General features: G+C 45.0%; 9 protein-coding genes across 26 annotated transcripts in view; 2 read left to right on the forward strand and 7 right to left on the reverse strand.

Annotated features, from left to right (window-relative positions):
• Positions 1 to 11,213, reverse strand: part of F11r (F11 receptor) — a 21,157-nt gene extending 9,944 nt beyond the window's left edge. For both annotated transcript variants that reach the window (XM_076862694.1, XM_076862693.1), the window contains exon 1: positions 11,049 to 11,213. In XM_076862694.1, coding sequence (XP_076718809.1) covers positions 11,049 to 11,109 — 61 coding nt within the window. In that variant the 5' untranslated portion in view covers positions 11,110 to 11,213. The remainder of the gene's footprint in view (positions 1 to 11,048) is intronic.
• An 11,801-nt stretch (positions 11,214 to 23,014) lies between these two features.
• On the reverse strand, positions 23,015 to 24,190 carry Tstd1 (thiosulfate sulfurtransferase like domain containing 1). Its single transcript, XM_076862403.1, has 4 exons — positions 24,181 to 24,190; positions 23,845 to 23,973; positions 23,162 to 23,324; positions 23,015 to 23,066 (listed from the first exon to the last, which is right to left on the reverse strand). Exons 1-4 carry the CDS (start codon positions 24,188 to 24,190, stop codon positions 23,015 to 23,017), a joined length of 354 nt encoding a protein of 117 aa, XP_076718518.1.
• Positions 24,191 to 24,545: 355 nt separating this feature from the next.
• On the reverse strand, positions 24,546 to 31,328 carry Usf1 (upstream transcription factor 1). 6 transcript variants are annotated; one of them, XM_076862686.1, is made up of 11 exons: positions 31,218 to 31,328; positions 28,462 to 28,542; positions 28,047 to 28,096; positions 27,620 to 27,735; positions 27,189 to 27,290; positions 26,753 to 26,948; positions 26,432 to 26,519; positions 26,231 to 26,289; positions 25,844 to 25,938; positions 25,460 to 25,588; positions 24,546 to 25,271 (listed from the first exon to the last, which is right to left on the reverse strand). In XM_076862686.1, exons 2-11 carry the CDS (start codon positions 28,467 to 28,469, stop codon positions 25,182 to 25,184), a joined length of 933 nt encoding a protein of 310 aa, XP_076718801.1. In that variant the 5' UTR covers positions 28,470 to 28,542; positions 31,218 to 31,328; the 3' UTR covers positions 24,546 to 25,181. The 6 variants fall into 6 exon arrangements, with proteins under 6 accessions (XP_076718801.1, XP_076718803.1, XP_076718802.1 ...); XM_076862688.1 differs by having other exon boundaries at positions 28,462 to 28,599; XM_076862687.1 differs by having other exon boundaries at positions 28,462 to 28,606.
• Positions 31,329 to 33,001: 1,673 nt separating this feature from the next.
• On the reverse strand, positions 33,002 to 51,617 carry Arhgap30 (Rho GTPase activating protein 30). 3 transcript variants are annotated; one of them, XM_076861411.1, is made up of 12 exons: positions 51,282 to 51,617; positions 45,167 to 45,269; positions 41,486 to 41,630; positions 40,510 to 40,592; positions 40,244 to 40,351; positions 38,993 to 39,120; positions 38,105 to 38,276; positions 37,921 to 38,024; positions 37,767 to 37,844; positions 36,867 to 37,268; positions 35,814 to 35,908; positions 33,002 to 35,550 (listed from the first exon to the last, which is right to left on the reverse strand). In XM_076861411.1, the coding sequence occupies exons 1-12, from the start codon at positions 51,376 to 51,378 to the stop codon at positions 33,916 to 33,918; spliced, it is 3,150 nt and encodes a 1,049-aa protein (XP_076717526.1). In that variant the 5' UTR covers positions 51,379 to 51,617; the 3' UTR covers positions 33,002 to 33,915. The 3 variants fall into 3 exon arrangements, with proteins under 3 accessions (XP_076717526.1, XP_076717525.1, XP_076717527.1); XM_076861410.1 differs by having other exon boundaries at positions 35,643 to 35,908; XM_076861412.1 differs by lacking the exon at positions 51,282 to 51,617 and having other exon boundaries at positions 35,643 to 35,908; positions 41,486 to 41,626; positions 45,167 to 45,235.
• Positions 51,618 to 54,043: 2,426 nt separating this feature from the next.
• Nectin4 (nectin cell adhesion molecule 4) lies at positions 54,044 to 70,081 on the reverse strand. 2 transcript variants are annotated; one of them, XM_076861953.1, is made up of 9 exons: positions 70,006 to 70,081; positions 60,593 to 60,952; positions 58,489 to 58,779; positions 57,193 to 57,313; positions 55,986 to 56,134; positions 55,567 to 55,720; positions 55,071 to 55,146; positions 54,603 to 54,677; positions 54,044 to 54,268 (listed from the first exon to the last, which is right to left on the reverse strand). In XM_076861953.1, exons 1-9 carry the CDS (start codon positions 70,079 to 70,081, stop codon positions 54,044 to 54,046), a joined length of 1,527 nt encoding a protein of 508 aa, XP_076718068.1. The 2 variants fall into 2 exon arrangements, with proteins under 2 accessions (XP_076718068.1, XP_076718069.1); XM_076861954.1 differs by lacking the exon at positions 54,603 to 54,677.
• Positions 70,082 to 80,646: 10,565 nt separating this feature from the next.
• On the forward strand, positions 80,647 to 83,035 carry Klhdc9 (kelch domain containing 9). The gene is made up of 4 exons (XM_076862696.1): positions 80,647 to 81,321; positions 81,575 to 81,731; positions 81,815 to 82,013; positions 82,775 to 83,035. Exons 1-4 carry the CDS (start codon positions 80,795 to 80,797, stop codon positions 82,939 to 82,941), a joined length of 1,050 nt encoding a protein of 349 aa, XP_076718811.1. The 5' UTR covers positions 80,647 to 80,794; the 3' UTR covers positions 82,942 to 83,035.
• A 62-nt stretch (positions 83,036 to 83,097) lies between these two features.
• On the reverse strand, positions 83,098 to 98,914 carry Pfdn2 (prefoldin subunit 2). Its single transcript, XM_076862697.1, has 4 exons — positions 98,823 to 98,914; positions 84,365 to 84,453; positions 84,129 to 84,252; positions 83,098 to 83,562 (listed from the first exon to the last, which is right to left on the reverse strand). Exons 1-4 carry the CDS (start codon positions 98,895 to 98,897, stop codon positions 83,386 to 83,388), a joined length of 465 nt encoding a protein of 154 aa, XP_076718812.1. The 5' UTR covers positions 98,898 to 98,914; the 3' UTR covers positions 83,098 to 83,385.
• Positions 98,915 to 98,954: 40 nt separating this feature from the next.
• Nit1 (nitrilase 1) lies at positions 98,955 to 102,758 on the forward strand. Of its 7 annotated transcripts, none has more exons than XM_076862705.1 (7): positions 98,955 to 99,012; positions 99,885 to 99,980; positions 100,318 to 100,602; positions 100,713 to 100,816; positions 100,975 to 101,108; positions 101,269 to 101,394; positions 102,184 to 102,758. In XM_076862705.1, exons 3-7 carry the CDS (start codon positions 100,358 to 100,360, stop codon positions 102,448 to 102,450), a joined length of 876 nt encoding a protein of 291 aa, XP_076718820.1. In that variant the 5' UTR covers positions 98,955 to 99,012; positions 99,885 to 99,980; positions 100,318 to 100,357; the 3' UTR covers positions 102,451 to 102,758. The 7 variants fall into 7 exon arrangements, with proteins under 7 accessions (XP_076718820.1, XP_076718816.1, XP_076718819.1 ...); XM_076862701.1 differs by having other exon boundaries at positions 98,965 to 99,046; XM_076862704.1 differs by having other exon boundaries at positions 99,011 to 99,093; positions 100,348 to 100,602.
• Positions 102,759 to 103,718: 960 nt separating this feature from the next.
• Dedd (death effector domain containing) lies at positions 103,719 to 114,611 on the reverse strand. Of its 3 annotated transcripts, XM_076862706.1 has the most exons (6): positions 114,326 to 114,611; positions 112,536 to 112,568; positions 105,750 to 106,138; positions 105,457 to 105,564; positions 105,024 to 105,170; positions 103,719 to 104,220 (listed from the first exon to the last, which is right to left on the reverse strand). In XM_076862706.1, exons 3-6 carry the CDS (start codon positions 106,072 to 106,074, stop codon positions 103,844 to 103,846), a joined length of 957 nt encoding a protein of 318 aa, XP_076718821.1. In that variant the 5' UTR covers positions 106,075 to 106,138; positions 112,536 to 112,568; positions 114,326 to 114,611; the 3' UTR covers positions 103,719 to 103,843. The 3 variants fall into 3 exon arrangements, with proteins under 3 accessions (XP_076718821.1, XP_076718824.1, XP_076718822.1); XM_076862709.1 differs by lacking the exon at positions 112,536 to 112,568; XM_076862707.1 differs by lacking the exon at positions 114,326 to 114,611 and having other exon boundaries at positions 112,536 to 113,919.
• Positions 114,612 to 118,965: the final 4,354 nt, after the last annotated feature.

Genomic DNA, 118,965 nt, shown 5'->3' on the forward strand with positions numbered 1-118,965 from the left:
GTTTTTAGGGTATGCATGGTGGCACATGCCTGTAATCCCAGCTACTCAGAAGGCTGAGGCAGGAGGATTCCAAGTTTCAGGTCAGTCTCAGCAACTTAGCCAGACCCTGTCTGGGGATGCAGCACAGTGGTAAAACATCCCTGGGTTCAATTCCCATTGCCAAAAATAAATATTTAAAAAGTGTTTTAAATTTGCTTTACCACTTATGAACAAAATCAAAGTTCTCTGCATATGGGCAATTTCCACTTGCTATTACAATGGTAAAGATTGGTTCCTGCATCCAAGTTGGTTGTGCTCAGACACCTACAGACCCTCCAGAGAAAGTGTGCAGAGCCAAAAGTGTCAAGAGGTCTTCTAATGCAAGGTCTAAGGCAGCAAAAGGTGGGAAGAACTCCTGTGATTGGCACCTCAACAAGGACTGTTACAAATCGATGGAAAGGGAAAGGGTGGAAATTAGGAGAGGGCTGGGGGATCCACAAAGAACTCAGGGTAGAGAGTTAGTGCCACTTGGCCACATAAGGTCAAACCAGCGCCAGCAAAAACAGTTCATCATGCTCAGTGACTTGGGATTTCAAAACACAAATGAGAACTCCTACCCTCCTACCCTCACTTAAAAGTAAGTGGGGAAAAGAAGTGAATCCATTTCAAACATTTTCACGACTAGAAAAGGAACCCAAAACTCAAGTAAACCCAAATCAACTGAAAAGGAGACCCCTGGCCAGAACATTACTTGCTTTTTTTTTATACTGGGAGTTGAACCTGGGGCTCCTGACCACTGAACTACACCCCCAGCCTTTTTTGTTTGTTTCTTTTTGTTGTTGTTTGTTTATGTTTTTGAGAAAGAGTCTGGATAAATCGAAGAGTTTGACTAAATCGATGAAGCTGACCTCAAACTTGTAATTCTACTTCCTCAGCCTCCTGAGTTGTTGGTATTATGGGCAGGCACCAAACGCCCTGTGGAACATTGCTCTTTAAAAAAAAAAAAAAAAAAACTAATCCTTTTACAGGGGGGTAAAATGGTATATGATTATTAGGGACTGAATTGTTTCCCTTAAATTCTTATGTTGAAGTCCTAACCCCCAGTACTTCAAGAGTCATTTAAAGAGGTAATTCAGTTAAAATGTGGCCACTAGGGCATATCCCAATCTAATCAAACTGGTGTCCTTATCAGAAGAGGAGGTTAGAGACAACAGGAGTATGTGCTTGCCCAGAGGGATGACCACGTGAAGGACAACAGAAGAGGGGACCATCTGGAAATCAAGGAGAAAGATCTCAGAGGAAACCAATCCTACCAATACTTTTAGTCTCAGAACTGTAAGAAAAGTCACTTTTGTTAAGCCACCAGCTGGTGGTCTTTTGCTATGGCAGCCCTAGCAGACTAATGCAAGGGTCTGAGCTCTGTACCATCAGTGGACCTTCTGATGGAGTCACCAGTGTCACAGCCTTGGTTTAAGAAGGCATGATGAAGCTAAGCATGGTGGCCCTCACCTGTAATCCCAGTGACTCTGGAGACTGAGGCAGGAGGATCACAAGTTTCAGGCCAGGCTGGGCAACTGTCTCAAAGTAAAAAATAAAAAGTACTGGGGATATAGCTCAGTGGTAATGTTAATACAGAGCCCAAAATGTCCGGTCCTGTCCTGTCCCATCCCATCCCCACCCTCCTTCAATTTCTTGCACCAAAACAAAAAACAAAAAAACTGTAACAATACACTCCAAATGGGCTGGGGTTGTGGCTCAGCAGTAGAGCACTCGTCTAGCAAGTGCAGGGCTCTGAGTTCAATCCTCAGCACCACATAAAAATAAATAAAGGTATTGTGTCCAACTACAACTAAAAACTAAAAATAAATATTTAAAAAAAAATACTCGCCAAACAATTGATAGTACGTAGTATCTGAGAGATGAGAACACAGGCAGCTTTTATATTCTATGTTCTATATTTCTGTCATAAGCAAGAATATAATTTAGAGAAAAGGGGAATAGGAAAAAAGAATTCAAAAAAAAAGGAAGTCAGCCAGGCTCAGAGGTACAAGCCTGTCATCTCAGCTATCTGGGAGGCTGAGGCAAGTTCAAGCCAAGCCTGGACAACTTAGTAAGATCCTGTCTCAAAATAAGAAAATAAGAGCTTGGTGATGAGTACCCCGGGTTCAATTCCCAGCACCACAAAAAAAGAAGAAAAAAAAATCTGAGAGATCACAAGAAGGAACAAAGTCATAAAGGAGAGGCAAACAAATGGCCAAAAGGGGAAAGGGATGTAGCTTAGTGGCAGAGCACTTGCCCAGCATGCATAAGGCCCTGGGTTCAATGCATAGTATCAGAGAGAGAGGAAATAACAGAAAATATCCCAATAGTGGTATACCAGGAAGCAAATGTTCAAATAAACTTAAAAATTTATTTGTGAAATGAGGTAGCAGATAAGCAAAAAATGTGAGATCACTACACCATCAAGATCCTGGAGCATGAATGTGTGTCTGATAAATTTCAAGGAGAAAAAAGGCAGAAGGAAACCAGAATACAGGTAGCCTGGAGACTCTATGATTGAGAACAGGAAAGTAGGCGGATAAAACAGCACAAAGGTAGGAGAATGTGAAAGAGAAAGGGAGTTTAAAGAGGAGAGGAGGTGGGTCAAAATAAGCACAAAACAGTAACAGAGAAATCAATCCCTACAGGCTTTTATAAGAGACTTGTTTTCAAAAGAGAGTTGGGAGCCAGGCACAGGGGCACACACCTATAATCCCAGCTACTTGGGAGGTTAAGGCAAAAGGATCACAAGTTTGGGAGGTTAAGGCAAGAGGATCACAAATACAAGGCCAGTCTGGGCAATTTAGCAAGAATTCTGTCTCAAAAAAAAAAAAAAAAAAAATTAAAGGGATGGGGATGTGGATGTGGCTCGGAAGTAGAATGTTCACAAGTTAAATCCCCAGCACTACAAAAAAAGAGATGGGGGTGGCAGGAGTGTGTTGGTAGTGTTTACCACTCCTTATCCTTGAGGGATACATTCCAAGACATTCCATGGATGCCTGAAGACATGAATAGGACTGAATCCCATATATACTGTTTTTTCCTGTACATACATACTTATGATAGTTTATTTTATAAATTAGAAACAAAAAAAGATTAATAATAATTCAAAATAAAATAGAGGAATTATAATAATATACTATAATAAAAAAATTTGAAATTTGTGAATTGTTTCTGGAATTTTCCATTTAATATTTTCAAACTGAAATGTAATTCAAGGTACTAGGGAGGTTGAAGCAGGAAAATCACAAGTCTGAGGCCAGACTCAGCAACTTAATTGAGATCCTGTCTAAAAATAAGAAAAAAATAGGGATTTAGCTCAGTGGTAAAGTACTCTAGATTTAACTTACAGTACCAAAAAAAAAAAAAAGTGTGAAATCAAGGTTATAAGGGACTACTCTATAAATCTGTAGTGTTGCTATAATTCTTAGAAATCACTATAAACAATAATAATAAACAATATAATAATATAATAAACAACAATAATAAAACTTTGTACTTTCAAAAATGGTCATAATTATCTATATATTTATCTCCTCTTAAATGTTTTTCTTTCTTTGTGACCAAGGTAGAGTCTAATTTCCTTCCCCTTGAATCTGAACAGGGTCCTGTGACTGCCAAGAGTAACGTCAGGAGTGAAATTCAGTGATGTATTAAGCCCTCATATTAAAATTAGTGCTTCATATGCAGTTTCTCGTTAAATTTTCACAAAAACTGTCATTATGATCCCATTTTACAGATAAGAAAACTGAGACTTAAAAACAGTTGCCTCAATTCACATGGTTACAAATAGTAAGGTAGGAGTCTTAACTTAAGTCTGCTCAACTCTGAGGCTCCAGAACTATTTTGCTACACTGCATTTTTCACTGGGCAAGCAAGGAAATCCCATCCATTTTCAAGGTCCTGTTCAAATATCCCTTGAACTATATGCCTTTCCACAATCAAAATTAATCTCTTTTCCCAATTTCTAAGAAAATAGTGTAGGAAACTAATCAAAGGTAAGTGTAAAGATTAATACACATGGACAATTTAATGTTATTTAGTACAGCAAAGAAGGAAAAATATCTGTATGCCCCACAAAAGGTGAATAGTTAAATAATTTTTAAAAATTTCCTGTTACTGGGGAATTCGCGGCCACTCTTCCACTGAGCTACATCCCCAGCCTTTTTTCTTTTTCCTTTTGAGACAGCGTCACACTAAACTCCTCAAACTGGGCTAGAACTTTCAATCCTCCTGCCTTAGCCTCCTGAGCTGTTGGGATTACAGGCATAAAGTATGGGTATATAATATTAATTCATATTAGACTTAAAATGAAACACCAGTAATAAATGTTTAACTCTAGGTAATACAATTTCATGTGGTTATATCTTCTCCATAGTCCTCTGTATTTTCCCATTTTCCTACGGGTGTATGTATCACTGTAATATATATGTGTGTGTGTGTGTGTGTGTGTGTGTATATATATATATATATATTTTTTTTTTTTTTTTAAGTGCTGGGGTTGTAGCCCAGTGGTACCTCTGGGTTCAATCCCTTAATCCACAGTACTGGGTTCTGGGTTGGGGGAACCTCTTTAAAAAATTACTCCATTCCCTTCATGCTCTGGTGACAGGCCCTGCTACACTCTGCTCTGTATTCTTAGTCCATGTGCCTGTACTTTCCTGGAAACAGATAAGATCCTTTGCACCCTCCCCAGCTCCTATCTCTGTGCTTGCCTAGGGGAAATGCTACCTGAAGTGCTCAGAAGCACTGTTGGAATGAGAAGGTGGTCATAAATGTTGGAGACCTCTGGACACTGAACAGATGCCGTCAATAAGGATGACTTATACATGGCAAGTCCAAGCCACAATAGAAATGCTACTTCCTTCCACTTTTTTTTTTTTTTACAAGGAAACCCTTTGTTTCCTCTATGTACCTATTAATTATTAGAATGTTCCTCAACTTGCTTTTGTGCCATAAGTTTGTCTGTATTAACAAAAAAAGAAAGAATGAATGAAAGAAAGAAGAAAAGTAAGGAATGAATAGAAAGGAAACTAGCCAGCCAGTTTCTCTAAGAATGCATCTAAAGTTCCCATCTAGGTACATGAGTCTCAGAGGACTCTTCGGCTGTAAAGGAGCTAAAGCCCCTAAAGAATCCACCAGCTATGGTGTACCCACAGTTTACTTAATACATGCTGTTACCAAGGCCTCCAGCCCCCTTAGATCTTCTTGAAGCAGGTTTTATACGCCCCCCATTGCTAGCTAGTACAATGCTCACAACACAGTAAACATCAATGTTTGTTGGATTAACAAATACATTTGACACTGCAACACAATTTGAACCTGGACCTAGGGCTTCCATCCCAGCGTGCCCTTTCCTCCCTCCCACTAAACCCAGAGAGGCTGAACTAACTCCTGTAAGAACCAGCCATCCCAGTAAAAACCAGGGAAAACACCAGGCCAGGGAAGACCCACAACTGGAAGGCTCTTCCTGAGGTTAGAGTGGAACAGATAAGGAATGCGGGGGCAAAGGAAGGCTCTGTGACTCCGACAACAGGCTATACTTGGCTGCACTTTCAGTGACATCGATGAGCTGGCTCAGCCCCCTGAGGATGGCAGAAAGTGGCAAAGGCAGTGGAAGACGGGAGAGCTTTCACTCCATCACTCCCTTTTGCCCTCTCTCCGCAGATTTTCCAGTTCTACCTGCTCAGCTCCACCTCCCCCCACCCCCATCTCCCATTGCAAGGGAAGGTCAGGCCTGCCAGCCCAGGACTCACTCCAGGGGCCTGGCATCAAACTTCCTGTCAACCAGCTGCTTCCTCCAGTCCCACCCCCACACTGTGAAACAAATAACACAAGCTGGACTTTAGACAGAAACCCTGCTTATCTGGGAGTCCCAGGCAGATGGACTCTGGGTTTTCAATGCCTGGAAAACCCCAGTATACATCCACTCACACTGCTTCCCACAACCGCTTCATAACACTGAAACCTCTTCCTCAATTACATTTGTCCTAGTCATCCAGGTCTTTCCGGAGGCTCTGAAAAGGAAGCAGGGTTGAGTTTGGAGATCCCTAGGGGTCTCTCCTCAAAACCAACAGATGTGAAAAACAAGACCCATCATTTCCTAACCTAGCACACAGAATGCATGCAGTCCTTCCATCTATCTCTAAGAGGGGATCAGCCATTTCTATGTCCACAGAAGAGAGCCTTGAACTCCAGCTGACTGCGGGGAGGGAGTGGGGTGAACACTCATAGTCAAGACCACAATCCCTATAATAACAGTATGAAAAACCTACAGGATATACTAAGTAAAAAAAAAGCAAGATCCAATTGTACATACAGTACACTTCTTCCTGTGTAAGCAAAGGGAGAAAAATATATATATTTACATACATATATCTGCATAACAAAGACACTGGAAAGATACACAAGAAACTTGGGGGGGGGCGGTATGAGATGAATAAGAACAGTGGGAAATGAGATGCCCCACCTCTTTGATACCATTTTGAATCTCAAACCCCAATCAACTAATCCATTCTAAATAATTTTGTTTATTTATTTTATTTTTATTTTGCAGTACTGGGGATTGAATTCAGGGGTGCCTTACCACTGAGCTACATCCCCAGCCCTGCCTCCCTTTTTTGAGACAGGGTCTTGCTAAATTGCTGAGGCTGACTTTGAACATGAAATCCTGCCTCAGTGACCCAAGTCACTGGGATTACTGGAATGTGCCACTATGCCCACTACGCTGCCATTACATCCGCAGCTTTAAATAATTTTTAAAATCACAGTATCTCTACCTCATACTAGGTTGGAGACCCCAGACAAACCCTAATCACAAAGGAGATGAAAAGAAACATCAAAGGTAAAAGCATTCCAGAACCAAGAAAAACTAACATGCTAGAATCATACCACCACTCATTTCCTATTTCCAACTGAAATTACTCACTAGTTTCTAGTTTGAAGAAACAATTCTTTCCTTAGAGGGAGGGGAAAGTAGGAATGACTCACTGATCTACAGTTAAGTCTGCCCCTGAATAGTAAGAAACAAGTGTTTACAATAGCTTGAGTCAGAAACATCAGCATGAAGCACAAAGACTTGGAGACTGACCCTGACCCAGACCCAGACCAGCAGTTCCACCTACCAGGAACACCTCAGTGAGAACCTCACACTGGAATGAGGGGGAGGAGGGGTCAGGATTCCATCCCAGGTTGACTTTCCTCCAGGTGATCACATCAAAAGTTGACATATCCACTGGCCATCATCAGCCTGCTAAGCTGAAACTCCTCTCCGGCCTAGGAGATAGCCTAACCTTTTCTAAGTACAGGTTCTCTAGGGAAGGGGAAACCTTTACTATGGGTTACCAATTTTACTCTTCCCAAGCCCAGGTCTCCCAGTGTGTCTCCAGATCCCTGCTCCAGCAGGGTCAGGCCTTCCATTCCACCAGGTTCCCCAGGGCAATCCTGGGACTTCACTTGACTCCTCCCGGCTGTTTTGGGGTTTTGTTTGTTTTTAGTTGACACAAAACCTTTATTTTATTTATATGTGGTGCTGAGGATGGAACCCAGCACCTCACACATTCTAGGCAAGTGCTCTACAACTGAACCACAACCCCAGTCCCCTCTCCCTGCTGTTTTGCCCTTTCTTATTCCTTCCGGATGGCAGAGCCCACAGTGAGGAACAGCCCTGGGGGAGGGGAGAACACAGAAGTAACCTACACATGCTTCAAACACCCAGGAGAGCAGAGACCAGAAGCCCAAGAAAGAGCCCCTACTTTTTTTTTCCCTCCCCCTGGGGGTTAAACCCAGGGCGCTATACTATGAAGCCACATTCCCAGCCCTTTTTTATTTTTTTTTTATTTTGAGACAGGGTCTTGCTAAGCTGCTTAGGGTCTTGCTGAGTTGCTGAGGCCAGTCTGGAACTTGTGATCCTCCTACCTTAGCCTTTCCAGTTGCTGGGATTACAGGAAATTTGCCAATGCACCTGGCCATTCTCAGTCGATTATTTATTTATTTATTTGTTTATTTTAATTGTGAGACAGGATCTAGCTCAGTTGCCCAGGCTGACCTCAAACTTACAATCAATTGGCCTTAGCCTCCTGAGTCACTGGGATTGCAGATGTGCCCAGTCCCCACCCACCTACACACCCCAACCCCACTCCCACCCCCACCCCCACCCCAGTACTGGAGATTGAACCCAAGGGCATTCTACGGCAGAGCTGTATCCCCAGCCCTTTTTACTTTATTTTAATATAGGGCTTCACTAAGTTGCCCAGGCTGGTCTCAAATTGCAAGCCTCCCAAGTCACTGGGGTTACAGGTGCACACCACCATACCCAACCAAAAAAGCCCCTGTTTTCTGACTCTTGCCATTTGAAATCTCCCCTGATTTCTTTGAGTGCTGTCCCCAGCATTCTTTCCTCCTCACAAAACCCAAAGGGCATAATAGCCACTCAACCATAATCCCTTCATGTTCAAGTAATATAGCTGTTACCCCAGTGATCCTCATGATGAGGACAGGACACATATTACTCCTTTTTACAGATGAGAAGACTGAGCTACTAGCCTAAGGTCATAAACAAGGGAGAGGAGGAAATCAAGGCAGAACCCAGATGGGGTGACCTGGCTCTCATTTCCATCCTCATTTGCACTAACCAAATCACTTCCCTTGCCCGGGTCTACCTGGATTGAAGAGTTGCAAGGTCCATTCCTCCAGTGGATTCCTTCCCAGGACCCACTGCCTATCAACTAATACAACATCACCCGGGCTCCTTTCGAATCACTGTTACTTATTCCCAGAAGACACTCTCAGCCAAAATAGTGCTATCACAATCCTTTCAGTGATGATTGTGGACTATCCTAAATATAGAAAATTAGGGGGAGAGAAAAGGAAGGAAGGAGCTCCAGGAAACTTATAAGCCTAACAACTACTGTCAGTCACTGTATTTGTACTGTCACTGACAAAAACTGTTACCAATAGTCACTGACCCAGAAGAAACTTCTGGATTTGATTTGTACCTGTACAGTGCAAGAGCTGGCAAAGACTTAGCCGGGCAAAGTAGCACACGCCTGTAATACCAGAGACTGGGTAGGCTGAGACAGGAGGTTTGAGAGTTCAAAGCCAGCCTCAGCAAAAGCAAGAAGCTAAGCAACTCAGTGAGACCCTGTTTCTAAATAAAATTCAAACTAGGGCTGGGGATTTGGCTCAGTGGTTGAGTGCCTCTTGTTTAATCCCTGGCACACAGGCATCAATAACATTTCTAAGATATGGGCAGATATAAAATAGGAGAGGGGAAGGAAACTGAAGAAAAATGGAAATGAATGAGTAGAATGAAAGAGAGAAGTGAGCCAGGAATAGTGCCACACATCTGTAACCCCAGTGGCTTGGGAGATTGGGGCAAGAGAATCTCAAGTTCAAAGCCAGCCTCAGTAACTCAGCAAGGCCCTAAGCAACTTAGCCAGACCCTGTCTCAAAATAAAAAATAAAAAGGGCTGGATGTGGCTCTAGTTAAGCGCCCATGGGTTCAATCCCCAGGACCACAGAGAGAGAGAGAGAGAGAAGTAAGACAAGGAAGAACCTAGTGGCAATGAAATGTTAAAAGGTAAGTAAGACAGTAGATTCTCAAGCAGAATCCCAGACAGTTCTTGGGCCATAGGATGCCTAAAATGTTGGATCCAGGAGTGGAATAAAGAGAAGCAAGTTAGGAGGCTTTGGTTCCATTCCCATTTTCCACCCCTCATCAACCTGAAAAAAATCATTTCCTGTATTTTTAGACCCATTTCCTTATTTGCACAATGGAGAGAATTAAAATTGCCTCTGGTCCATTCCCCCTAAAGGTTTATATTTTTGTGATAAGGGATAAAAGAATGGGTCTATCCATCTGGAGCAGAAAATATATTCTAAGCAAAATAATCACCTTTATGACATCAGTACTGATTTTACTAGTTGATTTCTTTTACACTTCCTAAAACATGAATCTTGGGGGTAAACAGACTCATACAGAACAAATACTGACATAATCACCCACAAGTATATGCAGAGACACACAAGTATCAGACATAAGCATGCCAAAGGCCCCGAGATGATCCCCAGCACTGCATAAAAAAAAAAAAAATCAGACAGATAAACATACAGGTGCTGACCCAGGTTCACTATGGTAAAAACCGCCAACTACACACTCAGCCCCACACCAGCACACCTAGAGACAGAGGCCTGCCCCAGCAAGTGAGCCTCATTGTTCTTCAGGAAAGGGAGTTTACAAAGGAAACAAAAACTCATACCCGGCCAGAGGGCGGGCAAAGTTCTGGCTCTCTGAGAAGCCAGCCAACCAAAGACACATCCTCCCCCTGGGAATAGTCACTCAGTCAACACTTATTAAGGATTCCTTCGTAGTTATTCCAGAAAGGGATTCTGAACCGTGCTGTGCAAAATTTCAGATTTCAGTTTCATTTCCTGTTCAGACTCTGCACCCACTTTTCCCAGAGCATGGAATTCAAGGATTAGGAAGCGCTAGAGACCCCATTCTGCAAAATGCAGGAAAGGAGACTATCACCCCACCCACCCCCATTAGCTTCCTCCGAAGGCCCTTAGGGAGCCAAGCGAATCAGGAGGTTAGACGGTCATGGCTTCTCTTGGTCTTTCGTGGATGTTGGAGAGAGGATGGCCCTTTCCAGGTGCGTGTGGAAGGGGATGGCCCGGTAGATGGAGATGTATGTGGGAAGGGTGCTTCCCCCCCACCCCGACTGCCCTCACCACGAGGTGAGGGCTGGGAAGAGTGGTGCCAGGCTACCCGGTTATTTTTGGTGTGTGGGGGAAAGGGCAGCTCCTTCCCACAGTGTAAGGGGAGGGGTCACAATCCTCCGAGGTGAGGGAAGGAAGCCAGCCACTCTCAGGAGGCGGGGGATGGGGAAAGAGAGGGTGGAAGAGAACTAGGAGGGTGAGGCAAATAGGTTTCTGAACTCCACCCCTCCCCGCAAGCAAGAGGCGTGGGGAACACCTACCCCCAATCTCTGACCGACCCACCAATTCCTCCCGAAACTCTGGGAACTTACACAGGATCGCCGCTGTAAAGAGAAGCAACTGTTTTCCCCCGGCTTTCGCCTTTGTCCCCATCACGATTAGAATCCCAACACGACGGCAGCAGCAAGAGCCCCGGGAACGCACAGCTCTGGGATCCGCAGCTCAGGGAAAAACTCCAGCCGCCAGGTTGAGCCCCGCCCGGCCCTGCCCTCCACACCCGATTGGCCGGCGCCCCGCCCCTGCACATTCTGATTGGTGAAGAGAGCCGCCGCTCGGTTGAGTGATTCACCGTCGCCAGGTGCAACCCCGCCCATTACTCCCCTCTGGGGCCGCAATGCTCGGGTCCCTGCTCCACCTGCTCTGATTGGCTGAGGAGATTGTCAAGCAAGGAAACGAATCCCTCACCTGCTACAGGTAAGGGCCCCCTGATTGGGCAGTGTTTCTGAAGTAGGAACTCTCTGACTGGATGGCTCTTAGTTGAAGCTAGAGGACGAGAGGTTACCTCCAAGGAAGAGGCAAAGGGAGTCTATCGGGGGTAGTCCAGAGAATGGCTCCTTTAGGGTTTCTGTTTGTTTTTGTTTTTTAATGTTTACGTCAATGTGAATTGCTTCGTGCTGCAGAAACTTTGGTCCCATTCCTGGGCAAATGAAAACCACATATTAATATGATAGTGGGGCGGGGGAGAACTGGGAAAGTGGAAAGATAACTTTGATACACTCTAGAACCGGGTTCCTCTGTTCACCCGAATAGCGCATTCACCGGCTTTGAGAGAGGAGAGGGAAAATAAAGGGTAAGGGAGCACTCAACTCCAAAGTGGAAAAAGCAGAATTAAGTTATCTTTAAGAAGACCGTTAAATAGATACACACAAAGCCTACCCAGAGCCAGGCGCGGTGGTGCACACCGTAATCCCAGCGGTTTGGGAGGCTGAGCAGGAGGATCACAAGTTCAAAGCCAGCCTCAGCAACTCAGAGAGACCCTAAGCAACTTAGTGAAACTCTGTCTCAAAGTAAAATACAAAAAGGGCAGTCTGGCACAGTGGTTCAGCGCCCCTAGGTTCAATCCCTGGTAACCACCACCACCCCAAAAGAAAAAAGATAATAGAAACTGATATACACATGCTGTATACACACATCTCTGGGTAACTCTCTGGATATGTGCATATATCATCTGTCAGCAAGACCTTACATTTTAAGAATTATTCGGCTTCTCGTTGTGACTAATGAACTAATGGTTGGATGCTGACTAAGCCTCCTTCCCTGCCCCCCAATACTGGGAATTGAACCCAGGCGTGCTTTTCCACTGAGCCACATCCCCAGTCCTTTTTATTTTCATTCTGATTGTCTTGATAAATTGTCCAGTCTGGCTTCCAATTTACGATCTGCCTGCCTCAGCCTCCCACATGGCTGGGATTACAGAGGTGTGACTTCACATCGAGCTGTCCTAAACCTCCTTTTTTTTCTGTAGATTATGTTGATACCCAAGCTTTCTATTAATATTTATATTGTTAAATCGTTTTTAGTTGAAATTCTTGCTCAGCAATTTCACTATTTGTGGTTTCGATTTTACAGTGATTTGATTTTTACCATGTCAAGTATACCATAGTTGCGGGAGATGGGGGCAATCTGAAAAAACTCATTGCAAGTGTGCAAGTGGAAAGTTCTCACTTTTGTCCAAAAGATAGATTAAAAAAAAAAAAAAAAAACAAAAACAAAAAAAAACACTTTTGCGAGTCTTTTATCTTTGCCATGTTTTACATTTCATTCCTTTGTCCATGTCTCATGATCTAGTTTCCATTTCTGGTTCTACCCAATTTAAAGCAATGTTTATCAAGCACCTACTGGGTGCTGTAGGGAAATGCAAATAAATAGACTTCATCATTTGCCATCTGCTCACAAGACCAAAACAAGAAACAAGACAACATGTAACCCAAAGAGAAACTTTGTATTGGTAAATTGTAACAAGTATTTGGGTGCCTGCCAAACGCAAAGCTTTTCTTCACTCTCAAAGGAATTTAAAGTCTTTGAAAAGAGATGAACTTGAAGTTAAATGTAAAGAGCAAAGAGCAGGACTGGAGATGCAGCTCTGTGGTGAAACATTTGTATAACACCAGCTAAGTTCTGCATTCAATCCCACTACAGGAAAAATATTAAAAAAAAAAAAAAAAAATGTGGGGCTGGGGATGTGGCTCAAGACGTAGCACGCCCGCCTGGCATGCGTGCGGCCTGGGTTCGATCCTCAACACCACATACAAACAAAGATGTTGTGTCCGCCGAAAACTAAAAAATAAATATTAAAATTCTCTATCTCTCTCTGTCTCTCTTTAAAAAAAAAAAAAATGTAAACCATCTTTAACAGCCTATACTTGTACAGTTGTTTTTTTTTTTAATTATTGTTGCCGTGCATGCCAGGCAGATGCTGTACCACTGAGCCATATCCCCAGCTTTCTACAGCTGTTTTTAAGCCAAAATATATATTGCATTTATCTTTATTCAATTTCATATTTGTTTTGAAAATGAAATATTAAAAGGCAAGCATAAATGAAATCATGTTAATTATCAATATTAAATGGGGAGCCAGGTTCGGTGGCACACACCTGTAATCCCAGGGGCTTGGGAAGCTAAGGCAGAAGGATCTCAAGTTCAAAGCCAGCCTCAGCAAAAAGCGAGGCACTAAGCAGCTCAGTGACACCCTGTCTCTAAATAAAATACAAAATAGTGCTGGGGATGTGACTCAGTGGTGAAGTACCCCTGAGTTCAATCCCTGGTATCCCTCTAAAAAATTAAATGGGAAAAAGTAAATACAATTAGTATGCACCCCAGTTATTACTATATAAAACATTTGTGTATATATTTATAAAACATAAAAATAATTTTAGAGCATGCAATTAATTTGATATTCAAAATTATTTTCCCTTAAAATTGTTTAAATTAGTAAATTTTTAAATTTCATTGGCATTGATATTTGTTTTCTTTAATCTTTCAAAAAAAGCAAAATTTTTAAATACAGACTGGTGAGTTTGCAAAATAGAAAATTTTGGAAGGCATAATTGAATGCCTCGTTAAAAAAGCAAAGACTGTGACTGTAAATGGTTCGGTAGAGATTTTGCTAAAAGCAGCAGAGTAAAGGAGCAGCAGCTGAAGGGGATGTTGGATGAAGGGAGGGTAGGTATTTTTGCTTAGAAGGAAATGCTTGTATTACTCATGGCAATAATTTAATAGGGAGGAATAAATTAATGGTGGGTTTTTTTGGAAGAGAGGGTAATTGCAGTACCAAGATCAAGTAGAAAAGAGATGAGCTCCTGTTGAGCCTTAAAAAAGAACAGAAATACCCACATGCCATAACAAAAAGGAAGTAGGTGCTGTGATCAGTACCTTTGTTGGTGGGAAAATGTTGGAAAGTCAGTCTAATTTCTTCTGTTCTCAATGAAGTATTAAAGGAAAGTTATCAGCTGAGAATACAGAGGAAGAGGAAGTTTAGGAGATCTGAATAATAGGAAGAAGTGGAGCCTGAAAAGGAACACTCTAGACCAGTGTATTAGAATTGGTGATGAATCTATTGATGGACATGGTGCTACACACCTACAATCCCAGTTACTCGGGAGACTGAGGTAAGAGATGCACATTCAAGGCCAGCCTCAGCAATTTAGTAAGACTCCAGGGTTGGGGATGTAGCTCATGGTAAAGTTCCCTTGAGTTCAATCCACAGTACCAAAAAAAAAAAAAAAAAAAAAAGTAAAGAACTGGTGAGTAATGTTAAGTTCCTACAGATATTTTGGACATAAATTTAAAGAGCTACCAGTGTGAACTTTACACTAGCTGTGTGACCACAAGGAGACAGTAGTAAGCATTTAGTTGGACTTGACAATAGTTGGGAACTGCCTAAACTAGTGCTGGAGAGAGCAGCAAGGATGCTAAAAAATTTGTAAGGGAATGACTTTTTATTGTCTGTGTCCTTCCAGGGCTTCTTTGTGCTAATACAAGCAACTATAAGTATATATCCCTGTCATATCACTCTTTATACAAAAAGATAGCATACTACATTGTTTGCACCTAACAATGTATCTTAGAGATCTTTTGTGAGTACACCAAGAGCTTACTCATGCTTTTTTTTTTAACAACAATATAATATTCTATTGTATGCTTATAATGTTTATTTAGCCAGTTTTAACTTATAAACACTTGTTACTTTGTTTCTTTTGGGGGGGGACAGGTACCAAGGCACTTGACCACTGAGCCACATCCCCAGCCCTATTTTGTTTTTGTTTTTTTTAAATGTCACATTGTTGTAATTGTTTGTTGTTTTTTTTAAGAGAGAGAAAGAATTTTTTAATATTTATTTTTTAGTTTTCTGCGGACACAATATCTTTGTTCGTATGTGGTGCTGAGGATCGAACCTGGGCCGCATGCATGCCAGGCGGGCACGCTACCGCTTGAGCCACATCCCCAGCCCCCCAGCCCTATTTTGTATTTTATTTAGAGACAGGATCTCACTGAGTTGCTTAGTGCCTCACTTTTGCTGAAGCTGGCTTTGAACTCTTGTTCCTACTGCCTCAGCCTACCCAGCCACTGGGATTACAGGTGTGTGCCACTGAGCCCTGCACTTGTTACTTTCAATCTTTTGCTAACATAATATAATAAACACATATATTTCACACAAATGGTTATAACTTATTTGTAGGATAAAGCTCCAGAAATATTAATGCTGGGTCAAATATACTCATTTATTATTTTCATTAATATTGAAAAATTGCCCTCTCTAGGGGTTATTCCATTTACATTTGCAAAATCTATTAGCGTGCCTCTTTTCCCACAATCTTGCCAAAAGACTGTTAGCAAATATTAATTCTTTGCCAATCTAATAAATGTCGATTGATACCTCAGTTTGGTTTTAATTTGCATCTCTCTCATTATGTGTGAGATAAACATCTTCCTAGGTTTAAGAACAATTTGCATTCTGGGAACTGTCTTTTCATATGCTTTGCTCATTTATTTATTGGGACATTTATTCGTCAACTTGTTGCCACTACGCAAAATACCTGACACAGCCTACTTTTTTCTTTTTTTTTTCCCACTGGTGATAGGGATTAAACCCAGGGGTGCTCTCCCAATGAATTTCATCCCTCCTCTTTTTGATCTTGATTTTGAGACAAAGTCTGCCAAGTTGCCCAGGCTGGTATGGAATTTAAGATACTCCTGCTCTGCCTGTGGAGTAACTGAGATTAGAGGAGTGTGCCACTGTGGTGGGGTTTTGTTTGTTTGTCGTTTTTTTCCCCAGTGCTGGAGATGGAACCCAGGGGCTCACACACTCTAGGCAAGCACTCCACCACTGAGCTATACTCCCCAGCCCTAGGCTTTGTCCTTTTGTTTATTATTATTATTTTATTTATTTTTTGGTACAGGGATTAAACCCAGGGGTGCTTAACCTCTGAGCCACATCCTCAGACCTTTTTTTCAATTTTGAGACAGGGTCTCACTGAGTTGCTTAGGGCCTAGCTAAATTGCTAAGGCTAGTCTGGAACTTACAATCCTTCTGCCTCGGACTCATGAGCCCCTGGAATTACAAGTGTGGGCCACTGCACCCGGCTAGCTTCCTCCTTTTCTAATAGCCTTCTCCTCAGAACTACCAAGGGGTCATAGGATAAATACTGTAATTAATTTCCTTTGAGGGCCCCCAGTGAATCTAGGCTTTTAAAGGCCAATAGAACCTTCCACTCCTGACACCCTGGTGACCAAGTCTCCAACACATGGACCACTGGGGGACACCCAAACCATATCCAAACTAAAGAAGGATAGTTGTCTTTTTCTTATCCATTTGTAACTGCTCTTTATATGTTCAAGGAAGTAGCACTCTATGTGTGCTAACTTTAATTTTTTTCTCCAGCTTGCTGTTTGTCTTCTGACTTATGTGGTATATTTGTGCGAGGACATGCCTGTGTTTGTATGCGTCGTGAAGAATGCTCTGGGCTTCTTTGTTTTGTACCTTTTGTACAAATGTTTTCACCCACTTTAAGGTAATAAAGGAATTCTTTTTTGTGGTGGGGAGGGAGGGGTGGTGCTGGGGATTGAACCCAGGGCTTTGTGCATGCAAGGCAAGCACTCTACCAACTGAGCTATATCCCCAGCCCAATGAAATAATTCTTCTTGGTAGTTTTCATTCATTTAATATTTGATCCATTTGAAATTTATCTTGTAGCCAGGATGGTGGCACAAGCCTGTAATTCCAGCAATTCAGAAGGATGAGGCAGGAAGATCTCAAGTTCCAGGCCACCCAGAATAACTTGGTGAGTCTCAAAATGGGGGGAAAAAATTAAGGGAAAATTTTTTTAAAAAAATAGTGCTTGCTTTGGCAGCATATATATTTAATTAGAATGCCTTCTTGAGTAGCTGATAGGCCAAAAAAAAAAAAAATTGGTATAAATGCGAACAACATATATAAAATACCTAAAACTGCAAAATATATTCTCTTTTCAAGCATTCATGGACCATTTTTAAAAAGTGGCCACAAGCTGGGTGGGGGGCACACACCTGTAATCCCAGCATCTTAGGAGGCTAAGGCAGGAGGATTGAAAATTCAAAGCAAGCCTCAGTAAAAAGCAAAGCACTAAGCAACTCAGTGAGACCCTGTCGCAAAATAAATACAAAAATGGGCTATCGGTCGCTTACCATCCAGCACCACAAAAAAAAAAAAAAAAAAAAAAATTGAGCTGGCATGGTGGTGCATGCCTGTAATCCCAGTGGTTTGGGAGGCTGAGGCGGGAGGATTGCTGAGTTCAAAGTCAGCCTCAGCAAAAGCAAAGTGGTAAGCAACTTAGTGAGACCCTGTCTCTAAATAAAATACGAAATAGGGCTGGGGATGTGGCTCAGTGGTTGAGTGCCTCTGAGTTCAATCCCTAATACCCGCCCCCCCCCCCGCCCCCGCAAAAAAATAGGTGGCCACAAATCAAGTCTCAACATACTTTGTTTTTTGTTGAAGGAAATCAAACTCAAGGCCTCGAACATGTTAACCAAGCACTCTACCACTGACTACATCCCCAGCTCTTTTTTAAGTTTTTATTTTGGGATAGAGTCTCAATAAATTACCCAGGCTGGCCTTGAACTTTTGATCCTCCTGCTTCAGTCTCCTGAGTATCTGAGATTATAGGTGTGTGCTATTGTGCAAAATTATCTTTTATTAAACATATTTTCCTTTTATTATGACATACTTTCACGCTTCCAATCATGATATCTTCCATCAAATTTCATTGATATTTGTGCTATTGCATTTAGCTCTTTTTGTTTATTGTATATACTCTCATATACAACTATAAATCCATATGTTCTATATGGTAGGTATTAACACAACAATCCAAGGAAACCTCTGTCTCTTTGGTACTAGGAATTGAATTGAACTCAGGAGCACTTTACTACTGAGCTATATTCCAGTCTTTTTTTTTTTTTTTTTCTTTTTGAGACAGGGTCTTGTTAAGTTGCTAAGGATCTCATAAAGTTGCTGAGGCTAACTTCAAACTTGGGATCCTCCTCCCAAGTAGCTGAGATAACAGGCATACACCACAACATCCAGCTAAGCCTTACAAGTTCCATTTTACAAATGAGAATAGTGAAAGCTGAAATAGTTAAAAGTATCTTAAAGTCATCTCAGTTGGGCTAAGCCAGAACTAGAACTCAGAACTCTCTCAGAATCTTTACTCTTTCCATAGTAGCATCCTGGCATTCATGAGTACTGTTTCCAACTTTTCACCTCACATTTTCCCCTGGGAATTACTAAATGCCTCCCTGAAAATTCATCTACTGAGTATCTCCTATGTGAGAGTTTCGGTTTCATTGTTGGCCATAACAATAAAAAAAACAACCCCTCTGCTCAAAGAATTCAGTCTAGAGGAGAATGTAAATTTTTAATATAGTGTGATAAATGCTACAATAGAGGTATGTGCTTTGTCTACTATTCTGCATCTTGTGTTCTTCATGGAATCCAGTTATATAATTTTATCTGCTATTTTTCTCCCTTCTCCTTGAGTTTAAAAGCCCTCTTGATGAGACCAGCAAATCTCCTGCCAAATACATTCTTCTAATTCTTGTGAAATTCAGAGGGTACAAAAGACTGGAAGTTACCCAAACAGCAGAAATGATGAGCAAAGGTCTGGTCTAGAAAGGAAGAAGGTCTACTTAAGGACAAAAAGATTCCTGAAGCTCTTAATTTAATCCCCAGCAACACACACACACACACACACACAGAAATCACCTGAACCAGCGTAGTGATTCACACCTGTAATCTCACCTACTGGGGAAGACGGACAGCCAAGTTTGAGGACAGCCTGGACAATTTAGCAAGACCCTGTGTGGAAATAAAAATCAAAAGGGCTAGGGATATAGTTCAATATAGAGTGTCACTAAATTCAAACCCCAGTACTGCGGGGGGGGGGGGGGGGCGGAATCCTAATAAGAGCAAGTACTGGAAGGCAACTATGAAAATGAAGGTTGATGCCAGATCTAGACTACAGATTGCTCAAAAGGCCAGGCTGAGACACGTGCTCCAGTCACTAGGCAAAGAGGACTTATTGTATATTATCAACTCTGACTGATAAGATAAAAATGTTATTTTAAGATTGGCTATGCAGTGATGCTTCAGAAAGGCTGAAATTAGAAAGTTCTGAAGGTCAAAAGCTAGTAAAGCTCAACAAACACCTATTGAAAGCTCACATTCACCAAGGTAAGAAAATGAAAGCCAGTCCCTACTTTTGAGGTGCCTAGTCAATTAGGAGGGGAAACAAACAAACAAAAATGTAGTGTAAAGTTGGCACAGTGGCGCACACCTGTAATTCCAGTTACTTGTGAGGCTGAGGAAGGGGGATTTCAAGTTTGGGGTCAGTCTGGGCAATTTAGCAAGACTCTGTCTCAAAAAAAGAGGCTGAAGATGAAGCTCAGCAGTAGTGCACCCAGTTCAATTCTCAGTACTCAAAAAAAAAAAAAGTATAATACATATGATGAACACATTATGACACATGCATATGGTAAACACAAACCTGGTATAAAGTAGGATGAAAGAGGATGTGCAATTTAGTATGAAAAGGAAGACAGAAGAAGGCAAGCTAAGTGCATGAAGCTGGTGAGCCCTAATGCTTGAGCCTCACCTGCTGAAACAGGTAGTTATGAGGAAAGGGAAAGAGAACTTTAAAGGTAATGGCCTGGAACTGCCTGTTAGGGTTATTAACCAAACAGTTAATGAGGGAGAAAGAGGAATGTTCTTTTAACAATGATCAAACCAGAGGGCATGGTTATATAGTAAGCCAGATCACTTTACTTCTAGGATTCTAACTTTGAACTGTAAAACAGAAAGAAGCAAAAGATAGATGTTGGCAGGCCAGGAAGGGTGCTAGAAAACTCATCTATAGTGATAGAAAGTGGTTGCTTAAAAAGAGAGAAAGGGAGAGATTGGAAGGGGTACCTGGAAAAAACCTGGGGATTTCTGTGTTCTAAATCTTATTTAGGGGTGGGCTGGGTGGTGGCTCAGCGGTAGAGTGCTTGCCTAGCACATGTGAGGCCCTGGGTTCAATCGTCAGCACACATATAAAATAATTAAAATAAAGGTATTGTGCCCAACTACAACTAAAATAAATAAATATTAAAAAGTAAATAAATAAATCTTATTTAGGGAAATGGTTACAAGGGAGCATACCCCAAACTCAATGAATTAAACACTTAAGCACTGTGCATTTTATTATAGGTAAATTATGCCTCAGTAATAACAGTAATGAGGAAATGCTATAATCTATCACAAAGATTGAGGGAGGGGAAAAAAGAAACAAGAATAGTTAAGACTCAGAGAGGAAATTGGACCATAGGAGAAACTTCCCAAATGGATTTGGTTATTTGAGGAAAGAATAAATGACACAATTTGCCCTTTCAACTTTATCTTCTGACCCAACAATGTCTGGCTAAACTCAGATTAGCTCAGGGAGAAAGTAGGATAGCTCTGAGGCCGAGAAGTTGGGGAGCCCAGATGAATGAGGATTTTATAATGTGGACGGTGAGAGAAAAGATGTAGGAGGGCTGGCAATAGTCCAGAAAGCAGAAGGGAAGAGGAAAAGAAGGTGAGGAAAAAAAAAAAAAAAAGCAAAGAGTGTAAGAAATGTAGGAAGGAATTTTCTCAGAGACTTGAAAAAACAGAAAATTGAATCCACCTCTGGCCCAACCTTCTCTTCCACAGATAAAAGAATAAAATTTAAAAAAATCAAACTTAGGGGGAAAAAACTCTGCCATTGAAAGGTCTCAAGGAGCCAGGCACAGAGGCACATGTCTGTAATCCCAGCTACTCAGGAAGCTGAGGCAGGAGGGTTGCAAGTTCAAAGCCACTTAGCAACTTAGCAAAATCCTGTCTCAAAATTAAAAATAAATAAAAGGACTGCAGATGGAATGCAGTGGTAAAGTACCCTTAGGTTCAATCCCCAGTACCAAAACAAAACCAAAAAAGCCTCAAAAGATATGCATCAAACTATATGCACCATATTAAAGGGAAGTTAGATGCTTGCTGCATTGTGTTGAATTTAGTTTCAGTAAGTATTTGCCATTTCAGGTTTTTTTGTTTGTTTTTTTAAATCAACTAAATTTAGCAAAATTTAGTTGGAATCAGAACAGTGTTGACAAAATCAGGGAATTGTTTGGGGTGGCAAAGGAAGGGCTCCATCTGTAACACGTATATGACACATAAATATAGGGATAAAGGGTATCATCAATTCTCTTTTACCCAAAGGCCTGGAATTGCTTTTCATTTCCTCAACCCTAAAACAAAGTCTGAAGAAAGTGATGTTGGGGCTCACAAGCAACAGTAGGCAAACTTTTCCTATAAAGGGCTTAAGAGTAAAAATTTTAGGCTTTGAAGGATATACAGTTTCTGTCATTATTCTGCCAGTTTTGCACAAAAGTAGCCATAAACAATTCAAAAAGGAATTATCACAGCAATATGGATAGCTGGAGCTATTAGTTTGTGGACCTCGGGTATAAAGAGCAGTGATACTTGTTTCTGACTGTATATTAGATTCATCAGAGGAGCTTAAAAAAAAAAAAAATCCACAAATGCCCAGGTCCCACCCCACCAACATAATCTGGGGTTAGGCCCAATTTTATTTTGGGTCGGAGGAGGGTACCAGGAATGAACTCAGGGGCACTCAACCACTGAGCCACATCCCCAGCCCTATTTTGTATTTTTAATTTAGAGACAGGGTCTCACTGAGTTGCTTAGGGTCTTGTTTTGCTAAGGCTGACTTCAAATAACTGGTGATCATCCTATCTCAGTCTCCCAAGACGTAGTCCACTGGGATTACAGGCATGAGCCACCACATCTGGCCTTTTTTTTTTTTTTTTTTTTTTTTTTTTTGTTGTTGTTTAGATGAGGTTTTGCTCTGTTGTTCAGGGTGGCCCTGCTGGGCTCAAACAGTCCTACTGCTTCAGGTTTCTGAAAGGATGGGACATAGGCACAAGACATTACCCCCAGACCAAGCTTTTTTTTTAAGTTTCTAGGCCATGTACACCCTAAAAACAACTGTTCTAGAAGGAGAATTATAGTTACCAAGGGAACTGCTAGAATTTGGGGGTAAGGACAGGTAAATAAATGCTGGAAAGATAAATGATCCAGCACTGAATTGAGGTATAGATTAATATTAGAACCATTTCTTTCTTTCTTCTTTGCCATACTGTACTGGGGATTGAACCCAGTCTTTTTTTCTTTCAAACCACAGGATCTCAATAAATTGCCTACTGGCTTTGAATTTGCAGTTCTCCTGCCTTAGCCTTTCAAGTAGTTGGTATTACAGGCATGTACCACCACACCCAGCCAGACCCATTTTCTGCCTGCCTAACAAATTAAGTACTTCCAATACTTGATAAAATGTTCTTTATTAAATAATGTTTCTGTGTGCAAAGCACTAAAAGGAGTTGCCTAGCCCAGCAAGTCATCTCCTTCATCACCCTTTGTTAAGGTGGGAGGGAGAGATAAGGGTTCTGCCTAACCCTCTTTCTCGAACCATTCCTTATAGGCCCCAGCATAGTTTCGAGCCCTGTGGAAACAAAGAGGGGTAAGGGAAGGACATGCCCAATAGGCAGTCCCCAATCACTTCCCAGCTAGCAAGCTACACATTGCCCATGCCCATACCCTGTGTATCCAAGGCGCCGGGCCAGCTGTGTGGCCTGGAAGCCCCGTTTTCCCATTTGACAGAAAAAAACAAGATTCTCATCTTCTTGCTTTGGCTTCTCAGTGCGGTACAATGCTTTGAATGCAGCTGGCTCCATCTGCAGGGCACTTTCCAACTCGGACACTGGGAGAGGAGTCCAGAAAATAAATGGAAAGCAAGTCTTGATTCTCAGGATCAGAAATCAGGCAAGAAGAACTGGTGATGGAACAAAATCTCCAGGCCCCAAACCAATATATGGTGGCCACCTCCCACCCTGCCAAAGTCAAGAAACAGCTTACCCTTAAGGAAATTTGCCAAATGACCTGTGAGTGCGAGTCACTTCCTGAATCCTGGTGTGTGTGTGTGTGTGTGTGTGTGTGTGTGCAGCCAGGAGGAGCAGCTAGACTTAGGCATCTAGATTCAGGGAGGTCAAGCATATAGAAGCTGGTTTGCCCCTCTCCTTACCCTCTGCTCTCCCTTCAAACTGGATAGGCCAGTTCCACTGCCAGGATCCGCCTCCAATCAGCCCTTCTCTGTGGGAAGCTGAGGGCAGCTTAGGGAAATGTAGATCCCCGTCACCCCGCCTCTGTATTTTGCCTTCCCCACGCCATTCTGAGATCCCACTAGCTAAGACCCTTCTGGGCTGTCTCCTCCAATCCCATACCCGGGATGTTGACTGCCCCTGGGATGGTTCCCGCTGCAGCCTCCTCCCGAGATCTCACATCGAAGAGCCGGGCCCGGCCTGATGTTAGGAGTGACCGGAGTTCAGGGAGCGAGACCGAGACCGTGGACGCTGAAGAAGAGGGCATATGCACCTTCAGAGGGGGGCTATGAAGAATGGGTGCCTCAATACCCCCTCCCCTAGCAGCACCTTAACCATGAGAGCCTCTCTGGTCTTGCCCCTTCACTCCTCCCTCCACATACACCTCCACCCTGGGGGCCTCACACACTCCCAGGGCCACAGATAGAACTGGACATCCCAGGGCTCCCTCACAGGTACCTCCAGCCATGGTGCGGACAGCGATTACCAGTTGCAGGAATGTGGCCCCAGCCCGCCCCCTCGCCTTCGGCAGCATCTCTCCCTTCCTCCCAGAGCCCAGACCGGAACCGGAAGCAAGGCACCGCCTCCGGCACAATCCCCACAGCACCTGTTCGTGGTGCCTCTCAACATCCCACTGGAGAACTCTTTGCTATTGCCAGGGTGAGCCGGAAACGACACCCGATCTGGCACAGGTAACACAACTCAGGGTAATGAGTATAGGAATGGCACCCCACCCTAAAGTGGGCACAGCCCTTATTGGTCAAAGGGTAATGTGCCCCCTCCCTTTTGACTTGGGGCCCACAAAAGGAGGAAAAAGAGACAACTGTGGCTCCGAACAATTTTATCTTAAAAAAGGGGGGGAACACCCCCACAAGGGGAAAGACCCCAAGTGGGCCCCTGCCTGTTATTCTCCCTGGCTTCAGAGACTTCTACACAGGCCTTAGCTGCTTGCTGGCCAGTTTCTTTGTGGGACAGTAGACACTGCTAAGCAACCTTCCCCATTTCTTCTTTAAGTCTGTTCCCCAGAGTCGCAGGTCCACATCTAGAACCTCAGTTCCAGGGGAAGGAAGAACCAATGGAAGTGCCAGAGTCCTGGGGCAAGCCAGAGTATCACTTGTCAGCAGACCCTCTGCTGAGTACTCTAAGCAAGCACAGGGCAAGCCCCCCAGTTTAGTATGTCCAGTATCCAGCTTGGAGACAGCACATGCATTGTGCAAGAGGAGCATGAGGACCCAGGGGCTGCATGGTAGGGGTAGGCAAGGCTGTCAGTGCATGTTCATAATGTGTGTTTCACACTACTGCAGGCTGCCATACCACAGGCCCTCAGTTCAAAGACACGCCTTTTGAACTCCCCAGAGTCCCATGCCAGAAGTGGGCAGTGAAGGAAAGGGACACGGGATAAGCCTGTCGCTCCTGGGCTATCTGCAGTTCTTGGGCCCAAAGCCCCTGAATCCCCATAGTTAGTTGCTGTCATTCTTGATGACGACCTCTAATCCATGGTGCCGCAATTGAGCTCGTAGCAGCAGATTCTTGTTTTTAAGGTCTTCCACCTAACATGGAAAGAAGGCAGTCAAGGAAATGGGTAGAAAAGTTGACACTACCAAGCCCCTGAAATTAGACATCCACTGGTGAGGAGGAAAATGTGAAGTGCTGTCAATGGAGAATTAAGTACGGAGTCCCAAACTGGGTCAGTGGGCTGTAGGGGCCTAGGGGGTAATACTGGGATTAGGAGTCTGACCTGCTGTCGAAGTACATCATTGTCCAGCTGCAGTTGATCTAACCCCTGCAATTCTTCAGACAACCTGTGGTTACTCTGCCGAAGCTCCTGGATATAATCACAGGCTTTGGATAGAATTCCACCTTTACTCTGCAAGACAAAGTCAACAAAATGAGGACTTAGGATTTAAGACATCTAGCATTATGTTTTCCAAAACAACATTCACACTTTGGACTTTATTTTCCCCTCAGGATGGTGATATAGCATCTCCCATGGATGTAGGGACCTTAGAGAAAGATATGAAGAGTGAATGAAAAGTGTATGCCCCACACTCTACTATTTCTGGAAATAATACCAGGAGACAGAATTCAGGCCTCCCATCCACTACCAGGGTCCTTCCATGACCTGGCCAGACTTGGTGCTCTCCATAGAGCAGTCTGGGATGATCTTGGACAGCTGCACAATCCAGTTGTTGATCTTGTCTCGGCGGCGGCGCTCCACTGTGGGTCAAAGTGGAGGACAAAGTGACTCAGTGAACACTCACAAGCCCCAGGATAAAATGACCAACCCTTCCTCCCCTCAGATATCATCAGACATACTAAACTAGGGGACATGCCCCTTGTACTTGTTTATAGTGCATAACATAGGTCTGCTGGGTAATGCCCTGGCTTGCCCCAGGACTCTGGCACTTCCACTGATTCCTTCTTTCCCTGCAAATCCCTAGCCCTATTAGATAAGTCCCTAGCCCAATTAGACAAGTTCCTGGCTTCACATCTGGAACACAGCACCTACCTTCATTATGCTGAGCTCTGCGTTTCTCATCCCGGGTTGTCCGGGGAGCTTCTGATTTCCTGACAACAGAGCAGGATAATCAGAGTGAGGGAAGGACAAAAGAAATTTAAAAATAAGATTTGAGTTTGGGGTAAGGACTTATACAAATTACAGTGGGTATTAAGACTATTCATGGTAACTGAGAAGAAATGGGTCACTCACGGGGAATAAGGGTGGGTCCTGGGGGCAATTGAGCGCTGGCTTCCTCCCTGTAATACTTCTTGTGGTGACATCATCACAAAGAATTGACCTGTGAAGATGCGGGGCAGGTTCTGCCAGGACTTGGAACTAGAAAGTTCAACAAGGCCCTGGGACCCTTCTCTGAAAAGAACATGCTCCTTCCTGCTAGCAGGTCAGTCCCAAATTCCCTGTCTGGCCAGGTCTTAGTCTTTACTAAGGGTCATGAATAAAGGTCCACTGCCCCAGCCATGTCCCCCAGCCCTTCCTGGCCCTGCTATCTAGCATCCTCATGCAATATCTCACCAGTGCCGGGAGGGGTTGCCTGCCCCAGTAGTGCCTCTGAGCCCTGGGTAGTAACGACAGCAGCTGTACTCCCCGATGTGGTGCCCCCTGCCCCATCACCCACGGCAGTGCTGGGAAAGTAAGTATAATGTGTCTCGGCAGCTGTCCCCTCTGTATCAACTGCATCATCACTCGTGAAAGCACCCTGGATCACTGCCTGGAAAGGGGAGCAAACGAACAGAGTCCAGTGACAATCAGATATTTCTTCCCCCTATACCACTCTGTAGCTTTATCCCTTGAAGAGGGAAGGAGAAACATCTAGAAAGGGAAAGCCTAGTGCCTTCAGTCAAAGCAGTCTTAGATGCCTCACTGTTCCTGGTTTCACCTCCAATCTATTAGTTCCTTGCTTCCTCTTATTACTTAGAGATTAGCCCATCCCCAGCCCATCCCCCTGTACCTGGGTCATGGATTGCGTGGCAGGGTAGCCACTAATGGCTCCAGTGCCCTCAGTCTGGCCATCCAGCTGCCCCTCAGACACCTGGATCACCCTGTACATCACCTAGAAGCAGAGAGGAAGGGTAGGAAGGGAAGACAGAAGAATAAGCACTTGGAATCTCAGGATCCTTCATAAAGCTTCCCTTGGACAAAGCCCCAAAACAAAAACCCTTCAGAGACATAGATTCAGCTGTCTTCTCTTCTTTCTCTATACTGAGGTTTCATCATTCCCCTTTCCTATAATAATTTCTCCTCCAGACCTTTTATCACCACCACCCCCAAGAGTCTACATTTTCACCTCCTCCTCCAAGTCACGTCTCCCCAAGATATTTAATTACCTCCCTCAACCCCAACCCCAGGTAACACCTGCAGCCACCTGGCCCCCTCCCTTACCTGGCCCCCATTCTCAGTTCGGAAGACGTACTTGACGTTGGGGTCAGGGAAGGTGGCAGCTGACTGGATGCTAGCGATAGCCACACTGGTTGGGTCCTCCCCTGTAGCCACTGCACCTGAATTAAAAGAATGAAGGAAAGTCTGTGAGTTAACTGCCTTTCTCCCTCTGTTCTACTTGAATATCCTTAAGAAGAAAGAAGATAGAAGATTGTGGCTTAGTGGTAGAGCGCTTGCCTAGCATGTGTGAAGTATTGGGTACAATTCTCAGCACCGAATATAAATGAATGAATAAAATAAAGGTTCATTAACAACTACAATTTTTTTTTTTTTTTTAAAGAAAAGAAAGAAAGAAGATATACATAAGATAGGCTAGTGGGGGATGGAGAAAGTCCATGACCTTGGTCTTGGTCCTAGTTTTAACACTCACCTTCCTGAATCTGCACTGTCCCCTCTTCTGTTTCAGCTGTTTTCTGCTGCCTGATTGTGGTGAAAGGACAAAGGGAAGAAGTGAATGAGAAGCTCACTGGCACAGTAATGTATGACTCCCAAACTCACTGGTATTCCCAATAGATGGGTTGGGTTAGAATACAACAAGTTAGTCTAAGTGTTTACTATGTACAGGTCCTAAGCTAAGCACTTAACATGCATGAGCTTATTTAATACTAATAAGAGCACTATGAGGTAGGTACCATTACTTCCATTTTATAGATGGGGAAACTGAATCACACAGCTGGTTGGAGATGGAGCTGGGACTTGAATCCAGGTCAGGCTGATCTCCAGAGACAGTACTCTTAAACATTTTGCATCTCTCTCATATCAGACCCTACCTCTTCTTCACTCACCCCTTCATCTCTCTGTGAGGGAGTACATCCGAGGAGCTGGTCCCTTTTTGAAGGTCTTCGTATCTCCCTGAGTGCTAAGTCCTGGTAGATATCATGAAGTTCACAGTGAGTCCGGGAAACCGAACAGCTTGCCTAGTTCTAGATCCTCAAAGACAAAGCCAAGAAAATAACCCAATCATCTGCAAGGGACAACTGACTTCCCCCATTCTGAAGCTGAGGACTGAACTGTAGTGATTGAAAAAATAACTCTACAAATTGTGTTCCTCATCCCTCTGTTATCACTCCAGCACCTGGTGGAGAGGGATAATTATTCTGGAAAACATATATTTGAATGGATTCTTAGTAAAGGCATTATGGATTACTAATAAAGCTATAAAGATCTGCCATAACAGCAGTTTCATGGGGATTAGGAAGGGCCATGTTTAGACAATCACTATCAAAAAAAAAAAACAGGATCGCCAGACCCAGTGGAGCATGCTGTAATCCCAGCAACTCAGGAGGCTGAGGCAGGAAGATCACAAGTTTGAGGCCAGCCTCAGCAAATTAGTGAGGCCCTAAGCAACTAAGTGAGACTATCTCAAAATTAAAATTTAAAAGGGCTGGAGACATAGCTCAGTGGTAAAGTGTCCCTGGGTTTAATCACCAGTACAAGAAATAAGAAATAAAATAAATAAATAAAACACACAGAGTCATGGACACTGATACTTCACAACTCACAGACAGACTAGATAGCAAGAAACTTCAAATTTAGGAAGTAAAACCTGAAGCCACTGCCCTTTGAAAACCATCCTTAACTACAAAACCTGGTATGGTGGCACAGGCCTGTAATCCCACTGGCTAAGGAGGCTGAGGCAAGAAGATGAAGAGTTCAAAGTCAGCCTCAACAACTTAGCAGGGGCCCTAAGCAGCTTAGTGAGACCCTGTCTCCAAATTAAAAAGGCCTGGGGATGTAGCTCAGTGATTAAGTGCCCCTTAGTACCAAAAAACAAACCAACCTAGGCATGGGCCAGGCATGGTGGTGCTCACCCGTAATCCCAGCCATTGGTGAGGCTGGGGCAGGAGGAAAACAAGTTGCAGGCCAGTCTCAGCAATTTAGCAAGATTCTGTCTAATATAAATAACAAAAAGGGCTGGGATAGCCAGGTGGTGGTGCATTCCCAGCAACTCATTGGGAAGGTTGAGGAAGGAAGATCACCAAATTCAAGGCCAGTCTCGTTAACATAGTGAGGCCAGAAGCAACTTAGACCTTGCCCCCAAATAAATAAATAAAATAAAAAGGCTGGGGATGTAGGTCAGTGGTAAAATACCCACTGGGTTCAATCCTCAGCACCACCACCCCCCTCAAAAAAAAAAAAAAAAAAAAAAAAAAGTAAATAAAAACCCAGACTTGGCCCTTAGGTAGCATTCCATTGACAGGGTTCTTGTTTAGGGCTGTCCAGATTTACAGCATCTGTTAGAGGTCCTAAAGCCCAAGTGTGTCATATCCAAACCTCCTCTATTTTATTCATCAAGCCTTCCGGTAGTGCAACACAGTTGCTAAAATGTTGCTATGACAACTCCATATCCACTGAGCCTCAGCAAAAAGAGAAAAAACTCAAAGCTCAGGATTCCGAAGGAGAAAAGACAATGGGGGAGGAATCCATCTAGAAGGTGCCTGCCTTAGGACCCTGACACCCAGCCAGATAGAAAAAAACAAAGGACTGAGGAGACAGATGCCTCCAGAAACAGCTACACAGTACAAAGAAGAAAAATAATCCCAACACGAAAGGGGCAATATTTTTGTAAATTCTCTGTCCACAAGGTCCTCCAACCTTCCCTATCGCAAGAAAATCTGTAGCGGATAAAAAGCTCGCGTACAAAGAAAAGAGTAACAACAACAACAATTAAAAAAAAAATTAAAAAAAAAAAAAAAAAAAGGAACTGAAAGTGAAACTGTAAGTAACGCTGCAAGGAGATCCCTGTCCCTAAAGGGAAGTAGCATAAGTGTTTTGGGACCATCAAGGTCTCCAACCTCAAAACTGGGGAGGAAGTACCTCTCTCTCAGGTTTGCTGCGCTGACTGCAGGAGCAGGTAATGAGAGGGCAGAACATTCTAATCGCCTACAGCTGTCAGCCAGAGACAGCTTCGGAGGGCACACAGCACCGGGGTCGGGCAACTTATTCAAATCTTAGTTGGACATCCGGAAGCATTTCCTGAGCGTTAAGAATATGTGACACGGAAATCAGCAAAGGACGTTGTGGCTTGCACGCTCAGGCAAGGAGGGCCCATCAAGAGCCCTTGCTAAGTCTTTATACAAAGAGGGTGTGGGGGAGAATCCCGAAAGAATTCAGGAGCCTAGACGCTGCCAAAGAACGAGTCGTTTCCCTGCAGGCCCACCAACCAGTAGGCGCTTACGGAGCTGAGCACCCTTCCGGCGCGAGCCAGGGGACCCGCGCGGTGACACGGCCAGGCCCGCAGCGCTCGCTCGGCGACCCAGGTCCTGGGCAGAGAAGGCAGGAAAGGGCGCCGGGGACTCCGGGACCTGGCACCCGCAGCTGCGGCTCCCAGATGGGCAGCGCAGGAGGGCGGGGACGTGCGTGCCTGGGGCGGGGAGCAATTTGGCCCACAAAGCAGGATAGGACCAGACACGGCCCCCTCCCCCAAAACAAAGGCTTCCTCCCCGGGAGTCCCCTAACCTGATAAACTGAAATAAAACCAAAACTGCCCCGCCATGCTGGTCCACCCCACCTCCAGGCTCTTGTCGGGTCCTGCACTCACCCGCCAAGGCCGCTTCAGCCGCCGATTTCTCCCGACAGCGTTCTCGCTCTCCCCACTCGGGTAGCTCCATAGACAGCTGCTCATGCGCACTCCCCGCCTGCGGCCATGTTAGTGAGGGGCGGAAGTGTCTCCTCAACCCGCCCAGCCTACTCCTAGCCTCTGGGCCGCCCCACTTCCGTTCCTTCATCTTGGTGAGGGCTGAGGGCTGCGTAGGTGTATGGGGTCCCAAAGAGGTAATGTTACGGAGGATTCGCTGAAATCCTAGCGACTCTGGGCAATAATCAGAGAAAATTGACTAACTTGTACTTCCAAGTTTGTGCGAGGCAGGGTCTTTTAAGTTAGAGTGAATGGGAGTGAGGGGCCAGCTGAGATCCAGGGAAGAACGTCGGAGGGAGGCGCAGTCTTTAACAGGGGTTATTTGGGAGGCCATCTTGGATCAGGGCATCATTTCCAAGTGTTTCCAACCGGAGATGAGGATGTATCAGGACATATGTAAATCTTGGCATACTTTTTTGTATTAGCGTCAGCAGTCACTCACTCAGGCATTCCAGGGTTTCGAGTTTTTCGAGGTTCACACCGTGAGAATAATCTTGATTCCCATTCTTCTCATTTGTGATGTACTCTTTAAAAGGATTTGGAGTTGTGTAGTATGATGGAAACTGGAGCCAGACAAACCCATCCCTGCCACTTATTACCTGACATCTTTGGCAAGTATTTTGACGTAAAATGAGCTTTAGTTTTGATGTCCTCGATGAGCATCAAGCAGGTCTTCAGTCCTATTTCCCCAGATATTGAATTGAACACTCAGGAAACACCAAGAGAAGCACAGAAAGCAAGTTTTATTTATTTATTTTTTTTTAAGAGAGAGAGAGAGAGAGAACTTTTTAATATTTCTTTTTTAGTTTTTCGGCGGACACAACATCTTTGTTTGTATGTGGTGCTGAGGATCTAACCCAGGCCACATGCATGCCAGGCGAGCATGCTACCGCTTGAGCCACATCCCCAGCCCCAGAAAGCAAGTTTTATTTAAAGGATAGAACAGATTTCTCCGCAGAGAACCAGCCCCAAAGCTAGGTGTCCGGTCCCTTGAGTACATTTTAGAATTCCTTTGTTCTCATGGCCTCTCCTCCCACTATCCTGCATGCCAAAGGTCCTGCATACCTGACTAGTGACCAGAGGTGGGCCAAAGGTGGAGTGCTGGAGAGGGAGCTACCCAGAGGGGCTTTCATTCATTAACAACTCCTTGTAAGGAGGAACAATTCCCTGGAGGCAGGTCACCTAGGCAATAGGTGGAGGATGGGAAATGTCTTGAAGGCATTAACATTTTATTTCCTCCTGACTCAGCCCCCATCTTTCTGACCCAATCATTTATAACCTACACTAACTGTCTGTTTTCCCCCAGCCTTAGTTTCTTTATCGGAAAAATGGAGATGCCAGTACCAACTCTACAGAATTGTTATGTGGATTAAATAAAATTAAAGGCAATATTTTTAGGAGCACACATCTAGCCCAGTTCCTGGCATAAAATGAATATTATGTAAATGTAAGTTTCTCTTCCTCATTTCCTGACCACCATGAACCCAGCTCTAGTTTCCAGCCACAGGTCTCCATGACAACAGCTGAGGAGAAGCACCCAAACAAGAAAAAAAGAGACATTTGACCAAATAAGTGAAAATATATCTATCGCCCAAGACTTTAAAAAAAAAAATAGAGTCCTCACACTCTTTAAATGTAAAAATACAATTTTTATTTTGAGACATTTATCCTTACTAGAGTGTATGGACATGCAATTCCTGGACCTGAGTGACAACTTTCCCCTTTCCTAAAATGGAAGGAAGTTATTCCAAAGGAAAAAAGGGCAGGGAGATTTTTTTTTTTTTTAATGTAAGAATACATCTTTTTTTTTTTTTTATGTAAGAATACATCTTTTTTTTTTTTTTTTTTTTTTTTAAGAGAGAGAATTTTAATATTTATTTTTTAGTTATCTTTGTTTGTATGTGGTGCTGAGGATCGAACCCGGGCCAGGCTGCAAGCATGCCAGGCGAGCGTGCTACTTCTTGAGCCACATCCCCAGCCCAGGCAAGGAGATCTTTACAGGATTGTCTCTTGCAAGGTGATTGGAGGCTGAGAGCCGGTCCAGTGCTTCCAACAAACACTGAGGACTTCAGAGAGTTGCTTGGATAGCTTCCTCCTAATATGGAACCAAGAGGATTAGGAGGTAACCAAGGGTCTAGGAGCAAAGTAGGGATGGGCAATTCTAGAAGTGTTTGTGTATGGAAGGCTCTGACCTGGCCTTATGTTTCCTGCTTCTACACTGGGATTTCATGAACAGAAGGTCACAGCCTCAGAAGAGGGCAGCCATTTGACTGGAATTCCCCCTTCATTCTTCACTTTTAAGAAGCCTCTAAGTTTTCTCTATGCCCTATGTTCCTTTGGTCAGTGGACACACTTTGTGGGAGGAGGATCTTACTTTCTTGGGACTCTCTTCTAAGAGATACTGCTTTCTGTCTGAGACAAGCTCAGGTAAAATCATCAAGGCAGTGCCTCCCATAGTCATTAAAGAGAGTAGCTGGAGAACCAAAGCCTATGATAAAGTGGAATACTATAGCTGCTCAGGCAGCAGAAGAGACAGCTAGTGAGGGATCCCAGGGATTCAAGATAACTTACTGGCCTCCTTTGTCCAATGGTCAGATTCTAATCACAGTCCCTTACCTTTTCCAGGGTTAGCCTGTGTTTCAAATGCATATGATCGACGCTGGGGGGATGTAAGGGTGTCGGGGAGCTGGGGTTCTCTAGGGGGCAGACTGAACCGACTTGGGGGCCCAGATCCTTCGGTGCCTTCAGGTGGGAGTCCTAGACAGCTAAGGGGCCGTGGGGAATGGTCAGAGACCAAGCTACAGGGGGAGCTTCTGGGAATGATGCTATAGTCCCCACCCCCAGTACAGGTCTGGGTCCGACGAACTCCTTGAGCCTCAGTCCTCTGGCGGTCCCGAGCCAGTGCCACAGCAGCATCAAAGGAAAGACTGCCCCCATTTCTCCAAGAGGCTCGGGAAGCTTGAGACCCCCAAGCCCTTTCCCCCGGTGTCCCATCAAGCCGACCAGGCCTTGGACATGGATTTGCAGGTGCCACATGGATTTTGCTACACATTGCACTGGGCGTCTTGGCAAACTGTGGTTTGGGGGGCACTACAGGCACAGAGCGGACCTGTTGGACCTGAACCAGGGTAGAAGCTAGGCGCATGCCCACACCTCCAGTTGAGTTAAGGACACAGGGGCATACATCACAGCCTTCTGAACAAGGCTGTCCCTGAGGCTCCATCCCCTCTAGCAGGGGTGGCTGCAAGGCTGCCTGTTCCATCTCAGAAGACTGGGCGTTGCCCTCTTTGGTACTATCAACATCCAGAGATTCTATAACTGGACGTCCCAAGAGGGTCCCTTCTTTTAAATGGTCACCTCCATCCTTCTGTTCTCCCTCCGCCTCTCCGTCCCCACTCCCCCGCTCCCTAATAACCTCCCCATCTCCTCCATCAACTGATGCTTCTGAACTTCTGCTATCTTCACCACGTCCTTGGTCTTCTCTTACCTTGTGGTTCCCATTCCCCCTCTGTCTTTTGACTTCATCCTCTCTGCCTCCCTCAGCCTCCTGTTTGTGTACAACTTCCCAGCTCCCCTCACAAATCAGTTGTTCCTGAGCCCTGTTCTCTGAGTCCCTTCCAGATTCTGCTGGGGCTCCCTCTCCTTCTTGCTTGGCCTCTTCTTCTCTCTCAATCTCTCTTTTCTTCTCCTTGTCTTTATCTTGTTCTTCTCTTTGTTCCTCCACACCCTTAGCTTCCTTGGTACTTTCAACCTCTTTCTGACCTTTAGAATTCTTTCCCTTGGCTTCTGTCTCTTCCCCACTCTCTTTTTCCAAACTTATCATCTCTTGGCTTCCATCAGCCTCCTCTCCTTCCTCACCAGCCTTATCAACCTCCATCTCAATCTCTGGACTCCCCTCAGCCTCTTCCCTGGTGCCAAATGTGCTTCCAGGCTCAGCCTTCTTGTCTTTCCCAGTTTCCCAGCATGTCTGCTCTTCTTCAGCCTTTTCGGAATCTTGACTTCCACACTCTTTTGCCTCTTCCTTCAGATTTCCTGCACCCTCCCAGTTTTGGGGATTAGGTTTCAGAAGAGGACTTAGGTCATCATAAGCACTCAAAAAGACTTCCTCCCCATTTTCCTCCTCCAGTTCAGGCCTGGGGCCAGAAGAATCCAGGGAACAGCAGCTGGGAGCCAGGACATACTGTGCCTCATCCAGAGACAGGTCATCAAGGGGTGGCTCCACAGAGAATTCCTCCACCTGTAGGCACAACATTGTGGCTCAGGACCAGGCAGCCCTGTCCACCCTCTGAACTTCATACCATCCCCAACCCCAGTATGGTTCCTCCTTACCTGAGGCCCAACTCCCAGGAGCTCCTCCAGGTAGCCCATCCCAGGGTCGTCCTCCCCAGGGGAGAAGGCTGCTCCTGCTGCTCCTGCCTTGGCCACCTCCCCATCCTCCGCCCCCACCCACTCAGTCTCTGAGCTGCTTGAGTCCTCTAGGAAGGAGAAGGAATCTTGCACCTCCTGGGACAGGGAATCCTCCAGGGCAGGAGTCATGTCCTCAGGGCCTGAGTCAGCCAGGGGACTGGGGGCTGGACTTGCCTCCGACTTCTCATCTGTTGAGGAAGAGGTAGTTCCAGGAATACAAAATTCAAGAACAGCCCTGGCCATTTCCAATGTGGATCTTCCTAGCATTGATACAGTAGAAGTTTGAAACTCCCACCAGAGGCACTTCACAGTATTTATGACCAATATCCCTAACTACTGGGATATTGGCTTATAGCTATATTAAGCCCCTACCAGGTGCCAAGCACTGCTTTCTGTTTTACGATATGTTGTCTTACTTTCTCTACAAAACAATTACGTAGGGTACTGTCCTCTTTTACACATGATGAAACTGAGTCTCAGAGATTAAACTATTTGTCCAACATCACATAGCTAATAAGTAGTATGGCAAAAATTGAACCCACATCTACTTAACTCTATAGCCCATGTCCTTACCCTCTCCTGTGCTGCCTCAGGACTTCTTATCAGTGATACCTTAGAAAGTGGATTTAGAACAAGGATCAAATCCCAGCCCTGCCTTTTGCTACCTAAATCAACTGCAAATTGCTTAACCATAGTCTCAGGTATCACTACTATAAGGATAACAATAATACCTACATATAAATGAGAAATGAAAGGAGTTAATGTCCACAAGGTACCTAACACAACCCTAATATATAATTAACCCTTAATAAATGTTAGCTGTTAGTATTAATGTTACTATGATCATTACCATCATCTATCATATATTTCTACACTTGTATTAAAATCCATGCTTTATGTGTCAAACACAGACCTCCATTCTTGGGTATATCAGTGTCTTAAGGCTTCCAGGGATACCCTGTCCATGGATTTCATACAACTTGATAATATTACTGAATTCCTAAACTCTAAATCCACAGAGGCAGCCAAAGGCAACCAACCTAAGGGCTGAAGCCTCTGCCTTTTCCAGGGTGAATCCTAAGTATCAGAACTTCAGCCTAAAGTTCTAGTCCCCTTTCTGGTCCTGGAAAATCCCTGGGTCCTTACCTGGGGGTCCAGGGCCAAGGCCAGGGCCAGGGCCAGGGCCAGAGGCAGGGGTTGGCCGGGGCTGTAGAGCAGGGCACTCAAGACCACGGGTGAGCCTGGCTAAGGATACGTTAGAGATGATGTTTGGAGGCACGTTGAGGATGGAGGTGATGTGCAGTGGGAGGTTGACATTGTAGGGGTCTGAGATGTGGACACCAGCACAGCGCTCTGCACGGCTGCTGCCCCCAGCCCGAATGGCTGACCGTCCAGCTCGTGGTGTGCCTGGCTCAGAGTTTGTGCTACCTGGTGCCTCTGCCTCAGGCTCCTGTTCACCCTCTACCGTCTCCATGGAATCATTCTCCAAGCTCTCAGACAGCAGTGGGCTTGGCCGGGGACTGCTGGGACCCACCAGCCCCTCCGGTTCTGTGAAAGAGAAAGAAAGCCAGGTAGGCAACAGTCTCAGCTCCAAGGGGCCTAGCCACTTCTGGAAGACTCTGGAGAATGCTCTGCTTTCTTGGACTTTAAGAGGCAGAAAAATCTGGAAGGTACCAGGCCCAGCTTCCATTGGCCACTACTGCAAACCCTCCACCCAGCCAGTGAGTCAAAGGTTGCCCCATCAAAATATACCTAGGGACTCCCTTCTCTTCCTGCAGATAACAGTCAATGGTCATCACTAACACACACACACACACACACACACATACACAAACACACACACTTCACATGGTCCCTTTGTGTACACTCACAAGCACACCCACAGATTAAGCAATAAGCTCACCATGTAAACTTGACATCTATCACTATACAGGCACTCATTAATTAGTGAATACTGTTCACCACACTTATATATGCACTCAGGCCTGTGCTGCTGCTCACACAGCACACACAAGTACACCCACAAGAGTGCACAACCACACTCACCATCACTGGCCCCAGCTGCAGCGCTCAGTGAATCCATGCTTTTGGCTGGCCGCAGTGTCCCCTTATTGGATTTGTCCTCTGCAAGACAAGTACATGCATAGAGCCAGTGCCTTACACAACCTTGATAGAGCTCCCTCAAAATCCCCAGACTTACCCCTGTCCTCAGTCCCCCGTGGAAGTTTACGCTTTGTCTCGTGGCCAGAGCGACCCAGGTTGAAGATAGACCTCCACTTCCTGACTTTCAAAGACCCTTTCCTCCTAAAGATAATGGAGACATAATCAGGGGTGGAAGCCTGGTGACCAGTACAAAGGAGGAGGGCCCAGGGAGGAAGCCTTACTTGTGCTCTGCTATCTCAATAATAGTATGGTAGGGCCGAATCTGGGGGGGTCCATCACCAGCCTGTAGGACACTAGGCAGGTGGTAGGGTAGACTCCTGGGCATGAGGTCCTCGGGGCTACCTGATGCCCGAGCCCCTGGAAGACATTGCCATCCACTTTCCACTTCACCACCTAGGAAAAGAAAAATAATTGGCCAGCCAAGAAGAGAGCCAAGAGAGACCTCAGTACCCAGCCCTTCATTTCCCCTAACCAACTCCCAGGGTAGAGGTATATTCAGAGGCCCCTGGATATAGTTCTTTCATGGCTAGATATGCAAGAGGATGTCCTCATGAACAAAGAGGGCCAAGAAATCCCAGGACATTGGCCTGGTGGATTGCAGGGTGAGTATGAACCATCAGTAGTTTTAGGAGTCGGGATGGTGGTTCAGAGGTCAAACTATGTCCTGGGCCAACAACAGAAGAGGGTTGTTCAAATCCTAACTGCACTATTGTCTCTTTAGGATCTTCTCCATCTGACCAATACCAACATTTCTCTAAGAGATTCATTTTTTCCCACCTGCGAAATGGGAAAACTGAACTAATTGATCTTTTTTTGTGTGGGGAGGTACCAGGGATTGAACTCAGGGGCACTTGGCCACTGAGCCACATCCCCAGTCCTATTTTGTATTTTATTTAGAGACAGGGTCTCACTGAGTTGTTTAGTGCCTCGCCGTTGCTGAGGCTGGCTTTGAACTCACAATCCTCCTGCCTCAGCCTCCTGAGCTACTGGGATTACAGGCATGCGCCCCTGTGCCTGGCAAAATAGTTGATCTTCAATACTTTTAATAACTCTGACATCATTCACTAGATAGAGAATGGTGATACATGGTGGGCAGAAAGGACACTGACCAGAAAGAGCAGCACCCCCGAAGAGCTGGTCCACGTGCGTGAGGATGAACTCGACAACGATGGATTGTACCCGCACCTCCATGAAGGCTGCTGTCCCATTGAAGCCTGAGGCCTCTATGTCCTTAGACCTATGAAGGTGTGGAGTTATTCTTCCTCCAATGCCACCATATTTTACCCCCCAGATTCTCCCTGAAATACCTTATACTTCCTCCCTTTTTGCTCTCAACCCCATCTCCATCTCTTAAGCCATATGGTGATTCAAGCATCAAATGCCACTTCCTCTAGGAAGCCTTCTTAGACTTAAAACTATTCTGTACTTTCTTCCTTCTTTCTTTCCTTCTTTCCTTCCTTCTTTATTTTTTTCTCTTTTTTTTTTCTTCTCTTTCTTTCCCAGTACCAGGGATTGCACCTGGGGGTATTCTACCATTGAACTACATCCCCAGTCCTTTATTATTTATTTTGAGATAGAGTCTTGCTAAATTGCTCATTCTGGCCTCAAACTATTAATCCTCCTGTTCAGTCTCCCAAGTAGCTGAGATTACAGGCCTGTGCCACCATGCCCGGCCTTAATCTTACTTTCTTTGAATACTTCCTTGCTTGTGGTACAAGGCAAACTACAGGAAGTACTATAATTCATAATGCCTTGTACCATAGTGATAAGCATGCCAGTTCTCCAATAGACTCTAAGATTTGCTTAATAAACATTTGGCAAGGGCCTATCATATTTCAGTCCCTGAACTCAACGCTATAGTATAAGAAAACACAAACACAAAGGTCTTGCCATTATAGACTTTACTTGATCTCAGAAAAGGGTCTTATATGGGTGGGATCCATCCCACTCAATGTAAATTTTTGTTTTTAATTTTTTAAATTGTTTTGTTGATGTTGTTTTGTGGAACCAGGTATTGAACCCAGGGGTTCTTAACCATGTCCTGAACCACGTCCCTAGCCCCTTTTATTATTTTTATTTTGAGACAGGGTCTTGCTAGTTGCTTAGAGCCTCCCTAAGTTGCTGAGGCTGGCTTTTGAAATCGCAATCTTTCTGCCTCAGCCTCCCAAGCTGCTGGGACTGCAGGTGTGCGCCACTGCATCCACCCACCTAATGTAATTCTGATCTGTCCTTTCTCTCTGGCCTTCATGAGATCCACACCCTACTCTACTTTCCACACACAGCCACACCCAATCCTGGGAGCAGCCACTCTGAAGCTATTCTTTCCCAGGAACCCCACAGGCTGCTCACAGTGTGCCCACCTCAGTAGGTTGGGGGCCCACACGATGGCCAGGTTGCGGGCGTGCATGTTGGTCTGGGCGCTGAATGAAGCCATGTGCACCAAGTGCCGCATAAGAAACTCCAGTGTCCTGCAGAAAGGAGGGTAGGGATCACACAGGGAACCCAGGGCAGGGCTCCAGCTGGCACTGGGACTTGAGAGGGATAAATCAAGGCTCTAGTAGAGAGAGATAGTGGGCTGTCAGGGGCAAATCAGGACCCTGGGCATCGAGGGTAGAGACCCACACACCTGCAGTTTGGGACAGGGAGTTCTCGAAGCACCTCTAGAATCTTGATCAAGCGCTCAGGCTCTAATTGCACGGCCACAGCCTCCTGATGGGAGAGAAGGGTGGAAGAAACAATAGTCAGTGACCCAGAAAGCCAAACTCAGAAATAAGCTGTGCTGCACTACACACTGCCCCCACCCCAATTTACCAAGGCACCTTGACATCCTAGAAAGAGCTCAGAATTTGAGGCCCACAAAGACAGTAACCAAATCTTGGTTATGCTACTTAAATAGTTTTGAGAACTTGGGAGACCATTACTGCTTCCTGCCTCAACCTTCTCATCAGTAAAACTCTGGCATGGGGATATTTCCATGGTCCTATGCTCTGTGTGCCCCCAGGGACTACAGAGTTGTCCTGGTGTTGAGGAAGGCCTACAGTCACCCAGTCTATCCTGTGTGGTCTGAGCAGGGTGTTGCGGCTTGAACAGGGTCTCTCGATGTTTTTAGGCACAATAAAGTGCAGCTTATTTTTAATTCAGAAATCCGTTCTTATCATGTGTTTTCTCATTCAAAAGATGTTCCACATACAATTACAATAAAGGGAGGGACATCCCTGAAGAAGTTTTGACTTCTACAAAGTGTTCTTCTTCTCCTAAGTATAGGGAAGCTCTGTTGTGGGTGCTTTCCAAGGGTCTTCCAGCTCTGACAATGTGACCTCTACCTCCCCAAGTCTTACCACAATGCTACGTGCAGTCCACAGGCCTTGGGGGAAGGGCACAGTGGAGGAGAGAATTAAAAGAAGAGGTTGGAGAGGACAGAAGTAGCAGGAGCTCAGAGATTTGAAAAGAAAGTATCTTTCCCCTCCAAAAAAAATGCTCTACTGTGGTCTCTGTCACTCTGGATCACTAGGACTCTGGCTGGCTCATGACACACTGGGATGTCGAAGACAAAGCATATGTCCCTGAGCCCTGTCTTCCACCCACCCTGCCTCCCAACTCACAGCAAACTTGTCATAGAGCCGGTAGGTAAGCAGGGGATCTGGCAATTCTCTGAAATAGGCCTTGCACAAGGAGGAGACACAGTGAATGTCCTGGAGATAAACATCCCGCCGCAAGTCTGGCTTCCGTTCTGCCTCAAATTCCTGCCTGGGGAGATGCAGAGTGGTCAGGAGTGGTAGGGATGAGGGGAAATGTGGGGAGAGGTGGAAGCTATAGAGATGAGCTCCAGGCAGGGTCATGGGTCAATATTTGTGGGACAAGGAGGAAGAAGGTTTGGGAGCAGCAAGTATGAGGCACTGTATATATAGTACATGTTGATGTGTAGATGGGAGGTGAAGACAGGTATGTGGATCGGTAAGTGGATTTGTGCAAGAACAAGGACAGTCAGATGTTACAGTGTATGTGAGTAGCAATTTAGGGGTATGTAGGAATCAGTAGATGTGGGTAGTAGACTTAACTCTGTACTTCTGGTTAAAAATGAATGGGTGTGGGGGCTGGGGATGTGGCTCAAGTGGTAAAGCGCTCGCCTAGCATGCGTGAGGCACTGGGTTCGATTCTCAGCACCACGCAAATGTAGAATAAAGATATTGTGTCCACCTAAAACTAAAAAAAAAGAAGAAGAAGAAAGAAAAAGAAGAAAAAAGAAAGGGTGTAACTTTTAGAAAGAAACATGTAAATCACCAGGTGCAGTGGTGCACAACTGTAATCCCAGCAGCTGGGGAGGCTGAGGCAGGAGGATCATGAGTTCAAAGCCAGCCTCAGCAAAAGTGAGGTGCTAAAGCAACTCAGTGAGACTCTGCCTCTAAATAAAATACAAAATAAGGCTGGGGATGTGGGTCAGGTGGCCAAGTGTTCCTGAGTTCAATCCCTGGTACCAAAAAAGAAAAAAAAAAGAAAGTGAACCCTGGGTACTATCACCAGCACTGGAAAAGAAAGTGGAGACAATCCACAGATGGGAGAAAGTATTTACAAATCTTGAATCTGATAAAGGTCTAGTATTCAAAACATAAAAAAATTATTCTATGGATCCAAGATTTTATTTTATTTTATTTGGTACTGGGGTTGAATCCAAAGGCACCTTACCACTGAGCTATATTTGCAGCCCTTTTTATTTTTTATTTTGAGACAGAGTCTCGCTAAATTGCCCAGGCAATCCTTGAATTTACAATTTTCCTGCCTCAGCCTCCTGAATTGCTGGGATTACAGGCATATACCACTAAGATTGGCTTAATGATTTTTTAAAAAACCAAAGTTGGGCATGTTGGTGCACAGTGTGTTCCCAGTGATTCAAGAGGGAGATAGGAGAAATCACAAGTTCCAAGATAGCCTGGATAATTTAGAGAGACCCTGTCTCAAAATTTAAAAATAAATAAATAAATTTAAAGGGCTAGGGATGACCTCAGTTGTAGAGTGCCCCTGGCTTCAATCCCTAGTACCCAAATTAATTTTAAAAAATAATTAATCAATTAACTGAAGTTGGGTACGTTGGCACAGGCCTATAGTCCCAGCTACTCAGGAGGCCAAGGAAGGAGGATTGCAAGTTCAAGGCCAGCCTGTGAAACCAGTGAGACCCTGTTTCAAAATAAAAGATAAAATGGACTAAGGAGGGCTGGGGTTGTGGCTCAGTTGTAGAGCGCTTGCCTAGCACATGTGAGGCACTGGGTCTGAACCTCAGCACCACAAAAAATAAATTTTTTTAAAAATTTACATATATATGTAAAATAAAGTCATTATTTTTTAAAAAAAAGCATGCTGAAGATGTAGCCCAGTGTTTGCATAGTACATATGAAGACCTGGTTTCAATCCCAAATACCACACAAAAATAAATAAGCAAACAAACAAATAAATAAATAAAACAATAGCACAATTAAAAAAAAAAAACAGACCAAGGTTTTAGGTAGCCATTTCTCCAAAGAAGAAATATAAATGGCCACTAAGCACATAAAAAGACATCAACATCATGAGCTACTAGGGAAATACAAATATAATCACAATGAAATATTAGTTCACACTGACCAAAATGGCTATAATCAAAATGTACAGTAACAAATGTTGGCAGGGATGAGGAGAAATTGGAACTTTTGTGCTTTGTTGGTGGGAATATAAAATGATACATCTGCTATGAAAAAACAGTTATTTAAAAAGTTCAACATGGAGCAGGGCATGGTGTTGCAGACCTGTAATCCCAGCAATTTGGGAGGCTGAGGCAGGAGGATTGCAAATTTGAGGTCAGGGTGGGCAATTTAGCCAGACTCTCACCAATATAGTGAGACCCTGTCTAAAAAATAAAAAAATAAAATAAAAAGGACTGGACTATATCTCAGTGGTAAAGCAACCCTGAGTTCAAGTCCCAGGACATAACCAGAAAACAAAATTCAACATAAAATTACCATAGACTCAAAAGAACCAAAAACATATGTCCATGCCAAACTGTACATGTTTTTTGCAGAATTATTCATAATGGTCAAAAATATGAGCTGAAGAAGAAAATGTGAGATAACTATACAATGGGATATGGTATAAGCCTATAATCCCAGTGATCAGAAGGCTGAGGCCAGAGAAGTTGGAGACCAGTCTCAGCAACTTAGTGAGGCCCTAAGCAACTTAGCAAGACCCTTTCTCAAAATAAAAAACAAATAAAAAGGGCTGGGGATGCACCTCAGTAATTAAGCACCTGTGGGTTCAATCCCCAGTACCATCCCCCCAAATACACACACACACACACACACACACACACACACAATGGGAAAGTGTTCAACCATATGAAGGAATGAAGCACTGGTACATTCTACCATATACATGAACCTTGAAACCTTGAAGAACCAGACATACAAAGACACATAATGAATCATTTTATTTATATAAAATGTCCAAAGAAGCAAATCCAAAGAGACAGAAAGCAAGTTGTCACTGGCTCAGTGAAGGGTGAATGTGGTGTGACTGCTAATGGGTTTCTTTCAGGGATGGTGAAATATTCTGGAATTAGATGGTTATGAGATGTTGTGAATACGCTAAAAATCACTGAATTGTACTTTTTTTTCCCCTAGTTCTGGGGATTGAACCCAGAGGCACTTTACCACTGAGCTACATTTGCCATCCTCTTTATTTTTTACTTTGAGACAGAGTCTCGCTCGCTAAGTTGCCTAGCCTGACTTGGAACTTCTGATCCTCCTGCCTCTGTGTCCCAAGTCACAGGGATTACAGGTATGCACTATTGCATCCAGCTGAAATGTACCTTTTTAAATGGCAAATCTGATGATATGTTAATTATATCTAATTTTTTTTTAAAAAAAAATTTAGTTGTAGATGGATACAACACCTTTATTGTATTTATTTATCCATGGTGCTAAAGATTGAACCCAGTGCCTCACATATGCTAGGCAAGAAATCTACTGTTGAGCCACAACCCCAGCCCCTCTAAATTCTAAATTCTTATAAAAAGTTAAGTGGGTATATGTAGGAATTATATATTTATGTGGAAGGGGAAATTGTGTGTGTGTGTGTGTGTGTGTGTATGTGTGTGTGTATACCTTAGAGCTTCTCCCTATAACAGTACTTAGCATTTATGCCTCCTTCTCCCCACTCTCCCTCACCCCTCTTCTCTGTTCTCCCCAGCAGCTCTTTCCAGGGGCTCTGGTTCCCTGGCCTCCTGGCCACAGAGCCCTTTTACTTTTCTGACTCACCGGAGCTTCTGAATGTTGGAGGAGACCCCTGAGAGACGGTAGATCCCATCCACCACTCCATACTCCTCCACGAATTCTGCACAGCTCTTTAACACCTGAGGCACTGGGGACACAGATAGGCAGAGAAAGAAAAATCAGAAAGTTGTAATCCCAGCTACTCAGGAGGCAGAGGCAGGAGGATTGAAAGTTTGAGGCTAGCCTGGGCAACTTAACAAGATCCCATCTTAAAATAAAAATTTAAAAGGGCCAGGGATGTAGTTCAGTGGTAAATGACCCTTGGATACAATTCCCTGTACTAAATAAATAAATAAATTTAATTCCCTGTACCAAAAAATTAATAAAATCTAGGAGGCCAGAGATTGTAAAGGGGGTGGGGTTAAGAAACAGAAGCATCAGGGAAAGAATTTTGAGGAAATTAAAAGCAAAGTTCATGAAGTTATAACTTGTCAGCAAAATCCTACAGTCTTCAACTCCAACCTGCCAACCTCTCAGTAGTCCCCAGCCCATCGGTCCAGAGCCTCAGCATGAACCCCTCCAGTGAAGGAGAGTTCACCACCTCTCCATACTGCCTATTCCTTTCATTTCTACCCTTTTTGAATTGAAATTTCTCTCTCTTGTAATTACAAATGCTGCTCCGAATTTTTAAAGGGGCTGCAATCTGGTTAGTAGGGGTGGGAAAGCAAAAGACTGGTGGTGAAAGTACATTGATGTGGCATTCTGTACAAGATGAAAGGACATTAGTTGTCCCAAACAAAATGGAACAGAGCTGATGGAGATTGTTGTTGTTATCTATCTGCCTATCTATCTATCTAATCTATTTTTGAAGACCAGATCTTACTATGTTGCTTCAAACTCCTGGACTCAAGCCATCCTCCTGCCTCAGCCTCCCAAGTAGCTTGGACTACCAACATGCCCCAGTTTGATGGAAATTATTCTGAAGTATCCCTTATAGAAGAAAGTTTAGGATTAGGGGCTGGGGTTGTGCTCAATGGTAGAGCACTTGCCTAGCATGTGTGAGGCACTGGGTTCAATTCTCAGCACCACATATAAATAAATAAATGTCCATCAACAACTAATAAAATATTGAAAAAAATAAAGAAAGTTCAGGGTTATTAGTTCTGTCACAGGAAAGTACATGAAATAGTGACCACATTTCTAATAGGCCAGTGCAGGAGAGAAGCAATTGTGTGTCAAGCAATGCTCTGCTTCATGTGTGCTGTCATTTGGTCTTGTAAATCAGGCCTTGTATTCCCTGTTTTACATATAAGAAAACTGAGGATCAAAGAAATAACCAGTACCCAGCAGCACCCAGATAAAGCCAGAATTCAAATCCAAAAGCATAGCAAGTTGAATTCTCAATAGTGACCTTGTCTCTATACTGTAACTCCTTAAGGACAAGATCTAAATATGATCCATTTTGTATTCCTCATATTCTCTAGCATGGTGTCAGATGTGATAGGTCCTCAAGAGACTTTTGTTGAATCCCAATCCCACAAGATCCACCCTCCTCCTAAAAAGCCCCCTTCCGCCCAGGCAGAACTAATTATTTTCTTCTTGGCAGCTCTGTAAGCCCTTGGTGTGGACTTTCAATATAGCTTTAGTTATATGGTCTTATAATTATTTTTGACACTCTGTTCCCCTCAATTGGCTCTGCACTTCTCATAGTGGGTTCTTACGTATATCTGCGTGAAAGTGGTGATGAACAGTTTATCGATCTAATGTGCACTAGAAGCCAATTATCTTTCCAAAGCACTTCACTGCTCTTGCTACCTGCACCCTGCCCCACCCCACTCAAGTACCCATTGCTTACCTTAGGATACAGAATAAAATGTGAACTCTTCAGCCTGGTATATAAGACCTTTCACAAACCAGGTCCAGTCACCTCTCCATTCTCAGATCCAATGATAAAACTCTATCATCCAGCTCTTTGCTAGTAAATTTAAAAGTCTTGGTACTTACTGCTTATGGTTTAAATATGGTTTGTCATGCAAAGGGTCTTATGCTAGAAGGTCTGTCCACTGTTGTGATTTTGAGGTGGAACCTAGCAAATGGTAATTAAATCATGGGGAATCAACTCTCATGAATGGATCAATACTGTATCTTGTGAGTGGGTTAAGTCTTGTGTGACTGGATTAATTCTCAACAGAACTATATCCCAGCCCTTTATTTTTAATTTTGAGATTAGTCTAGCTTTGTTTCTTAGGGCCTCAGTTGGTAGAGTGCTTGCCTTGGGCACAAAGCCCTGGGTTCAATCCCCAGCTCCAAAAAAGAAAAAAAGAGAGAAAAAGAGCATGTAGTTATAAGGTAGCTATAAGCAAGGACACCCCACACACTTGGCCTTTCTGCATATAGCCAGTTCCCTTTCCACTTCTCTACCATATTATGACACAGTTTGGGGGCCCTTACCAAGATGCTGGCACCATGCTGTTTGAATCCTCTAGCCACCATAATCATGAGACAAATGGACCTTTTTACTTTATAAGTTCCCAGGCCAGGTATTTTGTGATAGTAATACAAAATTGACAAAGACACTTATGTTATTCTCTTCCTGGAAATTTCTCCCCTCTGACTCTGTCCAGCAAACACCTAGTCATCCCTTAAAACACATTTCAAACATCACCTCCTAGCCCCCTCCATAATGGCACATGCATGTAATCCCAGCTACTCAGAAAGGAAAGGAGGATCACTTGGGACCAGAAATTTGGGCGAGTCTAGGCCATATAGCAAGACCCTGTCTCAGAAACAACACAGACTTGGGGGGTATAGCTTAATGATAGGGCTCTAGCACATGTGAGGCCCTGAGTTCAATCCCTAGGAGCACAAAAGGAAAACAAAACATTACCCCTAATTCTGAACCCTTTTCTTATATGTACAGTTCCTACAGTCCTTTGCTTTTATCTGTATTATAGTGGTTATTGTACTTTGTTATAATTAGTTTTTGTTAGTTTATTTGGATCTGTGCATTCTGGAAAATGGGAGCATCTTCCCAGTATCTAGCACAGTAATGAACAGAATAGGTACTCAATAGATGTTTGTTAAATGACTCAATGAATTAATCAGTTATAAGAATCATTAACATTCCTTGAAAACTTAATAAAGAATATTGCCTATGACAAAAACATTGGATCCTATTAACTAGGACTTTTCATAGAAATCTTTCTAACTTGTCACTGTAAGAAAAAAAAATACAAAAAAAAAATCACACACACACACACATACACACACACATACACTAAAACCGTGTTTCTCCTAGCCCAACTATTCTTTTTTCTTATGGGCCTTGCAAGTCTTTAGCCATGAGGAAGCTCAGAGCCCACCTCTAAGAACCATATAGAACCAGCTGATATATATTTCTGGGTGCTGATCTTCTTGTTTTCCCTTCAATCCAAATGCTTCAGGTATTTATCCTGTGTTGAATTTTGGAAGTCATTCCAAGCTCTTTGTGGAACAAAGTATGATAGAAATATGGAATGAAGGAAAAGGTCAATAAATCCATCAACCACTATCTTTCAACGCTCCTCACATGACCTGGTTTTCAGACCCTTCAGACTCCTTCCCACCACAGCCAGGGATTGGATATGACAATGGAATCATCGAGGGTACAAAATTTAAGGAAGTGCTCATTCAAGACAGTGCAAGTGCTGATAGTGGTCCTGCTCGGTCCTGAGAGTGGATACCTCCTGAAGAATGAGGCACCTGAGGCACTTGCCCCTAAGACAGTGGGAGAATGTTTGACTAGCTTTCAGGAAGGAGGTCCTGGGTTCCATCCCCATTACCAAAAAATAAAAAGAAGAAGAAACAAAGAAGTTATGGAGTTATGAGCCATAGAGGAAATGGGTCAGGAGATGAGGGAGGAGATACAGGGCCAGAGAGATGAGGGACTTGAAGAGATTGTGATCAGCGATGAGGTCAGAGATAGAAGTTAGAGATAACATTGGGGTGATGATGTCAAAGGGGTGGAGATATCAAGGATATGGGGGTTGTATCAAAGAAGAGGGCCTGAATCTTAGGGACCTGGCAAATCTGAAATCTGAACAAGGTACCAAAGAGATAAAGATTAGGAAACTTTATAATCTTTATAAACTCAATGCATATAGGTTGGGAATAAAGAAACCCATTTGGGGGCAAAGAACTGAGAGAGAGCTGAGATGGGAGGAAACCAACCATCAGAGAGTGGATCAATTCACCAGAAGCAGATTTCCCTGGTCTGGGCCATCATTTTTTGATGGGTCTTTTGTTGAGAAGCCAGCTTCCTTCTGTAATTCCACTTTTTTTTTTTAGTGGAGAGGAGAGGTACTGGGGATTGAATTCAGGGGCACTTGACATTGAGCCACATCCCCAGCTCAGTTTTGTGTTTTATTTAGAGACAGGGTCTCACTAAGTTGCTTAACGCCTCCTTTTGCTGAGGCTGGCTTTGAACTCTCCATCATCCTACCTCAGCTTTCCAAGCTAGGATTACAGACGTGTGCCACCACACCCAGCTGTCCTTTCACCTCTCTATGTCACAAAGAGCTGAGGGAGCCGAAGGGGCTGCTACTACTTCTCTGGTTCCCAAGACCTCGCTACTCTTGAAGTGCTTCTCACCTGCTCTGGAATTCACCTGAGATCTGGATGCAGAAGCTATATATTTATCCCCTCTGGACAGCTGCTCTTTCCCTGCTAGGAATGCAGATGGAGGCCAGTAGGGTTACAGGAATGGGGTCTAGGATCTCTGTGGGTTCAGTGTTTCAAGATAGGATTGGTGATGAGAACCACAGGAAAGGACTGTGGCAGGATGAGGAGGTCGTACTGAGAGTTTGCGGAGAGCTGGGAGAACATCATGCCTAACTAAATTATGAGGTCCTTGGCCAAGAATCATCACTCTAGAGGAGAATCCTTGCAAAGGAGAACGCTGGGAGCTTTGCTGTACTCATTCTGCCCCGTGAGAAGAGGAAGGTGCAGACAAGCAGGCCTCAGCTGTTTAATACTCCTCCTTGGGGCCTGGGTTTTCCCTTAACCAAGGCCAAGTTAGTTGGGGCCCTTTGGGGAGGAGAAAAGGGGAAGGAGGTGTCTGGGGACACAAGGGCGGGACTAAGAGCAGGAAATGAGCTGGGAACCACCATCACCCTCCCTCAACTGCAGAGGCTACAGCCAAAGCAGAGAAGGGGACAAAGAGGAAATGACAGATTGGGGTGGGGTGGGGTGCGGTAGGGGGAAAGAATCGTGCCCTTCTCTGTAAGTCAGGCTGGGCAGCTGTATACCTTGGTTTATCTTCAAATCAAGTTAAGAAATGGTTTTTAGTGCTACTTCATGCCAGGCACAGGGGTGATCCTAGTGTTATCCCTGGGCCTCCTGGCTTCCAAACCTACCCCAGGGAAACTTAGAGAAGGAGATGGGTGAGCCCTATCGACAGTCCCCACACCCAGCCTCCGTTGCAACTTCCAACCCCAGCTTCAAAGCAGGCCTGAAGCTAACTCTCTCACTCTTCCGGTGTTCCTCATTTCAGCCACTTCTCCCCTTGTCCTCCACCTTGAATCTGTTTCTCCTTTGTACAGGGCAAAACAGAGAACTGCAAAGACTAAAGAAGGAGTCCCCCCAAAAAGGAGGCCATCCCCACCCAATACCCTCCTGTGGCCCAACAATATTTCAAAGGACCAGGTCCTTGTCCCTGGATGCTCTTCTCCAGTTAGGAGACCCTAATCTTCCTCAAGTGCTTTCTTCGTACTTTCTGTGGGCCTTTCTCCTGTCTCCTTTCATTCAGACCCAAAACCATCCACTGTCCCTTCCGCCACTCCTCTTCTGACCCTGTCTGTCCTTGGTTGGCATCCTCTTATCTCTGTTTTGTCCACCTCTCCTGAGTTTCCAAACTCTCTGTCCTCTCCCCTCACTGCTCCTTTGGTGCTAATGTTTAATCCTCCCTGAAATTTTACACCAAAGCATCACTTTGCCTTCTCTGCCTCACATTTCCTGTCTTCCCTCTTCATAGGTGTCTTGGGTGATGACCCTGGGCTGCCGCCCCCTTCTCTAGGAGCACCCAGAAGCAGCTCCTTCCCTTCAGACCAGTTCAGGTTGAAGACGCTTGCTGCCTGTCCTCCCACCCACCCACCCACCCACATCTCCAAGTTGGCCTCCTTACCCTCCTGGCCTGAGTGCTGCAGGTGCTCCTGCAAGTCACACCCAAACACTCGCTCCTTTGAACTGCCTTTCTTCTTTCCTTTCTGTCGAGACTTCATGGCCGGAGGGCTCTGTCCCAGCCACCTCTGTCCCCCAAGACCTTTGCCCTATCAGTCCCCCATGGGATCCCAGCTGGCCACTGGGTTTGGCCCAGCCCCAGGGGGGCAGGGCTCCAAACTGGAGGTGGAGGGTGGCCTGGGCAACGGGCAGCAGCTCTCGCCTCTGGGTCCCCAGCCACAAGGAAGTAGCTGTGGAAGGGGAAGTTGCCAGGACCCTGGCACAAAGCTGTGTCTCGTGGCCTAGCCAGGCACTCGCCCTCCTCGCCCTGAGCAGCTCTGGCAGGGGGGTTGGGGGGGGGGGCAGGAAGCTGTGCAGCTCCTCAAACCCGCTTCCTGTTAGAGCATCTTTGCAACCACAGGGCCTGGGGTGGGGGAGGTAGCTGACACATCCTCACCCATTGCTGGAACTTCACCCATTGGTCAAGGAGAGGTGACGTCAGAGCCCTGGGGTGGGGTGATGGTGCCTAGGGCATGAGCAGGTGACTGACACCCCTAGAGACCAGAATCCTTGGGTCCATCATGGAGACCTGAGGTTTGCCTAGGAGGAAGGTGGTACAGGGCCTGAGAAGTACACCCAGGAGGGAGCATTCCCAGGCTCCACTTTGACCGGCCTCACACCTCAGCCAAGCCACATTATTTCTCTGAGTCTCAGTTTCCACACATATGATAATAAAGGGCACAGACTAGATGATCTTTAATTATCCTTTCAGCTCTAACAGTCTGTGGAGTTCATTTAACTAGGGTTTCAGTTTCTTTATCTGTCAAAAGGGTACACCACTGTCTATTTTACACAACTGTTGTTTTAAGTCTCCAGTACAAGAAAGGTTTTTGAACTAAGACACTGACTCTCCCAGAAGGGGTTCTTAGCTCTGCTCTCCAACCTGGGGACCCTCAGAGATGATTGGAGGCCTTGTGGAAGCCATTCTCTGCCCTTTCCCTCCCAGCTACAGGTATCCAGGCTCCTGCCCTACTTGGTACTGACACAGGGATCAAGCGCTGAGGGCTTTTATGGTTCAAGGCAAAAGACAGGAATCAGACAGAACAGGTTTTATCTGTTTATTTTAAAACAGAATATCATTTTATGTACAAATATGCACATATTTACACAAAATGTACATACTAGGATACCAGATCTTTGGGGTCCACAAAGTCCTGGGCCAACTGGGCTAACAGAGGCTGGGAGCCTCTCCTTTGGTCCAGAAATCCAGCAGAGTTCAAGCCACACAGGCACTAGTTCTCAGTATTCTCTCTCCCTCCCTCTTCCCCTCTCTCTCTCTCTCTATTTTTTTCAGTGCTAAGAATTAAACCCTCAGTCTCAGGCATGCTAAGCAAGCTACTCTACCATTGAGCCACATCCATAGCCTAAATCTTGCTATTCAGTTTGAGGCCAAATAAATATAAACATCTAACCCCAAACCCCACTCAAGAGAAACTGCCAAAAGAGCCCTGAATCAATGACCCAGAAACCCCTGGGAAAAGGAGACATTCTCACCCCTGGCGCCTCCTTCCCCTCACCTGAACATTCACCCTCCCCCGTCTATAAGAACTACCCTCTCTCCCCTACACCAGGGTGGAACCAGGAGCCCTCGATACTAAGGGACCACAAACATCTGTGAATACAACTAAAAAAACGGAATGGGGCTAGGGGAAAAGGTGAGGGGCTGTTTGGATCAAGAAGACTTTCTTGTTCTCCCTTAGCCAGTAGCCACCGGGCTCACACCCCAATTCCAGATGTCACCAGCCGTCAGGCTCCCTCCACAGGGACTGCCTAGGTGAAGATGCCCTAGAATCACCTTTCACAATCACAGAAATTAGCCCACTGAGTGGGGTCTGAGTGAGGTCCAGCTTTGCTGAATTCCTAATCCAGCTGGCCTCCCACTAAGCAATTCCAGTAACAAACATGCAGATAAATTGAAAGTTTTTAATTTTTTTTTTTTCTCTTTCTCTTACACGGGAACTGGAGTAGCGCTCTGAAAGCTCCCTGTGAGTTTATTTACAGAAAGTATGTACATGCAGCAGGCCCACAGGCCACCAGAGGGCAGAGGGCTTCTTCCGTTAACAGTTCAAACCTCTGGCAGACCCCTGGGCAGCCACTTCACACTTGCCCGGTGGCTCCAGAGTGGTGGGAACCCAGCTCCCCCACTTCAGAGGCCAGATTCCAGCTCCAGCTATGCCCGCACACCTGGATCTGACCCATAGTCTCCACCTCTCACCTCCAACCTCTGCATCATTAATACTGCTCTGGGGTCTGAGGAAAATACCTGCATTTGCAGGCAGAGGTCACACAGTCACATCACACATAAACCAAACCTTGACATCACTCCCCACACAGCCACCCAAATCCTGTGGCACACACATCACTGTCCACTTGGACTTTAACATGATAGCACAATATATAACCATAGACAATCATCCCTCCACACACAGTGAATGCTCACACAAACACAAAAGCACACACACACAGTGACCTGCATACACGGTGGGAAAGACTCAAATGGAGCCCTCCCAATAAACAGAAGGATTGGAGGAAAACATGGAGCAGTCAGTGGGGTGGGGAGCATCTTCCTCAAGAGGTATGGGCATTTAAGGAGGCCCCCCTGAGATGAGTTAAAATCCCCCATGTCAGCAGAAGGAGCCAGGCCTAGGGGAGAGAGGCAGACCTGGGTCAGACCAGGTGTCCCCGACCATTGATGTAGATGCCATTGCCCGTGGGCTTGGCCCGCAGGGTCCCATTCTCCTGAACAAAATGGTTCATGGCCTGTTTGATGCCTTCATCTCGATCTTCCTCTTCCTCTGCCCGACCAGAGCCTGGAGATAGCAATTCGGTCTGTGTTTCAATCTCCCGCACTGTGGTCAGTGTGGAGTAACTGCGGCCTTCTGGCTCTTCACTCTGGAGACCAATGGCAGAGGTCAAGTCAGGAACCGAAGCAGGGCATTCAGATACAATGGGGGATGGTTGGGTCACGGTGGGATAAGAGGTCAGGGTAATGACTGTCCCACAGGCACAGGGCCTCTGAGATCAGGGGCCAGGAACAAATGTTAGGCATGGGAAAGGGAAGGGGAGAGGGAGTATGAAGGCACAACACAGATTCGGGGTTGGGCCACATATGAGCCAGGGCTGAGGCGCGAAGGACTGGTAAAAGGACTGCTAACGCACCACATTTGGGGCCAGGAGAGGGGCCTGAGGAGAGTGGTGGGAACACCGGTGGGGCCGGGGGCCTCACCATCACAGAGCAGCTACTGTTGTCCTTGAGACTATCGGGGTGGCCCTCGGCTCTCAGCCCTACACTCTCCTCCGGCTGCAGGGCCCAGACATGGGGGAGGAGTTAAAAGAGAGCTCAGCCTCCTCCCCTCAGCCTTTTCACCACTTGTCCTCCCACCAGCCTCCTCCCTAATCACCTTTCCCCCAACCCCACAGGTCCATTCCCTCTCTGATACAACCTCATTCCCCCACTGCCATCCCAATCCCACCCTGGACCCAGAACTAGTGGTAGATTCCCAGAGCAACCCCCAGGCTAATGGCGAAGGGGGCCTTACAAGGAGTCTTCCCAGTCCCAAAGCAGTGACACTCCCCAACCCCATCCACAGCCCAGCCAAGTCACAGCCAGACTGGTGGAGGACTGTGCTCCTGGTCTACATAGACACCCAGACACAAGCCACCCCTCATGCACACACCCCACCTTGGCACACACCTGGCTCCTGGGGTCTGTGTGATGAGAGTGCAGCCTCCGGATGGAGTTCTCCCTGGTCAGGGTCAGTTCCTCCTCACTGGGAAAGACACCCCCTTGTCAGGAACTGAGGGTAGCAACAGGCCACCCAAGGTGAGCCTAGCCTAGGTGTCTATGTGAGACCCGGCTGCATGGTGTGTGTGCTCTGCCAGCCCTGCAGGTATGAGTGTGTGGCTGCAGGTGGCAGTGTGGCAGCAGAGCATGTATGCCCTATGTGTGAACAAGTGCGCATAGTTGGCATGTCTCTGATCCTCACTCAGGCCAAACAGCTCCCACCACCCAGCTGTGGTCCAAGCCCCAAGCCCCTCTCACCTCCTAAAGACTGTCCACTTCTGGTCCATAAGCTCCCCAGATGTCTGGCTACTCAGTCTCCTTTCTTTCCTCCATTCTGTCCCACCTTCTGCTTGCTTCCTTTTCATTCCCAGCTTAATTCTACCCACCAAGGAGAGCCAGTACTCACTATTTCTGGGTCATCTGCTGGGCCTTGCGCCGATGGTATCGGGACATGAGTATCACCACCACCACCAGAAGGCAGAACAAGAGGGCAGCGATTACACCCACCACCACCACGGACGCTGACACTAGATCCACCTGTTGCCCTGGGTCCTGAGGGTCTGCTGGAGACAGGCCATTGTCTGAAGTGCATGCCCATATCCTCGAACCACCACGACTCCAATGCCCTCACACACCACCCTCGTATACCACATTCACAATCACCCACTCAGCTAGACCCTCTGCAAAAACCATCATGTCCCCCTAAATACTTTTCCCAATTCTTTCTTTTGTCTTGCTTCCTGTTATTACCCCCCAACTCTCCCCTTGCCCTAGGCCCAGGTCCCTTGTCTCTATTCTCCAACCATCCCCCACCCCCATGCTTACCAAGAATATCCACAGTGACCTGAGAATCCCTCGAGGAAAGCTCATTGCTAACATGGCAGACGTAGATGCCACTATGCTCAGTGGTCAGTGCGGGAAAGCCAAGAGTGTCCCCTTCTGCTCGTACCCCACTGGGCAGAGGCCCATCCAGCCTGGAGGATAGGAAAGCTGAAGGGTGCCTTCTGGGGCGGGTTGAGGCTGCCACCACCCAGCATGTCCAGGCAGCTCTCACCCCCCCTCCCCCATGACGTCACCCAGAGCCGACGGCTGTTCCCACGGTGCCCCGCCCTCCCCTAGGCAGGTCTAGGCAGAGGCCCCTCTCCCTGCCGCCCAGCCTGACCCGGGCACCCCCCACACACACTCAGGGATGATCCACACGCGTGCCATCCCACATTCTCCCATAGGTATCACGTCATCCAGCAGTGGGTACCAGGCACACATGCTATAAAGTCCACACCATAGGACACTGCAGCCCTAGTTGGGCTCAGGGGTACTTGGAAAATGTGACTGAGGGCTCCAACACCTGTGATGCATAGTGGGAACGCAAACCTAGTGCCAGGCACAAAGCATGCATCCCTCATACGCCCACATGTGAGAACATGTCTGTCATGGTATCACACATGTGTGCATGCTATCTCTTTCTGGTCTCTGGACATCTCAGACCGACTCTTGAGGGAGCTGGAGAAAGTGGGAGGGTGTTTTTGAGGTACTGGCAATATTGTGGCAATGATAGAAATGAGCGTTGGTGTAACAATAGTTACATCCAGCTGTCTTCTTCATCTCATGCACTTTATGCATTCACCTAAATTTATAAAATATTAATATTTAATACCATGGGCTTCTGTGTATGTGTATGTGTTTTCCAGTGCTAGAGATAGAAACCAGTGACTCATACATGCTAGGCAAGTGCTCTACCACTGAGCTGCAACCCTATCCCTAATATTATGCTGTATTTCACAATTTAAAAGTTAGGGGAAAAGAGCCAAGAATTTATCCATTTTATTTTCTACCAATGACCATGTATCCTAGAAGTCCTGGAACAAGCCAACAATATTTGGTGACCATGCATATTCTTGTATAGGTCTGAACATGCACCCTAGCTTATCATAAGTTTGAATATATGATTCCAGCCTATAATGAGCATGTGCTAGCCCTGGGAGGGGATGATCCTAGTCCCAAGCCTAGTCCTCACCATGGTAAGTCCTCTTACCGTGTCCAGTTGTATGAGGGAGGGGGCTGTCCTTCACTCAGGCACTTGAGCATAGCTCCTTCTCTGCCAACATGCCACAGCTTTTGGTCCTCAAGGCCCCTGACAGAGGCCTCAGCAAGGACTGGAATAGGAGGTGGGAGGAGAAAGGATGGAATGATGCCTTTAATCATGGGATTCCTCGAAGGGCCCTGCTCCCTGCCCCACCCTGCCTGGAATAGCCTCCCCCTGACTTTTTCCATCCTACTCATGTGCTTCCAAACCTAGCTGTACCACACTTGGCCCACAGCTCCTGGCCACATGGTTCCCTCTCCTAAGCTCAGAGTCTATATTGCTTTACCTGAGTTATGAGCCTATAAGTTCCTCAAGTGTCACACTTTTTCTGGATCTCCCATGGTGCCTAGCAAAGTGCTAGCCACTTGCTCAATAAATGCTATTAGAGTCTTTGAAGGTTTAACAATACTACAATCCTACAATCATACTAGTTTATCCTTTCCTTTCTTTCTTTTTTAGTACTGAGGCTTGAACCAAGGACTGCTCTACCACTGAACTACATCCTTAGCTCATCTTTATTTTTTTTATTTTGAGGTGGGGTCTTGCTGAGTTGCCCAGGCTGGCCTCAAACTTGTGATCCTCCTGCCTCAGCCTCTTGAGTTGCTGTTATTACAGGCATGTGCCACTGTGCCTGGTTCAATCATTTCTTTAACAAACATTTGTTGAGGACCTACTTTGTGCCAAATGTAAGAGCAGCTGGAGCTGAAAATGGTCCCTCCCACCTCTGCCCAGAGACTTGATGTATATTGCTGGGAATATAGTCTCTGCTGTTTCCTGAGCTTTCCTATACTTTGAGCTCTGTGTGAAATGCTTTGCTTCATGGTTGCTAATTTTCATCAAAATCCCATAAAGTTGGTATAATTATACTCATTTCACTGATGAAGAAAATGAAGCCTAACAAGATTAAATAACAGCTGGTAACCAGAATGAGAGCTTTCCCAAATCTGCCTCCAAACCCTAAAATGTATATTTTGCAAAGTGCTTTCAATTCCATGTTTATATTTGATTCTCCCAACAAAGCTGCAAAGCAAGGCAATCTCCTCTGTAAAGATAAGGACACAAGCTCAGAGAGATTTCAGTGATTCACCAAGGTTATCTGGCATTGGACTCCAGGTCTTCTACCTTTCAACTCTCTTACACACTATAGCCTCAGGACCCAGGCTGGCCAGCCTGGAGGGACTTGGGGGTCTCACCAACCCTTTTATAACCCATGAGGCCAGTCTACCCAAGCATCTAAGTACTCACAAGCCACTTGGAGGGTGTGGGTGATCCTTTGGTCCTGGAGCAAGCCAGGGTGAGACACCACGCAGGTAAGTGGCTGCCCATTCATGCTACGGCTAGGCACCAGATGGAACTCTGAAGTGACAGCAGCAGAGCGAGAGTGCGTGAAGGAGCGGCTGGATGATGTGCCTTTGACCTCTGTGTCCCAGGACACTTGTGGGGCTGGGCTGCCCTCAGCTGTGCAGGAGGCTGCCAACGTCAGGCCCTGGCCCTCTTCTAGCGGTGGACCAGGAATCAGTGAGGGCAGGGGAGGCACTGCGGGTGGGTGAAGGCAGAGTTCACGGGTCTGCACAAGCCCTCTCAGGAGGCCCCAGCCCCACTCCATCCCACTGTAGTCTTGTACTATTGAAAACTTTAGGCTGCCCGCCCCCTATTCCTTCTTCTTCTTTTTCTTTTGCCCTTTTCTACCCAGTCTCAGTGCTGGGGATTGAAACTAGGGGTGCTCTAGCACTAAGCTACATCCTCAGTCCATTTTTTTTTTTTTTTTTAAATTTTGAGAGGCTGGGGTTGTGGCTCAGTGGTAGAGCACTCACCTAGCACATGCAAGGCACTGGGTTCAATCCTCGGCACCACATAAAAATAAATAAATAAAATAAAGGTATTGGATCCCAACTGCAACTAAAAAATATATTAAAAAAAAAAAGAAGGGAAAAAATTTTGTCACAGGGTCTCACTAAGGCTGGCCTGGAACTCATAATCCCCCTACCTCAGTCTTCCAACTCATTAGTATTATGGGCATATGCCACCACACTCAGCTCCCTCGTTTTTCTCTTATTTCACTGACAAGTACACCAGATAAGTGGTAGAATTTTAAGTGACTGTATCTTTCTCCATTGTATGAATTTTTTTACAATGAGATGGGTCATTTTTTAAATAAAAAATAATGAAGTAATTTAAAAACTAACTAGATACTATCTAATAATAATAATAGCCACCATTTAGTAAATACTTACTGTGTGTCACTTATTATGCTAAACTCTTTACAAATGTTATCTCATTTAATTCTGTCAACTATCAAATGAAATCGGTGTTATCATCCTTATTTTTCAGGTGAGGAAACTAAAGCTCAGAGATGTTAAATGACTTGCTCAAGGTCTTAGGTGATGAAGTCTAGATTCACATTCAGATTTCCTACACCAAGGCTGGAGTTACTACCTTCTATGTGGATAAAGGAAAACTATATAAAGACCTTTAATTTTAGCTTCAAAATGTTAAAAACCCAAGCATAGACTGGTAAAGACTTAATCTGACCATAGGTCCATGTTGACCACAAGTGCCCACAATAGTGGTTTAAAAGGCAATTGTGCTCTCAGACCACATTCACTGAAGGTTCCTCCTGGTTATGCATGGCCATACCAGAGCTGGATCTCTTGTCCACATCTGGGCCTCACATTTTAAAACCATGGAGCCCAGGATGGCAAGGGAGGCTTTGAATCAGTGTCTTTAGTGAAATGGTAATAGGAACCAGTAAGTGTAGCTTGGAGAAGAGCAGATTTGGGTGGAGGTCCTTAACAAAGGTCTTCAATTTCTTGAAAGGCCAGGTGTTACATTGCTCTAGCAGGCAAAATAACAGAGGGCAATTTCAGGTTATCAGAAGGAAGAACTTCCCAAAAATGGATTCTTCCCCAGGTTTGGGAGTTACTTGGCAAGAATTTCTGACCTGGGTGGAGGAATAAAAAGGATGGTTATCCCTCACCCCAGAGTATCCTATGTTTTTATTCCTGTTTTGCAGTTGCCCTATCTATCACTGGTCCCCACTCCCCTGTTGTGGGACTTGAACCCAGGAGCCCTCTACCACTGAACTACATCCCCAGCCCTTTTATTTTTAATTTTGAGACAAGTCTCACTAAATTGCCCAGACTGGCCTCGAACTTTCCATCCCTCTGCCTCATCCTCCCAAGTCGCTAGGATTATAGGCCTGGCCACCAGCCCAGGCCCATCTGTCTTTGTGGTCCCGTCCCTACTCCTCCTGCCTTCAGCTTCTCCCCTCCTTGACCCTAAGTCTGGGCGTCTGGTGTTCTGCACACACACAGCAGCCCCCCGGCCATGCCCAGCCGGAACCACTTACCCAGCACTCGGAGCCGCAGCCGCGCCTGGAAGCTGCCAGATGGGAAGGTGCTGACCCGACACTCGTACTCGCCCTCATCCGCTTGCACTGCGTTGCGCAGGAGCACTGAGCCGTCCAGGGGGTCCCGTGGCGGGGGTGGTTGTTCCACGCGACCCTCGTAGGCTGAGCTCGTGTGTAGCCCATATTTGGAGTTCAGTAGCACCAGCTCCTGGGCACCCTCGTTCGCATCCACCCGAGCCCATGCTACCTGCCCCACCTTCTCATCCGGATCCCCTCGGTAGAAGCAGGGCAGCTTTGCATCCTGGCCCAGCACAACGGTGACCAAATCCGTGGTCTCCAGCACACCTGCGGGGCACTGGCCTGCAGGGGACAGACAGGAGCACACAGGATTAGGGGTGCAGTCAGAGTCAAGGGAACACAATCATAATGATAATGACAGCCAAAGCGGCCGGAACTCCTAGAGCATTTTATGCTTGCAAAGCGCATTCAGTTCATTACCTCATTAGATCCACAAAACATTCCCAAGAGGTAGGCGTTATTATCGCCATTTAACAGATGAGGAAACTGAGACCCAGAGAGAGGAAGTGACTTGCCTAAGGCCACACAGACAATTTATGGAAGACTCACACCCTCTTGTAGCCTAGGATTGTATCCTGAGCAATTGAAAGGTGGGAGGCTTTAATAGGACCAGAGACCCAGCCCCTGCCCTCGGGGAGCTCCTAGTCCTCAGGGAAATGGAATTTGTGCACACAGAAACAGGGAAAGCCACCAGCGAGCTTTCACACGAGACTAAACCTACCAACTAAGTAAAAGTGAATGCTTTCAGGAAGTGTGGCAGAGAGCCACAGCAAGTGTCCAGAACCATTGGTGTCTGGCTGGAGCAGGTAGGGTGAGAAGAGTTCATCCAGTCAGGCCCTTTGGAATCTTCTTTTCATGGCTTGAAGGTGAGAAACTGGATTCTCAGAGAGTAGAAGGTATTCCAAGTGGGAGGAATGGCATGAACCAAGGCTCAGAGGCAAAAATGAGCAAGTCACCAAAGACATGGCCCAGGTCAGAGGCCCAGAAAGATGAGGTCAGGACAGATACACAGCAATAGGGTCAGACTGGTGAGGCAGAATTAGGACCAGAGATGAAGGAGTAATGTTGTGCACATTGATGGGCAGCAGTATGAAGCACTTGAAGAAGAATTTGGAATCAGATATCCATCATATAAACTTGCAAATAAGATCCATTCCCTACCCTCATGAAATCAGAGGTCTGTTTATGAATCAGATATCCATCATATAAACTTGCAAATAAGATCCATTCCCTACCCTCATGAAACCAGAGGTCTCATGGAAATATGCCATGATGGTTTGATTTGGTGCCTAGTGGTGTGCTGCAGGCCAGTTGTATGATGAGGCAGTCACTGTGGGCTTGAGTCACGGGGGAGGGCCTCATGGATGAGTTGCATAGGATTAGCAGGGAGAGAGATCTAGAAAGGCATTTCAAGTAAAAGATCAAGGTGAGTGAAGAAGTAGTGGCAAGGCTGGCTGGTTTCAGGAAGCAGAGGAGAGGACCCAACCTAAGTTAGGGTGTGTATGTTGAACAGGAGTGGAAAATATGGCTGGGGTAGGGTGGGGCTAAATTGCCCAGAACCTTCTATGCCAGGTAAAGAAATTCAGATTTGGTCAAGAGTAAATGGGGAGTCACTGAAGGTTCCTTAGCCCTGTGAGTAGTGCAAGGTAAGAAAGAGGTGATGTGCAGTTGCACTAGAGAGTAGGCAGACCGAAGACAGCTGTTGTCCTTGGATGGTGTTGCTGGGGCAGGAAAGAGCGAACAGTTCCTGGAGGGAAATTTGACAGGGATTGGATTGATCATTGACCAAAAAGAGAGATAAGGGAGAGGAGAGACTCAATGACAACAGAATTTCCAGAATGAATACTTTATGAAAGAGGCAGGGCCTGGAGAAACTCATGGATGGGAAGAAATAAATGTGTGAGTTGTGGAATGAAATGTGAAACACGGGACCAAGGGCTGGGTCAGAAGGGTGCTCTGGTGTGGCAAGAGCTCCTTGACTTAGATGTATATTCCAGCAACTCCCAACGAGTTATAGTCGCTGCTTCTGCCCAGCACCCCACACACCCTGTTGATCCTCACCTTTGCTCATACTGTACCCCTGCCTGGAATGCCCTCCTCCCTGTGTCTGGTAGCTCCTACTCATCATTGTCTGGAGGACTCCTACTCATGCTTTAAGACTCTGCTTAGGCATCACTTCCTCCTGGAGTCATCCCTCCCCAGCCCTACCTCAGGCAGCCTTGGATGTCCTTCCTTTGTACTCTCCTAATTCTTCACTTTTCCCCTTGTCCTAACACCATATCCCATAGATTGTATTTGCTGTTTTCTTGTCTGCCTCCGCCACCAGATTGAGCTCCTACAGAGCAGAAACTGGACCACACATCACATATGGAAATATGGTTTTCAATTTTGGGTTCAGTGGTATGTGGTGCTCGATGAAAGTTTATTAACTGACCAACTGGATGAATGAGTGAATGGGAAAATGGATGAGTGAGAGACAAGGGCAGAGAAAGAAAGGGTAGGATGAGGAGGAATGTACAGTCCTTGGTTGGTCCTGGCAGGGAGGGCATTGTCATGGCAACCTTGGGGTGGAGGCAGGATAAGGATTGGCTGGTTATTTGGGTCATAGACAAAGGGAGCACCTCCAGACTAGACAGAGGAAGAGGGAAGGGAGGCAGACATGGAGGGAGAGAGTGAAACATTGAGTGGACCAGAGGTTTCCAATGAGGCAGAAGAAGGGGTCCTACGGTCCTGCTGGCAGGAGTAGAGGGAGGGAAGACTGTTGGGAGTTGGGAGGGCCCAGACCAGACGGGACAGACTTGAAGGGCCAGATACCAGGGCCCTGACCTGCCTAAGCTTATTTTGGTCCCACCCAGCCCAGCCTGGGAGTCCAGCTAACCACCTGCACCCCTCCCAGGCACCTCCTTTCTGGCACTGGAGAGAGAAGGAGGACTGCAAAAGAAGAACTGGGGTCAGGCTTGGGATAGAGGCTCCCTGGAATACTCTCTGCCTCAAATACTGGTGAGTGACCATGTAGGTCACAGGGATCCTAAGGCCTGCCCCATTGAAACATTCAATTTTCTCTAAAGATCATTTCTGGGATGATGTCAGATGGCATATATCCCATCCCCATCCCTATATCTGCCAATCATCTTCCCCCTCATATTCCACCCTCAAAAAAATTACCTTCTAGGGCAGAACACATACATGAGCCAAAGTCCTCCATGTCCCTTGGACCTGTGAGTCCAAGAGCTCCACCCCAAAAAACAAGCTCAAGCTTTGCAGAATGAAAACCCAATGAAACAAGAAAGTCCCTTCTGGATCTCTCCTGCAGCACCCACCCTCCCATGGTCCTAAATCCACAATTTAATAGGAACATCTCAGGCTGAGGCAACTCTCTCCTCCAACTACTACCTTCCATCCATCCTCTAAGCTGCAAAAGAAGAGAGAGAGAAAAAAAAAAGGAACTTGGACCCTAGAGTCCTTGTCCTGGGCTTAATGGACTCAGGAGCTCAGGATCTCAGGCCAGGGCAGGCCAGGACTGCCTCCTCCTCTTCCCCACCCAGTGCCTGCCCGGCGTCAGCATGATGATGTCACCAGACCCAAGGAGACACACCGCCTGCCTGGTGAGGTCACCCTGCGGGCATGTGGTGGCCAGGCCAGGCCAAGCCCACAGACCCTTCTGCTGCAAATTGTTTGCTGAGGCTAGTGGACTCTAGCTAGCTGGGTACTCCTCCCCTTGACCCTCCCCTCCTTGCCTCCCAGGAGCACCAGGACGCTGGTCAGGAGCCTTGGTGACTCAGAAGCCGCCACACAGCAGCAGGCCTAGCCACAGCCACCACCACCTTGCGCAAGGAAGAGAACAGGCCCAACTGGCCAGACGGGATCCCTGCCCTCAGCCTCCCCCACCCCTGGCCAGGCCCCTTCGGGCCTCTTTGGGGCCCTGCCCTTTGTGTACCCCGCCTGCTCCCAGACAGGTCCTCCATTCCTGGCTTGGGCTAGCTGGCTGCACCCCACGTTTTGCCTAGATCCCAACTTTCCTCTGTGTGAGGCCTGGCCTCTGATCAAAGGGGAAACTGAGGCTGATACCTCACACACCCAACCACAGCAGCATCTTTGGGGAAGAGATCTTTTCTTTATGAGGGGCCTATATTTATCAATATCCTCTGTTGGAACATATAGAGGTGCACATAGGGGTCCTAGAGGTGGGTCTATGAGAAAAAGGGAAAAAAGTATTTTTTTTTTTCTTTTCAGTACTAGGGATTGAACCCAGGGGTACTCTACCACTGATCTATACCTCAAACCTTTTTTTTATTTTGAGACAGGTTCTCACAAAGTTGCCCAGGCTGACCTCAAACTTAGTTTCTGCTTCAGCTTCCCAAATCACTGGGATTATAGCATACACCACCACATTTGGCTAAGTGTGAGTCTTTTGTGTCTAAATACATGGCCTGGCCAATCTTTCTATAGAGCTCCCACATCTGTGAGGTGAATGAATTTGGGGGTATTTCACACATATATGTTTTCATGTCTTATCTTCAAGGGATTCTATGTATTTACTTTTCTATGCCCAGAGGGAAGAGTTTTGCATTCGTGTGCAAGCAAACATGTGTGCATGCACCATTCATTACATGTGCATCTCACAGGCTGAATGCCTGTCAGGTATTCCTGTCCTGCAGAACTCTGCACACATAGTAAATATTTTGGTGTTGCTTATCTTGGTTTCTGCATCTGTCTCAGCTGTCCTTGGTCAGTGGTGTGTGATTCTGAGCCTTTGCTGTGTGACCTGTCTCAAGTATTGCCCCCCCGGCATCCCTCACCCTGAGACTTGAGGACAGATTCATCTCAGGTTCAAGCTGAAGGTACCCAGAGATGAGGTCACTGTCCCTCTAGGTATTGGGAAATTACCACCAAGCCTTCCCAACAAGAACAAAATAAAAGTTCCCTCTCCCTTGTTCCTCAGGTTCCTACTAAAGGGACTCTCACCCTTGTTGCCCCCTGGGCTTCCCTCAGCACCTCTGGCCCCCCAGTGAGGCCTCTCCCTGGGAATCTCTTGTCTGAGCTCTGCTGCTGCCACCACCTGAAAAACCAGCTCCAGCTCCAGGCCTGGGGTAAGGGCTGTCTGGTGTGGGTTTGGTGAGAAGGGGGGAGATCTGCCTGAGGCTAGAGGGAGGGGTCCAAACTGTCTAGGGTCTCATTCTTCTTTGTTAACTCTTCCCTGCCCTAACCCCACAACTCCAGCTCCACCAGAGAGACCTGGAGAATGTGGGTGAATTTGGTAGAAAAGACCTGGGAGGGAAGCACCAAAGCCCCCCATCCAGGACTGATGATATAAACAATCCAGCAAGCCACTCTTGTTCCTCCCTTCCCCCTTAACCTTGGCCTTAGAGTGCTAAGAAACTTTGAAAACAAGAAGACTCCTGCCCATCTACCTCCCTCCTTACCCCCCATTGTCCTAAGCCCCCTGGCTTAGTGAGAGCTTCCCAACCCCGGGCAAAGCGCCCACCTGCAGATTAGTGTCTGGGGAGGGGGGCACACCAATCACAGAGAGAGGAGAACAATGGGAGAGGACAGGCCTAGAGGCAGCTGTCTCTGGCCCAGACACAGCTCCCAGCACAGATAAGTCCCCTAAACCCCCCGGAGCCAGAGTCTGAGCCCTGCTGCGTCACCACAACAGCCACACTGTGGGTGGGAGACCCAGAATTCGGCTTCTCTCAAACTCCTGAGATCCTTGCCCCCCCCCACCTCTGCCCCCTCCCAGCCAAGGCCAGCTCTGCCCCACCCCAACTCACAGCCTCCAACCCAGCTCCCCTGACACACCAGTTTTAGAGGGAAATGGAGGGCAGTCAGAAAATATAGAGAACACTCCTGAGGCTGGGGGGCTCCCTGTTGGCTGCCTGTTTCAGTAAAAAGGATCCTATCCCAATCATTCTCTCTATATCCTTCTTCTAGGAGGTACAGTGGACGGTTCCCCATTTTGAATTTCTCTTGTTTTAGATTATTATCATCCCAAGTTCGAGGCCAGCCTCAGCAACTTAGCAAAACCTTAGTAACTTAATGAGATAAAAAATTAAAAAGCTGGGGGTATGCTGGGCACAGTGTGCATGCCTGTAATCCCAGCTGAGACAGGAGGATCATGAGTTCAAAGCCAGTCTCAGCAAAAGCAAGGTGCTAAGCAACTCAATGAGACCCTGTCTCTAAATAAAATACAAACAGGGCTGGGGATGTGGCTCAGTTGTCAAGTGTCCCTGAGTTAAATCCCTGGTACCCACCCCCCAAAACAAAAGCAAACCCCAGTACCAAATATATATATATATATATATATATATATATATATATATATATATATATGTATATATATATATATATATATTTTTTTTTTTTTTCCCAGATCTAGACCCAAAGACCCCAAGTCTCCATTATCCCTTTCCCTCGTCACTCAAGTTTCTTAATTTAATCTCCATCCCTTCTCTCTGCCAGACTCTGTGGTCAGTACAAGGACAAGTTCTGGAGGCCAGAAAGCCCAGGCATTTTCTCCTCACTGGGCTTGCTCTACACTGTGGCTGACCCCCATTCACATTGCCCAGAGTACCCCAAGATTCTGAGGCTAGAATACAGAAGATGAAACCATGGACTCTAAGCTCTGTTGCTGGGGTCTCCTTAGCCCAGTCCCCTTAAACACTAGGGTGGAACCAAGGTCACTGGGGCCAAGGGCTTCCCTGGGATTCTCCCAGTTCTTGCCACTTGGGTGGGGAAGCAAGCTTCCCTTTCTGGCTTCTCTGGGTTTGGGTAGATCCTACAGGAAAGGGCCTGCCCCCCTTTGTAAACAGGAGTAGAAAAGCAGAGACAGGGCACCTCCCTTTCTAGGAAACTAACCTCAGACAGAGAACTCATCCTAACCCTCTGAAGACAGACCTCAAAATTCAAAGAATCATTCATTTTCTGGTCCTATAGGGCCCTCTGGGTCCAGACAAAAGGTGGGGACCTGGAGTTTATTGAAGGGTATCCCCCAGATTTGGGCCCCTTAACACCAAGACAGGAGATGGGGGAAGGAGGAGGGAGGGAACGCACCCGGAAACTCTTCCCATTAAGGAGAGACAAAGAGCTGTGGTGTTGGAGGCACCTCCCAAGCCTGGGCTCCTCTCCCTGTCAAGGGTGGGGCAGGGCCCTGGGGCTCAGAGCTCTACAGGCCCAGGAGTTGGGGAGGGGGGCTTAAATTTGCAGTAAGGCTAAGAAAATACCCTAGGGAAAGGTCCTCTAGGTCCCCAGTAGAGATGCAGCAAAGACCCTTTGCCCCTTCTATTTTTATAGTCAGACTGGGCAACTCTTCCAACACCCCAGCACCCCCCACCCTCCAGCTAAGAGTTGGACAATTACAGAGTCATTGCATTTCAGAATTGGAAGATCTGCAAAGATCATCCATTCCTAGCTCTTGGCCCACTGAATTTAAGTTTCTTAGTTGCTCAAGGTCACTCAGCAAATTAATAGCAGAAATGGGATCGGAATCCAAGGCTTCTGATTTCCCAGTCCAAGGTTAATTCAGAAACATGAAACCCTCCAGGCTCCTAGGGGCACTAAGGAGATGTCAACACACAAAAGAGGTAGAATGGGGATGGCAATGGAGATGGAACACCTGCTTTCAGGCTAAGACTAGGGGGTCTGAGTCATCAGCCCTGAGCGTAACAATAGCCCTGAGGAAGTTATAGAAGTAGCAGCAGAGTGGTCTCCTTAGGTACCATATCCTGAGCAGCTCACATCAAGGCACTGGTTGAGGACAGGGGCAATTTCCCAACTAGATGGGATTCTCTTTGAAAGAACATTAAGCTGTATGTCGTGGAAAGGAAGGTAGGGGTTGTGTCTTATTCACCAGTGCTTCTCCAGCATCTAGAACCTCAGCTGTACCCAGTGTACATTTGATTGTACTTTTCTTTAGTGAACAAGGAGTCAGGAGACCAAGATACTAACCCTGGTTATATTTCTGACACTGAGTAATCTTGTAGCTCTCATTTCCCTATCTATTTCTCTCAGTTTTCCCATCTGTAAAATGAGGGAGTTGGAGTGGTAGATCTCTTTGATCCCTTCCAAGTCCTGAGACAGCATGACTCCATTCTTTAGGTGTGGGTAGATCCTACAGGAAAGTGCCTGCTGGGTTCCCTAGCCCCAGCAATGAGGCCCCACCCTCTTGGCCTGAGCAAGTGAGGAAGGTTGTCTTGAAGTTGCAAATCAAGACACAAGGATGGGGGAGCAGCAGGGGTTGGAACTCAGTATTCTGAAATTGGAGGCTGGGCCAATGACCTTCCATTATAAGACCAAAGCCAGAGCAGCCCCCAACCCTACCAATCCAGCAATCCAGGCCTTAAGCTTCTCCATGGAGCATCAGTTGGAGCTGGGAATGGGAATCACAGCCAGAGACGCTTTTGGACAACTGAGACTCCCTCATTACTACTCTTAAGGCTGAGGATTCAACTGCCCCCTCCAGGTAGGGCCCCATCTTCCCAAGTACAAAGATTTCTCAGTTACCTCTTACCCTGGGAACAGTCTATGGTATCGCAATTTGCGCATGCACACGCACGACACACACTCCCACTCTGAATATTATAAACTCTGATAATTCGTATCTGCTGCATGTATATTACATTTGTATGCTGTGAGGAACAGCATAAGACATCTGAGAAAATAGGGGCACAGGAAATGAACAAAAGGAGACCACACCCTATCTAGAAGGTCCCCTATCCTAGACACCGAAGCCCTTTAAATAGCCACTATTGTCACCCTGACACTTAACAGTATATGTGCCGAGGGAAAGAGAGGAGCCAGAGTGAGAAGATAGCTCAGCTTCTCTATAGTCCCCCAACAGACACCCCAATCCTGGTACCCTAGAATATCACAAAGACAAGAGAAGGAGAAAGAAATGCTCCCTGGACTTCAGGCTTCCTGCACCTGATGATTGCTGAGACCAGCTGAGCTCTGAGTCAGCCCCAGCTTTGGAGTCTAGAGGATAGGCCAAAGAGCTTCCAGGAAGCCCTGGGGTGATCAGGGTCCTCAGCAGTTCCACCTCCCTGCCCACCTGCACTGAGTCACCATATCTATTTCCCCTAGACACAGCTCAGTCCTAGGTAAGGTTTTGGCAGAGGTAATCAGGGACCCCAGACACAGTGACCTCACCAGGGGACAGAGAGCTACATTGGTTCTTCTGGGGGCATTCCTGGCAGCTGGAGATGGGCTCTTCTGTCCCAAGTCCAAGGAAAGAGAATGTTTGTATGAATGCATGCATGTGTGTTTATGTGTTTGTGTGTGCATGCCTGTGCCAGGTTGGGCTCAGAAATAAGAGTCCTGATGGATCAGGTAAGTCCTACCTGTAAATGATGCCAGGAACAGCAGCAACAGCCAACCTTCAGGCCCCCACATCTCGGCTCCCAGGGACAGGGGCATTGGTTGAAAGGCAGACCTGCCCAGCGATTTTGAAGTTCCACCGAGTTCTCCCTGGGAGCCGGGTCTAGAGCTGGATAAGGCACACAACCCAGTCGACAGAAAGCTACAAAGTCCCCAGGCACTGAGGCACCTGCCTATCCGACTTGGGTCTCCACTAGGAGACCCAGCCCGCTTCTACCCCTGAGAAGCCGTAATCGGGAGCTCAGAGCTCCCCCAGAGCTGCTTCCCACGCCGTGGCCAACAACGACGGCAGAAACCTGGGAACCTGCTCAGCAGGTCAGAACAGGTGCGTCTCCGGGGGCTGGGCCTGGCACGGAGACTCAGCAGCCACCGCCCCCACGGCCTGGGCTAGCTAATGGGCGCCAGGGAGGGAGGATAGGAGGGAAGAACCTGGGTGGGGGCGGTGGGGTCCCATCCTCACCTCTGGGCTTTACCTGTGAGTGCACACAAGGGGCTGCCAAGGGAGGGACTAGGGTGGAGGTGTGGGCCTAGCCAGGATGAACAGGGGCAAGGCCCTTGTGGGTGGCATCTCACACCCCAGGCAGGCTTGCTGACTGCTGGGAACAGTTCCCCAAAGTGACAGTTCCCAAAATTGACAGTTCCCCAACTCCTGGAGGGGCTCAGCTTTGAAGCTATAGAATCAGAGAAGAAAAATATGAGAACAGAAAAGGATCCTGGCTCGCAGGTCCATAAATTTATTTCCTTCAGATGAGAAAACATTCTTCAGATGAGGTCCAGAGAAGGGAAGGGACTTGGCAGAGGACACACAACTTAGTGTCATGTTTTGCTGAGACACCTCTATCTAATTTGCCCACTTTGAGAGCGGGGTGTGGTGGCACCACGCCTGTAATCCTAGTGACTTGGGAGACTGAGGCACGAGGATTCAAAGTTTGAGGCCAGCCTGGGAAACTTGGTGAGACCAAGTTTTAAGACCCTGTCTTAAAATTTGAAAAGGATTGGAGATTTAGCTCAGTGATAAAGTGACCGTGGGATCAATTCTTGAGAGAGAAAGAGAGAGAGATCCCAGAGAAATAATTTAAGTGGTCCCCTCTGACCTCATCCCTATATGGGAGGAGCCAAGGCACTGACCAAAGAATTAGCCCTATGGATTCCTGGCTTTCCTCTCAGGGCCTTTTCTCAGCTTTAACACCTTGTGACTAGGCTAGGATTTCCAAAAGTATATCAGCACAACTTGAGAGAAAGTTGTAAAATACCCTCTCTATGACCATTTTCCATTATTTATTTATTTATTTTGGTGGTACTGAGGACTGAACCCAGAGGCATTCTACCAACTGAACTATCTCCCCCCAGGCCTTTTTATTTTGATTTTGATACAAGATCTTGCTAAATTGTCCAAGTTGGCCTTGAACTTTCAATCCTCCTGCATCAGCCTCCGAGTAATTGGGATTATAGACATGCACCACCATGCCTGGCCATTTTTCCTATTTTATCCCATGGGGAAAGACACATGTCTGGACTTGGAAAGGACCATCTTGATTTCAAACACTCTGTCCCTGTCCTCTGATAAGTATACTCATACTTGTCTGACCATGTGTTTTATATTCTGGATGTAAAAAAGTGACCACCATGTGAAACAAAACCTTATTAACCTACCTAGGATAGCCAGAGGAAAGGAGCACATTCTGAACCCTCTGAAAACTTAGTGAAGGAGAGAAGCAAGATTCTGGCAGATTGGGGGGAAAAATACATATACACACACACACAACACACACACACACACACACACACATACATATACATACATACATACATACACACATATACAGTTTTTAACTGGTAAATAAACAGCTAAGCATGGAAGAAGAAAAAATGTGGGTTAAAATCTTACAGAAGGGTCCTTCTGCCTGGAGAGGGGCAGGAAGGAGGAACCATGAAGCAGTAAGGAAAAGGAGTCATTTCATGTAGAATATTTACCACCACTATCCCACCAACTCTACCTGTCAAAAAAAAGTTTGTTTATTTTTTATTTTTTTAGAAGGGAGGGAGGATGAACCCAGAGCCTTGCACCTGGGAGCAGTCAACTACTGAGCTATACCCCTAGCCCCTTACTTGTCAAATCTTATTTCTCTCTCAAAACTGACCTTAAATGCCACATCTCCCGTGAAGTCTTCTCAGTTCCTCCCACCCAAAATTAATCTTTCTCTCTTCTATTCCTTCTCATCCTCTGTTAGTCTCTTTATTATAGCTTATGTGCTCATAATTTGTGCACATCTTATCTCCTGAACTAAATTGTAAGCTTTAGTTCAAGAAACATTGATTGAAGCCTGCTGTATGCCAGGGATTTAGTAAATACGTTAAATGAGGGGACAGGATGAGAGTTGTAGTTTGTGAACTCCTTGAAAGTCAAGCCTGTTTTATAATCTTGTCTCAGTCATCCATACCAGGACAATTCATAGCACTTAATGGGAACTGAATGCATCTTTGTTGAAGGCATGCATTTCTGAATAAATAAATGTCAGTATAGAGAAGGTAGTGAGGTTGAGTCAGAAAGTGGAGATCCGAACTCACCATAGTTATCATGTTGAACCTGGGATGTGACCTGGACTTTAATCCTGCCTCTGGACTATGATCCCATCTCTGGCTCTGGATCCCAGTTCTCAGCAATGACCATGGCAGTGATTTCTTTTTCAAGGGCTATTTCCTGCAGGTCAGAAACAGATTCAAGGGCCAGGCTCGATGCCAAAACTCCCCAGTTTCTTTCCACCTCCACCTTGGCAAACCCCTTCCCCTTTTCAGGACTCTGGTCCCCACCTGTGCCAGGGGAACAGCCCCACCCTGATGCTGCTTTGAGATCCAGTGTGGCAGGGGTGGAGTAGAGCCAGGGGGGATGGGAGGGGGAGCATCCTGTATTATAATTATAATTATCACACCTTGGATCCTATCACATGCTTTCAGAGGAGTTCCTTTACTTCCCACGGGTTCACCCCTCCAGGTATAGGAAACCACAGTAGAAACTGAGGTATGGGGTGAGAAAGCAGTAGATCACAAGCTGGGTATGCAGTGTCCTTCACCCTTTCCATTCACAATATATTCCTTCTTCCAAAATGCTACCAGTCAGGATGTCTCAGCCCCTGATTGGGACCCTTAATCACTCACCCCCAACTCTTGCCTTATGGAGCATTGAAGGGGAGCAGAACTTTCCAGAAGTTGTATTAAGGTAATGGTCAGGTTCTAGTAAACACCGGAGGAAACCTTGAATTGGGGAAAGGATGCTACCAGGCCTGAGGAGGAGCACCAGAATCAGAGAGCTCCCAGGACTTTGATTGAGGTGGGGATCTCTAAGACTCTTTGTCCCCTCATTCCCTCAATCTTGCCCATCTCACAAGGGCCATGCTTCTGGAGAATATGCCTCATACTTAGCCCTTCTTACCCTCTTCAGGGATGAAGACCGGAGAAGGCACATTCCAAAGCAAACACTAGAAGAAAATATAAGTTGGGAAAGATTTTCAAAACCAGTGCCTGGCCAGGCATGGTAGCACAGGCCTATAATCCCACCAACTTGGAACGCTAAACAGGAGGATCATAAATTCAAGGCCAGCCTGGGTAATTTAGTGAGACCTTCGCTCAAAATAAAAATTAGAAAGGACTGGGGATATAGCTCAGTGTATTCCTGGGTTTAGACCCCATTATGAAAAAAGCAATGCCTGGTATTCTGGGTCCAATTCTTTCTTCTACAATGAATCCCCATTTCCCTCGTGCTTCACTACCTACTCTCCTCCTACCCACATACTGAGCCCTAAGAATGGGAACAATTCAAGCCACAGTGGCATCTTTAGCATGTGTATTTGTGTGCATGGCATCCATTGCATGCTTACTTCCACACATACCTTCTACTTTGTGTCAGGTTCAAGGGAGGTGACAGACACATATAACACATGGGACCTGCGCTCAATCAGGAGAAAACTGAGACATAAACAACCATAACACACTGTATCTATCTCTCCATCTTAGCTCTCTGTGTTCATGATCCCATACATGGGACTGTCTCTATATACATTATAACTGTGGATATTCATTATCTGCATGTGTCCAAGCATCCGCTTAAACCAATCTCTGTCCCCATGACAGGCTGCACATCTAAGTCAAACCGGTTGGAGTGGGTTGTGCTGACATTTTTGTTTATGTCAATGGGACTTGAGGTGAGTCAGGGAGGGATGAGGTTGGGTGGAGTGCTGTGGGGGAGAAGAAGAGTGAGAGTGAGGGTCAAACTGGATGAGTGGGGGAGGGAGGGAACGGGTCCAGGTGAGAAGGGGTGGGGTGGGGTGGCAGGAGGATGGATTAGGGGTAGGAGTAGATGAGAGAGCTCCTTAATGAGCAGTTGGTCTACAGTGAGATCTCAGGTTAGAAAAGGGTCAGAGACTTGGGGGAGACCCTTGGGCTTTGGGAAAAAAGAAAGTGAATAATAAGTCAGAATGTGAGTAAGTAGAAGTTTGGGTATGGACAAAATGTTTACAATCCATCTCTGCAGCTTTGTCTCTCAGTGCCATCTGCTCATTCTTTTGGTTTCTGCATGGTTTGTACAGAAAGGTGTTGGAGAGCTGAATGACATGGTAAAAGATTGTTGGTAATGGAACTTGACCCCATCGCCAGGACTGAAACCACAGCACGTAGTAGCTTCAAATTTACTTCTTCAGCTCCTCCCAAGGATGTTCCTCATCCATGGAGGTGTGGGGAGAGACCCCCATACAGAACACAGGGCCTCTAGCCCCTATTCCTTCACTGAAAAACACCACTGCTTCCCTCCAACTGGAGCTTCACTGTGTCCAATATTAGGATGGTGGCATATTGTTTTCCAGGATATTCCACTAAACATTGCCATGTGCTGTGTTCCTTCTGTCTGTCAATCCTGCAAGACTTCTGGTTCTTTAATACCCAGTCCCATCTTTAATGATAATCACATTTCCTGGTTGCCTAACAACATCCTTCTGGGCTCAGGGGCTGGGTTTGCTGGTTCCTTGAGGGCTCTCATGCAGGGGTGAACACCCAGGGGAAGAGGAAACTGAACACAAGGCACATTTGGGTCCTGTTTCTTGACAGACCCAGTTTGTGCAAAGCTCCTCCTCTTGCTCTCACCAACTTCAATAAACACACTACTGCAAAATCAGGGAGCAAACATGGGTTAAGAGACAAACGTCTATATTATTTGACCCTGTGTCTCTGAATGGGCTGGTAGTTTCATTTGTTTGGTTGGTTTTAGTATTGATGATTGAACCCAGGGCACTTTATCATTGAACTACATCCCAGTCCTTTTTATTTTTTTTTCATTTTGAAACAGGGTCTCACTAAGTTGCCAAGGCTAGCCCCAAACTTGTGATCCTTCTGCTTCAGACTCCCAAGTTCCTGATTACAGGTATGTGCCACTGTGCCCACTTCTGGCGCTTGTAGAAGGCTCTTAGAATAGGTCCTGGATGGTAAAGGGTGAGAGTAGGAGCCTTCATGGAAACCAGAGTCTTCCAAGTGATGACAATAGAAGATGACAGCAGAAGATGTAGCAGCAGAGAAGGTACAAGAGCAAGGATTAGGGGGGTCCTGAGAATCTGGTAAGAGAATGGATTCCAGTAAGGGTCCCACATTCTCCCCCTGTCCCCAACCCAACCATGCAAAGAGGCTGCTCCAGGGGGCCTACCTATGAGACAGTATAGAAGCAGCCCTCCAAGATCAACCTGGCCTACAGAGTCTATATCACCAGGGACATCTTCAGGTAAAGTCCAGAGGACTTCACACACTCCAGTGTTCAAACGTCCAGCTTGGATGCTAAGGATGTGGTTCCTTTCTGAACTAAAGATGGCCACTTCCTGGCAACTCCTGTCACCACAAAACTCAGTTTTCACTGGGCACGGCGGTGCAGACCTGTAATCCCAGAGGCTCAGGAAACTGAAGCAGGAGGATCACAAGTTCAAAGCTAATCTCAGCAACTTAGCAAAGCCCTAAGCAACTTAATGAGACCCTGTCCCAAAATAAAAAATAGAAAATAAGCATGAGATGTAGCTCAGTGGTAAAAGCACTCTTGGGTTTAATGCCCAGTTTTTAAAAACAAAATAAAAAGAAAGAAAGAAAAAGAAAAAGAAATCTCAGCTTCCTTGGGGGAACACATCAGAGACCCTACAATCAAACATCACCCTTGGACCAGGCACCAGGAAAATATGACAGCTGCAAAGCAGAATATGGGGCTGTGGGTCAAGAAAGAGACAATGACCTGGGTCCCATGTACATGCTGGTCATTCATGAAACTCAGGAGGTTGAGGCAGGAGGATTACAAGTTTGAGGCTAGCCTGGGCAACTTACAGAGACCCTGTCTCAAAATAAAAAGGACTGGGGATGTAACTCAATGGTAGAGTTCCCCTGGCTTCAATTCCCAGGACCAAAACAACTAATTAAAATAAAAAAATGAATACAAACACACTTGGTGTTATTGAAGAGGAAATATGTAAAGATACAAAGTGGTTGAGACAAAATCTGAAACAAAGTAAGACCTGAAGAGAAATTTCTGAATGCCTACTTCCCACAGGTGGGATCACTTAGGTACTTGCCTCTTGTGCCCTTAGTTCCCACCACTCAACAATGATCCCCTAAAGCACAAGAAATAAAATCAAGAATCAATAAGTGGGATGGATTCAAGCTAAAGAGCTTCTTTTCAGCAAAGGAAACAATCAATAATGTGAAGAAAGAGCTTACAGAATGGGAGAAAATCTTGACCACATGTACCTCAGATAGAAGACTAATCTCCAAGTTATATAAAGAATTCAAAAAACGTAACACCAAAAATACAAATAACCCAATCAATAAATGGGCTAAGAAACTGAACAGACACTTCACAGAAGAAGAAATAGAGTGGATCAACAAACATATGAAATAATGTTTATCTCTAGCAATTAGAGAAATGCAAACCAAACCTACTCTAAGATTTCATCTCACTCTAATCAGAAAGGCAGTTACCAAGAATGCAAGCAATAAGTGTTGATGAGGATGTGGAAGAAAAATATGCACTCATACATTGCTGGTGGGACTGTAAATTGGTGCAACCACTCTGGAAAGCAGTATGGAGATACCTCAGAAAAACTTGGAATGGAACCACCATTTGACCCAGCTATCCTACTCCTCAGTTTATACCTAAAGGACTTAAAATCAGCATACTATGGTGATGCAGCCACATTAATGTTTACAGCAGTTCAATTCCCCATAGCTAAACTATTGAAGCAAACTAGATGCCCTTCAACAGATGAATGAATAAAGAAAAAGAGGTATATATCACAATGGACTATTACTCAGTCTTAAAGAAGAATGAAATTATGGCATTTGCAGGTAAATGAATGGAACTGAAAATATCATGCTAAGTGTTTGTTTGTTTGTTTGTTGTTTCTCCTCTCCCTCTCTCCTCCCTTCCCTACCTCCTGTTTTCTTTCCTGTCTCCTCCAAAATATGAGCTTGGTTCAGTCTAAGCAGAGGAAGTAGAAGTTCTGGAAAGTTTCTCTCCCCGAGTCTGGAGTTAGCAAAGCAATGAACACGGGCTGGGGATGTGGCTCAAGCGGTAGTGCGCTCACCTGGCATGCGTGCGGCCTGGGTTCGATCCTCAGCACCACGTACAAACAAAGATGTTGTGTCCGCCAAGAACTAAAAAATAAATATTAAAAAATTCTCTCTCTCTCTCTCTCTCTCTCTCTCTCTCTCTCTCTCTCCTCTCTCTTAAAAAAGAAAAAAAAAAAAAAGCAATGAACAGACTACCTGTCACACCAGGTGGAACTGGAGGAGGTAGAGAACTGGACAAGGTATAGTCAAGGAGCGTGTGGTTCAGGCTCCATGTCCAACCAAGTGAAATGCCTACTGCTAAGGCTCAAAGTTGGAGCCAGAAACACAAAGCTAGAAGAGAGAAGCTGGAAAGGCCCCTGGGGTGGGGAGTTCCCATTTTTCTCCAGAAGAGGCAGAAAATAACATTCTGGCAGAACAAAACAGGCACAAGCAAGAGCCTAAAACGGAGATATAGGCCAATAAAGTTTTGGCAAAGTGACCCCCACCTCCCAGGCAGTTCCTAGCCTAATTTTAGAAGTGTGTCAATTCTGATTCCACCTGTTGGGAGGGAAGACAGAAGCCTTAGAGAGAAGGCTGGCTTTCAGATTTTAGCAAAGGACATTAGAAATTAATTTTATGTGGCTTAGTTGTTGGGTTTTTTTGGTTTTGTGGTTTTGTCTTGTTTTTTATTTTATTTTTTTTGGCTATGCTAGGGATCAAACCCAGGGCCTCATGTATGCTATGCAAGTGCTCTACCTCTGAGCCATATTGTCAGTCTTTTTTTTTTTTTTTTTTTTTTTTTTTAATTTGAGACAGGGTCTCACTAGGTTGCCCAGGCTGGCCTCAAACTTATTTTGCAGTCTTCCTGCATGACTAGCTGGGATTACAGGATTACACCATAATGTCAGGTGTGTGTGCGTGTGTGTGTACGTGTGTGTGTGTGTGTGTGTGTGTGTGTGTGTGTGTATCCTGTGTGTGTATTTAACCCAGGAATGTTTTACCACTGAGCCACATCCTCAGCACCACTTTCTATTTTGAGGCAGGTTCTCACCAAGTTGCTTAGAGCCTCACTAAGTTGCCAAGGCCAGCCTTGAACTTGTGATCCTCCTGCCTCAGCCTCCCTAGGATTACAGATATGTACCACCTTGCCCAGCCTCGTTGCTTTTTAAAGAGATTTTTAACATGATCTTGGAAAACTGAGAATCTTGCCTGACAGGCATAGGGAAAGCTATAGTTGGCTGGGCAGCAACTCTTGAGATTGCTGAATCTTAGCTTTCTGATCAGGTGGGAAACCCATCCCGATAATCTTCTAGTCTGTGCCTTCCTACCCATACCCTCTCTATGCTGTTTTCTCTGAGGACCAAGAGTTGGAATCAGGAGGGAAAAAGCCCTGCTATACTGTCAGCCCCCTGAATTATATGTCCACCCCCACTGAAGCCTTGGTGTATATCTCTCTCTCTCTCTAGTTTGTTTTTGTAGTATTAGGGATTGAACCCAGGGATCCTTTACCACTGAGCTACATCCTCAGTTCTTTTAATTTTTATTTTGAGACAGGATCTCAAAAGTTGCCCAGGCTGGCCTAGAACTTGAGATCCTCCTGCCTCAGCTTCCCGAGTTTCTGATATCACAGATGTGTGCCACCTTGTCCTAGTGCCTTGCCGACTCTCTATGACCTCAGTTTCTCTGGCATAGTGGGAAGCAAGTTGATGGGTAGAAACCAAAGGCAAAAGTAGAAGCCATCATTCCCATTTACAGCTCAACCCTGGGGCAGAAACAGATCCTATTTCTGTCCACATCAGCTGGGCTACGAAATATGTCTGCATTTTCTCCCACAGCTGAAACTAGTCTGTTTAGATCTGGGCCTCTTCATTCTTCACTGCGTCCTGCAGGGACAGAGTTAAGAAGTTCAGAAACCTGCCTTGAATAAAAGGAAGATATGAGGGAGGGGCAGGAATGTGTTTTTCTCACTCCTCCTCAACTTCACCCCCACCCATCTTCTAAGGCTGGGCAGCTTCCTCTGCCCTGGATCTTATCAGGAGAAACTCCCTGCCCTTAATCCCGAGTTCCAAATGCACAGTGCCTCAGTTTCCATAAGTTGTTGGAGGTCTGATGAGATAAAATGAAATAAAAAGTTATTCTTGGGCTGGGGATGTGGCTCAAGCGGTAGCACGCTCACCTGGCATGTGTGTGGTCCGGGTTCGATCCTCAGCACCACATACAAACAAAGCTGTTGTGTCCGCAAAAAAAAAAAAAAAAAACCTAAAAAATAAATATTAAAATAAATAAATAAATAAAAAGTTATTCTTCCCAGGACTCTGTAGTTAAAACTCGTCTAAGCCTCAAGTATCCCTAAGGGATTTTCCCTTCCAGATCCCAACTAAACCAAGCACACACACACACACACACACACACACACACACACACACACACCATTCCCTCCATCGCCACCATTGGACCCTGACAGGCTGGGTTCTACTACCCTCTAGTGGCCAGAGCTTAGAGGACTCTCGCACCCAATCAGGACCTTCAAGGCCTAGACCACCGAATGGTCTAGAAAACACCTGAGAGAAACCAATATCTCATTTCATAAATGAGAAAGCTGAAGGAACCTAGAGAGTTGGGAATATCTGGGACTACCCAATCTCGTGACTCCCAGGCCAGGGCTCAGTCCACTTTCACTTCCTCACCCTCTGACACGTTAGTGCTTCCTGCCTCATCCCTAGGAAATCAAACCAAGTTGGAAACATTGAAGCCAAAAGGACCCAGTCCCTCCCCGTCCCGGTGGCGCTTCACCTGAACCTCAGGTGTCAAGTTAGCTAACAGGGGTTCTTCTGAGGAGCTGGATACTCCTCGACTTTCTGAGGTTAACAATCTTTCAGGATTATGATTGACAAAGCACGTCTGCTGTCGCCTGAGCGATACTACCGTTATCACTCCTGGCAGCTCCCCAGGTCTCCTGTCTCCGTGGTAACCGGCGCTTTGCGACCTTCAGTTTGCAGCGGTCGCGCTGCAGCCACTGCAGTGGTTGCTAAGCGACCGCGGAACGGAGGCACCGACTTGAGGTGGGGGACCTGGGCCGGTGTTCTAGAGGGAAGGTTCCCAGGGAGGCTCACGGAAGGAAAAGTGCCTGGCCTCGCATGTAGGGGTGCGGTACGGGACGCAGACCCCGCTGTTTTCTCGGCACCCATGGCGGTGGCGATGCCCCCGAGTCGGGTCGAGGTCTCAGGCTGGAGCTGGAGGCCGGTGGCTCGAGACGCGCTTCTGGCTCGGGCCTTCCATTCGTGCACCGAACTGCGGGGACGGTTCTATCTGGTGGGGGGTCTTCTAACAGGTGGAGCGAGAAAGCCCAGCAGTGATACGGTGGTCTTCGACCCGACTGGGGGCCAGGCTGTGCGGCTGGAAGCCAGGGACAGCCCCCTGCTCAGTCACCACGACGCGGCAAACGTGGGCGGGCGTTGGCTCTGCGTGGTGGGCGGCTGGGACGGGTCGCGACGCCTGGCCACTGTGAAGGTGCTGGACACAGAGCATGGAGTGTGGGAAGCGTGGACGGCGACCCCTGACAACTGCCCTCCTGCTGGCCTCAGTAGTCACACCTGCACTCGCCTTTCCGATCGGGAGCTGAGGGTGGCTGGCCGAGAGGGTGGTACCCGCACTCAGCGACGATATGGAAGCATCTACACCTTAACTCTGGATCCGAGTGCCCGCACCTATTGGTATGGTATCCCCTGCCCAAAACCTTTCATTACACTTTGGGAAAGCAAAAATTAAACTTTTCAGCAAATTATCCATATCCTCGCCCTACCACCCTCTTTCCTCTATTTAAAATAGCTGAACCCTCTATAACCTTGCTTTCCCTGGGATCTACCCAGGCATCCTCTCTGTCCTCGGCAAGGGTAGTGGGGGAAAGGCAGTAAATTTACATTTCCCAAAAACCCCACTCAGAGCTGAATTTCTGCATATCCACAGCTACAAAGAAGACTACCACACAGCCTCCCGCTCAGGTCACTGTGCTGCCCTGCTCCAAACTCCTGGGCCCCACCCTGGTCATCAGTTATTGCTCTTCGGGGGTTGCAACTCTGCTGAACCAGAAATAGCTGGGCAATGGAGTCAAGGGAAGATTAAGGTATTATCTGCTCACATCTTACTAAGGGGGTTAAAATTGTGAGGCCCAAAACCCTACAGACAGTCCCTTCTTTCTCCCCCAAGGAGGAACTTCCTATTGCCCCTCGTTTGATGGAACAGCTTGCAAGGCTTGTGAGCAAGGGGCAGGGGTCCCGGCAAGGACCCCGGGGACTGCGTCATCACTCATGTTCTGTTGTGGGGCCTTTTGCTGTGCTGTTTGGTGGAGAAAGTCTGACCAGAGCTAGAGACACCATCTGCAATGACCTCTACATCTATGATACCCGTGAGAGTCAAACTAATGGCTGAAGGGAAGTGAGGGGAGGTGGGAAGAGAGGAGAATCTAAACACTACAGAAAGAGTATGGAGGGCCAGTGGCATGCCTGTAATCCCAGCGCCTCAGGAGGCTGAGGCAGGAGGATTTCGAGTTCAAAGCCAGCCCCAGCAACTTAGCGAGGCTCTAAGCAACTCAGTGAGACCTGCCTGTAAATAAAATACAAAAAAAAAAAAAAAAAAAAAAAATGGTCTGGGGATGTGCCCCAGTGGTTGAGTGCTCCTTGGTTCAATCCCTGGTACCAAAAAATAAATAAAAAAAAAATAAAAAAAGGGGCTGGAATGTGGCTTAGTGCCCCTGGATTCAATCTCTGGTACCAAACAAACAAAAACAAGTATAGGGTAGGGAGGAGGAATTTGTTTACAAGGAGTACACAGAATATTTGTGGGTCTATTGAAGAGGCCCACAAATCGAGTGAGAAAAAAAAAAAAATGGACAAGCACTTGGTTGTGTTGAATCCTATGGGGCCAATATTGCGGTGCATGCCTACAATCCCGCCTACTCAGGAGGCTGAGACAAAAGGATCCCAAGTTCCAGGCCAGCTTTGTAAACTTAGTGAGGACTTATCTCAAAATAAAAAGGGTTGGGTGTGTAGTTCAGTGGTAGAGCTTTCCTGGGTCAAACTTCTAATAGGCCAAGAAAAAAAAAAAAAGTCCCATGGGTGACAAAGTGCATCTCTACCTCAGTAATCATCCTCTGCCCCTATCCAACAGGCAAATCTCCTTCTCTGTGGTTCCACTTCCCCTGTGCAGACCGTGGGCTGAAACGTGTGGGCCATCGAACCTGTCTTTGGAATGATCAGCTTTACCTGGTTGGGGGTTTTGGTGAGGATGGCAGGACAGCTAACCCACAGGTTTGCATCCTGGACCTCTTTATTTAAAAAATAGTGTCAAACACACTGCCAAGACTCTGTTTGGTTGCAAACCCATAAAGCATTATCACCACTGCTATCTGCCTCATTTCAAGTGCTTATTAAATTTCAATTGAGAATTGACATTTGTCTCTAAATATTTTCTTTTTTTTGAAGGGCAGTAAATAAGTAGACACATCTTTATTTGCAAGGGAAAGGACACAGTTTGGGTCTGTTCTGAGGTTGTGAGCCATTAACCCCATGGAAACAAAACTCACAAATCATACACTGTCCCTTGCCCTTAAGCAATTTCCACCTCTAATTGGGAGAAAGTTCCAAGCTACAGCTAAGCATTCTGACCAAAACATTTAATTAACAAAAAAAATATTACAATAGCAGAGAAAATAATAATAATAACAATAAAGAGATCAGAAGTGGGAGTCAGGGTAGAAAAAAATGCAGAGGTCTTGTTCCCTAGGAGACCAACACTCCAGCTGAGCTGGTCTTGGCCCCAGCCCCTTCTGAGTTCTCCTTGGCTGCTGGTTTCTCATCTTCCCCCATGAGACGAATGTTGTGCTTTTCCCGGAATTCATTCAGTTCTTTTCCTTTTGCCTGAAGCTGCTGTGTCAGTGTCTCGATGATTTTCTGTATCTACAGGGCAAGCAACAAGAAGTACATCAGAATTTTAGGTCTCCCTTTGTCATATCTGGAATGAACTATAGTTAAGGGAAGTGAAAGACACTTCTAACCTCATCTTTAACCGAGTGTTAATAGTGGAAGCCAGACATTAAAGTGACCCCTTCTCAAACACAGTGGTTTACAGACTTTAATATACATAAGAATCACCTGAGCTGCTTATTTTTAAAATGTCACAGCATCCCCAAGGCTCTGATTCAGAGGGTCCTGAAAGTTCCATTTTAAACTAGTTGTTCAGATGATTTTGATAAAAGTGTCCATGGAGAAACAATCCTCTAATCCCCCATCCAATTCAACCACATGAAAGAGCCCACGGAAAGGGCAATTGAAGCCAGCAACTCTTCTTGTCTAAGGATTTAGACTTAGAATAAAAGGCCTAGCCTAATAAGTAAGCTATTTGTACCATCTTCAATGATTTTCTATGCAGACTTTCTGCCACCATATTCCCTAAATCCCTAGGCTCCCTTCTTGTTTACCCTTTTGTTGCCCAACCTACTACGTACATAAGGACTCCTGCTCACCTGTTCCTTGTTATTCTCCAAAGCAGGCAGCACCTCTTTGACAGTCCGCTCCACCAGGACGCCTCCAACCATGCGGTAGCACTTACGGGTTTCATCTACCTCTTTCAGTGTATCAATCACTAGGCTGGGAAGAGGACAAGGCAGGACCTCAGAATTCAGACTCACACTACTGCAACCCTCCCTCAAAAGATGGCCCATTCAATTTTCTATGATTTGCTTCTCCCTGATTTTTTCACCTGTGCTCATTCAACTCCATCTCCAGCTCAGCTGCTTTGGATGCCAGACCTCTCTGTTCCTGCCGAAGGCGGTTGAAGCCAGCAATTACCTAATGTGTGTGAGAAAGAGATGAAAGGGGAGACAGTAGAAATGGTAGATAGTAAAAACAGCACATAGGGTGACAGGTTTTACACAGGTGTTATAGTGGATACCTATCTTGGAAAAGGAGTAGGACAAAAGTTTGCAATCTCCTTTAATCTGTCTGGAATTCCATTCCATTACACACTTTCTGAGAGCTGACCATGTGTGAGGTATTTGCTAGGGAACAGATTTGTACTTTGGCTTCTTGTATTTTTTAGTTTGGTGCAGAAGACATTTATAACATAGTACTGGGGGCTGGGGATGTAGCTCAGTGGTAGAGCACTTGCCTGGGTGACAGAAATAGGGATGGAGAGGTACTGGAGTACTTTCTGGAAGTCTAGACTTACTTGCAGGTAAAGAAGGCTATCAGAAAGGGCTTTTTTTTCTCTTTTTTTGGTACTGGGGAATGAACTCAGGGGCACTTATTAACCACTAAACCACATCCCCAGCCCCCCACCCTTTTTAAATTTATTTATTAGGTGTTTTTTTTTTTTGGTGGACACAACATCTTTATTTTTTATTTTTATGTGGTGCTGAGGATCGAACCCAGCGCCCCGCACATGCCAGGCAAGCATGCTACCATATCCCCAGTCCCCAGCTCCCCCAGCCCCTTTTTGGTATTTTATTTAGAGACAGGGTTTCACTGAGTTGCTTAGAACCTCGCCAAATTGCCGAGGCTGGTTTCAGAACTCACAACCCTCCTTTCTCAGCCTCCTGAGCCAGGATTACAGGCATGCAACGCCATGCCTGTCTGGAAAGGGCCTTTTAATGAGTAGCTCAGGAACTGGGAACAGTAGCACATACCTGTAATTCCAGCAGCTCAGGAGGCTGAGGCATGAGAACTGCATGTTTGAAGCCAGCCTCAGCAATTTAATGAGACTTTAAGCACCCTAGTGAGACCCTATCTCCAAAAAAAAAAAAAAAGGAGTGGGGGGGCTGGGGATGTGGCTCAGTGGTTAAGCACTCAGTGGTTTAATCCCTGGTACAAAAAAAAGTGTGTGTGTGTGGGTAGCTTGGGGATGGGGGTATGCCTCAGTGGTAGAAGGCATACTTACCAAGGTGTAAGTCCTACTTGGGTACACACAATAGTCCATCCATTGATGTATTTAATAACATATATCCAAAAAGTGGGCCATTTGATGTTAGGAGAACATCCAGAATCTGACAAGTCATGGTATCTTCTTAGAGTAAATTTTTCTGTCTCTTTCTTTAAGGAATAGTTTTAAGGAATTCCTCCTCCTTAATTTGGTGGGGTTCTTGTGAGACAATAATCACAGGATTCTTGCCCCTTGCCACACACTGTAGAGATATCTGAATTCTGGGCAGAGACAAGTACAAAAGGTAACTGAAGCTAAGGGGCCTAAAGGCTCTAGAGAGATGACCCTCTGATCCTATTCCTGGGTTCCCCAACGCTGCCCACAATCTTGAACTTTGGTCAGTATTTAGCCTTTCCTTTTATTGTGTTCAATTCTGTGAGCTACCCTCCATTCTTCAAAAACATTCCTTTAAAACACAAACACAGAATTAGGCCAGAATTCATTTTTGTAGCCTATAAAACTGATACAGGCTTCCTGAGAATGTCTCAACTGAAACTCAAGGAAAGAGAAACTGAGACAATGAGACATGGAGATAGCAAAAAAGAAAACAAACAAACAAAAAAAACCAAGAATTAACATATGTAAATGCCCAGGGAAGTGATTTCTACCTGTTCCTAGTTCCCCCAGAAACTTAACAGAGAAAAAGAAAACTGTTAAAATTAGACTGGGTACTAAGACCAACACCACCATCGCTTCCAGTACAGGGGTCTATGACTGTGTCTGGAATGAAATACCAGACGCAAAGTAAGAGATGCAATATGGAAAGAAAATGGGAGGAAAAAAGAAGAAGAAAAACATGTGGCTCAGATACAGGTTTCAAGTTCTGTCTCTGCCAATCACCACCACCACCACCACCACCTAGTACTGGGAATTAAACCCAGGGGTGCTCTACCCCAACCCTTTTTATTTTGAGGTAGGGTCTTGGTAAGTTGCTCAGGAGGCCTGGAACTTTAAATACTCCTGCCCCAGCCTCTCAAATTGCTGGGATTACAAGCATGCACCACCATGCCTAGTTTTTCCTCTGTAAAGCATTGGTAAACATTTAATTCTATGATTCCCAGTGTTGGCTATGTTAGAACCATCTGGAGAGCATTTTAAAAACATGGAACACTGGAGTATCAGAACAACCAGTGAGGGTAAAGCCCAAGCCTTAGTATTCTTAGTATTTCCCAAATATTTAATTGGCAACTAGGAATAAGAACCACACTGGATTAACCTCTATGAGCCTCTGTGTTCTTACCTGGAAAATGGTTGTTGAACCATGTAAACTAATAGGTGTGAAAAACAGTTTTTGTAAGCAATACATTAACTACTATTATGGCTTTCTCACCAAATCCAGAGTGAATGGATGCCCTTAAACCCATCTATTCAAATCACTGCCAAATCTCTTATATCCATTAAAATCTCCAGTGTCATTGCCATATTTGCCTTTTTTTTTCCCCCTTTACAGCACTAGGGACTGAACTCAGAGTGGCTAGCACTGACCTATATCCTCACCCTTTTTATTTTTTGAGACAAAAGTCTCACTAAATTGCTAAGGCTGGCCTTGAACTTGTTGTAATCTTTCTGCCTCAGCCTGTGGAGTTGCTGGGATTACAGCAGTGTGCCACCACAACTGGCAAACCTTGCCTCTTTACTGGGGTTCCTTATCTCTAACTCTGTATTGTGGTAATTTACATGTACACAATTTTCTACAGGACATGGATTTCTTGTTTTTTTAAGGGCTATATAACATTTACATCCAATTGATGTATTTTTAAAGTATATTTTTAGTTGTCAATGGATCTTTATTTTTTAATTTGTTTATATATGGTGCTGAGAATCCAACCCAGTGGCTCACACATGCTAGGCAAGCACTCTACCACTGAGTCACAACCCCAGCCCCAATTGATGTATTGTTCTTTTTTAAAAATATTACCTTATTTCCTCTTTTTTTTAAAAAATATTTTTTAGTTGTCAATAGACCTTTATTTTATTTATTTATATGGGGTGCTGAAAATCAAACCCAGTGCCTCACACATGCCAGGCAAGTACTCTACCACTGAGCCACAACCCCAGACCCTCGATTGATGTATTTTTCAAAACTGCTTTTGAATTCCTGTGTTGACACATTTAGATTGTTTCCGTTTTTCCTATAATAAATAACACTAGGGTTAAATATCTTTGAACCAACACTACAAAAGTTTTACAGTCATTTTGCTTGAATCACATTCTTAAAAGTGAAATTAATGAGTCAAAAAATTGTTAACATTTTTACAGCTTTAATTTTTAGAAAGGGATTTTTTTTTTTTAATTTTTAGTTGTAAATGGACACGATATCTTATTTGATTTACTTATTTTTATGTGGTGCTAAGGATCGAACCCAGGGCCTCACACATGCTAGGCAAGTGCTCTACCACTGAGCCACAACCCCAGTCCTGAAAGGGATCTTTTAACTCCAGAAACCTTGGAATCATCCTCGACTCACTATGCACATCCAATTCACCTGTAAATTACATCTATCTGCTAACTACCTCAAACCCATCCTCTTCTACGACACCTGTACTACTACTATAGCCTCTTGAGTTCTACCCTGTCTCCAGATTTGCTCCCTTCAACACATTCTCACGCTGTGGCAAAACTGACCTAAAATATAAATCTAACTACATTCCTCCTTTGCCTAAAACCTTCAACAGTTTCTGGAGCTAAAGGGATAAAATCTAAACTCCTCAACATGGTGAACAAGCCCCATGAGGACCTGCTTATTACCTCTCCCCATCAGTCCTTCCCTCCTTTAACTAAGCACTGTTACTGTCTTAAAGCAGCAGTTTCCCTAATCATTTCCCTTCAGGCATTCATTTAGACTCTTCACCATACCTGTTGTAATTTTCTGAACCTCTCCTTCCTTATTTCTCTGCCTAAGTCTAATTTTCTCTTCAGGTTTCAACTCAAAATCTCTTAGAAAGCATTTCTGGTCATCCTCATTCCTATGAGAACTTCTTCTATATGCACATATATAAATATATATACATTCCTTCCTTAAATTTTTGATAAGAAATCTTCTCTATTTATATTGTTATTTTCCACCATTCCATTGTTTGTTATCTTCTTTGACATTTTCAAATATACAAATGAAACATTTTTAAATACCATCTTTTCTATAGTGCTATAGTTTGGACAGAAAAGGAACACCAATCATGTACCAGATACTATCCTAGACTTTTTCATCTCATTTAATTCTAAAAACCAAAACAGGGTTGGAAGTGCAGCTCAGTGGCAAAGCACTTGCCTAGCAAACATTAGGCCATGGGTTTGATTCCTAGCATTGTCCCCTCTCCAAATGATTGTTAAGGCATGTGCTTTCAATTTATAAGTCAAGAGACCAAGGCTGATGGGATATGGAAAAGTGGTTAAAACAACACAGTGAACTATAGAACCGGGACTTTTACGTAGGTTTGTCTAAGAATCCATTTTTAATTAATATATCATTCCTGGATTGCCATATATTAATCTCTTACAAAATTACTTCCATTTGATTTATGTCCCTTTTTGTTTTTTTTTCTCTGTTTTTACTTAATACCATATACTTTTTCGTTGTTGTCATTTTGCAACACTGAAGCAGTGTCTTGCTAAGTTGCCAAGGCTGGCCTCAAACTTGTGATACTCCTGCCTCAGCCTTCCAAGTAGTTGGAATTACAGGCATGTGCCAAAACACCCAGCTAATACCATACAGTTTTGATAAATTCAGTAAAAAACCTACAAAATCTATCTTTTCCCCAAAGTGTCCTTAAGTAGTCTTCTTTTTAAAATATTTTTAGTTGTAGATGGACACAATACCTTTATTTAATTTTTTTATGTGGTGCTAGGGATAAACCCAGTGCCTCCCCTATGCTAGGCAAGCGCTCTACCACTGAGCCACAACCTCAGCCCCCAGGTTGTCTTTCTTACATGACATTTTCTCTTAATGAGTTCAATGGAAGAACAGGATAAAGAAAATTATGACTGAATATATCTGGAAAAGCATTTCCCAGGATTTTGTTCCACTGCCTTTTTTTTCAGTGTAATGCCCCCCTTTTATGACAAATGTATCAACTCTCTGTGGAAGAAAACTTTTTAGACCTTACTATGTCAATTAATGGTACTCATACCTTCCTTCCTTCTCTTCATTTAAAAAAAAAAAAAAGAAAGAAAGAAAAAATTTCAGGGGTGGAGGTTGGATTCTGGAGATTTAACCCAGTGGCACTTTACCAATATGCTACATCCCCAGTCCTTTTTCTTTTTTATTTTGATAGGGTCTCAATAAGTTTCTGAGGCTGGCCTTGAACTTGTGATACTCCTGTTTAGCCTCCAGAGTTGCTAGGATTACTAGAATTACAGGTGTGAGCCATTGCTCCTGACTTCAGTTAGTATTCTTTTTCCATTTTTTCCCCCTTTAACAGTACTGGGGATTGAACACAGAGGCTCCCACAAATTAAGCAAGTACTCAACCTGAGCTACAGAAGGAGTTTGTAGATCAGACAGAAAAGCCTCCAAAGTCTAACCACGAGCAGATTACTTCTTTTCTAAATTTGTTGCTTCACAAATAAAATAGAGATTACATCGGTCTCACAGAATGTTGTGAGAATTAAAATAATTATATCAAGGACTTGATATCCAGCATATAACAAATTGTCAACAAATAGCCACTATTATTACTACCATCTCCATTTAAATGTAGCACAATATCTTAAATTCAGGTTGTTCAAAGCTGAACTGATAATCTTTTGCCCCATTTTAAACTATTTCTCTTCTTGTCTCCCCCTTTTCTACTAATGACACCATCCTGTTTTCATCTTTCATCACACCCTGATGCCAGTATTATGGTTTTGATCTGAAATGTTCCTCCAAAGTTCATTGAACATACTGTATAATCCTAAAATCCCTTTCAAAAAATTAAAGCTGTAAAAATGTTAACAATTTTTTGACTCATTAATTTCACTTTGGAGAATGTGATTCAAGCAAAATGACTGTAAATTGATTAAACCAGTACCTGTGTGCCCCAAAGCAGCAGGGTTCAGAGGTGGGGCCTCAGGAGGTGATTAGATCATGAGGGCTCTGAACTTATCAATGGATTACTGATGAATTCACAGCTAAATGAGCTCTTGGGAGGAAGTGGGAACTTTAGGAGGTAGGGTATAACTGGAGGCAGCAGGTCACTTGGGGGTATGCCCTTGAAGGGTGTATTTTGTCCCTGGTGTGTATGTTTCTCTCTCTGCTTCCCACACACTCCCTGCCATGATGTTCTGCCTTACCACATGTCCAAAACCACAGAGCCAAATGATCATGGACTAAAACCTCAGATCTATAAGCTTAAATAAATCTTTCTTCTTTTTAAATTATTTATCTCAGGTATTTTTGCCTCACCAACAGAAAGCCAAGTAACAGTCATAAACTGCCAAACTTATTACACTTACCTTAGCAATTTCACTTAGGCTCTTTGACATCACCCTAGTTTAGACTTCTATTCCAGTCTGAACTACTCCAATAGTCTTCTAAAGGATCTCCTTATTTTTGGACTCTCCAAATCCATTCTACACACCACTGATAATTCAATCTTCCTAACACTTGGATGACATAGAAAAATATTCAAGATGAATCATTAAGCCTAAAACAGATTAGAAAACAGTACATACTGCATAATCCTAATTTTATAAATAAAACATGTAAATATGTAAAAAACATATGCCCTCCTGTTATGTTTAAATATGTTTTTACCCTCCAAAACTCATGCTGAACTTTGCCATTGTAGCAGTGTTGGGAGGTGAGAGTTTTAAGAAGTGATTGGGAAGTCAAATGAGACTAATGCCTTTCTTGCAAGAACAAGTTAATCTTTTTCATCTTTTATAATAACCTGACAGCAGGTTATTGTGGGAGACCAACCTTACACATGACTGAGTCATACTCCCCAGCTGGGTGCTGAGGCACTCAGTCGCAGAAATGTGGCAGAGCTCTCCCCATCCTTCTTGGGTCTGAGGGTGGTGTCTTGTGCATGGGTGAGTCTTGCTACAGCCCCATGGGTGAAGCTATGCTCACCTGTTCCTTTGTAATATAATTCCTTGCCCAGTTTAGGATAGAATCTTCCATGGAAGTGCCTCGTGTGTGTCCCCTTCTCTTACTGTGCCTTTGGGTGTGGCCTACCCAGGTGCCAGTCAACCAGCTGACAGTGGACATCATGAAGATAGACTCAGCCCCCGAAACCTGACCCCTTGCCTCATTTGAATAGCTTCTCCTCAATAAAAGGGGTCAGCGCATGCTCTTGCTCTCTTTCTGTGGACCCTTAAGGTCAGAGGAGCAGTCACAGTGAACCCAAAGAAAAAGGTATTTATGTCTCTTGTGTGGTTATTTCGTGCAGCCCAGTTAGCCCAGTTCTACTGGAGTGACCCCTGAGCCTTTTACTCACGAGAACAGAAACCTGGCAGGTTATTATAAAATCAGGCTGCCCTCATGCTTTCTCTTTTCATGCTTCCCTTTCCTGTCACCATCCACCCTGTTATGACACCCTTGCCAAATGCCTCTACTATGGGTTTGGATAAATCCAAACTTAAGCTAAAATAAATCTCTTTCTTTTATAAATTACTCAGTATCAAGTATTCTGTTATAGCAACAGAAAACATAGTGAGACCAAAATGGCACAGAGACAGGGGGTGCTGTAATAATACCTAAAAATGTTGAAGTGGCTTTGAAACTAGGGAATAGCTGGTGGTGCTGGGGATTGAACCAGTGCCTGTGTACATTAGGCAAGCACTCTACCAAGTGGGCTATATCCCCAGACCCCAAAGCTAGAAGTTTTAAAGTGAATGTTATATGAAAAAAGCCTGGATATCAAACACCAGAGTATTAAGGGCAATTCTGGTGGGGTTAAGAAGACAAGATGCATAGAGAAACCTGGATTACTTAGAGAGTACTTAAGTAATTGTGTCCAGAATACCGGTAGAAATATAGACAGCAAAGTCCATTCTGATACAGTCCCAGATCAGAAATGAAGAATATCCTACTAGGAACTGGAATAATGGCCAACCTTATTATAAAGTAGCCCTAGGACTTGCTGGAAAGTAAAACTTACTCATGATGAACTAGGATTCCTGAATAAATAGCTAAGTAGCAAAACATTCAGACTGTTACATAGCTACTTTTTTTTTTAATTTGTAGTTGGACACAATACCTTTATTTTATTTATTTTTATATAGTCCTGAGGAACCCAGTGCCTCACATGTGCTAGGCAAGAGCTCTACCACTCAGCCATAACCCCAGCCCCTACATAGCTACTTTTAACTGCATGCAGAGGTGTGAGAGGAAAGCAATAATCTACAGGCAGAATTATAATTAAAGGGGAAGCAGAGTGTAAAAATTTAGAAAACTCAGCCTGGCTATGCACAGAGTGAAAAAAAAAACACATGCAGGGGCTGGGGTTATGGCTCAGCAGTACGGCTTGCCTAACATGTGCGAGGTCCTGGGTTCAATCCTCAGCACCACATAAAAATAAGTAAATAAAAATAAAGGTATTGTGCCCAACTTAAAAAAATATTTAAAAAAAAACAAACAACAAAAAAAAAAAAAAAAAAAAAAAAAACACACATGCAAAAGTGTGGCCACTCAACCAGGTATGGTGGCAAACACCTGTAATCCCTGCACTCAGAAGGTGGAGGCAGGAGGATGATGAGTTCAAAGCCAGCCTCAAAAATTTAGTGAGGCACTAAGCAACTCAGTGACACCCTGTCTCTAATAAAATACAAAATAGGGCTAGGAATGTGGCTCAGTGGCTGAGTGCCTCTGAGTTCAATCCCAGGTACCCCCTCCCCCATAAAAGTGTGGCCATTCAATCAGTTGCTAAAGAAATTAGCACACCTAGAAGACAGCCAGATGGTGTTCATCAGACAATGGCAATAAGGCTCTGAAGGCATTTCAGAGCTCTCCCCTGACAGGCTCAGAATGTTAGGGTCCTGAAGGAGAAAGTTTGAGATCACTGCCCTGTACTACTACCTCAGGCCTCTGCTCTCCACATCCCAGCATGTTTCAACCCTGGCTCAAGAAGCTTCAGGTGGGCTGGGGATGTGGCTCAAGCCGTAGCGCGCTCGCCTGGCATGCGTGCGGCCCGGGTTCGATCCTCAGCACCACATACAAACAAAGATGTTGTATCCGCCGATAACTAAAAAATAAATATTAAAATTCTCTCTCTCTCTCTCTCTCTCACTCTCTCTAAAAAAAAAAAAAAAAAAAAAAAAAAAAAAGAAGCTTCAGGTGCAGTTTGTACTGCATCTCCAGAGGGCAGATGCGGTAAGCCTTGGCAGCAAACATGTTATAGTAACTCTGTATGTATGTAGAATGAAAGAGCTGTGGAAGCATGGGCTTCTTCCACCTAATTGCAAAGGGCGCAGTGGACAGTCAGGGGCGCCTCAACAGAAACTCGCTTCAAGGGCAGAGTTGCCAGAGAAAAACTTCTTGGGCAATGCTTAGTGAAGTTGTTGAAGCAGCCACGACCCCCGAAAAGTCAATGTGCAGAGTCCGCCTGGGAAAACTGCAGACACCAATGAGTAACTCCAACCCAAGAAAGCTGAACCATAGACAAGTAAGTCATGGAGGCAAAGCTTCCTGACACTTTCTACCCTTGCCCTCTACCTCCCCAGCATTTAAAGAAGTTGAAAAAATATTATGGAATCTTAAAGACTTAATGTCTGCCCTCTTGGATTTCTGATTTGCTTGAGGCCTGCTACCCCTTCCTTCTGACCTATTTCTCCCTTTTGGAATGGGAACATCTACCCTATACCTGTCTTACCATTGTATTTTGGAAGTAAACAGCTTGTTTTCATCTCATAGGTTCTCAAATGAGATTCTGAACCTTTGAGTTGGTGATGGAACAAGTTAAGACCATTGGAATAGAAAAACTGCATTTTAATTTTTATTGAAGGTACTAGGGAGTGAATCCAAAACTGTTTGACCACTGAGCTATATCCCCAGTCTTTTTTAATTTTTAGTTTGAGATCTTGCTAAGTTGCTAAAGCTGGTCTCCAATGGTGATCCTCCTGCCTCAACCTCCAGAGCTGCTGGAATTATAGGTGTGTTTTAAAGAAAGTTCACACACACATATATAAGTTCAGGAGGCTGAGGCAGGAAGATCAGAAGTCAGAGTCTAGTCTTTGCACATTAGTGAGACATTGTCTCAATATAAAATATAAAAAGGGATAAGGGTTTAGCTAATAGTAAAGCTGCCACAGGTTCAATCCCCCAATACATCCCCCAACCAAAAACACACACAAAAGCAGTCATGAATTTCAGGAAGCCAGGGGTAGAATGCTATGTTTTGTTTTATACAACTGGGGAATTTCCAAACACACACACAAAAGCAGTCATGATGGGGCTGGGGATGTGGCTCAAGCGGTAGCGCACTCGGCTGGCATGCGTGCAGCCCGGGTTCGATCCTCAGCACCACATACAAAGATGGTGTGTCTGCCGAAAACTAAAAAAATTAAATAAAAAATTTAAATAAAAGATTACAGATCAGGGCTGAGAATATACCTTAGTCAGTAGAGTCCTTTTAAAAAAAAAAAAAAGCAGTCATGAATTTCAGGGAGCCAAGGGTGAAATGCTATAGTTTGAATATGGCTTGTCCCCTCTGAAACTCATGTGAATGCAGAGGCACTCAACCTCTGAGCCACAATCCCAGCCCTGTTTTGTTTTATTTAGAGACGGGGTCTCACCGAACTGCTCGAACCTGTGATCCTTCTGTGACAGAGTTTTTAAAAGGTAACCAGTGGGGCATGGTAGCGCACACCTGTAATCCCAGTGACTTGAGAGGCTGAGACACATTCAAGGCCAGACTCAACAACTTGGCAAGGTCCTAAGCAACTCACCAATACCCTATCTCAAATAAGAAGTAAAAAGGGCTGGGAATGTGGATCAGTGGTAAAGTGCCCCTAGGAAGCGTAAATTAAAAAATAAAAGGTATCTAGATCATCATGCCTTTCTTGTAGGAATGGATTATGACAACTGGTTGTAAAATAGTAAAGACTACCCTTCGTTCTATCTCCTTTCTGCAAGTGCTCACTTGCCCTTTAACCTTCTGTCATAATACACATACCAGATGCACTGCTATAGTCAGGAAATTCCCAGCCTCCAAAACCTTAAACCAAAACAAATCTCTTTTCTTTATAAATTACCCAGTCTCTGGTATTGTTGTAACGATAAAAAATGGACCGAGACACGCCCCTTTTAGTCCATACATATATACAAAAGCACAAAGGAAGTGGGCAAACCTCTCAAAGCATATACTCCAAAATGGTAAGATAGTTACTTCTGGATAATAGGATTATGGGTAATTTGTTTCTTAGTATGTACCTTTTCCTGTGTTTTCTACAATAAAAATGTTTTGTTTTATACAACTGGGGAAAATTGATATTACAATGTAAATCCTTCTGTGATTCCCTCATTGTTTACATTAAAAATGCCTCAAATTTGTTACCATGCAGAAATGACCTCTATGGCCTCATTTAACTTGCTTTAAAAGCATCTTCATAACATACTAAGTGACCTAGCTAGACTAATCAGTCACTAAATTTCATATCAGTGTGTGCTTTCTTCAGTTCTCCTCTTCCTACTACATTCTCTATTTCAGCTAGACTAATCAGTCACTAAATTTCATATCAGTGTGTGCTTTCTTCAGTTCTCCTCTTCCTACTACATTCTCTATTTCATCATCACCTGTTCAAATCCATCAATCCAGCTGGGTGGTGGCATTAATAAATAAGAGAAGACAAAACAAGTGAAGTGCCTTGCATAATGTATTACTTTACTCCACCTTCTTTGTATGGGATATATGTCTCAAATTTGCAGCACTGATAAAAAAAATATATAAACATTTTCACTCAGTGTTCTCTCCAGAACACAAAGGCTAGAGAAATATCCTCAGAACTCCATTATCACTTTTCGTCAATCTCCTTTGAAAAGTTTTTCCACCATCCCTTAAATAACAATTCAATCTTGTTCCACTTTTTTTTTCACAGAGAATGATGGTTTTCAATTATAACTGTTACAGTTTAGATATTAAATGTCCCTCAAAAGCTCATGTGAGACAATGCAAAAAGCTTCTAAAGGTGAAATGAATGGGTTATGAGAGCTTTAACCCAATTAGTGAATTAATTCCCTCATAGTGATTAACTGAGTTGTAACTGAAGGTAGGCAGAGTGTATATGGAAGAGGTGGATCCCTAGGGGAGTCAGTACCTTTGGGGTATATATATTTTGTATCTGGCAAATGGCACTTTCTGCTTTCTGGTAATGTGTTGACCCACTTCCCTTCACACGCTCTTTGGCAATGATGTTCAGTATCACCTTGAGCCCTAAGGAATGCAGACAGCTGTTTATAGACTGAGACCTTTGAAACCATGAGCCCCCAAATAAACTTTCCCTCCTTTAAAATTGTTCTTGTCCTTTCTTTTTAGTCACAACAGCAAAAAAGCTGACTAAAACAACCACCATATAAACTCAATCCCTCATCATAACTACAACTTTCTGTTAGTCAAAATTTAAACATCCAACTGTCTACTTGAATGATGAAGCACACCTGTAATCCCAAAGACTGTGGAGGCTGAGGCAGGAGGATTAGAAGTTCGAGACCAGTCTCAGCAACTCAGAGGTCCTAGGCAAGTTAGCAAAACCCTGTCTCAAAAAATAAAAAGCTGGCTGGGGTTGTGGCTCAGTGGTAGAGTGCTCACCTAGTGGTGGTGAGGCACTGGGTTCAATCTTCAGCACCACATAAAAATGAAATAAAGATATTGTTCGTCTACCTACAACTAGAAAATAAATATTAAAAATAAATAAATAAATAAGCAAGCTGGGGAAGTAGCTCAGTGAACCCCTGAGTTCAATCCCCAGTACAAAACAAAACAAACAAAAATAAATAAATAAAATAAAATACAAACTAGGGCTGGGGATGTGGCTCAGTGGTCGAGTGCTGCTGAGTTCAATTCTTGGTACACCTTCCCAACACCCCACTCCCAGCCTAAAAAAAAGACCTAAAACAAATGTGATTTTCTCCCCAAACCTGCTCATTTTCCTCTGGTATCATTTCCCACCAAAGACAGAAATTTAAGAAACATCCTATATTTCCTCTTTTATCCCTTTTTCTCCATATTCAAGTCTTGCAGCACCTGCATTCCAAACATGCCTAGGAAATGGTAGGCCCTCAAAAAGCACTAGGTTCCTCCTCACACAAATCCCACAGCACTTTATACTTCTCTTGGAATACTTATCTTCCACCTCGTATTCACATTTTGCACGTCTTATTTACTCCACCAGAATACAGTCTTTGGTAAAGGCATTTTTAAAAATCTTTATGGAAATATATTTGCCTTTATTAATTGTTCAACAAAAAGCTAATAAATGAACCTTTAATTAAAATGTCATTTAGCTGTTTTCATTTTTAAAAATATTTTATAGTAGATGAACACAATACCTTATTATTTTTTATTTTTATGTGGCCCTAAGGATCAAACCCAGTGCCTCACACCAGTTAGACAAGCGCTCCACCAACTAAGCCACAACCCCAGCTCTGTTTTCATTTTTATTGTGTAGATTTCTTCCCACTCCGATTAAACACTAGCCCCACTATTGGCAAACCACCAGCCACAAAGGACTTTCTGATTAATTTACCAGACATTCCTACGTTACGAACTATGAAAAAATTCAGCAGATTAAAAAAAAGATTTCTGGCGTCTAAAGAAAGTCAATTTAGTACCTGACTCCCAAACCAAAACAGTATAGAATACTAGACTGTTCGAGTATGTTAGTCACGTGGCTCTGCGGATTGCCGGCGGTTGTCAACGTGGGTCAACGTGGTTTCAGTATCATGTAAAAGACTACACCATTAGTCCGTTGATTAATTCATTAGGAGCTACCAAGTCCAACTATATCCTATTTAGGGTGCTGGGGAGAGGCATGAAAAACGACAATCTATCTACCCCTAAACCTGGCATCCTCCCAGATCCTGTATCCCGGTGCTTTCTCCTCTCCCAGACTCATCCAGCACCCCCAGGGGGAGTGGCTCTCACCTACCCACCCGCCTACTCTCTCCCCAGAGATTTGGGTAGCTTCTCCGAGGACTCTCCCCTCCCTGGGTGGTCAAGCAAATGTGGGACTAGCATAAAGGCTAGCACATGCCACAGACCCCCCTCTCGCTCATCGGCTCCAGACTCGGCCAGGCACCCTCTTTTGCGCTCTCGGCTCCTCACCTGCTCGGCCGACACCGCCCCCTTCCCCGCGCCGCTCCCGCTGCTCTTGCCGGCGCGACCGCTACTCTCCGCCATCTTCGTAGCCTACTGGGTTTCCGGCTTGCGCAGCTCAGCCCACGCCTTGCGTCACGTCCGGTCTAGGAGTTACCGCCCACTCCTCCGGCGCTGCTGGCTGCAGGACGTTCTTCGGGTCCGCTCCTGCATGGTTTTGACTCTACCTTCATGTAGGACTTACTCCCAGTGCCGACCGTAGCAGTGAATTCCACCTGCGGTGCTTTAACTTGTGCAACCGAGATTTCTGCCCCAAGGAGAGGCTGGGAAGGACGCGCTAACTGGAGGGTGGGGGTGCGAGTCGGGGGATCAGATCCTCTGCCCCTTGCCTACCTCCGGGTGGGCAGCGGGGCGGGGGGGTTGGGGGAGGACTAAGGAGGGTGAACTTCCCTTCAGAGGTTCCGGGTGAATGTGCTTTGAAATAGTAAAACTGTGCATAGTCGAGAACAGAGATTTGGGAAAACTACAAAAGTTTCCCCTAGATGACATTTTCTTTGGAGGGGGGCGGTAACCGGGGATTGAACTCAGGGTCACTCGACCTTAGAGCCACATCCCCATCCCTATTTTGTATTTTATTTAGAGACAGGGTCTTACCGAGCTCCTTAGCGCCGTACTTTTTTTTTTTTTTGCTGAGGCTGGCTTTGAACTCGTGATCCTCCTGCCTCAGCCTCCCCAGCCTCTGGGGATTACAGGCTTGTGCCCGGCTCTGAGATGACTTTTGATCTGCGGAAACGTTTGGCAGAGGAAAAGGGCTTCAGTTTAACGTGAGATCACTGGAAGTTGAGTTATTCAAGCGCCATCAAAGAACCCTACTTGATCTTTCCACTTTATGAACTCTTTCCATAGTCCGTAATTACTTACAGTAAAAAAGTGTTTTTGAAGACATGGGTGATTTTTTACTGGCAGGGCCCTGATTCACCTTAACAGTATGAAGGGTAGATGCCAGAGAATCCTAGAAATGTATTGCATGAATAAGTGTTGGTGTCCTGATTTTTCACCTTCCTCTCTCAGGCTGGGCTTCATCACCGTACGTCATCACCAGTTCCTGTCCCTTCTGCGTCCCGGACTTTGGATATCTCGATTCTCAGGACTTTGTGCCCAGCCCAGGTAACATGTTTTATTGTATCCTTACTGCCCGGCACAAAGTAGATGCTCACATTCAGTTTGTTAACTGAATGGTGGGGAGCAGAGGTGTCAAGACATCCAAAACACATTCAACTGGGGAGCTCCCTTATCCCTAGGTTAGTATGCCCTATAAGAGCAGAATCAAAACGAAGTCAGGCCTGTTAGGGTGATGCACATCTGTAACAGCAGTGGCTTGGGAGGCTGAGGATGTGGCTAAGTGGTTAAGTGACCCTTGGTTCAATCCTTGGTACCAAAAAAAGAAAAAAAGCCTTCCTGCCTCCCCACATAAGTCATTAAACTTGAGTTTCCCCCCTGCTAGGAAATCTGATCCTGTCTGTGTCATTCACAGACCCAGGCCCATGGCCAACTCCTCTTCTTCCTGGGAATTGCCCCTGGTGGCTGTGTGCCAGGTAACATCTACACCAGATAAGCAACAGAACTTCAAAACATGTGCTGAGCTGGTTCGAGAAGCTGCCAGACTGGGTGCTTGTTTGGCTTTCCTGCCTGAGGCATTTGATTACATTGCTCGAGACCCTGCAGAGTCTCTACGCCTGTCTGAACCTTTGAGTGGGAACCTTCTGGGAGAATACACCCAGCTTGCCAGGTATCGGGAAAGTGGGAGGGAGAGGTAGAATCTTCCATAGACAGTGTTCTTGGATTGCCAGATGTGAGAGTAGGGCCTTGAGAAGAGTTGTCAGTCTCCCCTCCCCCCAGGGAATGTGGAATCTGGCTGTCCTTGGGTGGTTTCCATGAGCGTGGCCAAGACTGGGAGCAGACTCAGAAAATCTACAATTGTCATGTGCTTCTGAACAGCAAGGGTGAGATCTCATAAACCTTTAGCCTGCCTCTTCCCAGGCTCTTCTATCTAAACCCAAATTCTTCAGATTTGTTTTGTACTATCTCCTCCTTGAGAGGAGCAGCTAACTTGGGCTTCTAGAGTACCACCACTGAGAATTTCTTCTCCCTCTTACTCTAGGATCAATAGTGGCCACCTATAGGAAGACACATCTGTGTGATATAGAGATTCCAGGGCAGGAGCCTATGCGGGAAAGCAATTCTACCCTGCCTGGGCCCAGTCTTGAGTCACCTGTCAGCACACCAGCAGGCAAGGTAAGAGTCATGAGATGGAAGTGGAAGGAGAAAAAAGGGAATAGGAATACATTGAAGTAGTATAATGGCATATAGAAACCCCTGAGGAGTGGGGTAATGGAGGTACTACAAGCTATGACAAAAAGGACAAGGAGGCTAAGTATTCTCTTTTTCATTTCAGATTGGTCTAGCTGTCTGCTATGACATGCGGTTCCCAGAACTCTCTCTGGCATTGGCTCAAGCTGGAGCAGAAATACTCACCTACCCTTCAGCTTTTGGATCTGTTACAGGCCCTGCCCACTGGGAGGTAAGAGGACACCTCTTCAAAACTTTAGGGTTTTTTTTTTTTTTTTTTTTTTTTTTTTTTTTTTTTTTTTTTAGTATCAGGGATTGAACCCATAGGTGCTTAACCACTCTGCCACATCCCCAGCCCTTTTTATTTTTTAAGACAGTATCTTACTAAGTTGCTGAGACTGGCTTCAAACCTGCAATGATCTGCCTCAGTCTCCTGAGTTGCTGGGGTTACAGGCATGCACCATTGTCTTGCTAAGTTGACTAGGGCCTTACTAATTTGCTGAGTTTTGAACTTGGGATACTCCTGCTTCAGCCTCCCAAATCCCTGGGATTACAGGTTTGTATCACCACACCTGGCAAGGGCCTTCTTTTAACCTCATTCTCCTTTAGCCTAACTAGTTGAAAGATTTTTCTTCCCATTCCCACCTAGTGGGAAAATTCATTTTTTAGATAGTTCCCTTTCACATTATCATACAGTTAATTTGGTATTGGTAAATCATTGCTAATTAATTATCAGAATGGTTACAATGTGCATAGCCAGTAACACTTGCCTGTAATCCTAACTACTTGGGAAGCTAAGGCAGGAGGATTGCAAGTCTGAGGCCAGTCTCTGCAACTTACAAAACAGGAACCCATCTCAAAATTTTAAAAGGCTGGGGATGTACTCAGTGGTAAAGAATCCGGGGTTCAGTCCCCAGTACCAAAATAAAATGGTTTTAATGAGTAGATCAGCCTGTAACATTCATTTCTTATCACTTCCCTAGTAGCTGCTACATGTACTTAACACATATCTCATCCTCAGGTATTGCTTCGGGCCCGTGCCATTGAAACTCAGTGCTACGTTGTGGCAGCTGCACAGTGTGGACGCCACCATGAGAAAAGAGCAAGTTATGGCCACAGCATGGTGGTAGACCCCTGGGGAACAGTGGTGGCCCGCTGCTCTGAAGGGCCAGGACTCTGCCTTGCCCGAATTGACCTCAACTTTTTGCAAAAGTTGCGCCAGCATCTGCCTGTGTTCCAGCATCGTAGGCCTGACCTCTATGGCAATTTGGGTCACCCACAGTCTTAAGTTTTGACTTTCATGAATTCAGACAGGCAGATACATACACACACACATACACCCCACCACATTGTGAGGTGATGCTACTGTGATTTGTAAGGAGGATCCAAGCACAGCTTCCTTCACTTGGAGAACCTTGATTCTCAATAGAACACAGAATCAAATTCTTGGTAAAGAAGAAACTTTCACCTGAGCTGAGATTTCATTTTCAGAAAAATGGAATTTTATATAGTCACTGTTTATTTCATGAAAACTGAAATTATGCTGAGGACTGAGCAGCACTGGCATTGAAAAAATAATAATAATCATAAAGTCTGTGTCTGGACATCTCCTTTAGGAGCTGGAAGGAGAGGTGGTATTGTACCTACTGGATTAGGCTTGAGTTCTGGACCTCCTGGCTCATTCAGCTTGCCTCCCTACCTAAAAAAGTGCAACACTCAGTGCATATCCCAGCCCCATTCTCCCAAGCATGGGAGTGGGAGTAAGGGTAGAGGAGGGGAGAGGAAAAAGGAGGAATTCACTTTCTCCTAAGGTGCCCTTTGCCCAAGCCAGAAAAAACCAAAGGGGAAAAGGGCTGCAGGGTATGTTATTTATTTTCACTTTAACATGGAAGGAAAGTATCACACTCCCCCTTCCCCTTTCCAGGGGGAGTGTATATTAATCAGCAGCCTCTTCTCTATCCACCTTGTGTATGAGTGTGTTCACACACATCACAATTAAGAGGGGTGATCAGGCTGACCCAGTCCTCTTATCTGTTACTCCCTTGAAGAGGATTTAACAAAGGGGGAAAAAGGAAGGACCACACCAGGCAGCAGTTTCAAGCCATGGAATGGAGAAAAGAAGGCAGAGAGGAGCAGCACCAGAGGCCAGGAGAGAGTGGAGGAAAGGGCCACAGTTTCTTCTTTTTTAAAAAAAATTCTATAATTTGGAAGAGGGTGGTGATTAAGTTCCAAAATACACTTCAGAGTCCCACCTTCCACATAGCTCCCTTACTCGCAGCCCTTTGGTTTTTCAGACAAAATTTAAGAGCCCTCATAAAGCCAGAAGTATTGATAACCCCTCAGTGCACCCAAAATCAGTGTTCACTTCAGTCCCTTACAAAGACTGTTCTATAGGCTTCGCTTCTCCCTATACATTTGTCTTACGGCTCAGTGGTAAGGTGGCTGTAGAGACACACATTAGGGGGTAAGTGAAAACAGAAAACAAAGGGGAAGCCCAGGCACATGGGTGCAGGGAGGGATGGGGAACACCACTTCCATTTTCCTTTGTCTTAAAAAAAAAAAAAAAAAAAAAAAAAGGCAGGGGTGTGATTGGTTGGAAGGGTAGAGAACAAACCCCAGAACAGTATGTAAGCTCCAGAGGTGGGTGGTGGGAACAGTCCCCAAAGAAGAAGGGGAAAAGGTCAGGGTAATGCTTGCAGCATCAAGTTCCTCAGGAGTTTCTGTCGTCCCAGCTCATAGTCCTCCTCGTCCACATTCACCAGCAGCTTGATGGCTTCATGGCCCACAGCTTGCTTGAGGGAGTCTGTGATGAAGACACCTTTAAGTGCCTCTAGTAATGAGCCATTTATGTAGTCGCGCCAGAATGCATCGAGGTAGGTGAGCTCAGAGAACTTGATGTCACAGATGATGGAGCCCAGGTCCCGGGATTTGAGGATGGTGTTAGCCTGGTTAAAGCGTTCAAACTGGCGCTCAAGTGGGTCCTGCTTGTTAGAGAAGACATTGCCCTGCAGAGCAGTCTCATGCTGGCAGTATTCAGCCCGAACCCGCAGTCTGATGTCTGTGGGAAAGAAAATACAGAGCAGAAGAGGTTACAAGTGAGTTGGGAGTTTACAACTTAAGTTTGAAAAGCTGAATGGGGCAAAGCAGGGAACGTCGTCACCTGATAGCTTCTCTATTTTCCCCAAGACAATTTCTTTTCTATGCATCTCTGAAATTCTTGTGTGATTTTATAGGTTCCCTTAAATGGGATATGCCCAGGTCACCATCATCTCCCATCACTCACAAACAGCACTATGCTTATGAGATATTTTTCTAATTAGCATAAAGGTTCATTTTAATTATCTTGATTGGTTCATCCTACAATAAGGGTGTCATATCAGCATCTCTTTGATCTACTGTTAAATAAAAAGTTAAAATGTACCCTGCTGGGCTGGGGATATAGCTCAGTTGGTAAAGTGCTCGCCATACAAAAGGCCCTGGGTTTAATCCTCAGCACCAAAAAAAAAAAACTTTTATTTTTTATATATATATATATATATATCTCCACAAAAATAGAGTTCTTCCACAGACTAAATCACTCAGTCTCACTTTGTGCCAACAATCAAAGTGAACCTTGCAGCTGGCATGGTGGCACACACCTGTAATCCCAGTGACTGAGGATTGCAAATTCGAATGCCATCCTGGGCAACTCAGCGAGACCCTATCTCAAAAAAATAAAAGAGCAGGGCATGTAGTGCACTGGTAGAATACCCCTGGGTTCAATCCCTAGTACCAGGAGAAGAAAATGTAAGCCTTGCATTAATAACACTATTTATTTTCCCTCAAGTCTACTCTACCTCTGGAACCCTTAAACTTCCTCACCACATGTCTGCTTTTCCTTGGGATCAGGTGTCACTGACTTCCGGCGTTTTCGCTGACTCCCAAGTGTGGCTCTCCCTCGGGCTGGCCGCTTGCTACACATCTGAGGACCCGAAGTCGGGCAGCACACCACAGGATAGTGGGGAGGCACTGACAAGAATGCAAAAGAGAAGAAAAAATAAGTTAAAGGCAGAAATTGACTCTTGGAATGCAGAAGGAATCATGTAGACTTATCAGCATCAATAATGTGACCTGAAAGGAGGATACATGAAAGCAACACAAGACCAAGGTGAAATATTAACAGCTCACCTGAATTTTCATAGGACTAGATGTGGAGGGACAGCATCCTTTCATTTAAGCTGGCAAAGCCAGGAATGTGAAGGGATCAGTGTCCTCTTGCTTGATTATGGAATCAGAAGGAGTAATATCTTCTCACCTGTTTTAGGGGGCTGGGGAGGCCTCGGTTCTGGATCACTGAGGGCTCTGGGGGTCACATATCGAATTGATGTCTCCTCCAGATACTTGTCTACAAGATCAGGGCACACTGTAGGGAAAGAAGAAAACATTCAGGAAAAAGTACACCCTTCCCTTCTCCCAATGGGCCTCAAAACTGATTCTCCTAGGAACTCCCCAGGGTCAAAGCCTCCCTCTTTGACTCTTATGCTGTTCACTCCTGTTTTTCTACAACTCTTTCTGATTCCACTGCCCTCACCCCTAATAAACCCTTACCAGCCCGTCTCTTCTTGAGGGTGACATAGGGAAGCAGGTCATGGCGAGTGATGATGCGCAGCAGCTGCAGCACCTGGCGGAAGTTACTCTCGTCGCAGCGTCCCTGGCGCTCCAGTGCCAATAAGAAATCACGTCCATTTCGAATGAGTCCACGTTCATGGTCATCAATGACATCAACAAAGAGGAAGGAAAGCACGCGCACATCTCTGTGTGTCAGGTGGGTGCCCACAATGTCAAACATGCGGTGTAGACTATATAGCCCATGCTCCTGCTCACCATGTTCTTCTGGCCACACCTGGCTTGCCCGCCTCTTTAGGCCCGCCATGATGGGGGCTCAGGAACACAGTGCTTTCCAGAATCCCTGTTCAACAGCTGGTATTCCCAGTATACTGTAATGATAGAGCAAGAACCTGTGAGCCATTCAATGGGAGGAACTAGTTTTTTCATCCCTATATTCCCAGTGCCTAACATGATTTCTGGCACAGTATACTGCTTAATACATGTTTATTAACTATTTTTAAAGTGTTTATTAAAAATAAACAGTAGGTGGGTATGGTGGTGCACACCTGTGATCCAGCTATTCAAGAGACTGAGGCAGGAAGATCACAAATTCCAGGCCATTCTGTGCAACTTGTCAAGACTCTGCCTCAAAAGAAAAAAGTCTGGTGATGAAGTTCAGGAGCAGAGCGCTCCTGGGTTCAATCCCAGTCCAAAAATAAAGAATAAATAAATCCTAGAGCTCTCCATACTCAACAGATGATGCTGAGTCCAGATCATTTTTTATATAATTTTTAAACATTTATTTTTTAGTTATAGGTGGACACAATATCTTTATTTTTAAATAGTGCTGAGGATCGAACCCAGTGCCTCACACATGCACAGGAGAGCACTCTACCTCTGAGCCACCACCCCAGCCCGAGTCCAGATCTTACTGGAGAAATAGTCTCTTACCCTGAGAATGTCTATGCAATTTTAATACTACATATTCAGCAAAAGTTACTACTACATATTACCCTGAATGTACCTCTTGCCCCCAAACTCTGCTTTCCCCTCTCCTCAAACAGTTCACTTCTTCAACACAGGCAAAATCTATAAGTAGAGAATTAATTCTTAATTCTAATACAGAAACTGCATCAGATGAATAGGTAAACTGAAAATGTTTAGTATTAACTAGTTTAAATTATGACCATATTGTTTCATTAACAAGCTGTGGAGCTGGGTGGCAAGTCACTTATCAGAAAGTCTCAGTGCCTTCATCCTTAAAACAAGGATGAAAAAAAAAAAAACCCTCCTCAGAGTTGTTACCAATCCAATGAGAAAATAAATGTAAAATCACTCTGTAAACTTTATATTCCCATAATCTTCACATCGTTTGAATATACCCTTCTATTTTTGCTACCAACAATTTAACGCAGGGATGCTTTACCACTGAGCCTGCACATCCCCAGCTTTTTTTTTTTTTTTTTTGCTTTTTGCAGGGGGACAGGGTCTCACTAAATTGCTTAGGGACTCACTAAGTTGCTGAGACTGGCCTCAAACTTGTGATCCTCCTGCCTTGGCCTCCTGAGTTGCTGGGATTACCCAGCCTGGATATACCAACTTTTAACTTCTCATGGATGTCATTTACAAACCACATCCACTGACCAAACACAGCCCTATGTTCATTACATAATCTGGCATTTGATTCACAAAGTTCATCAGTCATCCTGGTTGATGTCAATGATGCAGTCATTAGCCAATCTTCCTGTCTAACAACTTTCACCTGCACTCTAGTCACTTCATACTTACTGCACTGCCAGAAGGTACCACCCAATACTATTGCACCCCTCTGACCACAAGCTCCAATCACCTAATCAGTTTCAATTTTAAATTCCTACTGAGACTACTACTTCCATTTTTTTTTTTTCTTTTGGTCCCAGGGATTGAACTTAGGGGCACTTAATCACTGAAGCACATCCCCAGTCCTTTTTATTTATTTTGAGAAGGGTCTTGCTAAATTGCTGAGGCTCGCCTTGAATTTATGATCCTCCTGCCTCAGTCTCCCAAGTCACTGGGATTACAAGCATGCACCACCTCATCCAGCTACTTCCTCTACCTTGTCATTTCTACCACCACTGCCATATTTCAGATTCCAATGGTCTCTCGCCTGGATCACTGCCTCTTTTTTTTTTTTTTTTTTTTTTTTGGTGGTGCTGGGGATCAAACCCAGGGCATTGTATATGTGAGGCAAGCACTCTACCAACTGAGCTATATTGCCATCACACCACACCCCAGCCTGATTACTGCCTCTTTTAAAAAGTTCTCCCTACCACTCATCTTTTTTCTTTCTTTTTTCAATGGTGGGGATCAAACACAGAGCCTTGTGCACGTTAGGCAAGTGCTCTACATTCAACCACACTTCTAGACCCCCAGACATCAAACTTAACCCACCTAAATTCATCTAATTGAGTTAGCTATCTAAAATGCACAACTGACTACATCATTTTCCTACTTAGGACTCATCTACAGCCTTCTCCTTACCTATAGGAAACCTCCAAATTCCTTTTACAGTATACCAAGCCACCCAAGATCAGGCTGACTTTTCTAACTTCATTTCCCACCACATTCCATTCCTCCTAGCCCACGTCCTGGGGATCAAACCCAGGGCCTCCAGCATGCTAGACAAGTGAGCCACACTCGCAGCATTTTTTTTTTTCCCCCCAAGGCTGGCCTTGAATTTGTGATTCTCCTGCCTCAGTCTCCTGGGTAGCTGAGATTACAGGCATACACCACCACAAAAACCCCCTTTTTAAATTTTTTATTTTGAGGCAGGGTCTCACTAAATTGCTGAGGTTGGTCTCAAACTCATGAGCCTCCTGCCTCAGCCTCCCAAGTCACTGAGATTACAGGTGTGCACCACTGCATCCAGATCCACTTTTTATTCTTTATCAGTTTTATTTTCCAGCATTATACATTTATGTGTTTATAGGTCACATACACTATGTAATTCATTTCTCTACACCTTTCTTCGGGTTATTCCCTTTGCCTAAATGCCCCTCACCCTTTATTCCACATAACCACTCTTTTTCAGATGGCTAACTCCTACTCCTACTGTAAAAGTCAGCTCAGATGCTACTTTCAAAATGCAATCTCTATACCCCCAAGCTGGGTTAAGTAGTCCTCTACTGTGCTCTTTTGGAACACTATGCATATTTCTTTTATATTTATTATCTCTTTAGATCCTGAGCAATTCATGGAGAGGGACTAAGTAAAATTCACCTTTATTTCTCTAGTGCCTCACAAAGGACAAAGCGTGGCATTTTTTGGAGCAATCTATTGTTGAACTGAATTGAATCTAATCTCTAAGAGATCACCACAAGCAATAACATTAAGAAACAAACTCACAAAAGTCCAAGAGTGAGAGAACCCCATTAAAAATAGACATGCATAACTCAGTTACCATGCAGACAGAACTGGCAGGCGGAGCTGCCTCTAGGTCAGAGAACTACCCACATCACACCACACCCTCTTCTCAACAATAAGATAGGCTGTTCTGTCCATTGTATACACCAAGAAACTGAGGCTAAACTAGAAAAGAGAATGAGGCCTGAGAGTATAATTCAGCAGCAGGGTACCTGCTCAGTATGAGGGGCTAGTCATGGTGGTACATATCTGTAGTCCAAGCAATTTAGGAGACTAAAGCAGGAGTATCGCAAGTTCAAAATCAGCCTTATAATTTGCCAAGACCCTGTCTCAAAGTAAAAAATAAAAAGGGCTGGGGATGTAGCTTAATAGTTAAGCGGCCCTGGGTTTGATCCCCAAAACCGAAAAAGAAAAGAATAAAATGATAAGCCACTTCATAAGAACCAAGCCAATGAGGACTCAAAAAAAGTAGAAGAGTTAGTAGGAAGGACCTGGTCCCTCTCCTTCAATAAATCAAAGATGGAAGCATAGAGAGCTTTATCCCCTTAAGAAAAGGGGAGGCCCATCCTTGAATCAACACCAGACCATGGGTTCTGGTATGTGGAAAGATATATAACCCATACATAGTTTGGAAAGCCCAGATGTTCCACCCAAAACATGGAAAAATAACTATTCAACAACAGACTGATTTCCCTCGTTTCTTCCTCTCGGTTTCACCTGCTGCTGTCACTGGGTACAAATGGAAGTGCTGTAGAAAAATAACTTCTTACTCATAACAGGCAACAGGAGAAAACTGAGCCTCCTAAGAGCCCGTGCAACTTCTGCAAGTTCCCTATCCCACCTGTTCCTTTGGGCCAGCTGTTGATTATGAGGATGGCAAAGAAAGTAGATGGGCAGGTTTCACATTCAACCAATCAGAAAAATAGGTTGCTCCAGGGTTCCCTAATTCAAAGTATCCTTAAACCCCACATATTTTGCCACTAGAAAACAGAGCAAAATATGACTGTGGTCCCAACCACACATCAACAGATACAACTCTACAATAGGCCTTAATCCCCTAAGAGTTAAATCTACATCTGAGGGGGTGGGGGATAGCCACCTTTAAGTGTTAGATCCTAGGCTGAATCAGTCAAGGTACCAGGAATCATCAGAACTTCTAGGTCAGTGGTTCTCAACCTGGGGCAAATTTGCACCCCCTGGGGGACATTTGGTAATGTCCGGAGACAATTCTAATTGTCATGTGTAGGGAACCAGCATGTAATCAGGCCAGGGATGCTGCTAAATATCCCATAATGCACAAGACAGTCCCCCACAACGAAGAATTATCTGGCTCAGAATGTCCATATCCATCTTTTCCAGGTAGAACATGATGAATGGTCAAAAAAATGCACATGACTTTCCACACTAGACTTGAGAAGGAAGCTGTTAAGTCCCTCCAACCCAAACCTATCAAACAATATTCCAGAATAAAAGAAAGGCCAGTCAAGCATAGGCTCATTTAACTCATAAATCCTACTAACACAAAGGAGTTCCATCCCACCCCAGCCCTGGCTCCTCTTTACAGCTGTTGTCATTCAGGTGAACTGCAGGGTAATGCTCTACTCCCTACTGCCCCATCCCAGAGGTCTACTCTGATCTAGTTCAATCTGGAGTTCTATGAGAATAAGAGAAATACAGCTGGGCATGGTGGCACACACCTGTAATCCCAAGGCAGGAAGATTCTAACTTCCATACCAGCCTTAGCAACACAGTGAGACCCTATCTCAAAATAAAAAATCAAATTTGGCTGGGGATATAACTCAGTGGTAAAGTGTCCCTGGATTCAATTCCCAATATCAAAGCGAGAAAAGATGTGGTGGGGGGGGGGGGGGCGGGCAGGAGAGAAGGCTGGAATATCCTCTTCAAGACACACACAAAGGATCCTGCTCTTCAGTCTCAGAGTCATTTTAAAGTTCTAAAATTAGACTCATAGTAGACCCTTCTGGTTAAGTTGCTGATCAGACTTATACTGCTTATTCAATGAAGCAAAACTTAGCAGAAGTGAAAGTTTCCCAAGGCCATGTCCTTGGGAGAAATGTCAGGAGGCTGGCATGCAGGCTAGTAGACATCCCTCCCCACCTAATTATCATCTGGGATTTTGAGTTAACTCACTCATCAACTCAGAAGGGGCCACAGGAATCTATCCAGCTTCAGGATTAAAAGAATGTGACCAACTTTCTCTTAAACCAAAATATACTCTGTGGCAGTAAAGCAAGGGAGCTCAGCTTAAAATATACAGATCCTAGATGAATGGTATCAGAGTAGTGAGGAGAATGGTCCCCTCCAGAGAATCATAAAGAACTTCAGTCTTGGTATCTGAAACATTGCCAGATGGATCCCACTGGCTGGGATACTAATATATGAGTTCCTCCCACTACATCTTCCCAATTCTTTTTTTTTTTTTTTTTTAAGCCATATATGTTATTTACCAAGAATAATTCTTTATTCTGATAAATTGTTATACTTCCCAGAGTTCTAGTGTGTACGTTTTTCTTTAGGAAGGTCCAAGTCAGTCAAGGGTCAACTGAGAGTCTATATGAATCTACAGGATTCCCCTCCTGACAGGTCATATTCTTTTGGGTTTCCATGTCCAAGCAATCCAGTCTCATCCCATCTAGGGATGATATCTGTACCTTTTGAGGTACTCTGACTTTCTCAGAGTCCTGAGAGGAAGAACATGTAGAAGAAGTAAAACAGTAATATCTTAAAAATGAAAATGGCAGTCTAGTTTCTTCTCAATAGAGATGATAGATGTAATTTCACAGATATCTGACTTTCAAAAGCCCTTAGGGGAAAGTCGTGTAGAAGAACTAAAAAGTGAATGATACCTTGAAGCTTGGAGTGAAATCTACATGGAAAATCTTAAAGATAGCAAAGAGTACATAGCTTTTTTTCTGGTGGGATTAGGAAAATGTAACCAAATATCTGGAAGTCAGGTTACATGGTATGTTTTCAAAAGAAGATTCCAGGAACTCTGAACAGCTAGGAGAGAGAGTAAGTTTATTAAGCAAGGAAGGTGCCTCAGGAACGCTCAAAGGGCAAAACATTATCAAAGTACTAGACCACAGCTTTCTATATGTTAAAAAAGTATTTTTCCAGAGCTGACCAAAATTACTAGATAATAAACCAAAACTGGGGGCTTGTCCCAAGACACCTAATTTCCCCTCTGTTTTTTCCTCCTAAACTCCAGTTAGCTGAAGAGATAGTGACTGGAACAGATTTTAATGTACTGTTGGGTGAGTGAAAACTCATTTTCCCTGGCATCTTCCCCACAACTGGGATCAACCCCAATACAATTCTATGGCATTTCCATTGTTTGAGAACAATAAAAAGTTCTAGACTTACCTCTGCAAGAAACTTAATTTCCGAAGTCTCTTCCTAGCACAAGTTTCAAAGCCAGCAGAAAAACAAAAACAAATAAGGGGGGAGTCAAATTTCAAGCTTTATTTTGAAATCTTGAAGGCCAATAGAGTTAGTCAATCTCAGTCTCAAAAACTCACAGAGAAGCCTAAAGCTATTTCAATCAAATTGATCCACTCCTAGATAAAGAAGAGAACTAACCCATAACAAAATCCCCAGGGCTCCCGCTCTCCTAGTCAATTCACAAAACAAACACCAACTTCAAGAATTCCTAGTCCCAATGGCTCATAGCAAATACAAATTCAGCAACTTCTGGGAAAACCCATTATTACGCTCTGATAACCTCCTCAATACCTTATTCCACCTATTTTGTTACCATATTAATGTTAATGTTGACTTTCATCTTTAGAGAATTGTGAGGAGAAAGTGGTTACAGCCCCCCCCCAAAAAAAAAGCACTCTCTTCCCATCACTTAACAGTCCAGAACTATCCTCCAAATTCTATTTTCCCCATTGCACACAAATACTGAGGCAGCATCCACTCACACATATACTTTTCAGCAGAGATCTTGTTTTGTTTTGAAGTATGCCTATTGACCCCCTCCCTTCTAGCACTTAAACACCAAAAAAAAAAAAAAAAGGGGGGGGTCTGGAAACTAAAGGGATCCTTTAATTGGCCTGTCTAGATGCCAGCTGTCTTTTCTGTCTTCCTCCTTAGACTTTCAGAGCCTTCACCTTAGCATGCAGGGCTCCAATACAGCCATATCTATTTCCCCATTCTTGTATTGCTAATTGTTAAAAACTATAAAAGTCCTTCACTCCTCCACACTCACTAGCAGTTTCCCCATTTTTCCTTCTTTTTGTAACTAGGAAAAACAAGGGAGCAATAAGGTAGGAACACTTTAGGAAAGCAAACCCAGTTGAACCCTCATTCAATCCCAGTTTTCAAAACCCACATGACCATTCCCTTTTGCCCTTCCCACCCCATTAAAAGCTAAGGGCCTGGCAATTGGAATTGGCTGCAACTGATGCTGCTTAACTATGCACTCTTCCTATCCACAGGGGAAAGGGAAACCCCGAACCTCTATCACCCGAGCAGCTCCCCTGTCCTATCTCTCATCCCAATCCCTTTCTTCCTAAACTTTCCTCCTACTCTCTCACTTTTTTTCTTTACCTCGGCACACCGACACTCTGTCCATTCCTTAAACCTTCGTTTTCTCCTTTTTTCACCCAAATTCTCCCCTAGGCCCTTCCCCCTCTCACTTCCAATTTAACACTTTCAAAACCTCCCTCCACAATGCCTCAAAAGTCCAATTCTCACCTCCCACCTCCTCTCAACAGCCCTCACAAAAGTCCAGTCCTCCCTCCAACCACATGCCACAAGCCCCCTTCCCCTTAAAACCCTCAGCCTCTCCCTCCAGCTCCTATACCCCTTTCTATCAGGCCAGATCGCGGCTCCACTCCCCACCTCGGCCTCTCTAATACCCCTGGCCTGGCCCAGTCCGGGCCCTTGTTTACGCCCCGCCCCATGTTCCCACTCCTGCGCCTCGACCCCTGCCCTCTCCCACAGTTGCCATCTCCCCTGCACGCCCCCCTCGGCTGCTCCCCTCCCCCACCTGGTAGCGTCCCGTCACCTCCCTCTCTGGAGGTTCTCAAGCTGGACGTCGCCACCGCCTCCCCCTCCACTTTCCTTCCCCAAACCCTTAGCGGCCCCGCCCGGCCCCGCCCCGTCCCGCTCGACTCCCCCTCCCCACTCCGGCCGCCCCTCCGCCTCACTCTCGGCTCAGGTTCGGCGCCGCCATGTTGGATCCATCCGCGCCGCTCTCCCGGGCCTGTCTCACGGCGCCGCATCCGGGCTTCAGCCACCGCCGCCGCCGCCGCGGGCGTGGGGGAGGGGAGAGACGGGCGGGGGTGGTTGCATCCTGAACAGCGCCTCCCGGAACCTGGCCGGTTAGTGGCGGCTTCGAGACCATAGTGAGGCATGAGCCAGAGCAGCCATACTAGGTGAGGGCAGCCTGGCAGAGGCATTAAGCGGGAAGTAGATAGCTTCACGTTCGGAGGAGAGAATAGACACTGGCAGCCATCTTACTTTGGGGCAAGCTGGCAACGCAGGTTTTTCTTGACGACGGCTTTGGGGCGGTAGTAAAGGGAGGGGAACTGTAGCATTCTTGAGTATGGAAACATTGGTGGCGCCCGAGCTGGCTGGTGTGGACTTCGAGACCCACTGAAAGACTGGGACTGGCAGCCATGACACATAAGGGCGGAATAGCACGGGGGTTGGATTGCCTCGTGAACTCGGGTGAAAGGTCAAGATCTGGATTTGACCTTTGCTCTGAACTTCCTGGTCACCCGGACGTTCTGTAAACCCGGACTGTAGCAGAAAGCGCAGCCCAGACGCGCTCGGAATTCATTCTTTCATCATTTGCCTTTTGAACACCCGCTTCCTGTAAGGAAGTGTCGCCTGAGCCGAATGGTGAAGGACTGTTGGAAATTGATTGGGGTAGTCGGGCAGCGTCGGGGGGAGGTGGCGCAGGTACGTTCTGCACCTGCCCACAGCCTGCTAGGGCTAAAGGAAGAAGCACTAAGGGCCTGGGGATATAGCTCAGTTGGTTGTGTGCTTACCTCGCATGCACGAGGCCCTGGGTTCAATTCTCAGCACCACCACCTAAAAAAAAAAAAAAAGGAAAGGGAGGGACTAGATTACACAAGGCCTTATAAGTTGATTTTGCCCTAAGGGCGATGAAGAGCCTTTGAAGGGTCCTTGGAGGGGGTGACCAGTTATATTTGGATTTTAGAAAAATCACTGTTTGCCTGTGCGGGAATGGTGAGTCGAGTCTGCAGTCCCAGCTACTCGGGAAGCTGAGGAAGGAGGATCCCTTGAGCCCAGGAGTTGAAAGTCATCTGAGTTTTAAAAAAGTGGTGTAGGGGGTGCTAGTGTGTAGGTTAGCATATGTGAGGCTTTGGGTTCAATCCTCAGCGTCAAAATCAAAAACAAAACAGGCTTGCAATGCGAATGATGGGGTGTAGGAGAAAAGTTACAAGTGAAGAGAATAATAGTACTGTGTCCTAAAAAAAAAAAAAAGTGTAGTGTGGATATATATATTGGATTGGAGAATAAATGTTACGACTTGAACAAATGGATAATAATAATTCCATTTTCCTTTTAGTTTGGAGTGCTAGAATGACTTTTACGTGCTTGTGGGCTATCCATTAGACCCAAAAGGTTTGAGATGTATTTGTGTGCATATAGATAGCTGTTTGAGCCACGGGAGTGGATAAGATAATCTAGAGAGAAGAATACATGCATTTGAGGGATGTGTTGAGGGAAGAAAGCTGAAGAGAGTACACTGAGAAGAGGCAAAAATAGGAAAAGAAGAAAACCGGCAGAGTGTCTAGCAATCTTGTCAGTGTGTTAAAAGTAACAGAAAAAAAAATAGTAATAATAAAGCAACAGAAGCAGGAGAGAGTGGTGTGCACCCGTAATCATAGCAATTTGGGAGTCTGAGGCAGGAGGATCACAAGTTGAAGGCTACAGCCTCAGCAACTTAGACCCCTGTCTCTAAATAAATACAAAGGGCTAGGGTACAGCTCAGTAAGAGAGCACCCCTGGGTTAAATCTCCAGTGCCACAGCCGAAAAAGAAAAAAATCAGGTAGACTAAAATGTGTTCATTGAATTATACAACAAGGTTATTTAATAAATTAGGAGAAAGCTATTTTATAGATATGTGGGATAGAGACAAGATTGAACTGGGAAGACACAGTGTATACACACAGTTTTTCATGATACTGTGAAAAGGAGGGTAGCTGTAGGATGTTGCAGGAAGAATAATTCCAAAAACAAAGGACTTTTAGGTAACTGTGAGACAGTTAGATGGAAATGTCCTAAGAGCAGTTGAATATATAGATTTAAAACTTAGAGGGGGCTGGGGATGTGGCTCAAGCGGTAGCGCGCTCGCCTGGCATGCGTGCGGCCCGGTTCGATCCTCAGCACCACATGCAAACAAAGTTGTTGTGTTCGCCGAAAACTAAAAAATAAAATTAATTAAATAAATAAATAAATAAATAAATACAATAAAACTTAGAGGGCTGGGGTTGTGGTTTAGAAGTAGAGCACTCGCCTACTATGCATGAGGCTCTGGGTTCAATCTTCAGCACCACATAAAAATAAAATAAATTGGAGTGGCAACCCTCTATTGGTACTACTCTAGGGGGAAAAAAAAAAACTTAGGAGAAGAATATGCCATGAAGGGGTGAGAGGGATTATAAAATTCATCATTGGGTAGGAGATATAACTCAGTGATAGAATATTTGCCTAGCATGCATAGGAGGAAAAAATTAACTGGAGAGTGGGCCTGGGAGAAATAAGAATTATACTTTTGGTTCTATCTTTCTATTTACCTATTTATTTATTTATTTATTTATGTGGTAATAGGGATTGAACCCAGGGGCACTCTACCCTACTAAGCTGCATCCCCAGCCCTTTTTATTTTTTATTTTGAGTTTTGTTAAGACTTCCAGGCTGTCCTCAAACTAGTGATTCTTCTACCTCAGCCTTCCCACTAGCTGAAATTACTGGTGTAAATTCCACCATACCTTGCTGTGCTTTTCATTTTAGGTCCATGTTTACCATTTGAATTTGTTTTGCTCTGTACGTATATTATTTTTTATAAAAAATTACTTTTCAAAACTCCTGTGACGTAATCAGAAATTCAGAAGAATCAACATTTTAGTGGTAGTTGAAGCCATAGATTTGGATAAGCTTTCCAGAGAACAGGGGAAGGCTAAGAGGAGTGTCCTGACGAATTTCAACACTTAAGGCACAAGTAGAAAAACTCTTGGAGAATCTTTGAAAAGGAACAGTGAAACCATGCATGGTGGCACGTACCTGTAATCCCAGCAACTTAGGAAACTGAGGAAGGAGGATCACAAATTTTGAGGCTAGCCTCAGCAGTTTATTGAGACTGTCTCAAAATAAAAGGGCTGAGGATGTGGCTTAGTCGTAGAATGTCCCCCACGTTCTACCTCTAGTACTGGGTGGTGGGGGAGACGGGATAAAGGATAAAAAAAGAAAAAGAAAGCAAATAAGGGAAAACAAAAACTTTGAGTAGAAACTGTCAAGTGCATGACCCCCAAAGAGGCAGTTGTGCATGGTATGCATAGGCATGAGGGGGGTGACCAGCACCCCAACAGAGCAGGTTCCTGCCCAGTGTGAGCCACAGGGAAAATAAAAAGTCTGAAATAATTAGTAAGAAATAATATAAAGCTGGGGCTGAGGCTGTAGCTCAGTGGTGGAGCGCTTGCCTCGATTTGTGAGGCACTGGGTTCGATCATTAGCACCACATAAAAATAAATAAAGATTTAAAAAGTGGAGCACCTGATGGGTCTTCCAGTCCTGATAGGAACTGGGACTGAACAACTGAAAAAGGGCCCCTGATTCTTGGAGTACATCAAAGGCAGGGATAAGGTTTCAGTGGGAGGAGTCTTGTTTTGGCACTTGCTCCTTGGGTGTGTGGCAGGGATCTTGTGATAAGCGGGTTGATTGGCGTCTGGCAAGTTATATCCATCTTCAGAAGGCAAAGGGGATCTGAAGGAGCTTCTTCACAAAAAAAACAGGATAGGGGTTAGGGTAAGCAGGCTGTGCTTGAACTTGGGCAGTGAACTAGAACTGGGCGCCAACATGTATGGGCATTCTCACATCAGGGGTTCAGCCTGGAAGTTCCCAAGACCAAGCTTTCTTGCCTAATAGCTCGAACATCACTCAGTTCACCCACGGTTCATACATGGCTTCCCACAAATAGGGAAGGAGTTTTTAGCTCCAAACACAGGTTTCTTGAAGATCATCACAAGAGTCAACTCCAGACCTTAAAACTCCCCAAGAGCCATTGGGCAATCCAGCCTCCTTGCTATTCCACCATATCCTTCATGTCTGCCAGTTCCAATCTTTCAGTGGATTTTCAAATTGACACCAGCTGGATCTGATGCCACAGTTCTTACCACAAGGCCACTTACCAATTTAGCAAGACCCTAAAATTTTTTAAAAGGATGTAGCTCAGTAATAAAGCACCCCTGGGTTCAATCCCAAGTATCACAAAAAGAAAGAAAGAAAGAAATGGTGAAGAACTTGAAAACAGGAGTATAAATTGAAGCTGAGAAGGCCAAGAACTAACCACATATTTAATGGGTTTTCCCCAAAACCACCCAGATGATCACAAATGTTGCAAAGAGGTTACTTAACAGGTGCCGATGTCCTTAGGAGGATGGCTGAAAGAAAGTAAAGCCAGATAGCACACATTTCAAAAAAAAAAGATTTTTTGCAAAAGGATGGAAACACAATAAGCCTAAAAGTTTCAATGGGTAGCAAAGATAAGGCTAACACACTGCCATCCCTATATGACTGGCAAAATAAACAAGTCTC

Source organism: Callospermophilus lateralis, chromosome 7 (assembly GCF_048772815.1).
Source record: "Callospermophilus lateralis isolate mCalLat2 chromosome 7, mCalLat2.hap1, whole genome shotgun sequence".
NCBI lineage: Eukaryota > Metazoa > Chordata > Mammalia > Rodentia > Sciuridae > Callospermophilus > Callospermophilus lateralis.

Coding starts and splice junctions, on each gene's coding strand:
- Klhdc9 (XM_076862696.1), top strand. CDS start 80,795: ATGGCGGTGGCGATGCCCCCGAGTCGGGTCGAGGTCTCAGGCTGGAGC. Junction 81,322..81,574: donor CCGAGTGCCCGCACCTATTG/GTATGGTATCCC, acceptor GCATATCCACAG/CTACAAAGAAGACTACCACA. Junction 81,732..81,814: donor GGAGTCAAGGGAAGATTAAG/GTATTATCTGCT, acceptor TTCTCCCCCAAG/GAGGAACTTCCTATTGCCCC.
- Nit1 (XM_076862699.1), top strand. CDS start 99,585: ATGACTTTTGATCTGCGGAAACGTTTGGCAGAGGAAAAGGGCTTCAGT. Junction 99,981..100,317: donor GGACTTTGTGCCCAGCCCAG/GTAACATGTTTT, acceptor CCCCCCTGCTAG/GAAATCTGATCCTGTCTGTG. Junction 101,395..102,183: donor CAGGCCCTGCCCACTGGGAG/GTAAGAGGACAC, acceptor TCTCATCCTCAG/GTATTGCTTCGGGCCCGTGC.
- Dedd (XM_076862709.1), bottom strand. CDS start 106,074: ATGGCGGGCCTAAAGAGGCGGGCAAGCCAGGTGTGGCCAGAAGAACAT. Junction 105,565..105,749: donor CCTCAAGAAGAGACGGGCTG/GTAAGGGTTTAT, acceptor CTTTCCCTACAG/TGTGCCCTGATCTTGTAGAC. Junction 105,171..105,456: donor TCCCCAGCCCCCTAAAACAG/GTGAGAAGATAT, acceptor CATTCTTGTCAG/TGCCTCCCCACTATCCTGTG.
- Tstd1 (XM_076862403.1), bottom strand. Junction 23,325..23,844: donor AGGGGCAGTCAACATCCCGG/GTATGGGATTGG, acceptor CTCCTCTCCCAG/TGTCCGAGTTGGAAAGTGCC. Junction 23,067..23,161: donor CGGCGCCTTGGATACACAGG/GTATGGGCATGG, acceptor TTGTTTCCACAG/GGCTCGAAACTATGCTGGGG.
- Arhgap30 (XM_076861410.1), bottom strand. CDS start 51,378: ATGAAGTCTCGACAGAAAGGAAAGAAGAAAGGCAGTTCAAAGGAGCGA. Junction 35,909..36,866: donor CCTTGGCCCTGGACCCCCAG/GTAAGGACCCAG, acceptor CTTCCTCAACAG/ATGAGAAGTCGGAGGCAAGT. Junction 35,551..35,642: donor TCCTGGGAGTTGGGCCTCAG/GTAAGGAGGAAC, acceptor TTGTGCCTACAG/GTGGAGGAATTCTCTGTGGA.
- Nectin4 (XM_076861953.1), bottom strand. CDS start 70,081: ATGCCCCTGTCCCTGGGAGCCGAGATGTGGGGGCCTGAAGGTTGGCTG. Junction 54,678..55,070: donor ACACAGACCCCAGGAGCCAG/GTGTGTGCCAAG, acceptor TGGGCCCTGCAG/CCGGAGGAGAGTGTAGGGCT. Junction 54,269..54,602: donor ACAGTAGCTGCTCTGTGATG/GTGAGGCCCCCG, acceptor ATTGGTCTCCAG/AGTGAAGAGCCAGAAGGCCG.
- Usf1 (XM_076862686.1), bottom strand. Junction 26,949..27,188: donor CCACGCAATCCATGACCCAG/GTACAGGGGGAT, acceptor TCCCCTTTCCAG/GCAGTGATCCAGGGTGCTTT. Junction 25,589..25,843: donor AGAGCACCAAGTCTGGCCAG/GTCATGGAAGGA, acceptor TTTGTCTTGCAG/AGTAAAGGTGGAATTCTATC.
- Pfdn2 (XM_076862697.1), bottom strand. CDS start 98,897: ATGGCGGAGAGTAGCGGTCGCGCCGGCAAGAGCAGCGGGAGCGGCGCG. Junction 84,454..98,822: donor GGGCGGTGTCGGCCGAGCAG/GTGAGGAGCCGA, acceptor CACACACATTAG/GTAATTGCTGGCTTCAACCG. Junction 83,563..84,128: donor TGGAGAATAACAAGGAACAG/GTGAGCAGGAGT, acceptor CTTGCCCTGTAG/ATACAGAAAATCATCGAGAC.